Genomic DNA, 144,179 nt, shown 5'->3' on the forward strand with positions numbered 1-144,179 from the left:
TTGAGCAAACTCCAGGAGATAGTGTAGGATAGGGGAATCTGGCATGCTGCAGTCCATGGGGTTGCAAGGAGTCGGACACGACTCAGTGACTGAACAACAATGAACACCCAGATTGGCATAACATTATGCCTAAATGGTTGTCCCACTGAAATCCTGGTGTTTTGAAAGAGTGACGGAATACATCACCAAGTGAATGAACAGAAGTTGCTTTCACAAGGGGTGTTTCCGGTTAATGAGCAGGGTATTACCCTTGTGCCAGCAGAGATATACTATGTTCATCCCCAGGCATACTTATCAGCAAGTAAGTTTTGAAGCATGAGATGTAAAGGGATCTCAGAAATCAGAAATCATTCTGTCACTCACACACAATCCAGTTCAGATTTTAAAATACCTTGTTTATAGAAGCTCAACTCTGAGTTCACTTAACCTTGAATGAATACTTAAAACATTATTTTCTAGTGAAAGAAAAGTGATAAGCGTTAGTGACTCAGTCGTGTCTGACTCTTTGCAACCCCATGGACTGTAGTCCACCAGGCTCCTTTATCCATGGAATTCTCCAGGCAAGAATACTGGAGTGGGTAGTCATTCCCTCCTCCAGGGATCTTCCCAACCCAGGGATCGAACCCGGCTCTCCTGCATTGCAGGCAGATTCTAGAGTGCCTCAAGTCTCTTTTAAGTGGCATCAGAGGAATAACCTTCAATTAAACCTGAATGTGTAGAATGGAAATGCTTAAGATCAATGCCCACTCTTTTTTTTACTTTATAATTAACAGAGTGACTGCTCTCCTTGACAATTACAGCTTACTGTGGGAGGGGAAGCCCCTCCCCGAGGATGGGAGTGGAAGAAGCAGGTGAAATAGACTGCAATCCTTTAGAAAAAGTCTTTAAGCGTCTTCTCATTTTCCTGAGGCTTTGTTTGAAAGCTTCTGCTGCTGCTCCATTTCAGCTCATGTTGCATTTATGCATTATGAATTTGTTTTGCAATGAATTGAGAAGTGATCTGGGGCTTCCCTGGTGGCTCAGATGGTAAACAATCTGCTTGCAATGCAGGAGACCCAGGTTCAATTCCCTGAGCCTGGAAGATCTCCTGGAGAAGGGAATGGCAACCCACTCCAGTATTCTTGCCTGGAGAATTCCATGAACAGAGGAGCCTGGCAGGCTACAGTCCATGGAGTCACAAAGAGTCGGACAAGACTGAGAGACTAACACTAACTTTACCGCAGTTTTTAGAAATGTTTAAAGACGAAACCTCTTGGCTGCTGTCAGAGCACTGGAGGAAGCTGTGCTCTTTGGAGCTGCCCTGAGGAGTTGGCAGACAGAGGCCTGAGGGGAACAAAAGTCATAACCTGAAAGAGGAGAGGAGATGGAACATGAGATTTGGTGCCAGAGCATCAGAGGAACCTGAGCCCTGGTACCTGAGCCCTGGTCTGGAACATGGATATTCACAGCTGGTTTTGTCTACCCAGCAACTTGTATTTAGTTCCCTTCAAAGAGTCCCTTATCTCTCGTTCTCAGCTTGTGGATTTCCAGTGGGACTGATCACACCCATCCTGAGAATGACCATAAAATTTATCCTTCAAATAAATTTTGGGGACATTTTTTAAATTAATTAATTTTAATTGGAGGATAATTACAGTATTGTGATGGTCTTTGCCATACATCAGTATGAATAGGCCATAGGTGTACGTGTGTCCCCTACGTCCTGAACTTCCCTTCCACCTCCCTCCCCACCCTCTCCCTCCCGGCCGTCACAGAGCACCACTGTACATGCCCTGCATCATACATCAAACTCTCACTGCTTATCCGTTTTACATACGGTAATGGGCATGTTTAAATGCTCTTCTCTCAAATCATCCCACCCTCGCCTTCTCCCACTGAGTCCAAAAGTCTGATCTTTATATCTGTGTCTCCTTTGCTGCCCTGCATGTAGGACCGTCAGTACCATCTTTCTAGGTTCCATATATATGCATTAATATATGGTACTTTTTCTTTCTGACTTACTTCACTTAATATAATAGACTCTAGTTTCATCTATTTCATTAGAACTGACTCAAATGCATTCTTTTTTATAGCTGAGTAATATGCCTGGAGAGGGTGTGGAGAAAAGGGAACCCTCTTACACTGATACAATCACTATAGAGAACAGGATGCAGATTCCTTAAATAGCTAGGGATAAGACCACCACACAACCCAGCAATTCCACTGCTGAGCATGTACCCTGAGAAACCAGAATTGAAAAGGACTCACATACCCCAGTGTTCATTGCAGCACCGTTTGCTACAGCTAGGACGTGGAAGCAACCTAGATGTGAACGGAAAAGAGGGTTGTCAGGCATTTTTTTTAAGGTGACCTTAAAAAAAAGTAAGTAATTTTTAAGGTGACCTTATATAATTTTGAAATATTTATTTACTGACCAGCAAACTGGTTTTCTTCAATCAGTAGACCTATAAAATTGTTCTATTCAAAAAACTGTTTTCAAAAGTAAATATTCTCTTCGATAACTAATGAAAACCTACTGCATAGCACAGCAAACTCCATTTAGTGCTCTGTGGTGACCTAAACTGGAAGGAAACCCAAAAAAGAGGGGAGATACATATATGTACGTATGTTCAGCTGATCCACTTTGCTGTAGTGCAGAAACTAACACAACGCTTAAAGCAATTGTATTCCAGTGAAAATTAATTTTAAAAAGGACACTGCCAATAAAATATGACTAGACTTTTAAAAAGTAAATATTTCTACTTTGTGTAAAATATGATCTTTTACATTTCCATTGGAGTAACACTTACAACGCTGTGATAGCTTCAGGTACGCAGAAAAGTGAATCAGTTACACATACAAATATATCCACTCTTTTTAGATTCTTGTCCCATATAGATCAGCGTATTCCCTGAGCTATACAGTAGGTCCTTATTAGTTTTATATTTTATAATAGTGTGTGTATATGTCAGTCCCAATCTCCCAATTTATCCCTCTCCCTAGAATCACAGATGTATTTTTTCTATGTAATATTTTCTAAGTATGCAATATTTTCTAAAAAAATTGTGACAAGTAGAGTGAAATGGAAGAAACTTTCTTTACATTGATTTTCTGAGCATTCAAAATAACAGAATAATTATTCTTAACACACAGAGTACTTAATTTCTTAACCATATCTGTCTCTAGTAAAATGTCAGTTATTTTCTGAAGAATGGATGGTTTTATCAGTTTTAATGTTTTCACACAATTGCCTGTCCTGCTTTTCCAAATTGTATTACATATTTCATAAACTTTGAAACTGTTGAAAGCTTCGGTTGACACTTGTTTGTAGATTTAAACATTTCTAATATCTGCTTATTAGTGGGCACTAAGAAAAAAAAGGCATGTTCTGACATGCTGAGGGTTTTTTATATCTGACCCTAGTTTAATTACAATAAATTGTGTGGTTCAGTTACTCAAACTGCATGTACAAAAACAATGTTTAAAATTTGACAGGCAAAGCTCTATTTTCATTAGTAGAATATTATAGCTTATTTGGATGCAATTTTGAATTATGTGTATAATTCAACCAATCCCAAGTAAAAAATTGCAATATAGGCTTTATAATTCAGCCTTCATAATTAAAAAAATACTATTTTACTTTGACATTGTGTTGTACCAATAATTGCATTTGTTTTATTATGTTAGCCAAATAATTTTATTTTCAATGTTTACTTTTTGAATGTAATTTACAAGAGTCACCATAATGCCATATAATTCACCCTCAATAGAATGAATTTCTGAATTTATTTAGTTTCCAATAATTGGGTGAAAAATTTAAACCTTTATAAAATTTAGCTAATGTCATCAGTATTCCAGAAACAGTCTGCTCCAGTTCCTGGGTCCTGAAGCTAAGACGCAAAACAAACCTTTACAAGCCATACAGACAGTAGTGCCAGCAAGAAATAACGGGTCCTTGTGGCGTAAGCCCCTGGTGTTTTGTAGTCTTTTATTTTCAAGGCATAACTAGCCTGGTGGTTCTCAAAGTGTGGTCCTCAACTCCTGTGAGTGCCCAGACGCGAGTACCCAAGAAGTCAAAACTATTCCAATAACAATACGAAGACATCGTCCGCCTTTTCCACCACGTTGACATGTTAACGGTAGGAAAGCAACGGTGGGTAAAACTGCTGGTCCTCACCCCCAAAGCCGCGACACCACACTCTGCCGGTGTTCCCTGTATCTTGTACCCATGCAGCCAAGGTTTCTTTAAAAATGCAGATTTCACTTCATCACCTAACGAAACAGAAAAAAGGGCTAATTTTATAAGTCCCACTCGAGTACACATCTCAAAACTCTTTGTGACGAAATGGAAAGTGGGCAGAAAGCTGTTCGCTGCGCCGAGACGTGAGCAATGTCACTTGTGACTGAGTTGCAAGCTGAATTAGCCACTTTTTCATCCAAAAACCTGTTATATTTGAAAGGGTAACTGACAAACTGTGGTTACTCAGACTTGGTCAATTGTCAAAGACTTTCTTGCCAGTGCTAAACTTCAGTGACTATTAGAATTCAATTAATATTAGAATGTTAATGCTAGCATTAATATTAAAATGTTAATATTCAAGTGAATATTTTAATGTTTTTAAGCTTGTATCTGTCATTGTGATCTTGGCACTTTCTAATCAGGATTTTTTTCCCTGATGGGATCAGTGGTGATATTAATGAAGGTGGTTTTCTGATATTATGTAATGAAATATGTCACCATTCAGAAGATCTGTATAACTCAGTGAACCAGTATTTTCCAAATGACCAATTCTGAAATTGAAAAATTCATGGGTAAAAGACACTCAAAGTACAAGAGAGATCAATGAATTTTAATTTCAGATTCCACCTTGCAACTAACCTCTTGAAACCTATCACTGGTTGAATTTTTGTGTTACATCAGAGAATATTCACAAGTGTCTTAAATACTACCCACTTTCCAAACTATGTATCTTTGAGAAGCCAGTTTTTCTTCATAAATTTCAAACTAATATGTCACAATGGAGAAGATGCATGAAATGTTTACCAAAGACCTAGAAGAACTAAAAAGCAAACAAACAGAGATGAACAATACACTAGAAAGAATCAGTAGCAGAATAACTGAGGCAGAAGAGTGGATAAGCAACCTGGAGGACAGAATGGTGGAAATTACTCCCACAGAACAGAATATAGAAAAAAGAATGAAAAGACATGAAGACGGCTTAAGAGACCACGGGGACAACAGTAAGCACACGACATTCACATTATAGGGGTCCCAGAAGGAGAGGAGAGAAAAGACCCAAGGAAATATTCGAAGAGATAATAGCTGAAAACTCCCCTAACGTGAGAAAGAAAACAGTCAATCAAGTCCAAGAAGCACAGAGAGTCCCAGGCAGGATGAATTCAAGGAGGAACACATGGAGACACATAGTCATCAAACTGACAAAAATTAAAGACCAAGATAAACTATTAAAAGAAACAAGGGAGAAATGACAAATAACATGCCAGAGAACTCCCATAAGGTCATCAGCTAATTTTTCAACAGAAACTCAAGCCAGAAGGGAATGGCACAACATACTTGAAGCGATGAAAGGGGGGAAAGCTAAACAATTTTCGCGAGAGACTGCAGAAGAAGATATGAGAATCCCACTGTCTTCATTAAGTCAGACATGAAAGATATTTGCAGAAACGTAAATCCATACGACTCTTCTCATTAATACTTCTGGTTTTAAAAATGAGTATTTTTCAATATGATTTAACACATAATGGGTTTATCATTTTATAGGAACTAATACATGTGTTTAAATTTTGTTTCACTTTTATATGGAAATATCAAGAGATATAACATACTTGAACAAAAGCTCTTTGGAGTCCTCAATAATTCTAAGAGTATAGAAGGGGGTCCTGAAAACCAGTGTTTGAGAACTATGGCTGGACTGACACAGTCCCAGGAGGACCAGTGAGGAGACAGGAGCCCCATGGGAACTTGAACAGGGAAAGCTTAATATAAAGATTACTGACTCTGAAGAATTTCCCAACATCATAAAGGAGTAACTATAAACATGAACCTAGGACTCTAAATAACGCCCTATGGAGCTTCCCTGGCCATCCAGTGGTTGACGGACTGTCTTCCAGGGCAGGGGTGGGTGTGAGTTCCATCCCTCCTTGGAGAGTTAAGATCGCACATGCCCCATGGCCAAAAAAAAAAAAGAAAACCCAAAAGGCATAAAACAGAAGCAACATTGTAACAAATTCAATAAAGCCTTTTAAAAAATGGTCAACATTAAAAAAAAAAAAAATCTTTAAACAAATAATATCCTAGAGCTGTAGGAGGGAAACTAAGGAAGGACAAAACCTTGCAAGAGAGAGCCCCTCCCCCATGGCTGGGGTGCCAGAGGTGTGGCTGCAGCCCACTAGATGGGCCTGCAGGTGAGCTCCACAGGGCCCAGGTGAGCAGGAAACACACCTCCAGAGCACAGGAGGGCAGGCTGCAATGTTGTCCGGGCAGCACAAAGCCTGAGTGCCCGGTGTGTTCTTCAGCAGGACTGTGTGAGGAGGTCTCCAGGCTGCGTGGGGCTGTGAGCTTGCAGAGCAACCGCAAGCTCTGGACTTGCAATGGAGGAACAGAGCTGCTGGCAAGGGTGCATCTGAAGCAAGAAGAAAACAGCCACCTGGCACCAGGAAGAGCATCCTCTCCTTCCTGCGGTGTCTCTCCAGCGCCCTCTACTGACAAATCCTAATACTCTCTCTCTACAAAGAATTACTTAACGCTTCATCATGGAGCTGGTAATATTCAAGGTGCATTTGGAACGAAGAGGTGATAAATCGATAGTTGACACACTGACTTAAAACACTCAGTTCAGTTCAGTTCAGTCGCTCAGTGGTGCCCGACTCTTTATGACCCCATGGACTGCAGCACGCCAGGCTTCCCTGTCCTTCATCAACTCGCAGAGCCTACTCAAACTCATGTCCATCACATTGGTGATGCCATCCAGCCATCTCATCCTCTGTCGTCCCCTTCTCCTCCCGCCTTCAAACTTGCCCAGCATCAGGCTCTTTTCCAATGAGTCAGTCCTTCGAATCAGGTGGCCAAAGTCCTGGAGTTTCAGCTTCAGCATCAGTCGTTCCAATGAATATTCAGGACTGATTTCCTTTAAGATTGACTGCTTGGATTTCCTTGCAGTCCAAGGGACCCTACACACCACACAGACCTTTTTTTCCTTTTTTTACCTCTGTGAATCTTTCCAAAAAGAAATAATGCTCCGGGCACTACAGGTTAAGAAACACTGATCTTTGTATATCATAGATGTATTCTGAGGCTTCTGTCCTCCTTATACATATTCATTGTTGCTGAATTCCAAAATTTGCATGTCAACAATCACATCTGGAAAACACACACTGCTTAGGAAGACTGCCAGGCACCAGCAGCAGCTGGGTGTGTAGATATGCGGGTTAAATTTTATAGCAAGATTTTTTTTTTTTTTAGTGCAGGAAGGAAAAAAGAGTTGATGAATCATTAATAAGGGCAATTTAGCAAAATATATCAACAAGTTCTTGCATTCAGTGACAATGTTATGACTATGTTCCCATTAGCCAGAAATCTGGTTACATCGGCTTTAAAAAGGCCCAAATCACACATCTCCTGAACTCATGTTTCCGCAGCCTAGGAATAAAACTCCGAAAAGCTAGAGATACAGCACTGGCCAGTTTTCATTTCCCACAGAAAGCTGTCAAGGTCTTTCTCGTCCTTCAAACACTAGCTCAAACACAGTCTTCCCACCCTCCCTTTGCCCCCACACCAGTGGATCTCTCTCCTCTGGACCCGGGTTTTCGTGTTTATGCCTCCACTGAAGCACTTCCCCAGGCTAGCTTGTTTAGCAGCTAGTTTTGTCCGCATCTTTCTCTCCCACTGCACTGTGAGCTCCTCTGGGGGAAGGTCCAGGCCTCCCAGAGCCAGACCCATGACTTGATGCGGTAAGCCTGCCGCCCGTACGTCTTGAGCCAAATTTCTTCATTTCAAATGAACAGGAGCTTGAAGTCTCTGGATTGCCAAGGAGCCCAGCCACAGACAGGCACTCGGTTGCTTTCAGCTGTGACCAGTCTTCAAGGCATTTTGAAAACAGGGGTCTTCGGGGGGAGTCTTTGGAGCTGGGCAAAGAGTAAACAGAATTGATTGAGAATTCTGAAATGCAGAAAGTTTATAGACTAATTCAAAATCCAGAAAATACACTCAGGCACTACTGTATGCTATAATTCTCTTGCAGTTTGTCTTCATTCATTGCTTCCCTTCTTCTCACCTCCCACCTCAAACCTCGATCCCTCATAAGCTAAGAAAGGACTATTTGGCAGAATCTTAAGATATTTTGCTGGAAGCATGCAATGCTCCTCATGCCATTTGAAACTCTCCTAGAGTCTCTGCTGGTCAGGATCAACTAGATGATGAGGCAGTGACAAGTACGAATAAATTTCAGTGCTTTAATGCCTTAACAGTTTATTCTCACTTCTGTAAAGTCCACTGTGGGTCCTGGCAGCTCTCCAGGGCAGTTGTGTCTAAGGCATTAACTCAGTGGTGCAGGGGACTCACCTGGTTCCTCTGAGAGAAGGTGAAGAAGAGCATGGACATTTCATGTCTGCACATCCTTTGCTCTGACTCAGAAGTGCCACATGCTCTATCAGCCGCAGCCCCTCATCCAGAATGAGACTGGTAACCCCACTAACAGGCAAAGAGGCTAAGAAGTGCTGTTCTGTCTGTGGACAGGGAAGGCGAGGAAACCAGTGGTCGTGCACTCTGGTTCTATCTACTTCCAAGGCCTCATAAGGATTTTAGAAGTCAAGGCAGGAGGAAGGCAGGCTGGAAGGGGCAGCTTCTTCTCTCCCCACTTTGTCTTCTGTCCCAAGACACATCCAAGAAACCAAGAAAGGCGTCCTCAGCACTGGACGGCTCACCTGCTCAGAGCAGGCAGGAGGGCCTCCTCCTCCCATTCTCATCTACAATCTTATTTTCCTGGAGGCACAGGCTTCCCTGGTGGCTGAGATGGTAAAGAATCTGCCTGCAGTGCGGGAGAACCGGGCTCAGTCCCTGGGTTGGGAAGACCCTGCAGAGAAGGGAATGGCAACCCACTCCGGTATTCTCACCTGGATGGACAGAGGAGCCTGGCGGGCTACAGCCCATGGGGTCACAAAAAAGTCAGACACTACTGAGCTACTAAACACGAACGCACAGGTGTTTGGACGGGTCATTTATTTAGGAACAAAAAAATTAGGCAAAGAATTGGCCACTTCAGGCCATCTGTCCTTGAAGAGTTCCATGACCAGGAAAGGAAGAAAGAGTTAGGTCTGAACAGTTTCAGCCCTCTTTCCAACTTCAGTAATTTGATTTTCATGTTATACCCCATTTTGACTATTAATATCATGACATCTTCCACAAATAGTCATTAAATACTCACAATATACCTGACTGCAGAAAATGGGGACCCAGGTGTTTTTTGAACCACTGTGATGTTTGAAATTTCACACTATATGCTCTTTGCTGCTAAGTCACTTCAGTCGCATCCGACTCTGTGTGACCCCATAGATGGCAGCCCACCAGGCTCCCCCGTCCCTGGGATTCTCCAGGCAAGAACACTGGAGTGGGTTGCCATTTCCTTCTCCAATGCATGAAAGTGAAAAGTGAAAGTGAAATCGCTCAGTCGTGTCTGACTCTTAGCAACCCCATGGACTGCAGCCTACCAGGCTCCTCCGTCCATGGGATTTTCCAGGCAAGAGTACTGGAGTGGGGTGCCATTGCCTTCTCCATATGCTCTTTACGAATCATAAATTATTTTACTCTTTTCACAACCTTTGGGGGGACTGTCATGATTGCTCCCATTTTACAGCCAAGTAAACTGAGGTTCAGAGAATTAAATCATATGACCCAGGTCATGGCAGATAATAGCAGGGAAAGGAGATCTCAACCCACATCTGTCTGGCTCATAATAAGGGAATCCCACATACTCACTCCAAATTAATTAGAAGTTAGAGGTTTGGGGCTTACAGCTTGATTTTTTAGACTTTATATATTTGAGGAGTATAATCAAGAGATTATCCATTAACTGAAATAACTACAGTTCTATCTGAAATTTGAAAGAATGTTGATCATAGCTTTTGTGTACTATTCCTTATGTCACAATAATCTTTTAAACTGCATCAACTCCCCTTTCTCTCAAACAAGGCATTGAACATTATACCTTTCTGTTACATGGCCCAGAGACGGGAGCGAAACCCTACCCCAGGATTAAGTGAGATCGCGCTCACTTAACAAAGTGTCCATAACAAAGTTAGGCAGTCTATTTTAAAAAAACAACAACACAAGATCAACTGTTATGTTGTTTGGCAAATTTGTAGAAAGTTGGATCTTTATCTCCTAAAATGAATAAAAATCTGAAAAAAATAAAATGCTAATACTCTGGTAGATGTGTAAATGTTACAAGCTGAGATGGAGGTGGAAATCCTTGTATGTGCAGCAAAGCTGGAGCTTCCAGCACACACTTGTGAGCGTAACACAAGCAATGGCGGATTCAGGTATGGAAGCCACAAAACAAAAACCAATCTACAAACATCTTAAAACACTGGAAATTACTGGCAAAACTTGCAACCCAAAGACAAGGTGTAAGTTAAGATATTATCATATTTGGAGGCTTTTTGAGAACAAACCCTCCCTTATAAGAGATAAGCCTTCTCTTTAGGCCTTCCTACATTTGATTTTATACATATGTCCCTTAGCCATTACACACAAACTTAGGACCCCAGCATCTGAAGCAGTGCCTGGCACACAGGAGGCCCTCAGCAGACATTTGATGAATAAACAAACAACCAGATCAACAGAAAAGACTAGATGAGGCAGCGAGTGGAAATATTTCAAAAGCTGGAACAAAACTCTTCTTGGGGAGAGAAGTGCCTTTTCCTGGAAGATGCAGTGATGGGACCTTTTTATTCCAGTGGAATGCCATTTACTATTGTTCCGTGGACATCCACCAAATCTCTTCTTGGGGAGAGAAGTGCCTTTTCCTGGAAGATGCAGTGATGGGACCTTTTTATTCCAGTGGAATGCCATTTACTATTGTTCCGTGGACATCCACCAAATCTCTTCTTGGGAGAGAAGTGCCTTTTCCTGGAAGATGCAGTGATGGGACCTTTTTATTCCAGTGGAATGCCATTTACTATTGTTCCGTGGACATCCACCAAATCTCTTCTTGGGGAGAGAAGTGCCTTTTCCTGGAAGATGCAGTGATGGGACCTTTTTATTCCAGTGGAATGCCATTTACTATTGTTCCGTGGACATCCACCAAATCTCTTCTTGGGGAGAGAAGTGCCTTTTCCTGGAAGATGCAGTGATGGGACCTTTTTATTCCAGTGGAATGCCATTTACTATTGTTCCGTGGACATCCACCAAATCTCTTCTTGGGAGAGAAGTGCCTTTTCCTGGAAGATGCAGTGATGGGACCTTTTTATTCCAGTGGAATGCCATTTACTATTGTTCCGTGGACATCCACCAAATCTCTTCTTGGGGAGAGAAGTGCCTTTTCCTGGAAGATGCAGTGATGGGACCTTTTTATTCCAGTGGAATGCCATTTACTATTGTTCCGTGGACATCCACCAAATCTCTTCTTGGGGAGAGAAGTGCCTTTTCCTGGAAGATGCAGTGATGGGACCTTTTTATTCCAGTGGAATGCCATTTACTATTGTTCCGTGGACATCCACCAAATCTCTTCTTGGGGAGAGAAGTGCCTTTTCCTGGAAGATGCAGTGATGGGACCTTTTTATTCCAGTGGAATGCCATTTACTATTGTTCCGTGGACATCCACCAAATCTCTTCTTGGGGAGAGAAGTGCCTTTTCCTGGAAGATGCAGTGATGGGACCTTTTTATTCCAGTGGAATGCCATTTACTATTGTTCCCTGGACATCCACCAAATCTCTTCTTGGGGAGAGAAGTGCCTTTTCCTGGAAGACGCAGTGATGGGACCTTTTTATTCCAGTGGAATGCCATTTACTATTGTTCCGTGGACATCCACCAAATCTCTTCTTGGGGAGAGAAGTGCCTTTTCCTGGAAGACGCAGTGATGGGACCTTTTTATTCCAGTGGAATGCCATTTACTATTGTTCCTGGACATCCACCAAATCTCTTCTTGGGGAGAGAAGTGCCTTTTCCTGGAAGACGCAGTGATGGGACCTTTTTATTCCAGTGGAATGCCATTTACTATTGTGATGGGACCTTTTTATTCCAGCGGAATGCCATTTACTATTGTTCCCTGGACATCCACCAAAACTGTCGGTTTTGTACCTATGCTCAGACGGTAAAGAATCTGCCTGTGACGCGGGAGGCCCAGGTTCGATCCCTGGATCTGGAAGAATGATAACCCACTCCAGCATTCTTGTCTGGAGAATTCCGTGGACAGAGGAGCCTGGCGGGCTACAGCCCATGCAGTCACAAAGGGTCGAACACTGCTGAGTGCCTTTTGAATTTATTATTTATATTAATATTTTGGTTGAAGACATTTATTTATCTATGTTGGAGCATGATTGCTTTGCAATGTGGTGTTAGCTTCTGCTGTACAAGAACGTGAATCAGCTACATGTATGCGTATACACCCTCCCTCTTGAGCCTGCCTCCCACCCACTGCCATCCCAGCCCTCTCGGTCATCGCGGGGCTCCCAGCTGAGCTCCCTGTGTCACACGGCAGCTTCCCAGCAGCCACTTATTTTGTCTGTGGTAACGCACATGTCCGTGCTGCCCTCCCCATCCACCCGTCCCATCCCTTGCCCTGTGCCCCGTGTCTGCTCCCACATCAGCATCTCTTTTCCTGCCTGGAAATAGGTTCATCTGTACCATTTTTCTCGACCCCACATAAGGGCATTAATATACTATATTGTTCCTCTCCTCCTGACTTACTTCACCTGTATTTCTGGCAGGATGGCAGACCAGGTGCTTTGAATTACATTTCCAATGAAGAATCACTAAAATATGAAATGATATCTTTTTTAATAACATGATACCCATTTTCTTTCATTTATTGTTTGGGCCTCACCACACGGCTTGTGGGACCTTAGCTCTCTGACCTGGGATTGAGCCTGGCCCCTGGCAGTGGAAACTTAGATTCCTAACCACAGAATCACCAGGGAAGTCCCTGAAATGAAATATTTAAAAATCATCTTTTAAATGCATCACCAGGCAAACTGGGATAGAGGTAAGGTGTGTGGAGGGGCAAAAATAAACAAGACAAATGCAGGAGGTTATGGAGCTCTAAGACTCACTTTCACTGATGGTTTCTGCTACACCTACAGAGCTTGAACTTTCCTGGGCTGGGGGGCTGAAAAGTAGGAATGCGACAGAAAACATAGCCTGCTCAAGCTGGCCAGTTCTTGTTATTGTTACCCCTTTCTAAGGTTGACTTCCAATTCCTACATATAAAGCTGGTATTACAAAGGGCTAGAACTCACTTGTAAAGAAGAACTAGAAATTAATTTGCTGTTCAGAGGGGAGTATCTGAAACGGGGAGCAGGGGGGTGGAAGGTCTTACAGTGAGACCCAGCTCTGTGACCCGTTTTCCCGCTGGGTGATGAGGCCTACTTGCTTTCACATGTTCTGAGCTCATTCCCCAAAACGGAATGGGGTGTGCTTAAATGTTAGCTCCGCTGAGAAGAGACAGAAGTCCCTTGATCAAGCAGACTTCTCATTCTTTATCATTGACCAGGAAGGGTATGGCCTGTTTGTCTTGATGCACCCCTCTTCTTACGTGTCCAATCAAAGTCATTCTTTAACCTAAGAAGGGAGGCATTCAGAGCAAGGAAACTGGCATGTTCCTGAGGTCTGGCTATGTGTGTGCAGGAACTAATGACATACTTCAGCACTTCACCCTACAAAGGACCTTCGAGGTAGGCACCGTCGTGCTGTTCACTTGCTAAGTCATGTCCGGTTCTTTTCGACCAAGGTCCTTCACTATCCGTGGAGTTTGCTCAAACTCATGTCCATGGAGTTGGTGATACTATCTCATTCCTCTGCTGTCCTCTTCTCCTTTTGCCTTCAATCTTTCCCAGCTTCATGGTCTTTTCCAGTGAGTCAGTTCTTCACATAAGGGGGCCAAAGTACTGGAGTTGCAGCTTCAGCATCAGTCCTTCCAATGAATATTCAGGACTGATTTCTTTAGGATTGACTGGTTTGATCTCCTTGCAGTCCGAGGGACTCTCAAGAGTCTTCTCCAGCACCACAATTTGAAAGCATCGTTCTTTCACACTCAGCCTTCTTTATGGTCCAACTCTCACATCCGTACGTGACTACTGGAAAAACCATAGCTTTGACTATATGGACCTTTGTAAGCAAAATGATATCTCTGCTTTTTAATACACTGTCTAAGTTTGTCAAAGCTTTTCTTCCAAGGAGCAAGCATCTTTTAATTTCATGGCTGCAGTCACTGTCCACAGTGATTTTGAAGCCCAAGAAAATAAAATCTGTGACCGTTTCCACTTTTCCCCTTGGCAGGCATCAGTGCCCCAGTTTCACAGATGAGGAGCCTGGGAATCAAAGGCTGCAGTAACGAGTCCAAGTTCACATAGATAGAAGTGGGAAAACTTGGGAACTGGAGGCTGCCGTCCACTTCAGAGTCATGTTCCATCGTAGGTCTTCACCACTGCTCTGGAATCTAAGATGCTTGAAGGCAGGACCCATCTTTCATCACCAGGGCACCACGGAGCTCCAGGACAGGAGGCTGACCAGTAACCAGTAACCAGTAACAAATCTCTGATTCCCAGTGCTGCATCATGTCACCTCCCTGACAGCTCCGTAGACGTGCAGCTCTGCCTTGTATTCACTTCCCACCCCAAGACGCATCTTGCTGGGTTTGTTCCCTTGACAAGTACGTATTGTCTTAAAACTCAAAGTTCTCTTTCACATTTTATCCTTGTGTCCCTGGGGAAAGGTTTCTCATTTCCCTACTCAGGCAGCCAGTTTAGGGAAATCACACAGGAAGGAGACCTGCTTGTCCACAGAACTGCCAACCAGGAGCGTGAGCTACGTTTGGAATTCACAGCCCAGGAAACCATCCAACCTGCTTGCAAAGCATCACAGCGGCGGCTCAAAGAAAACCAGGTACAACATAATCCTCTTCTTGTACTCTCATTTACATCCTCACCATATTAATTTTCTTTGTTTCAACCTGAACCAAAGTCAAGGAAGGCTTCTTAGGCAGTGTTATTCACATGCATTAGCAACCCTAAAATGACAAAATGCTCTAATTCCATCCGCTGATAAAAGTAAATTTGACACCAACACTAAGCTGTTATTTTTCAAATAACAATGGTAACATTTAATTAGAATTTAACCTGGCTGCTTGCTTTCACTTAACAATGTACAGCAGAGTTCTCTGGCCAAAGGAAAGATTGACATCCAGCGTAAACACTGAATTTTAAAAAGAGCTGCTCACAAGTCTAATTATGCATGGTATCCTGCCATTAATTGCTAGCATTTCAAGTGGCTTGAAGGGTCAGCTGGTCTTTAGTCTTTCTTATTAAGATTGCAGGTTAGATTAAGTCTTTGTGGGGCTATTGCAGTTGCCTATCTGTAGAGTTAACGCTATGGTTTTTCCAGTAGTCACGTATGGATGTAACAGTTGGACCATAAAGAAGGCTGAGTGCTAAAGAATTGATGCTTTCCAATTGCAGTGCTGGAGAAGACTCTTGAAAAGTCTCTTGGACTGCAAGGAGATCAAACCAGTCAATCCTCAAGGAAATCAACCCTGAATATTCATTGGAAGGACTGATGCTAAAGATGAAGCTCCAATACTTTAGTCACCTGATGTGAAGAGCTGATTCATTGGAAAAGACCCTGATACTGGGCAAGATTCAGGGAAGGAGGAAAAGGGGGTGACAGAGGATGAGATGGTTGGATGGCATCACCGATTCAATGGACATGAATTTGAGCAAATTCCAGGAGCTGGTGATGGAGAGGGGAACCTGGCATGCTGCTGTCCATGGGGTGGCAAAGAGTCAGACACAACTGAGTGACTGAATGACAGGAACACACAGTTGCCTTGTAAAGATCACTTCTGTAGGGCTGCCCTGGTGGTCCTGTGGTTAAGAATCCACCTTGCAATGCAGGAGACACAGTTTCAACCCTGGTTTTCCCAATCCAGAGGTCAAACCCAGCTCTCCTATAGCTCCTGCATTGCCGGGTGGGTTCTTTACCATTAAGCCACCTGGGAAGCCTGGGGTCAAGACCATCCTACCTGTAAAATACAGTAACCAGGCATGTTTGTCCAGGACAACAAACTTTAGATCTGTCCTTCAGCCAACATAGACATGACTAAAATCCCAGCTGGTCCATTAAGTCCTCTGCATGACCTCTCTGGGTCTCAGACTGACCTCTCTGGGTCTCTGAGTGTCTGGTGGGGATTAACTGAGATGATATACAAGGAAGATGTACAAAAATTCCCCTGAGATATTTGCAAAGACTTTATTCTCTTGGGTCCCTCCAGCTGGACCGGCCTCTAACACTGTCCTAATACATATTCTGTTCACAATCTGTCCCCTTGAGACCTGGATGTAGAAATCACTCTTTCCCCTAATAGAGAGGAAGAGGGGCCAGAGATAAAATGTCAGCCAGTGTGAAAAAAGCAGAGACATTACTCTACCAGCAAAGGTCCATTTAGTCAAAGCTATGGTTTTTCCAGTAATCATGTGCAGATGTGAGAGCTAGACCCATAAAGAAGGCTGAGGGCAGAAGAATTGATGCTTTTGAACTGTGGTGTTGGAGAAGACTCTTGAGAGTCCCTTCAACAAGCAAGGAGATCCAACCAGTTAATCCTAAAGGAAATCAGTCCTGCATATTCATTGGAAGGACTGATGCTGAAGCTGAAACTCCAATAGTTTCTGTCTGATGTGAAAAACTGACTCATTGGGAAAGCCCCTGATGCTGGGAAAGATTGAAGGCAGGAGGAGAAGGGGAGGACGGAAGATGAGATGGTTGGATGGCATCACCGACTCAATGGATATGAGTTTGAGCAAACTCCAGAGATAGTGAAGGACAGAGAAGCCTGGTGTGCTGCAGTCCGTGGGTCACAAAGAGTTGGACACAACTTGGCGACTAAACAACAACAGCAAAACTGTCCCCTAGTGTGTAGAGGTGACGGGGCCTTCACAGAGATTTGTGATGTATCGATAGGGGACTTTTCGGTCTAAACAGTTGTTTTTCATGTATGTGCTGTCATCTGTCCGCAGGAGGATCCTGCTTTTAAAATGTTGCAGGCTCCGTCGTGTTTAGGAAGGATCTACAGGAAGTCCACTACATACGAACTTTCAAGTCACGAGCTTTCAAAGATATGGGCGTGCTTTCCATAATGACAGGCGTGAGTGAAATCACAGCTTGCCCTCCATCTCCTATTGCTGACGACCCTTCATCCCTACCATCTCCCACCTCCTCTCCCTCCTCCAGGCAGTAACCCTTCTTGCCTGGTCACTCGATGCCAGCCCCTGGGGACCAGCTGCTGTACTGCACTGCTGAACTTTTCAAGGTACTGTGCTATAAGATTAAACGTGTTTTCTTTATTTTTGTGTGTTTGTTCTTTATGTATCATTTGTATAAAAAGGGTTATAACCCCATTACAGTACAGTACTATAGAGCCGATTGTGGTAGTTGGGTTCCTAGGCTAACTCTGCTGGACTTTTATAAATGAGCTCTCAGAAGGAAGTCCAATCGTATGTGGGGCACTTACTGTGCTTGTTTTTTTAACCTGACTTTCCACTTCAGTGAAGAAAGTTCGCAAGAGGAATCCAGAGGAGGAAGGGGGAGAGGAGAGGAGGAAGAAAGGCAAGGAGGGAGAAAGGAGTTGGAATGAACAGCAGCGAGTCTCCAGTGCCCGAGGTTACGTATCGATCTTAGGCCTACTCAGAAAGCTGAGCAGAGGCCCCGCGAGAAAAAGAAAATCGAACCAGTTTCACGGGCTGGTTTTCCTACACCGGTCTTCTATTTGTTGCTGACGTCTGCCCCCCTGTGGACATTCTTCACATCGCTTGGATTTTCAGAAACGGAAGGGCTCACAGTGGAAAACAACGTTTTCAGAGCGTCCCCAGTGCCCCAAACAAAGAGCCTTGGGGATCCAGCCCCTGCCAAGACAGCCTCCTGTCCGTGTCCGCCCCCACCAGCCTTCATAGTTCCCCAATAACAGCCTTGATCAGAGACCAACCCTGGGATCAGACCTTTTCTCCTCAGCTGTGTGACTCTGGGCAGGTCACCTAACCTCTCTGAGCTTGTTCCTCATCTGTAAAACAGGCACAATAATAGCACCTACCTCCTGGAGCTGTTGTAGGGTTAAATGCCATAAAGCATGAAAACTGCCTTACAGGTTACACACCTCGATGGACTTCAGCTGCTCTGCGCTGTGTGCTTAGTCACTGCGTCGTGTCTGACTTTTTGGGACCCTGTGGACTGTAGCCCGCCAGGCTCCTCTGTCCTTGGAATTTCCCAGGTGAGAATACTGGAGTGGGTTGCCATGCCCTCCTCCAGGGGATCTTTCTGACCCAGGGATTAAACCCATGGCGCTTCCATCTCCTGCATTGGCAGGCAGCTTCCTTACCACTAGGGCCACCTGGGAAGCCCTCTCTGTAAATTCATTCTTTCTGCCTCTAAGATTAGTCACTAAGTTGTGGACAGAGGAGCCTGACAGGCTACAGTCCATGGGATTCTCCAGGCAACAATACTGGAGTGGGTTGCCATTTCCTTCTCCAGAAGATCTGCTTCTAAACCAATCATTTAATAAGAATTTTTTTATGAACTACATGGATGACAAATAAAGCAGCATTTAAAAGACCTATAGTCAAATGGAAGAGAAAGAAATACAAATAATCGTGATATTTTTTATTTTGGCAAAGGCAGTGGTAGAGTTCAGGGTAGATTTGTGTCCTTAGCTCAGTCATGTCCGACTCTTTGTGACCCCATGGACTGGAGCCCACCAGGCTCCTCTGTCCATGGGATTCTCCAGGCAAGAATACTGAGTGGGTTCCCATTCTCTTCTGCAGGGGATCTTCCCGACCCAGGGATAGAACCTGAGTCTCCTGTATTGCAGGCATGTTCTTTACCATCTGAGCCATGAGTGATTTTGAGTTCCTCCAAAAAAGCAAACCTAAGATAAAGAATTGTAGGCATTGATTCATCTGGGGAAGTGGTCCTAGAGAACAGAGCTGGGGGTTTGGGAGGAGTGAAGAGAAGCAAGGAAGAAAGCCCATAGAAGGCGCTTTATCGAGTGGGATCTTGTGGACAATTGAGGCTTGAGCCCATGGGGACTCTCTAAGGAGCCACAAAGAGTGTGACTCGTATTGACTGCCTAGAGGACTGAAAAAGGGGACATTTATCCAGCAGCTCTTATGTCTCAACCGTCAAGATTGTCCCTTAGAGTGTTGACTCCCTCACTCTCCCAGGCCTGTGCGCCTGCAAGAACCCAGCACATCTCTGCATGGATCCTGAGCCCCAAAGTCAGGCACGCCCAGAGGCAGAGAGCAAAATCAGCGGGACAACTGAGGCAGCGTGGGCAACTTGCACCTGCCCAGAGCTGGTGGCCCAGGAGTGGCTGGAATAAATGAGGGCAGGCAGGACTCAAAGAATTGATGCCTTAGAACTTGATGCCAGAGAAGACTCTTGAGAGTCCTTTGAACAATAAGGAGATCAAACCAGTCCATCCGAAAGGAACTCCACCCTGAATATTCATTGGAAGAACTGATACTGAACCTGAAGCCCCAATACTTTGGCCACCTGATGCGAACAGCTGACTCATCTGAAAAGACCTTCATGCTGGGAAAGAATGAAGGCAGAAGGAGAAGAGAGTGACAGAGGCATCACTGACGCAATGGACATGAATTTGGGCAAACCACAGGAGACGGTGAGGGACAGGGAAGCCTGGCATGCTGCAGACCGTGGAGTCGCAATGAGTCATACATGACTTGGCAACTGAACAACACCAGGATGCAAGGCTGGGCACGAGAGACGTCCGATGCTGGCCCAGGGAATCACAGGCGCGGAGGACCGGCCCTTAACACAGCTCAGCCTTCGGTCAAAGACCTGCGGTTTCATCACACAGAGTTTCCTGGAGTGAATGGCTACCCCAGGGCTAGAGCACATTGCCCTCATCTGGGGAGAGGGGGACAGACTGCTGAAGGACTGAGCTGGGGCAATGCCAGGGGGGCTGAGGGCAGAGGTGGAGGAAGGGGGCGGTCAAGGGGTCTCTGCAGGAGCTAAGGTGGGCAGGGTTTGGTGAGACAATAGTCACAGTGGTCGATGACTCTGGGTGACCCACGGTTCCAACCTGAATGCTACCATCCAAGGCAGAAAAGACTTGCCCCTCGTGGATTGCTATGGTTTCATTGATTGAGTACACATACCCTCCCCAACAAATTCCTATGCTGAAATCCTAACATCTGATAGGATAGAATTAGGAGGTGGGGCCTTTGGGAGGTGCTTAGATCATAAGAGTGGAGACTTCGCGAATGGGATAGTTGTCATTGTTCAGTTGCTCAGTCACGTCGACTCTTTGTGACCCCACAGACTGCAGCAGGCTCCCTTGTCCTCCACTAACCCCCTGAGTTATCTCAAACTCATGTCTGTTGAGTCGATGATACCATCCACCCATCTCAGCCTCTGTCGTCCACTTCTCCTTCTGCCTTCAATCTTTCCCAGGATCAGGGTGTTTTCCAATTAATTGGCTCTTCACATCAGGTGGCCCAAGTATCGAGCTTTAGCTTCAGCATCAGTCCTTCCAATGAATATTCAGGACTGATTTCCTTTAGGGTTGACTGGTTTGATCTCCTTGCTGTCCAAGGGACTCTCAAGAGTCTTCGCCAACACCACAGTTCAAAAGCCTCAGTTCTTTGGCACTCAGCCTTCTTTATGGTCCACCTCTCACACCTTTACATGACTATGGAAAAACCATAGCGTTGACCAGACAGACCTTTTTTGGCCAAGTGATGGCTCTGCTTTTTAATATGCTGTCTAGATTTGTTATGGATTTCCTTCCAAGGAGAAAGCTTATTTTAATTCCATGGCTGCACTCACCAGCCACAGTAATTTTGGAGCCCAAGAAAATGAAGTCTGTCACTGCTTCCATAAGGGTAGAGCCCTTGTGACAGGGATTAGTGCCGTTATACAAGGCCCCACAGAGCTCCCTAGCCCCTCCTGCCATGTGAGAACACATTGAGAAGTCTGGGACCCAGAAGAGGGCCCTCCTCAGTTCTGTTGGCACCCTGATCCAACTTTCTTCCAGTCTCAGGCTCTAGGAAATAAAGTTTTGTCATCTGTAAGCCCTCAGCAGGCTGGCATCTCAGCATCCAGAATGGACTAAGACAGGGATGGATGCTGAGCTCTGACATAACACGTCAAGTTCCCTCTGGACACCGCAGTGGAAAGGGTCAATAAGCAGATAGGAACCAGAGTATAGTAATTAGGGAAGCTTCAGCACTGGAATACGGAGAGACAGAACAGGAGGTTGAAAGGGACCTGGTGAGTCAGTTTTTCTATTGATGCCCACAAGTGAGAGCATGATAGCTACCTGGTACCTGTGTTGGTGTGGGGCCCCTCGAGAGCCTGGGAAGTCACTGCTAGAGTCCTTCACACCTACCTCCAGCTTGTGACAGAGCAGAGGATGGAGAAGGAGAGATGAGCTACTGAAGACTGAGTCTCGTCCCTTCCCTTCTGTGTTAGACAGAGGAACCAAGACTCAGACTCGTGGGGCAAGCCAGAGGTGGCCACGTGGGAAGAAGCCAACGTCGAGGCCTCTTGGGAAGGACACTGCCCAGGAGAAGTGGCCTGGCAGGACGAAGGAGCCCAACACAGAAAGGTACCATGGCATCAAAAGGTGAGAACTATGGCAGTTTCTTCCCAGGTGGCTCAGATCATAAAGAATCTGCCTGCAGTGCAGGAGACCCAGGTTTGATCCCTGCGTTGGGAAGATCCCCTGGAGGAGGGCATGGCAACCCACTCCAGTATTCTTGCCTGGAGAATCCCACTGACAGAGGAGCCTGGTGGGCTACAGTCCATGGGGTCACAAAGAGTCGGACACGACTGAGCGACTAACACTTTCACTTTTCTTTCACTTTCCTGGCAGCCTAGTGGCCAAGGGTTACTCCTGCTGGAGGAGAAAGCTATATTAAGGGTTGCTGGTTGTAGGCAGTGGCCAGAGGACTCCAGCTGAGATGTACTCGATGAAATAATTAGCCTGTAAAACTGCCATTCCCAGACAGCACCTGTGGCTGAATATACCTGCGTCAGCCCAGCACACCCTCCTGGTCCTGCATTCTTCCTGGAACCAACTTACCAGCACCCTCGGAGGTGGATACGCCAGCCCCAACCAAGCCTCCAGATGAGTGTAGCCCCAGACGACATCTGACAGCAACTTCAGGGAGACCCTGAGCCAGGATCCCCAAATTAGCCACCCCCAAAACAGAAACTGAGGAGGATAAGAAATAACGTTTTTTTAACCCACTGTTTGTTACGCAGCAGCAGACAACTAGTAAATGGCTCCACCCACAACTATGATTCAGAATGGAGGAGAGTTCCAGGAAAGCGTTTTTAACAAACTCGTTAGAAGATCCTTCTGATGACTCAAGTCAGAGGAAGAACGGGACCAGAGCAAGGTATCTGGGGTCTTGACACTTGGTGTCCCTATGTTCAGTGCCTCCATGGAGCTCACAGCGCGGGGTGCAACAGGCAATTTTGTTGGTCAGTCGCTAAGTCATGTCTGACGCTTTGCAGCACGCCAGGCTTTCCTGTCCATCACCATCTCCAGGAGTTTGCTCAGACTCATGTCTATTGAGTCGGTGATGCCATCCAACCACCTCATCCTCTGTCATCCCCTTCTCCTCCTGCCTTCAATCTTTCTCAACATCAGGGTCTTTTCTAATGAGTCAGCTCTTCACATCAGGTGGCCAAAGTATTGGAGTTTCAGCTTCAGCATCAGTCCTTCGAATGAATATTAAGGACTGATTTCCTTTAGGATGGACTGGTTGGATCTCCTTGCTGTCCAAAGGACTCTCAAGAGTCTTCTCCAGCACCTCAGTTCAAAAGCATCATTTCTCCAGTGCTCAGCCTTCTTTATGGTCCAACTCTCACATCTGTACATTACTACTGGAAAAACCATAGATTTGACTATAAGGACCTTCACTGGCAAAGTAATGTCTCTGCTTTTCAATATGCTATCTAGGTTTGCCATAGCTTTTCTTCCAAGGAGCAAGTTCTTTTAATTTTATGGCTGCAGTCACCATCTGCAGTGATTTTGGAGCCTTAGAAAATAAAGTCTGACACTGTTTCCATTGTTTCCCCATCTATTTGGCATGAAGTGATTACTGCAACAGGCAAACATCATTTTGGGGTCTTGGATTTTGTTTTTATTGAGATATAACTGACATGTAATATTGTGTCAGTTTACAGTGTGCGGCGTGGTGATTTGATACACTTAAATATAGCAACACAATGACCACCATAGCGTTCCATAAGGCTTCTATCACATCACGTAATTACCATCTCTGTGATGAGTACATTTAAGATCTGCTCTCTTACAACTCTGAAGTATAGAATACAGTATTGTTGACTATAATCCTTATCCTGTGCATTAAATCTCCAGAGCTTACTCATCTTCCCGTGGCAAGTTGTTTAGTTATGACTGTAGAATCTGTGTTTGAAGGAGCTAGGCAGTGTTCCGGGGCAGCGGTTTCTAAGAGTCGCTGAAACAGCTCCAGAGGAACTTGTAGATAAGCCAGTCGCACTCCCAGCTAAGCTCACAGCACCACCAAGTGGACATTTTAAAATATACACTGCGTTGTTAGTTTCCAAGTCTTGTCAGGCTCTTCGTGACCGCACGGACTGTAGCATGCCAGGCTTCCCTGTCCCTCACTATCCCCTGGAGTTTACTCAAACTCATGTCCCTTGAGTCAGTCATGCTACCTATCCATCTCAGTATGTATAAAACAGATAACGAATAAGAACCGACTGTATAGCGCAGGGAACTATATACACTGTGGTGGTCTGAATGGGAAGGAAACCCAAGGAAGAGAGGGTATATGGATGTACGTGGCTGATTCACTTTGCTGAACGGCAGAAACAAACGCAACATCGTAAAGCAACTACACTCCAATTAAAAAAAAAAAAAAAAACACCTCTCATATTCAGTTCAGTTCAGTTCAGTCGCTCAGTCGTGTCCCCCCATGAATCACATGCACGCCAGGCCTCCCTATCCATCACCAACTCCCGGAGTTCACTCAGAATCACGTCCATCGAGTCGGTGATGCCATCCAGCCATCTCATCCTCTGTCGTCCCCTTCTCCTTCTGCCCCCAATCCCTCCCAGCATCAGAGTCTTTTCCAATGAGTCAACTCTTCACATCAAGTGGCCAAAGTACTGGAGTTTCAGCTTTAGCATCATTCCTTCCAAAGAAATCCCAGGGCTGATCTCCTTTAGGATGGATGGGTTGGATCTTCTCGCAGTCCAAGGGACTCTCAAGAGTCTTCTCCAACACCACAGTTCAAAAGCATCAATTCTTCGGCACTCAGCTTTCTTCACAGTCCAACTCTCACATCCATACATGACCACAGGAAAAACCATAGCCTGACTAGATGGACTTTTGTCGTCAAAGTAATGTCTCTGCTTTTCAATATGTTATCTAGGCTGGTCATAACTTTTCTTCCAAGGAGTAAGAATCTTTTAATTTCATGGCTGCAATCACCATCTGTAGTGATTTTGGAGCCCCAAAAAACAAAGTCTGACACTGTTTCCACTGTTTCCCCATCTATTTCCCATGAAGTGATGGGACCACAGTGATTATTGAACAATATTTCACTGTTGGTCTTTTGAGTTGTTTCAAAGATCACAGAAATTAATAATTTGTTATAATTTCCTGTTCTTTTTTTGGCTGTGCTGGGTCTTAGTTGCTGCTCGGGCTTCTCTCTAGTTGCAGTGTGCGGGCTTCTCACTGCGGTGACTTCTTCTGTTGCAACTCCTGGGCTCAAGAGCACAGACTCAATAGTTGTGGCACAGAGGGTTAGTTGCTCTGTGGCATGTGGGATCTTCCAGTACCAGGGATCAAACCCATGTCTCCTGTATTGGCAGGTAGATTCTTTGCCACCGAGCCACGAGGGAAGCCCTCCTGTGCCTTTTTATCTTACTGAAGTATAGTTAATTTACAATGTTGTGTTAATTTCTGCTGTTACAGCAGAATGATTCAGTTATACACGTGTGTGTGTGTGTGTGTGTCTGTATGTCTGTGTGTATTCTTTTCCATTATGGTTTATCACAGGATATAGAATATAGTTCCCTGCACTAAACAGTAGGACCTTGTTGCTTATTCATTCTATCTTGTTTCTGATTATTTCACAGAATCTAAGATATAGGGCTACTAGATCAAATGCTGTAAAGTCTTAAGAGTATTGATAGAGATCCGATGACTCCTGAAAGCTTCGATGTGGCCCTCCGATCAGCAGGACTGGAAAACCCATGTCAGCACACGCATTGAAAATAGTTGCTGGTTTGTGTCAGGGAGGAAGAGAGTGTCCTCCACCCTTCTAGGTTCTTCTGGCTGGTCTAAGAATTAAATTGACATGAGACAGATTAATAGGGAAAAGCAAATAAAAGTTTATTGACATGTACATGGGAGAGTCCCAGGAAAATGGCCAAAATGGCCAAAGTCCTGACCTTAAATACCATCTTCAGCTAAAGACAAAAGAGGACCTTGTGGGTAGTGGTTTGGAATATGGAAGGGGAGAAAGACAATCCATGTGAAGATGGAAAATAAACAAATGTTTGCTGGACCCTGCAGAGTCGAGGGACACGGAGTGGACTCTGGTCTCCCCCCACCACACCCAGCCCATATTCTTCTCAGATCTCTCTGGAGGCAGCTCTGTTCTCGGAACAAGCTCTTTATCTAGATTCTTTAGGCACCTGATTCTTCTTGTTTTTCATCGCTAAGACATGTCTGATTGTTTGCAACATCATGGACTGCAGCACACTAGGCTTCCCTGTCCTCCACTATCCCCCAGAGTTTGCTCAGATTCATGTCCACAGGGTTGATGATGCTATCTGTCTTCTGTCATCCCCTTCTCCTCCTGCCTTCAATCTTTTCCAGCATCAGAGTCTTTTCCAATGAGTCGGTGCTTCGTATCAAGGTGGCCAAAGTATTAGAGTTTCAGCATCAGCATCAGTCCTTCCAATGGATATTTGGGACTGATTTCCTTTAGGATGGACTGGTTTGATCTCCTTAGGCTAAGGGAGAGGTCAAAAGAATGAAGTCCTAAATCTCGTTCTTCTAAATCAGCCTAGGAGTTCCCTGGTGGCCCAGGGCTTAAGGCTCTGAGCTTCTAATACAGAGGGAGAGAATTCAGTCCCTGGTCAGAGAACTGTGATCCTACTTACCGCCAAAAAATATAAAAACAAGAAAACAAAGTTCAAAAAAAAAAAAAATACAATCAGCCAAAAAAAACCCTCCTGCCAGAGAGATACGTGTTGAGGTGACAGATCTTGCCCCCTTATGCTAATGATCACTACTGCCATCTCGTTGATTCCGTTTGCATTTCTTCAATAATGAGTGAGGTGGGACATTTAATTTTCCTCTCAGTCAGATTTCTAGTTCAAACTACTTTATCCAGAGAGAACATAGTTTGCAAAACATTGTGGAAAGAAAATTCTCCCTGAAGATGGACCTCATATCCTGTGCTCTGTGACAACCTAGAGGGGCAGGAGGGGGTGGGAGGTGGGAAGGGGACCCAAGAGGGAGGGGACGTGCGCATACCTGTGGCTGATGCGTGTGGGTGTGTGGCAGAAACCAACACAGCATTGTAAAGCAATTATCCTCCAATTAAAAATAAACATATTTTAACTTAGAAATTCTCCCTGAAAATGGAGCAAATATATCTTTGGGACACTGAGGCAGAGGGCAGAAAGGGACTTAGGAGTATTCCCTAGGACACAGTCTCTCAGTGCTAAGAACATTCTAGAAACCCATCAGGTTTCTATCCATAATCCCCTGCACATAGTCTGGTCTGGACCCCCAGATGGCAGATGCCTCTGGCTGAGATGGGCTTCTCTTAGCCTCCATGATGCTCTGTCCTTCTTTCTTTCTCGCTAGAATGCCCCAAGTAGCACTTATTTTACCCATACTAAAAGTCACAGGCATCACTCTGCTGACAAGTTCCATCTAGTCAAAGCAGTGGTTTGTGCAGTAGTCACATAGGGATGTGAGAGTTGGACCATAAAGAAGGCTGAGCGCTGAAGAACCGATGTTTTCAAATTGTGGTGCTGGAGAAGACTCTTGACAGTCCCTTGGACTGCAAGGAGATAAAACTAATCAATCCTAAAGGAAATCAACTCTGAATATTCATTGGAAGGACTGATGCTGAAGCTGAAGTTCCAATACTCTGGCCACCCGATGCGAAGCGCCAACTCATTGGAAAAGACTCTGATGCTGGGAAAGGTGGAGGGCAAAAGGAGAAGGGAAGGACAGAGGACAAGATGGTTGGATGGTATCATTGACCGAGTGGACACGAATCTGAGCAAACTCCAGGAGACAGTGAAGGACAGGGAAGCCTGGTGTGCCGCAGTCCAGGGGGTCACAAAGAGTCAGACACGGCTGAGCGACTGAACAACAACGAAATGGCAGTGTCACGGTAGAATTGATCTGTGGGGACAACATGAGACTCAACCTTGATTATGTTCCACCAACGGAAACCCGGGATCAGAGCCTTCCTGTCCATTTTTCCAAGCCCCTGGATCAGCTCTCGACTCCACGGTCAATGAAGCACCAGCCTTCAGGGTTTCCTTAGACACGATGCTTTAGCCTTTCCGTTTTCTGGGGTTGTAAACAGCTGTGACTTGAACAAGCTTGGAGCAGCCGCTGGCTCTCCCAGACTCTCAGCTGAGCCACCTGCCACGGACCATGGTCACACTGGGAAGGCCTCGCTCCAGCCCCTGGTCACTCAGCTGCACTGATCCAGCCCCTCACGCATGTCTGGAAGCGTGAGTGATGACAATGTCGCCACCTCCCTACACTGAGACGTGGACACTGCGCACTTGAGCACCAGTGACTGTGGGGGCAAATTTAAACTGCAGACGTCAAAGCAGACTCTTCCCTGAAACAGGCCCACTGCTTCCCCCTGGATGTGGTGCTTGCGTGCTAAGTCGCTTCAGTCATGTCCAGCTCTTAGTGACCCCATGGACTGTAGCCCACCAGGCTCCTCTGTCCGTAGGATTGTCCAGCCAAGAATACTGGAGGGGGTTGCCATTCCCTTCTCCAGAACACTGAGGACGGGGAGAAACAAGATGGCAAACAATGCTTTCAGGGCTCAGGGGCATTGAACGTGCACTCTCCCCTCCTCTACCTTCTTAACCACCAGGGGCAGGCAGCAGGAGACAAAAAGGCCAGGGTGATGCAAGTCAGCTCCTTGAGGGCCAGGGAGGGAGACACATATTGCCCAAAAGCCACACGGGGCCTGGCCCCGGTCCACACGGTGGCTGCTCACTCTTCACGCCCAGCCTCTCCCGTCAGGTGAGTCCTTTGTCCTCCTCGTGCTGGGGTGAGGGCCTGAAGAGAGGGAAAAACTGGTTCCTGTGAAAACCGCCCCTGGGTGTGGACCCCCTAAAGGATATGTGAGGAAGAGCGGCCAGGATGCCCCAGGCTGACCTCTGAGCTGGTGAGAGCCCATCGGGGACAAAGCAGAAGGCTTCCTCTGGAGCATGGCCAGAAATGGGCACATGGGTCCAGGGACCCTCAGGTGCGCTCTGGTGAAGGCACTGGGAAAGGCTGCCCTCAAGAATGCTGCAAACCACACATCTCAGGTTAGCTCTCCAGAAAAGACTTCAGCCATAAAGTAAAGCTGACAGCAAAGCAGAGCCAAATGCCTGGTAGACTTTGCCAGATTCTGTTCAGGAAATAGAACTCCCATATAAGCCAGCAATCCCACTGCTGGGCATACACACGGAAGAAACCAGAATTGAAAGAGACACATGTACCCCAATGTTCATCGCAGCACTGTTTATAATAGCCAGGACATGGAAGCAACCTAGATGTCCATTGGCAGACGAGTGGATAAGAAAGCTGTGGTACATATACACAATGGAGTATTACTCAGCCATTAAAAAGAATACATTTGAATCAGTTCTGATGAGGTGGATGAAACTAGAGCCTATTATACAGAGCAAAGTAAGTCAGAAAGAAAAACACCAATACAGTAATTAACACATATATATGGAATTTAGAAAGATGGTAACAGTGACCCTATACGCGAGACAGCAAAAGAGACACAGATGTAAAGAACAGACTTTTGGACTCTGTGGGAGAAGGGGAGAGTGGGATGATTTGAGAGAATAGCATTGAAACATGTATATTATCATATGTGAAACAGATTGCCAGTCTGGGTTCGATGCATGAGACAGGGTACTCAGGGCTGGTGCACTGGGATGACCCTGAGGGATGGGATGGGGGGTGGGGAGGAGGGAGGGGGGTTCAGGATTGGGAACACATGTACACCCATGGCTGATTCATGTCAATGTATGGCAAAAACCACCACAATATTATAAAGTAATTAGCCTCCAATTAAAATAAATAAATTAATTTAAACAAAAAAAGAATAACATTTAGGAGACTCCAACAAAATACCTAAACTGAGTTAGGGACTTCCCTGGCAGTCCAGTGGTTAAAACCCCACCCGCCAATGCAGGGGACGTGGGTTCACTCCCCGGTCAGGGAACTAAGATCCCACAGGGCAGCTAAGCCCGGGCACCACACCTGCTGAGCCCGCGAGCACTAGAGTCTGTGTTCTGCAACGAGAGAGCCCCGTGCCACAGTGACAGATCCCGCAGGCGCAATGGACACCCGACGCGGCTAAACGTAAAACTAAACATTTAAAAAAGGAAACCGAGACAGAGGCGTCTACACACTCATCCCCTCTCTTCCCTGCTCTCTGATGTGGAAGTGTTAGTCACCCAGTCGTCTGATTCTCTGTGACCCAAAGGACTGTAGCCCTCCAGGCTCCTCTGTCCATGGGATTCTCCAGGCAAGAATCCTGGAGGGGGTTGCCATTCCCTTCTCCAGCAGATCTGCCCGACCCAGCGACTGAACCAAAGTCTCCTGCACTGCAGATTCTTTACTGTCTGAGCCACCAGGGAAGCCCTCTCTGAAGCTTGCTCGAATCTTTGACCCCCACCACTCCACTGAAAGTGCTTGCCAGCGTCATCCGTGATCTCCCTGCCGCTAAGTCCAATGGTCTGTTTCTAGCGGTCGCCTTCCTTAACTTCTCAGCAGCATCAGGCCTGTGCATTCTTTCCACCTCAATATGCTTTCTTCACTTTACTCCTAAGACAGCACATTCCGCCGATCGGTTGTTCCCTCCAGTGTCCTTTGCTGAGTTTCCCTCTTCTTCCCAATTTTAAGAGAGCTCAGTCCCTGGTCATCTTCTCTTGTCTGCACACATTTTATGTTTTCTAGTGTCTTAGTTCAGGCAGCTGTAACAAACTACCTTGGATGGGGTGGCTTATAAATGACAGAAATATATGCTCTGGAGGTTCTGGGAGCTGGAAGCCTGAGACCGGGTGGCCAGCATGTCTGGGTCCTGGTGTGGACCTGCTTCTCAGCTGCAATGGCCGGCTTCTCGTTGTGCCCACCCATGGTGGAGATCAGAGCAGAGGGAAGCGAGGTGTCCAGGACTCTCATAAGGACACTAATCCCGTTCATGAGGGCTTCACCCTATGACCTCATCTCATCCTAATTATGGGGCTTGTTGGTCTAAGGGTATGGTTCTTGCAAGAATTGGGCTCATAAAATCGTCTCCCAAGGATATGAACTTGACTGTGTGACTAAGCACACATGGTGGATGAACCCTGAAAACATGCTAAGTAAAATCCACGCGTGTGCGCAGTCATGTCTGACTATGATCCCATGGACTGTAGAGCCTGCCCGGCTCCTCTGCCCATGGGATTTCCCAGGCAAGAATACTGGAGTGGGTTGCCATTTTCTCCTCCAGGGGATCTTCCAACACAGGGATCCAACCCATGTCTCCCACGTTTCCTGCAGTGGCGGGCGGATTCTTCATCCACTGAGCCACCCGGGAAGTAGAAGTAGTCAGACAGAGAAGTCTACATCGTGCACGACTGCATTTACATTCTGAAACATTCGGAACAGGTAAATTCACGCAGACAGAGAGCAGACTGTTGGCTGCCAGGGGCTGGGGCGGGAGGAAGAGAATGACTGCTTGGCGGCTAAGGAGCTGGATTTGGGGATGATGAACACGTTTGGGAACCAGACAGAGGTGGTCACCAGACCACCGTGAACATAGTAAATGCCACCAAATTTTTCACTTTAAAATGGCCAATTTTATGTTATATGAATTTTATTTCAATGAAAAAAAAAGTCTTTAAAAGAATTAAGGAGAGGACAAACATGGTAAAGGCCTCTGTGAACTTCAACCATCTGGTGACTGGGGTTCGGGCTCACTCTGATACCTACTGACTGTGAGGATGACAAGGCACTGCTGTGGGCCTCAGTTTCGCCACCTGTCAAAGGGGTCGCACTGCACCACCAGTTCTCAGAGCAGCCTGTGTGAAGTCACAAGGAGCCCTGCTTCTAAACGCACGGGCCACCCTGCAGATTCCAGTACGCCTGTGAGGCAATCGTGCCTCTTGCCACTGTGCTGAAAACACTTATTTCAGGGTTTGAATCCAACCCCCTTTCTAGAACTAAAGAGCACTGGCAGAGCTAAAGAGCACTGGCAGCCCACGATTCTAGGGCAGTCACCCATGATCGTTCATAAGATGCGTTTCAATTAGAGAAGACAATACCATAAACGAAGTGCATTTATTAGGAGGGTAAACACCACACCATCACAAGTGGGCACTCGGCAACTTCACAGGAAAAAGACACCTTGACAGAGTCCACAGGATTTTGCTTATACCACAGAAGGAGCTTTAAGGCAGATGAATTCGAGGCTACGAAAACTACATCTGTGATACAGGCACAACATTCAGAAATAAGTCAGGCTCCAAATGTCCCCATTCCCAACAAATCTCTGAACGAGTCGGTCAACAGCCACGGTCAGGGACTCAGACGCAGAGTCTCAAAAGCAATTCAATACGACACCAACGCAGAGGGGGTCGTCCTGAGACCTCCCAAATCTCGTGGATAACACTGACCCACGCTGCTGTCTGTGAGCCTCACATGCTTTTATTTCACACAAACTTGGATACCATCCTAGGAGAACAAATGCACATTAGGCGAGAGGAAAACAGGACTTAGAATCACATCCCAGAAACAGGATTACAGAAAACAAGGGCCACACTCGGCTGTGCGGATGGACTGATGACTTTTCTGACAGACGGTGAAACGAAGCTTATAGAGATGCTGCGGTAAGCTCTGTCTTCCCCTCCGTGGTCACCACCTGGATTAGGCTTCCTGAGCTTGGTCGATTCTTCTCTGTGATCCAGTCATGGAAGGTTCTAGAACAAAAAGAAGAAAAGCTTTACGTTCTAAAAGCAAAAATCTGGACACAGGCTTATCTTCACATTAGGGCCAAGCAGCAGCTTTAAAAAAGCCTCCAAGGCCTCATGGACACACACCCACGTCCCCAGTGACTCTAGGACTTCACTGACTGCAGTTCCCGAGTGGTTAGGATTTGCCAAGGTTTTCACTTGGCTATTTTCCTGCGTTGTTGGAATACAGTGATTTTATGTGATTAAAGAAAGATTTTCATGAGTTCATCCTAAGAGACATGGGCACCAGTCTGGCATTCTGTGATGACCAGGAGGGATGGGAAAGGGGGAGGAGAGGGAGAGAGGGGATGATTCGCATTGTTGTTACGGCAGAAACCAACACAACATTGTAAAATTCTTTTTAATATATATTTAAATTAAAAAAACAGAATAAATGGAAAAAGAATTAGAAAAAAAGAGAGAGAGACATGGGGAGAATACTTTATACTTTGTTATATTACCTCCCAGAAAGTTAAAAAGAGAAAAAATTATTATTATTTTCTTAACAAACATTTATGGAGCATCCATGGCTGTGCCATGCAATGGAAAAAGATATTTAAAAAAACACAGTACTGCAATAAAACACATCCGGTGCCAGGATGGGGCATTTAATCACCAGCTCTGTGTGGGGAGGGGTGTGGGTTGCCTGGGGGAGTTGTGTTCGGTGTGTGTGTGTTTGTGTCAGTCACTCAGTCGTGTCCGACTCTTTGTGACCCCAATGGACGGCAGCCTGCCAGGCTCCTCTGTCCGTGGAATTCTCTAGGCAAGAATACTGGAGTGGGTTGCCATTCCCTTCAACAGAGGATCTTCCCGAGCCAGGGAGGGAACCCAGATCTCCCGCATTGCAGGCAGATTCTTTACTGTCTGAACCACCAGGGAAGCCCTTTCACAATGTATGTGAATATAAAAACTCAAACTCTATACCTTCAATCTATATCATTGTCAGTTATATCTCAATAAAATCTAGCAGTTGCCAAAAAAAAAAAAAACGAGGAAAGAAAAAGGGTACAAGGAATTATTAAGGTTTAATGATGCTGAAGCTGAAAGTCCAGTACTTTGGCCACCTCATGCGAAGAGTTGACTCATTGGAAAAGACTCGGATGCTGGGAGGGATTGGGGGCAGGAGGAGAAGGGGACAGCAGAGGATGAGATGGCTGGATGGCATCACTGACTCGATGGACATGAGTCTGAGTGAACTCCGGGAGTTGGTGATGGACAGGGAGGCCTGGCGTGCTGCGATTCACGGGATCACAAAGAGTAGGACACGACTGAGCTACTGAACTGAACTGAACTGAACAAGAGACTGATAATTTTTATTTTTTAATTTGGCCACACCATACCGCATGCGGGATCTTAGTACCCCTATCAGGAACTGAACCTGTGTCCCCTGCATTGGGAACACATAGTCTTAACCACTAGACTGCCAGGGAAGTCCCCTGGTCATTTTTAAAGCATTAACTCCTGCTGTTGAGAATATTGTCCGCTCTGACATCCCCCATCCACAGGTGGGACTGTGGCCCCTCCTTCACTAGAAAGTCCTCAGGAGCTCCTGAGGTCTTTAGTGCCTATGAGAAACCTGCTGGACCAGAGCTGACCTTCAGCCGTCCAGTCATTCGAGCTGCCACGGACCAGGGGCTGAGTAGGTACACGGAAGCTGTTGTTGCTGTTGCTCCGTCACTAAGTCGTGTCCGACTCTTTGTGACCCCACGGACTGTAGCCTGCTAGGCTCCTCTATCCATGGGGTTTTTCCAGGCAAGAATACTGGAATGGGTTGCTATGTCCTCCTCCAGAGGTTCTTCCTGACCCAGGGATTGAACTCCGATCTCCTGAGTCTCCTACATTGGCAGGCAGATTCTTTACCACCGAGCCACTTAAGAGGCCCCTGCTACAAGCATTTAATAAGACCAGGGTTATGAAGTCAAATGGCTTGGCACATAGGTGCTACGTAAGCGCTTGTTCCAAACATAAAAGTTGCAACTATCTCCCAATTCCATCTAAATAAAAGGCAACCTCAGACCAGAAGTACATCGCAAGCCTACAAACATCCCATATGAACACAGCCATCCAGGCAGCTCACCACTCACTCTGCTGGACAAGGTGGTCCCTGCTCCCTCATCATCGTCCCCAGGCGCAGCACAGCCCCCAGCCCCAGTGGGTGCTCAGCGAACATGTGCTCAACACCCCCTTAAATAGAGGGGTCTGGGGGAACTGAGATCCAGGTGAACACAAGCAAGCAGAAAGCGCATCCTCTCCTGACCTTCCAAAGCCACTCATATTCACAAAGGGCCTTGGGGGCCGAATATGATCTGGGGGACAAAGGACACTTTTCTGAGGTTTGGCACTAATTCAGACACGTGGGGCCAAAGGTCTCACCCAGGTCAGTGGCTCACTCCATGCAGCTGTGCTTGTTAACAGAGAGAGCCAGTGTTCCAGGCGATGGGCTCACACAGCATTTCTGTGGGTCAGACATGGGCTGGGAGCCTGTCCCACTCTACGACGGCTTACCCTCCCAAAGGTCATCACGGACCCCCATTGTACAGACTGAGAGGCTGAGGCCTAGAGGAATTGAACCACTCCTGGTGGAGGCGGAGGCACCATTAACCCCTCCAGCCTGCGAGGTTCACACAGAGTTGCGAGATGCCCTTGGAGGTCAGGACCTCATGGAGCAGCGAGTTGATTGATAAGCCAGGAGAACACGGGCCTGTCCTTTCACCCGCAAGAGGGAGGCACGAGGGCTGTGAGCTGCTGAGTCAGTGACGTGACTGCGATACTCACTCGACCAGGAACTCCAAGGGCGTCCAGGAGCTGAAGTCGGCTTCGGGCATTGACTTCCTGTTCACCGGGGTGTCCAGGGTGACCCTGCAGAGCAGAGACAAGCCTGTCACGTGTGTGTCCCCACTCCCAGGAGACGATGGCACCAAGGGTGACCACGCCGACGTGGACAGACCACTCGAAGCTCACCAGGGAGGCTGGGAAGCTGCCCCCGGTCAGAGACCACAGCCCAGCCCAGCCCTGAGCCAGCAAGGCACTTTGGGTAAGAGCCACGTTTTGCCTTTTTCTAAAACAGTCTTTACTGCAGTAAACTCTTTTTCTGCCTGTGTCTCCATTCCCTCCCTAAAATGCAGCAGACTCATTTCTCAGGATTTTTTTAAGTGTAATAATAATATTTCTTTAAATATGGGGGAAAGACAGCCTCATCCTTCATTGTGTACTGTTTTCCAGGGAATCTTATGACTTTCAATAACAGAATACAGAATTCTGAAATGAATGCCTTTCCCAGAACTTTCAGGCCTGGGAAATCACTCAGAATCATAGCCCTGGGACCAGGTCACAGAATCTCAGAATGAAAGGTGAGAGGACCGTCCAGCGCCCCAGCCCACCGACATCATCTTTCAGGACTAAAGCCAAGAGACAAGGTCTTTGGTCTGGAAATCCTTCCAGAAACATCTCCCAGAGTTCCCCAAATTCTCCCCAAATTCTCTTCCCACACCCACAGACCAAACAGGAGTCTTTCTTCCATGCTGACCTTAACATGACTTGAAAGACAGAGCTACAGATATTAAAATTAAATGTGTCCACTATTTCTTAATCAAGAGGGACAGAAGGACAGAAAATGAGGAAGACGCAGGCCAGGAAGACCCATCCCATCAGCTAAGCAACCATCCGGGAAAGCCCAGATAATCCAAAAGCCAAACAAGTGTCGTCAGGGCCTTTGACGACTCTCAGGGGCTGAGGTGACAGCACGCGCTCATCCCTGGTGTGGAGTGACTCCAGGACCCACGTTAACCCTGGGTGGGGGTCAGATGTGGAGGGACCCCCAGCCACTTACGGGAGCAGGGCGACGGCTGCAGCCCCGGGCGGCAGGCCACTGCTCTTCCCGGCCAGGCTCTGGCAGAGCTGGTGAACCGCGGCCTTGGCCATGCCGTAGCCGATCATCCCTGGGAAACGGGGAGAAAACATTTCAGGGACCACTGGCCACCACTGGCACATCCAAAGGGCAGCATGCCAGGGTCCCAAGGAGGCTGGGAAGAGAGAACTAGGGACATCTTTGGAAATTGGGAAGGACATAACCTACTATTCACCTGGCATTTAATGGTTATCAGAGAAGCCATGAGGCTAATCCTAGTTCTATTGCTAAGGAAACGGAGGCTTGGACAGGCCCAGGCTCACACATAGACTCGTACTGAGGCCAGCGGAGAGATGAAAAGCCAGGCAAGGGTTCTGAACCCTTGAATCCATAACAGCTTGTGAGCAGCCAGCATTCACCGCTGGGTGCCCTGTGGGTTGGCACAGCAGTTTGAAGTACAGGCTTCAGGGTCAGGCTGCGCAGGTCCAAAGCCCAGCCCTTCCCATTCACCACTGCAGAAATCCTGGGCAGCTTCTCAAGACCTTGCTAACGCTCAGTTTTCCCATCTGCAAAAATGGGGATAAAGTACTCAATTCTAGGCCAGGACAGGGAGTCCCATCTGCAAAAGTGGGGATAAAGTACTCAATTCTAGGCCCAGGACAGGGAGCGCCTCCATACGTGTTGCCCCTCATATTAACACGAGTGCTGTGCCCTGGGGTCCAGCTCCCATTATAGGACACCATTTGAATCACATGAGACTGCTTACACGTGGAATCTAAAACAGTACGGGGTTGGCCAAAAAGGGCCCTCGGGTTTTTCTGTAAAACGTTATGGAAAAACCCGAACGAACTCTTTGGCCAACCCAATACAAATAAACGTACTGACAACACAGAAATAGACACAGATGCAGAAAACAAACTTATGGTTCTCAAGGGCGGGAGGTGGGGTGGGGTACATTGGGAGACCGGGACTGACACGTACACGCCGCTCTATGTAAAACAGAAGGACAGAAGGAGCCGCTGTACAGCACAGAGCACCGGACTCATGACTGTAATGGCCTACATGGGGGCAGAATCGAAAAAGGAGTGGCTATGTGTGTATATGCGTGTGTGTGTGTGTATATATATATAACTGATTCACTGTGCTGCACAGCAGAAACTAACACATTGAAAATCAACTAGACTCCAAAAAAAGTAATTAAAAAATAAACCACACTATTTGAGCAATCGCAACATATCGTATACTTGCTTCCCATGGGCCTTCCTTTCCCCCACCAGTCAGTGAACGCTTGCTGATAGAAGCGAGGCATGTCTTTCTCTTTTTAACTGAAGTATAGTTGATCTATAATGTGTTAATTTCTGCTGTGTAGCAAAGTGATTCAGTTACACACACACACACAGACATATACATACACACACACACACACACACACACACACACACACACACACATACACACACAAACATACACACAAACATACACACACACACATACACACACATATACACACACACATACACACACATACATACACACACACACACACACATATACACACACACATACACACACACATATACACATACACACACATATACACACACACATACACACACACACACATATATATACACACACATACACACACACATATATATACACACATACACACACACACATATATATACACACACATACACACACACATATATACACACACACATACACACACATACATACACACACACACACACATATACACACACACATACACACACATACACACACACACACACATACATGGTGGTGGTTTACTCACTAAGTCACGGCCAACTCCAGTGACCCCATGGGCTGTAGGCCACCAGGCTCCTCTGTCCATGGGATTTCCCAGGCAAGAACAGTAGAGTGGGTTGCCATTCTCTTATCCATGGATCTTCCCAACCCAAGCCTTGTACCCATGGTGCCTGCATTGCAGGTAGATTCTTTACCAACTGAGCCACCAGGGAAGCCCCATATATATATATATATACACACACACACACATATGCATTCTTTTTTAATATCCTCTTCCACTAGGGTTTATTACAGGATATTGACTAGTTCCCTGTGTGATACAGAAGGATCCTGTTGCTTACTCAGTCTATACGTAACAGCTTATCAGGACAGGGCTCCATCTGTCCCACAGACACACGAGGTCTCTCTCGTCTCAGAAGCACCCCACAGCACCCAGCTGTAGATGCACTAAACGCAGCCATCACAGCAACAAAGAACATTGTTGGCTCATTGCTGCCAACATCCCTCCACCCTCAGAAAACCACTACTTCCAAAGGTCGGCCGCTCCCTAAAAACCCAGCAGGTCGGCTGTTTAAAGTACAACAGCTCAAGAGGCATCAGAGTCTGGTGGGAGGTGGGACTCACAGCCCAGAGGAGCAGCCAATCACTGAACCGCTTCCACAGTGACTCAAATTGCAAAAGAGGGTCAAGGTCTCAAAATTTTATTTAGAAGCACAAGAAGATTATTTCACCACGCCTGGTTTTCTTGGCTTAATTAGGGGCAGAAGGCCGACCATGGCATGAAGATCTAACAAACTCTGTAGCAATTAAAATAAACCAGTGCAAGGGTTGGGATGAGTTGGGAGGCTGGGACTGACACTGCATATACACCGCTGCTGCTGCTGCTGCCGCTGCTGCTGCTGAGTCGCTTCAGTCGTGTCCGACTCTGTGCGACCCCATAGACGGCAGCCCACCAGGCTCCGCCGTCCACGGGATTCTCCAGGCAAGAACACTGGAGTGTGTTGCCATTTCCTTCTCCAACGCATGAAAGTGAAAAGTGAAAGTGAAGTCCGTCAGTCGTGTCCGACTGTGTGACCCCATGGACTGCAGCCTGCCAGGCTTCTCCGCCCATGGGATTTTCCAGGCAAGAGTACTGGAGTGGGGTGCCATTGCCTTCTCTGTGTATACACTACTATGTATAAAATAGACAACTAATAGAGAACCCACCGTATAGCTCAGGGCTCCGTGGTGACCTAAATGGGAAGAAGATCCAAAAGAGGGGGATGTATGTGTACCTATAGCTGATCCACTTTGCTGTGCAGTGGAAACCAACACAACATTTTAAAGCAACTATACTCCAATAAAAACTATAACAAATAAATGAGTGAAAAATCACCATTCCAACAGCTTTAAACAAACTAGCGCATGAATTTCATCTGACTCTCTCTTCTCCCAGGACTCTCTCTTCATCCCATTCAAACAGCATGAAAGGAAGGAATCGGATGAGGGGGGAAACAAGCAAGGAGCAACGAGTAGCCCTAAAGGTTTAATTCCACAGAATTTTGTACAATGCTGGTGAGGATCATGTGCAAAATATGGGGAAAGAACGCACTTCATCAAGAAGATAAATAAGGATAAAGTGATCAGTGTAGTCCCTAAAGACTGGTTTCTAAACACAGCACAGATCCTTAAATGGTACAGGAGAGAGATCATCATCTCTTGGATACCGTTTATCCTCCAGTGGACTGTCCCCAAATAAACAACCTTGGAAAGAGGAGCTGGGGGCGGGGGGTGGTTCTCAGCGTGTTTCCACATGAAAACCTTTTCATTTTTGAATACCTCTTCTTGGGTTTTCAAGGACTATTAAGCCTGTTCATCGCCTGCTTTCATAGACTTCCCCAGATTTTTCTGGAGTCTGAATAGAAGTGAAAAGATTTCATGACTCAAATAAGTTTAACAACATCTAACTAAAGAGCTAAAAGAGGAACAAACTTATCAACATCTGAAGAAGTAACTGAGCAAAAAGAAAGCTGGAGTAAATAATAACAGTTCACATTTACCGCTGACTCTCTGCAATACCTGTCTTAAACCATTTACATCCATTAAGATGTGTGCAAGTCCCAACCACCATATAAAGGAGGTATTACTGTTTCTTCTCATTATACAAATGACAAAATTGAGGCTCAGAGAGGTTAAGTAATTAGCCAAATATCACACAGCGACCAAACGGCAAAACCACAATACGAAACCAACCTGTATAGTTCCAGATCCTATAGTCTTAACCAGTATCAGAAACTATAAGCAAAGAATGATACTAATAAACCAAAAGCAAGGCTAGAAAGCTGTTTCATCCTTCAGAAAAATTAGTGTTTCAGTCCTAGGGTTTTCTCTTTTCAATGTCAAGCTATTACTCATTTCTGTATTTACTCTCTCGAGTCTCTGATTTTAACAAAAATCAGATCTCAGCCAGACTACCAATGAACATTTACACAGTGTGAATTATTGCAAGAGCCATGGATTTATAAGATCACTTTCTCTGTGAAACCTAATAAAATGAGTGGCAAAAAAATGATTAATTTGTAAAAGCCTCACAGTTCAGTTCACTACACAAAAACTCAAAAAGATGCTCAAGGTTTCACCACTTACTAAAGAGGTCCAAAAACACTCCCCTCTTTTTTTATAAGAGTTTAATTTAGGTAGTGGAGACAGTTCCTGGCTCCCTGAACTATGTTCCCCACTCCCTGCTTAAACCCCTTTATCCCAATCCAAAGGGAGAGTAAACTGTCCCCAACCCCTCACTAAATTCAGATGGTGAAGTCTTAACCATCCCCTGCCCGCACTTCAGTACAAGTGTTAGTCACTCAGTATTCGGAGAAGGCGATGGCACCCACTCCAGTACTCCTGCCGGAGAAATCCCATGGACGGAGGAGCCTGGGGGCTGCAGTCCATGGGGTCGCTCAGAGTTGGACAGGACTGAGCGACTTCACTTTCACTTTTCACTTTCATGCATTGGAGAAGGAAATGGCAACCCACTCCATGTTCTTGCCTGGAGGATCCCAGGGACGGGGGAGCCTGGTGGGCTGCCATCTATGGGGTCACACAGAGTCGGACACGACTAAAGTGACTTCGCAACTCAGTATTATCTGAATTCTCCAGGCAAGAACTGGAGTGGGTTGCCGTTCCCTTCGCCAGGGAATCTTCCCGATCCAGAGACTGAACCTGGGTCTCCTGCATTGCAGGTGGATTCTTTACCATCTGAGCTACCAGGGAAAAGCCCATATTAATGAGGTGAGAGTCACTGCAACACCACCCATTCCCTGGGTGGGTCCCAGACATACACACACGAGACAAGCCGGTGCCAGAGGACAGTGGTCCTTGGCCAGCATGACCGTGAGGACAATGCCTGTGAAAAGATGAGGGGCGCTGCCCCTAAAAAAATGTGGGCCTAACAGGGAGCAAAAGCCACCCAACTGCAAACAGCCCTGGAGGGTAAAGGGCTCTAATACTCCCCCTCCCACAAGCGCTCAGCACCCCAGCGAGCGAGAAAGTATGAGCGTTCCCATTTCACAGACGGGGTAACGGAGGCTCACCGGGCGTCCCGTCCAGGGCGGCCCTGGCCCCTGCCAAGGTCAGGAGGCCTCCTTCCTTGAGGTGCTTGGTGGCCAGGTGGCTGGAGATGGTGGATGTCCACACGCTCTGCTTCCACATCAGGTCACAGTTTTTAAAGAGCGCTGAGCAAAGAGACACACGAGGTCAGCATTCACAAGGAAGAAACTGAAGGGTGAGCTTGACCCCCAGCACCCAACACTCCAGGAAACCCCCATGGCCACTCTGGGTCTGCAGGGAGATCTAACACACACACACACACACAGCCCAGGGCTTGTGCTCAGAGATGCAGGTTCAAATCCAGGCCACGTGATCACCCAAGCCTCAGCCTCCTCACCTGCAAACTGGTTAGTGTTAGTCACTCAGTCATGTCTGACTCTTTGGACCCCATGAACAGTAGCCCACCAGGCTCCTCTATCCATGGGATTCTCCAGGCAAGAATACTGGAGTGGGGTGCCATTTCCTTCTCCAGGGGATCTTCCCAACACAGGGATTGAACCCAGGTCTCCTGCGTTGCAGGCAGATTCTTTACCATCTGAGCCACCAGGGAAGCCAAACTGGTAAACATCAACCAATAAATGAGGACTGCTAACAGATAGGTGGGACTGGCTTTAATTCAAACACTGCCCTACTTTATAAATGGCATTAGGGGACTCCCCCGGTGGTCCAGTGGTTAGAACTCCATGCTCTCACGGCCAAGGGTCTGGGTTTGATCACTGGTCGGGGAACTAAGATCCCACAAGCCACGTGGTAAGGCCAAAAAAATAATTTTTAAAATTACAAAAATAAATAAAGGACATCAGATTTTTAAGTAGAACCTATATGTCTAAGTCAAGTTTTATCTGTGATAAAAAGATCTCAGGGACTATGACGACATAAAGAGGGCTTCCATGGAGTGACGGTGTTCTATGGTTGAAAGTTTAATGCCAACTTTGAAGACTCTTTAAAAGAAAGCTGAAATAACAACCATCTCGCATTTGTTTTAACCCTCTGGCCTCGCCAGAGACGTGAGGAGGAACAACTGGTAAGGGAGGTCACATTACCAGCTGAATGACCATCCCCTTCCCCCCTCACAGGATACACAGAACCCAGTGCACCCGTGACCCAGAGACAGAGCCCTCCTGATACAGAAGGAGGGTCTGCAGTGGGTGATGACCAAGGCACTGCATTTCTCCGTTAAGAAGAACTAGGGGAGAAAAGGGTGGACCCACAATTATAACTTCCTGTTCCCAAAATACGCAAAAGGCCAACAGGTGTTCTGCCAAGCCGATCACGGACAAACTGACAATTTCACATTTAGGTGTGGTTCGCAGGGAAGGAGAAGGAAATGGCAACCCACGCCAGTATTCTTGCCTGGAGAATCCCACGGACACAGGAGGCTGACGGGCTACAGTCCACGGGGTCGCCAAGAGTCGGACGTGACTGAGCACACACACGTGCATGCACACACAGAAAATCAATTCCTTTTTAAATCACTCCGGCTGATAAATGTAGAAGCAATGATAGAACTGGAAAACTCCCATTTTCCAAGCCCCAGTGGAGGGACTGATTATCAGTGGATGTTTACAGCCACTAGTTCTGGGGAATTTGGGTTTCTCAAGGTGTTTGGGAACAGGATACTCATACATGATGCCAAAGCACAATTGCAAATAGAAAAATGGACCTTATGATGGAGATCTATTGCCTTAAGCCTGACCCAGCATCAAAGTCGGCATCACTCTGGATGGACGGCGGAGCAGGCCGTGGGATACGGTGAGGACTCACAGGGGTGCAGAGTGAAGCCCACATCACTCAGGAAGCATCCTCACCTCCAGAGTATTTAACCTGAATCTGAGCAACTCTCCAGACCTACCTTCCAGCTCACAAGAAACACCAGGGACAGAGGAACAAGGTAAATGATACTGTAAAGAAACGGTCTGACACATTCAGGGTGGGGGCATTCTACATGGAAACTGCTTTGGACCTGCCAAGCCTATCATGGGAAAAAAAAAAATTCTAGATTGAGAGACACAAACAATAACACAATGCCGTACATAAACCCTGATTAGAATAAATCTAGGGGAAACAGCTATGGAATAGACTGAGGTAAGTGGAACATGAGCTGGTACTATTAATCTCACAGAATTACTGGTAACTGCCTTAGGTATGAGAATGGTATTACACTAACGTGAGAGAATGGCCTAATCCTTGGAGACACATACTGAAATACAGTCAAGTGTCAAAGCACTTTCAAATGATTAACGACAGCAGCAAAAATACACACACAGAGGACACGCGTGCGAGAAAGCACGAGAATGTGAGTATGGCAAACATTAACAAGGACTGAACCTCGACGGGGGCATAAAGGTGTGCACTGAACGGTTCTTTCATCTTTTCTGTATATTTGAAAATGTTCACGAGAAAAAAATAGCAAATAAACTCACAGCTTCAACAAAAGCTCAGTTGTGAACTTCTGAATGATCTCTCCATTCCATTCACTTTCCCAGATCCCAGTAACGAGCCCTGAAAGACTGCGGTGGGGACCATGCTGACTTCGTCCTGTCTCCTTTTTAATCTCAAGGCCCCTCTGCCCTAACTCCTCTGAGCGTCCTCGCGTGCTAAGTCACTTCAGTCGTGTCTGACTCCTTGCCCCCTGTGGACTGCACCCGCCAGGCTCCTCTGTCCATGGGATTCTCCAGGCAGGAGTACTGGAGTGGGTTGCCATTCCCTTCTCCAGGGGATCTTTGTGACCCAGGGATGGAACCCCAGCCTCCTGCAGCTCCTGCACTGCAGGTGGATTCTTTACTGCTGAGCCTCCAGGGAAGCCCCCTGACCCCTTTTATGGGAGGTTTTTTGCTTCCTCTGTAGAACGGGGTGTTGATCCCCACCTTACAGCAACTAGAAAGATTCTGGGCAGCAGACAGGAAAACGTCCGGCCTGGCACATAGGACAGGCCCGACCCGTGCACCTGGACAAAGAGCAGAGCAGGTGAAAGATTAACTCAGAAAAGGACTCACACTTGGACTTGGCATTGCCCCCGGCCCATCCTCCAGCCACACAAAGGATGGCGTCCACCTTCTCTGTGCCCAGGAGCTTCCCCACCTCAGCTGTCACCTGAAACAGAGGACCAGAGAAGACGCACAGGTGTTAGGTAAACCTCGACAGACTGACGCCTGCCGTTGCTATAGTCACCTCCACTGACCTTTCACTTCTTTGTAAGTCAGCTCACAGTACCTGGCAATTAACACTTTGAAAATCAGGTGCAGGACCAATTTACAATGAACATTTTGGACAGTAAAGCCTGCCTGCATTTCAGTGTGATTTTTATAAAGCAACCTAGAGTCTTCTGAATATTCTAAAGGGTGGAGACGTACACATTCCTGGGATAAAACAATAAATAAAGTAGGAAAAGTTTAAAAAAAAAATCACACACAAATTCATGAACCATTCCACATTTTTAAAAAAATCACCTAGGATTTCACTGCCTATAGCTAGATTTCTGGTATATTTCTTTCCAGAATTTCTTTGCCAATCACAGAATCATAATCTGAGATAATCAATTCTACTCTCCCTCCAATACAAACATCCCATTAACTGTAACTCCAAAAAAAAAAACCAAAGCCACAAAGAAATTTTTTCCTTTAAAAAAAAAAGCAATAAAAAATAATTCATGGCAAAATGTTGGTAAGCAATGAATACATGGGGGTTCATTTTAATTCTCTACTTCTGTTTGATTAAAATGTTTAAGGTGTTAAAAACAAACACATGTCTTTTGTTATAGTTTATTAAAACAAAACCCTGAGTAGACACACAACCCTGGCCATCATGCATGAATCTATTCCATATTTTCCTGGAATGGCTCAAAGGATCATAGCCTGTCAACAACTTTGTTAAGATCAAGCTTCTAAAGAAGCAGCTTAACACAGGACAGTGGAATTCTCGCAGCAGTAACATTTCAGTCTCTGACGGCTTTCCCTAACAATTTCTGAGCCTCAGATCACCCTTTCAGGGGAACTGCCTGGCGGTCCGATGGTTAGGACTCCACGCTTCCACTGCAGGGGCATGAGTTCCATCCCTGGTTTGCGAACTAGGATCCCGCAAGCCACGGGGCATGGCCAGAAATAAATTATTCTTTCATAGAGACCGATTTGGCAATGAAAACCAATCTTTCCTCTCCTCTACATTCTATACCAAAATCTTTCAATTTAAGTAGATTCCTGACCGTCCCTTGGCAAGTACCTGACATAACCTTGGTCCAGCTTTTGAGGTCTTCCTCCTGTTACCCCGGTTCCCTGGCTGCCTCCCCTTCATTTCTAAGCCACATCCCATTGCCAACAGCAAGATCTCATCTGCCAGCAGCTGCGTTATCTCCCCTGACCTCTGTACCCGCACACAATCTGTGCTCTACGTTTTAGGGAAGCACGGGACCCACAGCAACAATGCTCCTGCTTGATCTGTCTTTTTCTTTTCATTTACCACCTCTGTGTTCTATTTTTATAATAAAATTAAAATGAGGCATTTTAAAATTCCTCACCCTTAAATTCTTCCTTCTGCCTATCCAACAGTCTTCTATAGCTTTAGTTTTTTTCTCACTTCTTCATCTTCTGTCACTAGTGAATTTTCAGCCTAAGGGGGCCAATTTAAATATGCCTGCATGGGTGCTCATTCGTCGTGTCCAACTCATTGTGACCCCATGGACTATAGCCCGCCAGGCTCCTCTGTCCATGGGATTCTCTAGGCAAGAGCACTGGAGTGGGTTGCCATGCCCTCCTCCAGCGAATCTTCCCACCCAGGGACTGAAGCTGCACCTCAAGTCTCCCGCACCGGCAGATGGGTTCTTTCCCATTAGCGCCACCTGAGAAGCCCTAATTTGCACGTCCTAAGGTTGGACTTCCTCTTCTAGAGCTTTAGATTCAAAACCTGGATGTCATGCTGTTTGTCCAGAAATTCCTGATTGAGCAATTAGGGGATGAGAAGGCGCAGGAGGGGTTAAAGATGTTAAAAGCTAAGCTTTTCCCAATCTTCGTCCTAAAGATGCACCGTATAGTCAAGTCTCAGATGAGGACAATTTCACATCCGAAATGGGATGCAGACATCAGAGACCTGCAACTAGAGGAGCAAGACAGACACTGGCCGCAGAGGACCACGGCTGCAGGAGCCGCAGCTGTCCACGTCCAAGGGCTCCCTCGCGTCTGGTTTAAGTTTTCCTTGCTTTATTCACACGAAGCTATTCTGCTGAGAAGCAACTTTAACATGCAGTTAAGAGCACAGGCACCACCCCCTACCAGAGCCCAGGTTCAAATCCTGGCTCTGCTACCTACGACCTGTCTGAGCAAATACTTGGGGCTTCCGTACCCATTTCTAAAAGGGAGATACGATGAGACACTTGGTTTTGGGGTGTTAAAGAGATTAAGTGGCCTATTGCAAATAAGACACTTCTTACAATGTTTGACACACAACAAAGCCATACTGAGTTTTCCTGCTGCTGCTGCTAAGTCGCTTCAGTCGTGTCCGACTCTGTGCGACCCCATAGACAGCGGCCCACCAGGCTCCCCTGTCCCTGGGATTCTCCAGGCAAGAACACTGGAGTGGGTTGCCATTTCCTTCTCCAATGCGTGAAAGTGAAAATGAAAGTGAAGTAGCTCAGTCGTGTCCAACTCTTAGCAACCCCATGGACTGCAGCCTACCAGACTCCTCCATCCATGGGATTTTCCAGGCAAGAGTACTGGAGTGGGGTGCCATTGCCTTCTCCGAGTTTTCCTATTAAGTCCAATAAAACCAATAACATCATTAAGCACAGAAATCATTAGGAGGTTTCCTTTGACTGTGGGCTGCAGGGTTGGCATGAAGACCACAGATAGCACATCCTTCATGCAGCTGGTGGGAAGGGCTCTTCCAGAAATACAGATCTGCTTAACAGCATCTCAGATACTTATACCAAGACATCCAACGAACTGTCAACAGTTCCTCCTCGGGGACACAGTCACAGGGAGAAAGAGGGATATTTCACAATTTATCTATATAGCTGTAGAGTTTTGCCTGACTTCTTTACAATACGCCTGGTCGGGAAGATTCCCCCGGAGAAGGGAGTGGCTAGCCACTCCAGTACACTTGCCTGGAGAATCCCACGGACAGAAGAGCCTGGTGGGCTACAACAGTCTACGGGGTCGCAAAGAGTCAGACGTGACTCGGAGACTAACACTGTCACTTTCACTTTATAATTGGAAACGACCTAGTTTGTTAGTATTCTTGCTTTTAGGGGGAGCTCCGCTTTCTGGAACGTATCTTCAATAAATAAGAGAGGGAGATGAAGATGTTCACCACAGTATTCTTAACATTAGTAAGTAAAAGAAATTAGAGTAAAAAAAGAAAAATTGCAAAAAAAGTTTAAATGTACAAGCACAAACCAAAGAAACTGTGACCAATCCATACAAAGAAAAATTACAAGTTGACACAGAGGTGTTATTAAGTGATTTGAGAAAGAATTCAAGCTAAGTTAAATTGAAAAAAGAGAAGCTGACCATAGCTTATAAAATACGAATTTATCTCAACCTGTAAGACTTATAGTATGCAGAGGAAGCACAAGAAAATGGGCCAAAATGTGAACTAACTAGTGAGCTAACTAGACATGGATCATGGGCTACTTGTCTTTTTTTTTTTTTTTCCCACTTTTTCCAAATTTCCCTCCATGAGCACAATGGCTCTCATAATTAGAGAGACACCTGAAAGACAGAAGAACACACCGCCCTGGAGCCCTCTCCCCAGGGCTCCCCACCCCACATGCAGTCCTTCCCTGGAATCACCTGGTCGGCCTGCTCCGTGAACGAGTCCGTCATTTTAACCACGACGTTGGCACTGGCCTCTTCGTTCTCCTGCACGTCGATGCTGGCAACCCACTGGAGGAAGGAGAAAACAGGTTTGGTCAAGAGGCAGTCAGGCATGACAGATTCATGCTGGAGTTGGAGACAGGTTAGAGGCTTAAGGGAAAACCCACTAGAGAAAGGACCTAGCAATTGACCTCTAGCATCCCTTGCAAGGCTTTCCGGCTTTGGCCAGCATACCCCTTCCTGATCCCCAGGCCAGTACACTGTACCTCCAAACACCTCTTCCCCTTCCACTCTCACCTCTGAAAGCTAAACCCTGCTGGTGCAGAGCTGCCCGAGACCAGGGATTTGCAAACCTTTCCTTAAAGAGCCAGAGGCTAAGTCTTTCAGGCTGTGAAGGCCATACGGCCTCTGCTGCAACTACTCAACTCTGCTATCACAGCTAGAGAGCAGCCACAGAAAACAGCCCAGCAATCGATGAAAGAGCCTGGCTGTGTGCTGAGAAGACATCAGTCACTGAATTATGAATTCTATATAATGTTCACACGTGGCTACTCTTCTTTGGATTTCTTTTCACTAATTAAAAATGGGAAACTCTTTTTTAGCTCTTGGGCTCTGTGATAACAGGCGCCAGGCAAGATCCAGCCCGTGGAGAACTGGAATTTTCCAACCCCTGTCCCAGGGCACGAAAGGATGACTGTGGGCATGGATATCAGGTCAGAGTTTGAATCCTGGTTCTGCCATACAGCGACTCTCTCATCCACCCACTCGGCAGAGGTTCCTCCCATGCAAAATGTGGGCTGTCAGCAATCAACAGGGTTAGTGACAGAATTAAATGAAATGCAGGATGCTACGCTGGATGAGTGGCATCACAGACTCAATGGATAGGGTTTGAGCAAACTCTGGGAGATAGTGGAGGGCAGAGGGGCCTGGCATGCCGCAGTCCATGGGGTCCCAGAGTAGGACACGACCGAGCGACTGAACAACATCGGCTGCTGACGCTCGGTGCTGACTCAAGCTCCAGGGCCCTGCAGTCTGAAGGCCCCAGAGATAAACATCTCCCCTACAAGCTTTGAAGAACACAGCATCCATTCAAAACACTCACTGCTCTGTGTCACAGCGAGGAGGGTACTGAGACAAAGAAAGAGCTCCATCCCAGAGCCCCCAGAGCTCCCAGGAAGGAAGGGAGGGAAAGACAGAGCCACGGGTAGGTCAGCTCTCCAGATTGACCACGTGAAAGGACAGCCACCGTTCACCCCCCGCCCCCGCCCCGAGAGGAAGCACAGCCCCTGCACCTGTAACACACAGATACAGGAGCCCTGTATTTTTAATTGGAGGATAACTGCTTTACAATGTTGTGTTAGCTTCTGCTGCACAACAGCCTGAATCAGCTATTTGCTTTGTTTGTTCAGCTGCTCAGTTGTGTCCTACTCTTTGGAACCCCATGCACTGTGGCACCCCAGGCTTCCCTGTTCTTCACCAACTCTCGGAGCTTGCTCAAACTCGTGTCCACCTAGTCCTCTGTCGCCCCCTTCTCCTCCTGCCCTCAGTCTTTCCCAGCATCAGAGTCTTTTCTAATGAGTCAACTCTTCACATCAGGTGGCCACAGTATTGGAGCTTCAGCTTCAGCATCAGTCCTTCCAATGAATATTAGGATTGATTTCCTTTAGGATTAACTGGTTTGATCTCTAGGGATCTGTACCATTTTTCTAGATTCTCTATATACATGTTGTAACTCTGTATTAACGTTACTGGAAAGACTAAATGGAACTAAGACTATGGAGGGGCTCTGATGTGCAGGAGCTTAGTGCCTGGCCCTGGGCCGGCAGTCCTTAAATGTTCCATGGTCACCACCCACCCCTCCTGCAGACCTGGGAAGACATCTCAAGACAGGTAAATGGTGGGTATTCAGAACCCTTCGAAGCATATTCCTACACTAATACGAGATGAAAACCCTGGCTGCCTTTCTCCTTGGTCCCAGGCTGCTGCTGCTGCGGGCAAGTAAACCCCCAGGAAAGCTCCCGGAGCTACAGCGGGGGGTCTCTGAGCAAGAAGCCGCTGCAACTGAAGACACTGTGGGCGGAGTCTCCACCTGGAATTCGCGGGGCGGGCTAGGGGCAGAGGGCAGGGGGCAGGGTCCCTGGCTCGGTGACAAGCGCCCCTCCTACCCATGATGCCAAGTACTCCAAGTAGACTTTGCCAAACAAAAGGCATTTGCAAGCTTTCAAAATATCACATACAAGGGAAGCTAATGGAACAGGGATATATATCAATAGGGGGTTTCCCACGTGGCGCTAGTGATTTAAAAAAAAAAAAAAACATGCCAAAACAAGAGATGCGGGTTTGATCCCTGGGTCAGGAAGATCTCCTGGACAAGGAAATGACAACCCACTCCAGTATTCTTGCCTAGAGAAGAATTCCATGGACAGAAGAGCCTGGCGGGCTACAGTCCACTGGGTCGTAAAAAGTCGGACACGACTGAAGCAACTGAGCAGGTATATATCAATAACATATGTATATCAATAGTAGCTAACATTTAAATAGCTTTTACCAGCGTCAGGTAATTTACAACTTATGCGTAATGACACCGATTATTTAATCCTCATAACACCTCTAAGAAATAAATACAATTAGTACCCCCATTTTACAGATGGGGAAAGTGAGGCTCGCTAACATGAAGCGGTCAGTTCAGGGTCACAGAGCTAGTAACCCCAGTGGCCGTGAACAAGGCAGTGATTTCAGATCCTTCCCTCCTGTGACCTCTCCCTCCGGTTCTGGTCTGTCCTGAATCACGCCCGACACTCCGGACCGCGCAGAGGCCGGAGAGCAGAGCCCCCTGCGCCAGCCTCCCGGCAGAGCAAGGCCCTGCACCTCGGCCCGGGTGCGCACGCAGACGTGTCGACCTGTGCGAGCACCTGCGAGCACTCACGTCTCGGGGGGTTCAGCGGCCCCCAGCTCCCTTCCAGACCGCCCTGCATCGCGGCGCCCGAAGGCCCCTCCGCGCCAGCCCGCCGAATTACCCAGTTGCGGGCCCGGAAGGCCTGCACGCATCGCGAGCCCAGCGCGCCCCGGCCGCCGTACACCAGCACCCGGCGCGCCTCGCCCGCGGCCGCCGCCATCCCTCCGCCGCGTTCGGCTGCCGCTGCCGCCGCCGCCCGGATTGCGGACGCGGCGCCCCGCCCCGCCCCGCCCCGCCCCGGCCGCCCTCCGGGCCAAGAGGGACCCGCGCGGCGGCCGCGCCCCAGCCCAGCCCGCTGCTGCCGCCTAGCGCGCGCCACCCGCCGGAGCTCGGCCTGCCCCCGCCCCGAGCGCAGGAGGGCACTCTTTATTCAGTAACGCCCTGGCGTGACACCCACTGGGAAACGTGATCTCCAAGTGCTGTTTCATTTTCCTTTGCACAACAAGCCTGAGACAGGTTGTGTGTGTGTGCGTGAAGAGATCTCCAAGTGGTGTGTGTGTGTGTGTGTGTGTGTGTGTGTGTGTGTGAGAGAGAGAGAGACATGATCTCCAAGTGCTGTTTCATTTTACTTTGCACAACAAGCCCGTGACAGCTTGGGTGTGTGTGTGTTGTATGTGTGTTGCTCAGTCGTGTCCGACTGTTGGGATCCCATGGATTGTAGCCCACCAGGCTCCTCTGTCCATGAGATTATCCTGGCAAGAATAGTGGAGTGGGTTGCCTTTTCCTACTCTAGGGTAAGAGGAGAAGGGAGTGACGGAGAATGAGATGGTTGGATGACATCACCCACTCAATGGACACGAGTTTGAGCAAACTCAGGGAGATAGTTAAGGACAGGGAAGCCTGGTGTGCTGCAGTTCACGGGGTCACAAAGAATCGGACATGGCTTAGAGACTGAAAAAAGAACAACTCTAGGGGATCTTCCCCACCTGGGGATCAAACCTGTGTCTTGTCTGTCTCCTGCATTAGCAGGTGGATTCTTTACCACTAGCGCCACCTGGGAAGCCCTGTTATATGAATTGTCGACTAAAAAATATTTTCACAACCTGAAATTAGTTATTTTATTTGGTGGTCAAGTTTAGGACTCAGAACCTGGGAGACAGCATCTCAGTAGCTCTGAGAAAACTGCTCCCAGGAAGCAGGAGGGAAAGTCAGGCTACATATAAGTTTGCAACAAAGGGAGCAGGCAATCTGAACATCAAAGATCAGGTATCAAGTTAAGGAACTTGGCTTTCTATGTCTGGGAAGAAGCAAGCCTCTGTACTCACTGAATTCATTCCTTTCATATGCACCTCAGCTATCTGGGGCCAATCCTGTTTCCTTATTCACCTTGCTTCTTGCACTCTCCCAGCTCCTCAGCAGTTGGGGCTGGGGGAAGCCTGGGGAGGAGCCGCTACATCCACTGGATGACATGGGTCACAATTAGTTTTGGGAGCCCTCATTCACCTTTGGAGGCCAGCAATCACTGATGGCTGCTTCATTCCTTGTTTATTGATATGGCAGGACGTATTTTCATTTCACAGTATGTTGTTCATTACCAGAAAAAAAAAATTGCTATGTCAAGGTCATTGTGATGAAGAAGCATTTCAAAGACCTGATCTCCAGCCCCAACTCAGACCTTCAGTTTCCTCAGGAAAGAAGTGTCTGGAAAGGCCCGTCCCCTGCCCCCCACAATGGGTTGCAGCACCAGCAGGGGTGAGCCTGGTTCCCTGAACTCCTGTTGGTTAACAATGCAACCCCCAGGACCCCCTCCAGAGATCTGAGACCAAAGGAGGAATTTCACTGGGCCATGTCAACCCCACTCTGCCCCCAAACCTATCTGAGTGGCTGTTGCCAGCCTCACGTGACATGAAGTTGACATTCGGCAATTGTCTAAAAATTAAAACTTTAAATGCACCGTGTAAGATAGAAATTAGGGAATATTGCATTCCTTGTGCCTGTAAGTGAAAAGGAAGTGACATACCTTCACTACTCTGTGCTCAGTCTTTCAGTCTTTTCCCACTCCTTGCGACTCCAGGGACTGTAGCCGCCCAGGCTCCTCTGTCCAAGGGATGCTCCAGGGAAGAATACTGGAGTGGGTTGCCATTTCCTCCTCCAGGGGATCTTCACTATCAGAAGAGACAAAGACCCCAGCAGGGTGATGGGAGATTATTTGCTAAAACATTAGAAAAACACTTTCCCATTCAGATGACATGACCTGTGAAGGATAAAGGGGGTGTGTGTGTGTGTGTACTTAAGGGTTGGGTCCAGGCTGCCCCAGCCATCTCAAAGCTGCAATTTTACCCACAGTGGATCCACCCAGTGATAAATTCAAGAATCATAAAACCTTGCTTACGCATTTCAATTAAAAGGGTTGAGAACAGAGGTCATTTCATGGTGTTAATAACACTTCTAGGGGTTCTGACAGCAGTGACATTTCAGAGAAAGCAATGCCCAGGCACGCATCAAAGAGATCAACATCTGATACCACGCATTGCTGGCAACATTCAAAGGCTAGTCTTTCCATCTTTGTTTTCCTTCTACCGTTTGCATTTTGTGAGACTGCTTGTTGTCTCTTTAGACTCAGATCTACCTGATTTTGCCTGCTAATAGCTCCTTCGTCCTTAAGAGAGCCGCAGTAGGGTTATTCAAATACTCGAAATGAAGAACAGTTAAACTGTCTTCTGAAACCTTAGTCTAGTGGAAGATATAGGGTTACTTCCTGGGTAACACACTCCTCCACACTGCAGTCAGGTGAAGACGTCCCTGTAGACACTTCCCCTGTGGTTGTAGTAAACATGGGCTGTGGGGGCAGGTGCTGAGGGAGGACCAGGACACGCACCTGAACTCTTGAGCCGGCGTCTGGGAGAGCCAACCCTGAAGCAGTGGATCACCCAGTGTCTGGAAGATGCTGAGGACCCCCGGTGTTGCTGGGCCCCCTGGAGCATGACCTGCACTCAGCAGCATGCCTGGATGGTTCAAAAAGGCGTGGTACGGGCTGGCTTCTCTGCTCAGCTTCTCCTCCTTCATCCTGATCATCGCTGCCCTGGCACTGCCCCACTGGCTGAGTGGGAAAATCCTCTGTCAGACGGGAGTGGACCTCGTCAACGCCACGGATCCAGAGCTGGTCAAATTCATCGGAGACATTTACTACGGACTCTTCCGCGGTTGTAAGGTGCGGCAGTGCGGGCTGGGGGGCCGCCAGTCCCAGTTCACGAGTGAGTATACTGCGGCCGCAGAGCTGCTGTAGAACGCTTATTTGTAAATACTTGTATGGGGTGCGTGCACGCGCGCTCTGTCAGCCTGTCGAACTCTTTGCGACCCCATGGACTGTGGCCCACCCACCAGGTTCCTCTGCCCATGGGGTTTTCCAGGCAAGAATACTGGAGTAGGCTTGTGTCTAAATGCAGAATTGAAGAGCCGCTTCAGTCGAAGGCATGATGACAAAATCCACAGTAAGCCAAGGACTTACTCTTGTTCAGCATCAAGAAAAGATCTTTTTTTTTCTTTCTGCAGAGATTTGTAGATCTTTGTAGTTACCTCTATGAATAATCACTATTAATATATTGAGTGCTTACTTGTGTCAGACATTCTACAGAATGCTTTCCATGGCTTATCTCTCTTAAGCCTTGTAACAAATTTATAAAGAAGGCATTGTTAACATTTCCATTTTGCAGAGGGTTACACACGGACACTCGGAGATTTCATTACCTAACTTGCATGAGGTCAACCAGCCAGGAAACAGTGTCAGACTTCAGATGCAGGCCATGCAACTGGGGTGCACTCAGCCAGTCTAGCCTGCAAGTGTAGACCAGCTGCTGAAATGAGACTTACACTTCTGTTTATATTAATATAAAAGTTTCAGAGTCTAAGAAAAAGCCAAAGAGCTCTACATCCGAGCACTGGAATCAGACTACCTGGGTTCAAAGCCCGAACCCATTGTTTCCTGGCAGGGAGAGCTCGGGCACAGCTGCTGTCTGTGAACTTGAGCAGGTACCGACCTGGCCAGGCGGACATCCAGGTCACGTCAGAGCCTCTCTGCGTGTAAACAGAGCAGGAATCCAAGCCCAGCGTATGAAGGGTCCTCTGGGAAGGAAAAGCCAAGCCCCAAAAGGCCAATATTCTGCATGTCTTCAGAATAAAACAGATTACCAGTAAGAACAGTAGCCTACAAATACATAAGTAACCCACATAATGGAAAAACAAGGGAATAAGGAATTTTATTCATTATTTGATTTCTCTATGTCAGGATTTTAGTGGAGAAGGAATGGCACCCACTCCAGTACTCTTGCCTGGAAAATGCCATGGATGGAAGAGCCTGGTAGGCTACGGTCCATGGGGTCGCTGAGAGTCAGACACAAGTGAGCGACTTCACTTTCTCTCTTTAGCCAGAGTATCTTCTTAAACATATAAAGAGAGAAAACTGGAACCACTGACAAACAATACAAATTGGCTTCACTTATATACACGAAGGATATATATATACTAAAAATTGTTAGGTATAGCAATAAGAAAAATCTTGGGGAATATTTATATTTACCCAGAAATTAAACTGGACAAGGGATACTGAAAAAATAGCTAGGTCTTTTAAGAATATGAGGGGATAAAATATATCAGCAAATCTGATGGTGCTGTACAGTAGAAACTAACCACCACATTGTAAAGCAACTATACTCCCATAAAATGTAATAAAAAATTACATAGAAAGCTGAAAACACATTTAACATGAATAAATAAAAAAATATAACAAAGAAATAGGACAGGCTAAAAGGAAATGATGACAACTGTGTGCAGTACTCGGTTCTGAGCTGGGTCCATTTACTGTAAATGACGTCACTAGGATAATCGATGGAACTTGAACCGGGCATCAGGATTAAACACCAGTCATACGCCAGTGTTGACCTAATGATTTTCATAATTGTATCATGGTTGTCAAAGAGAATGCCCTTTTTGAGGAAACTGCCCCTGAAGTACTCAGGGTTGAAGGAGCAATGTACCCTCAAATGGTTCAGGGAAAAAAAATTATTGGTAGCATTAAGGTTATTTCAAACCACTTATACAAAAAAAAAAAAAAGTGGGAGATGCACAATTTTTTAAACAGTTGTAGATAATTTGCAAAGTTTTTATTCTGTATTGGATATTCTCATCAGAAGTGAGTCTTGCTACCTTTAGTAAAAGGTGAAAGATTTATATGATTTGAAGAGAAAGCAGAGTATATTTCTACCTTTAGATGTACAGCTCCTAGAGCCAACATCACCTACCTGTGTGAGGTACCTAGGGGGTGCATCAGAGCCCACCACCCCCAAGACAGAATCAGGATTTACCTACTACTATCCATAGAAATTTAAAAAAAATCCTGCTCCTAGGGCCTGTGTGCAGATCAGGAGAATTGGGGGGTGGGTGTGAAAGTGCTTTGTAAACTGGAGTAGGAGGGTTTGGTTAGGTCTTGTAAGACAAACAGCCTCCATTCCCACCTTCAGAGGGGTCTCCCCTAGAGTCACCCAGGAAGGTCAGTTTCCAAATCAACCAGGGAGAAAAGCAAAGAGCTATATATACAGGATGACTTCCCAGCTAGTTCAGCAGTAAAGAATCTGCCTGCCGATGCAGGAGACTCAAGAGACCTCAGGTTCAATCCCTAGGTAGGGAAAATCCCCTGGAGAAGGAAATGGCAACCCACTGTAGTATTCTTCCTTGGGAAATCCTGTGGACAGAGGAGCCTGGTGGGCTACAGGCCGTGAGGTTGCAAAGAGTTGGAACAACTGAGCGACTGAGCACATATATAAGCACTCACATATGCAGCACAATCATGATTAAGATCCTTGTTTATACCCAGACTTTCTGAAATAAAAGCAAAACAACCTAGCCATTTGAGTGGAAAGAAAGAGACAGATGCTTATTTAGCCACGTTCACACATTCACCCGTATTGTAGAGTATTTGTGGGCCTGATATTCGAGGAAAACAGGGATGAACTAAACAGAGGCATGTCTGCCATTAGAAGCTTTCCATCCGGGAAAGAGAAAGGCAGTAAGTGATCCCTGAGCAGTGACACATGAGTGTTACAAGCTTCCTTCTTTGTTCATTTCCTTCATCCATTTCTGCGCTGGAAAGGAGATCTTACTGATGCCCATCTAACTGATGAGGAAACTGAGGATCAGAGAAACCAATAAAGAAAATAATTTCTGTAAAAGCAGCTGATGTAATGCCTGAAAGGTAGTATGTGCTTGATCATTTTCAATTTGCTGGGGCCCTCGTCACCTCTCACCCCAAAACATTCCATCCACAGCCAGACCTGTAACTGACTTCAGCTCTCACACTTTTCTTATTACTGTCTATTTTAGATAACAGTCCTCTCTCAGATGTGTCTTTTGCAAATATTTTCTCCCATTCAGTGACCGTGTTGTTGTTTTTTTTGACACTGTCTTTCATAAGGCAGAATTTTTCCACTTTAATGAAATCTAATGTATCAATTTTTTTTAAATTATTTTTTGCCTTGCTGGGGTAAAAAGGACCTCTGGACTTCTCTAGGGTATTACAAATTATGTAATAATAACATAATTATCTAATTTGAGATGCTGATAGGTTGATTAATCACTTCTGGGATTCAAGCAAGGTAGCTTTTATATGTACACAATATGAATACTTATTCAAATTCAGGACTTGCCTGGTGGTTCAGGAGCTAAGACTCAACACTCCCAGTATAGGGAGCAAATAAAGATGGAAGCTCCCACGTGCTGAAATGAAGATCTGACGCAGCCAATAAATAATTTCTTTTTTAAAAAGGAAAATTCAAAGTAAAGCTTCTAGAATTTCAGCTCTGCAAGCACTAAATTTTTACATCTTTGCTTATCCAAGTTATCTGATTTTCCTGCTATGCTGTGTGTGTGTGCTAAATCCCTTCAGTCATGTCTGACTCTTTGTGACCCCATGGACTGCAGCCCACCAGGCTCGCCTGTCCATGAGATTCTCCAGGCAAGAATACTGGAGTGGGTCGCCATGCCCTCCTCCAGGGAATCTTCCCAACCCAGGGATCAAACCTGCATCTCTTACATCTCCTGCATTAGCAGGCAGGTTCTTTAGGACCAGTGCCACCTGGGAAGCCCCCATATCACTTCATATGCCCCAAAATGCCCTTGCCCATCATAGTAATGGTTATTTCTCGATTTTTTATTAGATCAAATCTGGAGATGATTTAATACCAGTACATGGATATGATTAATTCTTTTCAAAAGCTATATTGTGTGAACTGTGCTTTAATTAATTAAATCAGTCTCCTATTGATTCATGGGCTTCCCAGGTGGTTCAATGGTAAAGAATCTGCCTGCCAATGCGGCAGATGCAGGAGACATGGGTTCTATCCCTGTGTTGGAAAGATTCCCCTAGAGGAGGAAATGGCAACCCATTCCAGTATTCTTGCATGGGAAATTTCATGGACAGAGGAGCCTGGGGGGCTACAGTCCATGGGGTTGAAAAGAGTTGGACAGGAATCAGCACAGCACCAATTCATATTTTCGTTTCTCTCCAACCTTTTGCTACTTTAAGGAATATCTGATACACACACACACACACACACACACACACACACACATACAGCTTTGAGCACATGTGGGAGTGCTTTTCCTAGAAGTGGAATTTCAGTGAGACATGCTGCCAAATTCCTCGCAAAGAAAGTTGTATAAATTAATATCACTACCAGGTTTGACAGCATCTCCTTCCCTATACCTTCGTCAACACCGTGTATTAGCGAACCTTTGGTCTTTGCCAATCACATAGGTGATGATTTTCTATTTTAAGTGTTTGGTGAGGATTATTATGCTGGTCATATGTCCTAAGGATTGCATGAGCAAGTAAGGGGATAAGGAAACAATTAGGTAATCAGGCACAAGCTACCACGTTTGGAATGAAAAAAAAAATGCTGAGAGTCTGCAATAAAAAATAAAAATCTAAAGGACACTGAGATATAAGGAATGGAAATGAAAATGAGAAGTCCTACAGGGAAAAGTCCCATGGGAAGGAGTTCATTTTCCAGGGTAAAGTTTCTCAGGCCGAGGAGATAACCACATGAAGATAAATACACATGGAAATACGGAACTAAAAGGAAAATTCGATCAGAACTAAAGATGTAACTGTGCTGTGTCTGGAAACTTCTGAGTGGAAAGGACACTTTAAAGGGAACAAAATTCTTGTTCTCAGACTTGGCAGACACCAGCCTTCTCTGAATAAAAATGAGCAGGTGAGCCAGCAAAGGAGCTGGGGGACGGGGTCAGGCAGAGAGTGGAGCCAGGAAAGCTTTGAGTCCTGGTTCTCAGTTGGGGTGGGAGACGGGCTGGTCAGTTTGGTGCCAAGTAGTGAAGCAGGGATGCGGGAGTGCACAGGATGGACCCAGGTTAGACCAGGAAGTGTTCAGTAGAAACCTCAGAGTAGTTGCAGAGGAAGGGGCTTGCCCAGGTGTTTTTATTTATTTTTTTAGCTTTCATCGTTTTATTTCTTTAAGTCTTTATTGAATTTGTTACATCATTGCTTCTGTTTTATGCTTTGTTTTTCTGGCCATGAGGCATGTGGGATCTTAGCTCTCCCAGCCAGGCATTAAACCTGCACCCCCTGAACAGGAAGACCAAGTCTTAACCTACTGGACCACCAGGGAAGTCCCCGCTTTCATTGTTTTAAATCATTCATATATAATAACTGAAGCCAGTGACTCTCAACTCTATATACCATATGGTATATAGGACTATGGGGCTTCCCTGGTGCCTCAGACAGTAAAGAATCCATGTGTAATGAAGGAGACCTAAGTTCGATCCCTGGGTCAGGAAGATCCCCTGGAGAAGGAAATGGCTATCCACTCCAGTCTTCTTGCCTGGAGAATCCCATGCACGGAGGAGCCTGGTGGGCTACAGTTCATGGGGTTGCAAAAGATTTGGACAAACAACACTCTGACCCTGATGAAAGCTTTGTGATCAGCCTTCTTAGACTGCTTCTCGTGCCAGGCTCCTTTGCTAAAGAGACACCCCCTGGGGCTTGTGTGGATCAATTCAAACCAGATCCCAGAGCCGCAAGGCCAATGCAGCTTAAACACCCAGCTGGGGTATATTCTGATTTTGCATCCACCCTAAGGAAGCGAAGATTGTTGGGCAACTGATAAGGGGTAAATTTATCTGGGAAGTCTCTTGCTTTTTGGAAGCCCAGTGCTTGCTGCCTTGCCCTCACTCTGCTGTACTAACGCCTTCATGGTCAGCAGCCTGGGCCATGTACCCTTGAGCTGAGCTCTGAGGCTAATGTGTTGGCTGTGTCTTGTTTCTGCAGTCTTCCCACACCTGGTGAAGGAGCTCAACGCAGGCCTCCATGTCACACTTCTGCTGCTCCTCTTCTTGGCCTTGGCGCTGGCTCTGGTCAGCATGGGCTTTGCCATTCTCAACATGATCCAAGTTCCATACCGGGCAGTCAACGGCCCTGGGGGCATCTGTCTATGGAATGTTCTTGCAGGTAAGGGAGGCCCCATGGGGAGAGAGATTCCTGCCCACATCACCAGGAGGCTGAGTTCCAAGCAGGTGGGCAGGTGTGAAGGAGTGAAAATACCCCACCTCAAGCTTCACTTCCCTGGGTTTGTTACCTTCTTGATGGGCACCAATGTCCTTCTTACTAAAAGCTGAAGAATAGCTGTCATCATGAAGAATCAGGTCTTAGTGTGTATGAGTGGCTGAGGACTTGGAGAAGCAAAGAGGTTGGGATGAGAGACAAAGGAAGACAGAAAGATGGGGGTGGAGAGATGGGGACCCTGGGACCGGTGGTAGGGGAGCTGCTGCCATGAAGCTGGAGGAAACTCACAAAGAACAGAGGAGAAGGAACCTGGGGGGCTCACAGTCCTTATTTTCTGTAACCCTCACAACCTCCCTATGTTTGTTGTTGTTATTCAGTAGCTAAGTCGTGTCTGACTCTTTGGGACCCCATGGACTGCAGCCCACCAGGCTCGCCTGTCCTTTGCTATCTTCTGAAGTTTGCTCAAATTCATGCCCATTGAGTCCATAGTGCTATTTAACCATCTCATCCTCTGCCACTTCCTTCTCCTCCTGCCTTCAATCTTTCCCAGCATTAGGGTCTTTTCCAATGAGTCACCTCTGTGCATCAGGTGGATAAAGTATTGGAGCTTCAGCGTCACTCCTTCCAATGAATATTCAGGGCTGATATCCCTTAGAATTGACTAGTTTGATATCCTTGCAATCCAAGGGACTCTGCCATATTATTAGACCCATAGTTACAGATGAAGAACCTGAAGCTCAGAGATGTTAAAAGATGCACTGAAAGTCACATAGTCATGAGCAATAGAGGCAAGATTCCAACCCAGGTATAACTGAGTCTAAGCCTTTTGTTTTTTCATTAATCCATGGTGTCATCTATGACCACCATGACCTATTTTCCAAGAGAAAACCCAAGTCAAAAGATGTGCATAAGTGTGTGCAGGTGTGTTAATTTAGGAGAGTATATGGTATATAGAAATTAATTCACCTTTAGTTCAGCATTGAAAAAAAAAATCACCTGTAATGAAAGTAACAAAATCGTGAAAATGATTTCAGAAAATCCAGGTCAAATGGTGAAGGTGTCCTGATGTCAATAAACCCCACTACCTCACTACCTTATACAGGATGACCAGCAAGTATAAAAACAAGTGACGTTGATTTTAAAAAAAAAAAAAGAAGGCAAAAGGAGGAGACGACAGAGGACGAAATGTTTAGATAGCATCACTGACTCAATGGACCTGAATTTGAGCAAACTTCAGGAGACGGTGAAGGACAGAGGAGCCTAGTGTGCTGCCCTCCATGGGGTTGCAAAGAGCTGGACACGACTTAGGGACTGAACAATGACAACAATGTTACTTTATCATGCATTAGAACCTAATGTCAGTAAATCAGTTATTACATACTTGCCTATATTTGCAGACTGTGACCATCATGTAGAATTTCTTATAGACATGGCTCACTCCCATCTAGACTTGCATATCTCTGCCTGAATCCTCACAGTGACTGGCATGTAGAAAGTGTTCAATCTCACTCTTTAAATAAATGCTTATCTAGGTCAATTTCCTTCCTTCTTGAGGCAGTACTCTCAAGCTCATAGTATTTTTAAGAAGGCAATTTGACAAAACTTGACTCTTAAAAGGCATAAAAACATGAATAGCCTTTGATTAAACAACCCCAGACAGTAATTTATGCTAAGAAAATAACTGGAAAAGAGCACAAAAATATACATTAAAAGGTGTTTCCGGCAGCACTTTATAATATCAAAAATTGGAAGCAATCTAGAAATCCAGTAATGAAGTTACCCTTAATTAAACTTAATTAAGTGTGTCACTGGAATGAAGCATCATAGATCAATTTAAAGTGGTGCTGTAACAGAATATTTAGCAACATGGAAAAAAAATTTTCAAGTTAGAGAGAAAAAAATCAAGTGTAAAAGAATAGGAGTACCATAATACTAATTCTGTTAAAAAGAGAGAAATGTAAAGAAATATACTAAAATGTTCCAAGTGTTTTCATTTGACTTTTAGGGGGAAAAGCAAATTTGTCTTTTCATCTTTATGATTATCTTGGATGTCCAAGTTTTTTTCAAGGAAAGAATAATAATCTAAAGAAAGAGAATAATAAATGTGTTTTTAAAATATTAATTAAAATCAGGATAGGAGAAAAGTTGAGCAAAAGAGAGACATGGGGAGAGAAAAAGAACCAGAGAGAATCCGGAAGGTGCAAGTCCGAAGCAGCAGATAGGGAAAGACATGAAGTCTGCCCCTCTCTCCTCTCCTTTCCTGCTTCTCTTATCTTTTCTTATCGCTAAGCTTGGAAGGAGGATATTAAAGAGGAGAGAACTGTCTAGCCCTCTGTTGATCCTCCAGTCCACCCCATAAGATGCTCTTGCATCTTTCCTTATAGCCTCAGGGTCTGCATACACAGGCTGAATTAGTTAGAGATTGAGCTTATCCAACGTGGGTAAGTGCCCTGCACTGGGTAAAGAAAAAATTAGAGGGCTTGAGATTCAAAGTTGATCTGATAGGAAGCTGATTCCCACACCTCTTGCCCCTCACACAGTGAACTATCTGCCGCTTTTAAAAGCAAATCAAAATTTGTGTCACCCTCCGAATGTTTTAAGGGGCTTCCCTGGTGGCTCAGTGGTAAAGAACCCACCTGCCAATGCAGGAGACCTGGGTTAATCCCCAGATTGGGAAGATCTCCTGGAGGAAGAAATGGCAATCTGCTCCAGCATTCCTGCCTGGAAAAATCCCATGAACAGAGGAGCCAGGAAGGCTACAGTCCATGGGATCCATCGCAAAGAGTCGGACACAGCCAAGCAACTTAAACCTCAAAAGTTTGTTGCTTGTGCCCCAGAAAAGCCACCTCACCTCTAGGAGTTGAACTGCGGAAAAAAGGGCTCTGTACGAGGGTGTACTTTCTGGGTTTCAGGTGGAGTCGTGGCCTTGGCCATCGCCAGCTTCATGACCTCGGTAAAGTTTCACGACCTGACAGAACGAATCGCCAACTTCCGGGAGAAGCTGTTTCGCTTCGTGGTGGTGGAGGAGCAGTACGAGGAGTCCTTCTGGATCTGCGTGGCCAGCGCCTCAGCCCACGCCACTAACCTGGTTGTGGTGGCCATCAGTCAGATCCCCCTGCCGGAGGTCCAGGCCAAGATCGAAGAGGCCACGGTCACGGCCGAGGACATCTTGTATTAATAACCTGCACCTAAATCCAGGTTTTGGTGTGAATGGAAACCTCCCTTTTCTTTTTCCAGGGTTCGCAGTCCAGGATGTCTGTGTTACTGGCAGAAAGAATAAGGAAGTGGGAGGAGGGAGGGTGGTACGTGCACCAGAAAAGAAAACTTTCTGAATTTATAGCATCTCTGTGCTTCTTTCTCACTGATCTTGGAGTTAGAGACTGCCACTTGCCACCTGTCTGTGATGCTGGGCGATTCACTTAGTATCTATTAAATGGGAATATTAATGACCTTGCAATGTGGTAATGAGTTTTTTGTTGTTGTTCAGTCACTAAGTCATGTCTGACTGGCATGGACTTCAGCATGCCAGGCTTCCCTGTCCTTCACTGTCTCCTGGAGTTTGCTTAAACTCATGTCCATTGAGTGGGTGATGCATCTACCCATTTCATCCTCTGTTGCCCACTTCTCCTCCTGCCTTCAATCTTTCCCAGCATCAGCATCTTTTCCAATGAGCTGGCTCTTCACATCAGGTGGACAAAGTATTGGAAATTCAACTTCAGCATCAGTCCTTCCAATGAATATTCAGAGTTTATTTCCCTTAGGATTGACTGGTTTGATCTCCTTGTTGTTCAAGGGATTCTCAAGAGTCTTCAACACCACTGTTTGAAAGCGTGAATTCTTTGGTATTCAGCCTTCTTTATGATCCAACACATCTGTACACGACTACTGGAAAAACCTTACCTTTGACTATGTGGACCTTTGTCAACAATGTGATGTTACGTGGATGATAGTCTTGCCAGCCTTTGTATACTGGCTGGCACCCTGTACATATAAGACAGTATACATTCCAAGAAATGTCTAGAGACTCTTGGTATATTTCACTCAATACTAGGAAAGATGCTAAGAGGAAGATGGTAATATGCCTGACCTCCAGAGACACCTAGTCTTTTCATAGGACACAGGAATCAGAGAGCAACAATAACAGTAAGAATGAAAATAACCACCTTTCTTTGGGGGCTTCCCTGGTGACTCAGCTGATAAAGAAACCACCTGCAATGTGGGAGACCTGGTTTTGATCCCTGGGTTGGGAAGATCCCCTGGAGAAGGGTAAGTCTACCCACTCCAGTATTCTGGCCTGGAGAATTCCATGGACTGGCTACAAAGAGTCGGACACGATTGAGCGACTTTCGCTTTCACTTTTCACTCTTCTTTGGAGTGGCTACTGCCTGCAGTTCTAAAAGCTTTACATACTGTAAGTCATAGGTCCTCAGCACAAGTTTGTTGGTATAGTACTACTTAAGTCCCATTTCATAGATGGAGAAACTTAGGCATAAGGAGGTTGGATCACTTGCCAAGGTCAGGAATTAAATGGAGGGAAGTCTGAAGCTAAAGGGTACATGTTTAACCACTTGGCTAACCTGATGTTTGGTGTACAAACAATCGCAGAGCAATGAGATCAGTGTTCTAACAGCATATGGAGAAAGGACACAAGAAGGAGTTCATGCTTCGGGAGGGGATGCTGTGTGCGTCCCAGAGTTGACACTCGATCTAAACTCTGACAGAAGAGGAGACTTTTTCCAGTGGTAAAGGAAGCAAGGTTGGAGAAGGATTCCAGGTCAAGTCAGTAATGATAAGGAGGCACGGCATATGACATTACAAGTGTTAAGTGTGTTAGCCGCTCAGTCCTGTCTGACTCTGCAATTCCATGGACTGGATCCCCTCAGGCTCCTCTGTCCATGGGATTCTCCACACAAGAATACTGGAGTGAGTTGCCATACCCTTACAAAGGGGACTTGAAAGTATGTGAATGCCCAGCAGGGTTAGAATATTGCTCTAACACAGCTGTTGGACAAACCCAGATGCTTGTATTAGGTTTTCCTAAGTGGTGCTGTGACAATGGTTAATTTTGTGTCAACTTGGCTAGGACATGGTACAGAGATATTGGAGAAACACTACTCTAAATGTTGTTGTGAAGGTATTTGGGGGGGGGGGGGATGGGGGTTAAACAGTAGATTTTCAGGAAAGCAGATTGCCCTCCATAATATGGGATGGTCTCATCCAGTCAGTTGAAGGCCTTAAGAAAGAGACTGACTCCCCCAAGGGAGAGGGAATTCTGCCAGCAAACTTCCACTGGAGCCAAACTACAATTCTTCCCTTGGTCTTCAGACTGCCAGCTTACACTATAGATTCTGGATTTGCCAGCCTCCACAGTTATGTGAGCCAATTCCTTGTAATCTCTCTCTCTCTCTCTCACACACACAGACACACACAAACACATACAGACACACATACAAAGACACACACATCCTATTAGTTCTGTTACTTTGGCACATGACTCTAGTACACAACTATTTGTTGTTGTTCAGTCACTAAGTCATGCCTGACTCTTTGTGACCCCATGGACTGCAGCACACCAGTCTCCTCTGTCCTTCACCATCTCACGGAGTTTGCACAAACTCATGTCCATCAAGTCAGTGATGCCATCCAACCATCTCATCCTCTGCCACCCCCTTCTGTTGCCTTCAGTCTGTCCCATCATCAAGGTCTTTCCCGTGAGTCAGCTCTTCACATCCAGTGGCCAAAGTGTTGGAGCTTCAGCTACAGCAACAGTCCTTCCAAAGAGTATTCAGGGTTGATTTCCTTAAGGGTTGACTGGTTTGATATCCTTGCAGTGCAAGGGACTCTCAAGAGTCTTCTCCAGCACCACAATTCCCAAGCATCAGTTCTTTGGCACTCAGCCTTCTTTATGTTCCAACTCTCACATTGTACATGACTACTGGAAAAACACACTCTGTTAAGCCTATTAATTCATTTTCCCATTATGCCAGCTGGGGTGAATCCTTTCCCAGCCCTCCTGTCTTCATGCCAGGTAAAAGTTATTCCAACCCCACCCCCCACCCCCCCGCAGATTAGCTTCCACTAAAATGACACCTGATATGGACTCACCCTACTTCTCTTAACAATGAACCTCAGAAAGTTTCCATAGAATCTCTTCTAATTGCTTGTGATTCCCTCTGTGTCCTGCCCCTTTCAACCCTTTGTCCCCACCCCAGACACAGCTGCAGTCCTACTTAGCAGAGTGTTGTCGCTCATCAAATATGCAGAATGGCACACAATGGAAGGCAGGGAAAATGTGACAGGAGATGCAGCCAAAAGATAGAAGCAGGCTGCAGTGCTGTCTTGAAAACAAGTGGGAAGGTCAATGTTCTATCAAGTTTAACATGAAGTCCTGAGGACAGTTCTTTACAATCAATAACATAACAAAATTTGGGCAACAGTTTATATGATAAACATCTGAGGGTCATGGGACATGTATTCATTCATTCAACAAGTGCTGAAGTTTCTGCAAGTAGAACAATGAACAGACAAAACTTCCCGCCCCTGCAAGATCGGGTGGGTCTTGGTGGTTGGTGACTCATCTCTGACAGCTTGTGAGCTCCTAAAAAATGCCAGCCTAAGCCTTAGCTTTCACCCTGATCAGACTCCGTTCTGTGCAGACTCTCAGGTGGTAGAAGAGTGAATTTGGTTTTGCTTCTAATAGTAGAATGGCCTTATCAAGATGGCAACCTTGATGAAGATCCATCTGCTCCATGGTGTCAAAGGGCAGGCTTTTGTGTGAGTGTGTAGTTTTTCAGTGACAGGATCTACAGCTTTCCAAAAGGTTTCAGAAGTGTCTATAACACCCTAAAATGTTCAAACCCTGGTCCACCAGGCAGCAACCTTCATGCTTCTGGAGATAGTCGGGTTTGGTCTGAAAGGTGTCTGTCACGGATATCACAGGAGAGCTTCCTATATGGAATGTACTGAGTTTTGTTAGGAGTGAGGGGAGGGGAGAGGAGACAATACATGTCTGGGCCACAGTGCACTCACATGAGACTCAAAGGTACAGAGAAAGTATCGCTCCTTTATTCTGACCGTAGTTAATCTGGTCATTTTATGAGTCATGAAAAAATAATAAATGCCTAATTCAGTTTATTATTTTTCTTGAAGACTTGAATATTACATTTTATTTTATTTTTAAAATTAAATTTATTTATTTATTTTAACTGGAGGCTAATTACTTTACAATATTGTAGTGGTTTTGCCATACATTGACATGAATCAGCCATGGGTGTACATCTGCTCCCCATCCTGAACCCCCCTCCCCCCTCCCTCCCCATCCCATCCCTCAGGGTCATCCCAGTGCACCAGCCCTGAGCACCCTGTCTCATGCATCGAACCTGGACTGGTGATCTGTTTCACATATAATAATATACATGATTCAGTGCTATTCTCTCAAATCATCCCACCCTAGCCTTCTCCCACAGAGTCCAAAAGACTGTTCTTTACTGTATCTCTTTTGCTGTCTTGCATACAGGATCATCATTACTATCTTTCTAAAATCCACAGATATGCGTTAATATACTGTATTGCTGTTTTTCTTTCTGACTTACTTCACTCTGTTAATAAGCTCCAGTTTCATCCACCTCATTAGAACTGATTCAAATGCATTCTTTTTAATAGCTGAGTAATACCCCATTGTGTACATGTACCACAGCTTTCTTATCCACTCATCTGCTGATGGACATCTAGGTTGCTTCCATGTCCTGACTATTGTAAACACTGCTGTGATGAACATTGGGGTACACATGTCTCTTTCAATCCTGGTTTCCTTGGTGTGTATGCCCAGCAGTGGGATTGCTGGGTCATATGGCAGTTCTATTTCCAGTATTTTAAGGAATCTCCACACTGTTCTCCATAGTGGCTGTACTAGTTTGCATTCCCACCAACAGTATAAGAGGGTTGGTTCCCTTTCTCTGCACCATCTCCAGCATTTATTGTTTGTAGACTTTTTGATAGTAGCCATTATGACCAGCAGGAGATGGTACCTCATTGTGGTTTTCATTTGCATTTTCTTCTTTGGAGAAATGTCTGTTTAGTTCTTTGACCCATTTTTTGATTGGGTCATTTATTTTTCTGGAATTGAACTGCAGGAGCTGCTTGTATATTTTTGAGGTTAATTCTTCATCAGTTGCTTCATTTGCTACTATTTTCTCCCATTCTGAAGGCTGTCTTCACCTTGCTTATAGTTTCCTTCATTGTGCAAAAGCTTTTAAGTTTAATTAGGTCCCATTTGTTTATTTTTGCTTTTATTTCCATTACTCTGGGAGATGGATCACAGAGGATCCTGCTGTGATTTATGTCAGATAGTGTTTTGCCTATGTTTTCCTCTAGGAGTTTTTTAGTTTCTGGTCTTACATTTAGATCTTTAATCCATTTTTAGTTTATTTTTGTGTATGGTGTTAGAAAGTGTTATAGTTCCATTTCTTTACAAGTGGTTGACCAATTTTCCCAGCACCACTTGTTAAAGAGATTGTCTTTTCTCCATTGTATATTCTTGCCTCCCTTGTCAAGGATAAGGTGTCCATAGGTGCGGGGAGCCGGTGTGAGGACTTCCACCCGTGGCAAAGGTCATGAGGAAGGAGGCTCGATACATGCAAAGGCGGGATCCAGCCTCAGGAGTCCCCCTGGAAATTCTCGAGCATCTACCCCCATAACCAGAGCCTGCCTACTTTACTACTTTGTGCTCTCACCTACACCTCTGACTTTACGGGGGGCTGTCCCCCACCACCTCTTTCTGAGAAGGAGTTAACTTAGAGCTCCAGTTAATAAAAATTCCTGGGCACAACAGGGGTGTTTTAACCTACAAACTCCTCTGAAGGTTCTCTAGCCTGCCTGACAGGCTTGTCCGGCCACATGTGATTGCTCACAGCCTCCCAACCGTGAGAGGCACAAGATGCTTTAAACCTTCTAAAAACAGGTTCCTTAGAAAAGTTAGAAAACTATTAGTATAAGTATAGTGGGCTGATTAGAAATTGTATTGGTGAAGGGTTTTCATTTGTTGAGCCAATGTTTACTGCTAAGTCTCCACATCCCCTGCCCTTATACACATTAATGAATATGTAAAAGAAATAAGTATTAACCTTTGATATTAATCACGTTAGACCTTAGGCTAAGTAAATTCTTTCCTTAATTAAAACCCACTACACCCTCGCCCTATAGGAATGTAACTTTATCTGGTACCTTCGGAAGGTGGAGTCTTTTTTAAGAATAATCACCCCTGGAGAAATAAGTGACCTGGTTGACTGACCGCTGTCACAAGGAGAGGGTCATAAATTGTCAGCAGGCCTCCTGGCCAGAAGATGATGTAACACCCCTAAGACCTCTGTATACATTTGTATGAAGCACCTGACTTTGATAAAAGTCAGGACTGCTGACCCCGCGTGACTTTTGCATAACATCTCAGTGTATAAAAGTAGACCATGGAAAATAAAGAATTGGGATCAGTTTCTCAAAATACTGGTCTCCCCATGTCGCTCTCTCTCTCAAACTCTGGCTGAGTCTCCATCTGGAGCGGAACCCACCAAGCTTACTAATTATGCCTGGGCTTCTAAGATCCGACCGGGGAGGCCTCAGTGTCTCCTCTCCTTTGGGAGAATGGAAGGACGCCTGTGGCCTACGTAAGTGGTGCAAACTTCTTGTCTTGGAGTTTTATTGGTCTCCTGGTAAACCAAGCTACTCAGCCTCTTTTCTCCACTGAATTTTCCTACTGAGCTATCCTCATTCTATTACTCTTTATATCTCTAATTAATATCTAATTGAAGCTATTGTATCCTGATCCTCGCCGACGCCGTCCCTGTTTCAAACTCCCTGGATCAGCCGGGGCTGGACCTCGGCACATAGGTGCATGGATTTATCTCTAGGCTTTCTATTTTGTTCCATTGAGCTATATTTCTGTCTTTGTGCCAGTACCATACTGTCTTGATGACTATAGCTTTGTAGTATAGTCTGAAGTCAGGCAGGTTGATTCTTCCAGTTTCATTCTTCTTCCTCAAGATTGTTTTGGCTATTCGAGGTTTTTTGTATTTCCATACAAATTGTGATATTATTTGTTCTAGTTCTCTGAAAAATACTGTTGGTAGCTTGATAGGGATTGCATTGAATCTATAGATTGCTTTGAATAATATACTAATTTTCACTATATTGATTCTTCCTATATATGAACATGGTATATTTCTCCATCTATTTGTGTCATCTTTGATTTCCTTCATCAGTGTTTTATAGTTTTCTATATTTAGGTCTTGTGTTTCTTTAGATAGATATATTCCTAAGTATTTTATTCTTTTTGTTGCAATGGTGACTGGAATTGTTTCTTTAATTTCTCTTTCTGTTTTCTCATTGTTAGTGTATAAGAATGCAAGGGATTTCTGTGTGTTGATTTTATATCCTGCAACTTTACTATATTCATTGATTAGCTCTAGTAATTTTCTGGTGGAGTCTTTGGGGTTTTCTATGTAGAGGATCATGTCATCTGCAAAGAGTGGAAGTTTTACTTCTCTTTTTCCAATCTGGATTCCTTTTATTTCTTTGTCTGCTCTGATTGCTGTGGCAAAAACTTCCAAAACTATGTTGAACAGTAGTGGTGAGAGTGGGCACCCTTGTCTTATTCCTGACTTTATGGGAAATGCTTTCAATTTTTCACAATTGAGGATAATATTTGCTGTGGGATTATCATATATGGCTTTTATTATGTTGATGTATGTTCCTTCTATGCCTGATTTCTGGAGGGTTTTATCACAAATGGATGTTGAATTTTTTCAAACGCTTTCTCTACATCTATTGAGATAATCATATGGGTTTTATCTTTCAACTTATTAATGTGGTGTATCACAATTATTGATTTGTGAATATTGAAGAATCCTTGCATCCCTGGGATAAAGCCCACTTGGTCATGATGTATGATCTTTTTAATATGTTGTTGGATTCTGTTTGCTTGAATTTTGTTAAGGATTTGTGCATCTATGTTAATCAGTGATATTGGCCTGCAGTTTTCTTTTTTGTGTGGCATCTTTGTCTGGTTTTGGTATTAGGGTGATGGTGGCCTCATAAAATGAGTTTGGCAGTTTACCTTCCTCTGCAATTTTCTGGAAGAGTTTGAGTAGGATAGGTGTTAGCTCTTCTCTAAATTTTTGGTAGAATTCAGCTATGAAGCCGTCTGGTCCTGGGCTTTTGTTTGCTGGAAGATTTCTGATTACAGTTTCAATTTCCATGCTTGTGATGTGTCTGTCAAGATTTTCTCTTTCTTCCTGGTTCAGTTTTGGAAACTTGTACTTTTCTAAGAATTTGTCCATTTCTTACAAGTTGTACATTTTATTGGCATATGCTATGCTAAGTCCTTTCAGTCGTGTCCGACTCTGTGTGACCCCATAGACGGCAGCCTACCAGGGTCCCCTGTCCCTGGGATTCTCCAGGCAAGAACACTGGAGTGGGTTGCCATTTCCTTCTCCAATGCATGAAAGTGAAAAGTGAAAGTGAAGTCGCTCAGTCGTGTCCAACTCTTAGCGACCCCATGGACTGCAGCCTACCAGGCTCCTCCATCCATGGGATTTTCCAGGCAAGAGTACTGGAGTGGGGTGCCATTGCCTTCTCCATATTGGCATATAGTTGCTGATAATAGTCTCTTATGATCCTTTGTATTTCTGTGTTGTCTGTTGTGATCTCTCCATTTTCATTTCTAATTTTGTTGATTTGATTCTTCTCCATTTGTTTCTTAATGAGTCTGGCTAATGGTTTGTCAATTTTATTTATCTTCTCAAAGAACCACCTTTTAGTTTTGTTGATTTTTGCTATGGTATCTTTTCTTTTTCATTTATTTCTGCCCTAATTTTTAAGATTTCTTTCCTTCTACTAACCCTGGGGTTCTTCATTTCTTCCTTTTCTAGTTGCTTTAGGTATAGAGTTAGGTTTTTATTTGACTTTTTTCTTATTTCTTGAGGTATGCCTGTAGTGCTATGAACTTTCCCCTTAGCACTGGTTTTATGGTGTCCCATAGGTTTTGGGTGTTGTGTTTTCATTTTCATTCATTTCTATGCATATTTTGATTTCTTTTTTGATTTCTTCTGTGATTTGTTGGTTATTCAGCAGCGTTATTTAATAGCTTTTTTCCCCCCTGTAATTGACATCTAATTTTACTGCACTGTGATCAGAAAAGATGTTTGGAATGATCTCAGGTTTTTTTAATTTACCAAGACTAGATTTATGGTCCAGAATGTGATCTATCCTGGAGAAGGTTCCATGTACACTTGAGAAAAAGGTAAAATTCATTGTTTTGGGGTGAAATGTCCTATAAATATCAATTGGGTCTAACTCATCCATTGTATCATTTAGGGTTTGTGTTTCCTTGTTAATTGGCAGTTTTAAGTTCAGAGAAATAAGTGAATTGCTCAGGCCACATTATTCATCAGCCATGGAGAAAGGATTCAGTCACCACCTAGGCAATGTCAAGGTCACCATTTTCCCACAGCAGGATTGCACTTCTTGCGAGACTTCTTGGGCTCCTCCCCAAGACTGCTGCAGAAAGCTGTGCAGGTTGAACCTCACCCACAGGAGAACTGCTCACATCTATCCCCTCCCCAACTGATCTGTTGTGCCCTGATCCCTGCAGATGTTTCCACCAGAGAAGATGCTCTTTCTTCCTGTTCACCAAGGTGCCTGGCAGGCTCACAGCACCTCAACCCAGTCCATGCACAATCAAACTATTTCTCATAATATTACTTTATGACATTGGTTATCAGGGTTGCAGTCTGTGATCTACTTCCTGGTAGTCAGTAGTTTTTTTCTAGTGTTGGTGGTGTTGTTCAGTTGCTAAGTCATGTCTAACTCTTTGTGACCCTATCAACTGTAGTACCCCCAGGCTTCCCTGTCCTTCACCATCTCCCTGAGTTTGCTTAAACTCATGCCCATTGAGTTAGTGATGTCATCCGACCATCTCATCCTCTGTCACCCCCTTCTCCCTTTGCCCTCAATCTTTCCCTGCATCAGGGTCTTTATCAGTGAGTTAGCTCTTCGCATCAGGTAGCCAAAGTATTGGAGCTTCAGCTTCAGCATCAGTCCTTCCAATGGATATTCAAGATTGATTTCTTTTCGGATTGACTGATTTAATCTCCTTGCAGTCCAAGGGACTCTCAAGAGTCTTCTCCAACACTGCAGTTCAAAAGCATCAATTCTTCAGTGCTCAGCCTTCTTTATGTTCCAACTCCCACATCCATACATGACTACTGGAAAAACCATAGCTTTGACTAAACAATGAACATCATGAAATACCCTTCCTGCCCTTGTTGTCTGTGCTCCACAAAGGTGGGGATTTTGTGCTATTTCCAAGTTCTTGCACAAGCAGCTGCCTGATAAACACTAAATAAACTATGAAGTAAGTTATTGTACACCTCAGATTTGTCCCTGAATGTCTGTACTGTGATGGGTTAAATTGTGTCCTGTCCCAAATTCAGATATTAAAATTGCAACCCCCAGTGACCATGTTTGAAAATAAAGTCTTTGCAGATTTAATTCTTTAATCAAGGACTTGAGAGTGAGTCCCTAATCCAGTTTGACCGGTGTCCTCACAAGGAGTGGAAATTTGAACACAGGCCTTTGGAAGATGAAGGCACACAACAAGTGATGCTTCTACAACACAATGAAGGGCAAAGATGGCCCGTTCATCTCCAGAAGCTGGGACAGAGGTGTGGGACACAGTATCCCACACAGACTCAGAAGGCAGCTTCCCTACTGACCCTTTGATCTGGCCTTTTCTATGGCTTAACACACCCAGTTTGTGGCTCTCTGTTACTGTAACCACGGGAAACCATTATGTGAATATCTGTTGATGATTGATCACTTTCTAGGTCAGGTATAACTTGCACACAATTCCAAATATTGAATTGTTATCATATGTTTTATCATATTAAACATGTATTGTGTAGGAACCCTGGCAATAAAGAAAAGCCAGTGAAGCACTGATACAAAATTCCATATAGTGGCTACCTTACATGGTGGGGTGTGTGAGATCCTGATGCAGTGTGATGTGGCATCATAGAAGGCTTCTAATGTACTAGAAAATTTACCAATTCTGGACATTCTTCTAAACATGATTGCACAGAATGCATCTTTCATGTCTGCCTTTCTTCACTATGTACAATGTTGGGAGATTCTTTGTTCTTCTTAGGTGGTGTAACGTTATGACCAACCTAGATAGCATATTAAAAAGCAAAGACATTACTTTGCCAACAAAGGTCTGTCTAGTCAAAGCTTTGGTTTTTCCAGTAGTCATGTATGGATGTGAGAGTTGGACTATAAAGAAAGCTGAGTGCCAAAGAATTGATGCTTTTGAACTGTGGTGTTGGAGAAGACTCTTGAGAGTCCCTTGGACCGCAAGGAAATCCAATCAGTCCATCCTAAAGAAATCAGTCCTGAATATCCATTGGAAGGACTGATGCTGAAGCTGAAACTCCAATACTTTGGCCACCTGATGAAAGAACCTACTCATTTGAAAAGACCCTGATGCTGGAAAAGATTGAAGGCAGGAGGAGAAGGGAATGACAGAGGATGAAATAGTTGGATGGCATCACCGACTTGATGGACATGAGTTTATGTAAGCTCCGGGAGTTGGTGATGGACAGGGAAGCCTGGCGTGCTGCAGTCCATGGGTTTACAAAGAGTCAGACATGACTGAGTGACTGAACTGAACTGTGGTGTCTACCTACATATCCAGACTATGCTGTGTGCAGTAGATAAAGAAAAGATAAACAAGTCAGAGCCAATTGACAAGGAAGGAGGAGCAGAGGAGGCACCTGACCCAGCCATGAACCTGAGAGAGCCTGACTAGGAGCTGGTCCAGATGAAGATCAAAGGCAAACCAGGTGGAGGGGGGAGCACTGGTAAACGCTGGGAGGCAAGAAGTAGCCTGGGGTTCACAGGAGTAAATGGGTGTGCAGTGTAATGCACACCATGGAGGGTATCACAACCCCTCGGGGTACACATGCAAATCTTGGGTTCATCTAGACCTGGGTGACGTGTGTGGTCTTGAACACATATGTGCACAAACATTCACACAGCCATGCACACATAGGTGTGGAGGTGTGGAGCCCTGGCAGATGGAAACTGAACTGGAACTTAGAGTCTACAACCTTCTTTGGTTGATTCAGGAAGACTGAGACCCAGAGAAGGAGGATGGTCAGCTCCAGGTCACACAGGCCTTAGGGGCAGAGCTGGGGTCTGGCTGAGGGTTAGGATGGGGACCCAGAGCATGGTCAGGACCAGGGCGTCTGAACCTCTGTGGCCGTGAGGGTCCCGCGTGAGGAAGATACACAGGTCCAGCGGTGCATCTTCCTCACGTCTCAGGTCCCTGTGAGCGAGTGCTCCTCCACAGACACCACAGAGCCCAGTCCCCGCAGCACAGACTGCAGGACAGAGCACAGGGAGGGGTGAGCACCCGGACCGCAGATCTGAGCAGAGAACCCGACAGCAACACGGCAGCCGCACCAGGGCCCAGGGCCCAGCATCCCCCACATTCATTGTAGTGCAAGTCCCTGCGGGAGGCGGGGCAGTCCCATTTTACAGATGAGGAACTGAGGCTGGAAGGAGCTGCTCCCAAGTGCCGAGCTGGATCAGCACTCCCAGCAGGTTACAGGCACGTCGAGCCATTCCAACACTGAATGCCTGTCTCTCCGCAATGCTCTCTGGAGCCCTGCATGGTCCTGGGATGATGTCAGTTGTGTTCTGCATCCCCTTTTCCCGAATGAGCATTAAACCAGCCTCCATGCTGAGAGGGGAGGTGGGTGAACACTCCTCCTGGGAATGAAGGACAGGCAGCTGCCCTGAGGGCGGGGGTTGTCCTGCAGGAGCTTTCCTGAGTGGGGGGAGGGGAGGCAAGGAGGGCAGGCTCCCTGTGCTGCTACCATCTGCTCTCTGCCTTTACATCTGCTCCTGAGGGCCGTGCTTGCTTGAGAGGACAGAAATCGGGGTCTGGGACACTGACACCCATCAGGTGTGCCAGGTGCCAGGCACCTGTGTGCACACAGTCCCACCCCAGCCTCTCGGCATCCCTGTGGGCAAAGACTCTCTCCTCCCCATCTACAGGTGAGGAGACAGGCCCAGAGCTCAGGGGCCCATGAAGCCCAGAGGAGGCACCCAGACTCGCCCCTGGACTGTGTGACTCTGATCACCCTCTAGGGAATCTGTGCAAGAATCTGTTCACTTTCTTATTAAGCATGTAACTTCTGTGTTGTGTAAGAAGTACTACAAGAAAAAATGATAAACAAAATACATGTGTGCTACATGATGGTAAATTCAGAAGACCACCGTGAGGCAGGGTGAGGGACCCCCAGGTTCCTTTGTGAGACCACCCTGATGTGGTGTTTGCCAGGTGCCATCTGAGTCTGGGTAGTCACACCAGGGTTTGTCTCCTGAGGGTGCCTCCTCCTGGGGCCTGATTCAGTGTGTTGGAGCAGGACACGGGAGGGGCAGGTGACCTGCAGTTTCACCGTCACAGGCCGAGACAGCACGGGGTCCTGGTCCACCTCATACAGGTGCTGGAGCTGCAGCAGGATGCAGCGGAGGTCTGCCTTGGCCTCGTGCTTTTGGTCTTGGGGACAGAAGGAAGGTGGCATGAGGACAGTCTCGGCCTGGCACTTTACACTCTCACCTCCATTTCACATCTTCCCCCTCCCTTGCAGGCAGCTAACACAGCCCCACTTCACAGATGAGAAAAACAAGGCTCAGAGAGGGGTGGGCACTTGCCCAGACACACAGCTGAAGTGCATAAAGAAGAAGCAGGGAGGATTCCAATCCAAGCGCAACCAAAGTGGTCACCTCCCACCACCCACACTGAGGCTGGCGCTGAAGTCTGGAAAGTCTTCGTTCTTATTCACTGGTGAGGTCCTCATTGGGCCTGTCCCTCCAGCCTCCTGTTCTCTGGAAGATTCTCTCTGCTCCAGCCCCTGTGAAGGGGGGTGTGGCCTTGTAACCCTGAAGATGAGGCACCATCACAAATGTGACTGTACAGAGTACAGTAACTGTACAGTCACTGTGGTGTTATTTCTGCCACCGAGACATAGGAAACGTGTTATAATACAGCCTCCATCTGCTGGTCCTTTGAGACCAGATGAGAAGGGCCATCCTGCCGATCCCACAGAACACGGGGACAAAATTACCTGTGCTGTGGGAGGACAGTGATGCTGTGGGCTCCTTGTTACTGCAGCCTAAGAGGCCTGCAAATTCTCTTCTCTCCATTCGTAGAGCCGAGGTTAGGGACTGGAGCTCTAGAATCAGGGAAGGACTTCTCAGTGCAGAACATGAAGTTGATGAGGATAATGGTGATGAAGATGGTGGTGACGATAATGATGGCAATGATCATGCTGGTGGTGGTTCCTTGAGGTTTCAAGCAACAGGAGAGGCAGCAGGCCTCACGGCATCCCTTGTGTGGCTGTGGCTCCCCTGGTTCAGTCTATACCAATCTCTCTCTAACGGGATGGACTTGACCAGCCCAGCTACTTTCGTCTACAGAGTTGAGCCACACTCAGCATCATCCCTCTATCAGAGACAAAGATGACCTTTGGCCTCTGCCTCCTTTTCCTCCTCCTCATTCCACAGACACTTACACTGGAGGGTGACAGCCCTTGGTGGGTCTCTGAGAGCAGAAGGGTGGCTGAGGCAAAGTGAGCCATGCCATTGAGACACATGCAGTGTAACAGAGCAGGTACGGTGGAGCAAACGCCTTGGTGATATGAATAATGGATACCTGGCAGTTGTTTCCTCCTCCAGGAAGCCGTCCCTGATCACCTGCTAGGGGCTTCCCTCTGTACACAGTCACTGCATCTGATGTTATCCAGACCAACCTTGTTCCTGCTTGCTGAATGACCTGCCTCCCTGTGGGCCTCAGACCCCTCATTGGGCAGATAAGGAAACCGTGTGACCTCACAGAGCCTGGATGACTCTGAGGAGGGTCCTTTGTCTGGTGAAGGGTTGGGGGACCAGGGTTGACATGTGGAGGCAGGAGTGAGTCTGGACACCTGAACACCTGCAGCACCTTTCTGGAGAGTCCACAGGTGCTCTATGTGGCTTGAGCTGTACTTCCAGCCGGGATGCTGAGGATCTGCAGGTGGACGCTTGGGGGCAGCGTCACAGCCTCTTGCTTCCAGGGACCTGAGCCATGCTGGGCAGTCTCTGCAAAGCAGATGGACAACAAGGAGAGGCTTTGGGCCAAACTCTCCTCCTGATACTCACAGCTTGCCACACTAAGTCCCCCACTTCATCTGATCTCACTCGCTCCCACCTGTGGCCCACACAGCAGGCAGCCTGAAGCACCTGTTGGTGCAAAATCCCCAGCCTGCCTTGAATCGAACATCCTCATGTGTAGAATGAGGTTGGACCACTGCCTGACACTGTACTCAAAGAGTAACCCAAGTTAAGCAAAGACTTGATTGTAACTCCTGGAACTACAAGGGCTTCCCTGGTAGCTCAGCTGGTAAAGAATCCACTTGAAATGCAGGAGACTCCAGTTCAATTCCTGGGTTGGGAAGATCCACTGGAGAAGGAATAGGCTACCCACTCCACTATTCTTGGTCTTCCCTGGTGGTTCAGCTGGTAATCTGCCCGCAATGCAGAAGACCTGGGTTCAATCCCTGTGTTGGGAAGATCCCATGCAGAAGGGAACAGCTACCCACTCCAGTATTCTGGCCTGGAGAATTTCATGGACTGTATAGTCCAAGTGTTCACAAAGAGTAGGACATGTGAAACTATAAAACCTCCAGAAGAAAATGTGTGCAGTAAATTCTTCATCATTGGTATTGATGATGAGTTTTTGGATTGGCACCACGTGGAAAGGGATAAACAAGAACAATCAAGAAGCAGACTACATCAAACTAAAAGCTTCTGCACAGCAAAGAAATACCATAAATAAAGACAACCTATGAAAGGAGAGAAAATATTTGCAAGCCATAAATCTGAAAAGGGTTAATATCCAAAATATATAAAGAACACATACAAATCAGTAGTAATAATGCAAACAAGTCAGGTAAAAAATGGACAGAGGTCTTGAAAAGACATTTGTCCAAGGAAGACATGGAGATGCCAACAGACGGACAAAGATGCTGAACAAATCAAACCAGACAGAGGTACACCCTCACAACTATTAGAACAGCTATTGTTTATGAGAAAAAAACAACTAACATACATCAGGATAAGGAGAAAAGGAGACATTCATGCACTGTTGGCTTGAATGTAAATTGGCCCAGCCATGATGAAAACAGTATGGAGATTCCCCCCAAAATTAATAATAGAGCTGATTCAGCCATCCCCTCTCTTCATATTCAAAGGCAACAAAAATGCTATTTTGAAAAGACTTTTGTATCCTCATGTTCACTGCAGCATTATTTATAATAGTCAAGGTGTGGAATCAACCAATCATCAATGGATGATCAGATCAATAAAACATGGATACGTACACAGTGTTATTCACCATCCAAAGAGAAAATCCTGCCATTTGCAGCAACATGGGTGGAACTTGAGGGCATTATGCTCAGGGAAACAGTCAGACAGAGGAAGATGAAATACAGTATGGTGTCATGCGTACATGAATTAACAGAAAAGAGAAAATATGTGAAAAATGGGTTCATGTACAGAGAGAACAGATTGGTGGATGCCAAAAACAGGAGAGTAGGGTGGATGCATGATGGAGGCTGTAAGGTACAAATTGCCATCTACAAAGTTAGAAGGTTGTAAGGTTACAATGTACAGAATGGCAGCTGTTGTGAGCAATACTCTATTGTTGATTTGAAAGTTGTTAAAGGCTATGGTTTTTCCAGTGGTCATGTATGGATATGAGAGTTGGACTATAAAGAAAGCTGAGTGCCGAAAAATTGATGTGGCTTTTTTTTTATTTTAATTGGAGGCTAATTACTTTACAATATCTTATTGGTTTTGCCATACATCAACATGAATCTGCCACTGGTGTACACGTGTTCCCAATCCTGAACCCCACCTCCCAGTCCCCCCTCCCACCTCCCTCCCCATACCATCCCTCTGGGTCATACCAGTGTACCAGCCCCAAGCATCCTGTATACTGCATCGAACCTGGACTGGCAATTCGTTTCTTATATAATATTATACATGTTTCAATGCCATTCTCCCAAGTCATCCCCACCCCCTCCCACAGAGTCCAAAAGACTGTTCTATACATCTGTGTCTCTTTTGCTGTCTCACATACAGGGTTATCATTACCATCTTTCTAAATTCCATATATATGTGTTAGTATACTGTATTGGTGTTTTTCTTTCTGGCTTACTTCACTCCTTATAATTGGCTCCAGTTTCATCCACCTGATTAGAACTGATTCAAATGTACTCTTTTTAATGGCTGAGTAATACTCCATTGTGTATATGTACCACAGCTTTCTTATCCATTCATCTGCTGGTGGACATCTAGGTTGCTTCCATGTCCTGGCTATTATAAACAGTGCTGTGATGAACATTGGGGTACACGTGTCTCTTTCGATTCTGGTTTCCTCAGTGTGTATGCCCAGCGGTGGGATTGCTGGGTAGTATGGCAGTTCTATTTCCAGTTTTTTAAGGAATCTCCACACTGTTCTCCATAGTGGCTGTACTAGTTTGCATTCCCACCAACAGTGTAAGAGGGTTCCCTTTTCTCCACATCCTCTCCAGCATTTATTACTTGTAGACTTTTGGATTGCAGCCATTCTGACTAGTGTGAAATGGTACCTCATTGTGGTTTTGATTTGCATTTCTCTGATAATGAGTGATGTTGAGTATCTTTTCATGTGTTTGTTAGCCATCTGTATGTCTTCTTTGGAGAAATGTTTATTTAGTTCTTTGGTCCATTTTTTGATCGGGTCGTTTATTTTTCTGGAATTGAGCTGCAGGAGTTGCTTGTATATTTTTGAGATTAGTTGTTTGTCCGTTGCTTCATTTGCTATTATTTTCTCCCATTCTGAAGGCTGTCTTTTCACCTTGCTTATAGTTTTCCTTTGTTGTGCAGAAGCTTTTAATTTTAATTAGATCCCATTTGTTTATTTTTGCTTTTATTTCCAATATTCTGGGAGGTGGGTCCTAGAGGATCCTGCTGTGATTTATGTCGGAGAGTGTTTTGTCTATGTTCTCCTCTAAGAGTTTTATAGTTTCTGGTCTTACATTTAGATCTTTAATCCATTTTGAGTTTATTTCTGTGTATGGTGTTAGAAAGTGTTCTAGTTTCATTCTTTTACAAGTGGTTTACCAGTTTTCCCAGCACCCCTTGTTAAAGAGATTGTCTTTTCTCCATTGTATATTCTTGCCTCCTTTGTCAAAGATAAGGTGTCCATAGGTGTGTGGGTTTATCTCTGGGCTTTCTATTTTGTTCCATTTATCTATATTTCTGTCTTTGTGCCAGTACCATACTGTCTTGATGACTGTGGCTTTGTAGTAGAGCCTGAAGTCAGGCAGGTTGATTCTTCCAGTTTCACTCTTCTCTCTCAAGATTGCTTTGGCTATTTGAGGTTTTTTGTATTTCCATACAAATTGTGAAATTATTTGTTCTAGCTCTGTGAAAAATACCGTTGGTAGCTTGATAGGGATTGCATTGAATCTATAGATTGCTTTGGGTAGTATACTCATTTTCACTATATTGATTCTTCCAATCCATGAACATGGTATATTTCTCCATCTATTAGTGTCCTCTTTGATTTCTTTCACCAGTGTTTTATAGTTTTCTATATATAGATCTTTTGTTTCTTTAGGTAGATATATTCCTAAGTATTTTATGCTTTTCATTGCAATAGTGAATGGGATTGTTTCCTTAATTTCTCTTTCTATTTTCTCATTATTAGTGTATAGGAATGCAAGGGATTTCTGTGTGTTGATTTTATATCCTGCAACTTTACTATATTCATTGATTAGCTCTAGTAATTTTCTGGTGGAGTCTTTAGGGTTTTGTATGTAGAGGATCATGTCATCTGCAAACAGTGAGAGTTTTACTTCTTCTTTTCCAATTTGGATTCCTTTTATTATTAACATTTTTTTCTGCTCTGATTGCTGTGGCCAAAACTTCCAAAACTATGTTGAATAGTAGTGGTGAGAGTGGGCACCCTTGTCTTGTTCCTGACTTTAGGGGAAATGCTTTCAGTTTTTCACCATTGAGGATAATGTTTGCTGTGGGTTTGTCACATATAGCTTTTATTATGTTGAGGTATGTTCCTTCTATTCCTGCTTTCTGGAGAGTTTTTATCATAAGCCTTTGATAAAATCAATGTTTTTGAACTGTGGTGTTGGAGAAGACTCTTGAGAGTCCCTTGGACTGCAAGGAGATCCAACCGGTCCATTCTGAAGGAGATCAGCCCTGGGTGTTCTTTGGAAGGAATGATGCTAAAGATGAAACTCCAATACTTTGGCCACCTCATGTGAAGAGTTGACTCATTGGAAAAGACTCTGATGCTGGGAGGGATTGGGGGCAGGAGGAAAAGGGGACGACAGAGGATGAGATGGCTGGATGGTATCACCAACTCAATGGGCGTGAGTTTGAGTGGACTCCAGGAGATAGTGATGGACAGGGAGGCCTGGTGTGCTGCGATTCATGGGGTTGCAAAGAGTTGGACACGACTGAGTGACTGAATTGAACTGAAAGGGTAAATCTTAAAATTTGCATCACAGGAAAAAATTGTGTATTCGTGGTGACAAATATTAATGAGATTTTTGTAGTGATCATATTAAAATATATATATATATATATATACATACATGAAAGTGAAAGTGAAGTTGCTCAGTCGTGTCCGACTCTTTGCGATCCCATGGACTGTAGCCTACCAGGCTCCTCAGTCCATGTAGTTTTCCAGGCAAGAGTACTGGAGTGGGTTGCCATTGCCTTCTCCAGGGGATCTTCCCAACCCAGGGATTGAACCTGGGTCTCCCGCATTGCAGGCTGACGCTTTACCATCTGAGCCACGAGGGAAGCCTCATATGCATACATGAAAGTGAAAGTTAAGTCGCTCAGTCGTGTCCGACTCTTTGCGACCCCATGGACTGTAGCCTACCAGGCTCCTCAGTCCATGTAATTTTCCAGGCAAGAATACTGGAGTGGGCTGCCATTTCCTTCTCCAGGGGATCTTCCCAACCCAGGGATCGAACCCGAGTCTCCTGCATTGCAGACAGACGCTTTACTGTCTGAGCCACTAGGGAAGCCCAGATGCATACATACATAAATATAATTCTTGAGACAGTAAACATTTCATTGGTTTTTTTTTTTTACTACCTACATATATGCCTGTCAAGCTGCCATAAATTGGTATATTTTGATTTAACTTGTCATACCAGTTTGCCTGTTTACCTAATATATACAAATTTGGTTAAAATTTTATTAATATTTGCTCATATATACTGGAGTAGGAAATGGCAAACCACTACACTATTCTTGCCTACAGAATCCCATGGACAGAGGAGCTTAGAGGGTTACAGTACACAGGATCACAAAGAATTGGGCACGACTGAGTGACTAACACATACACACACACAAACTCATATATTAAAAATAATTTAACCCCCCCCCCACAAAGAGACAGTTGTATGCAAAGAAAGCAGGCTGTATAGCTTTTCTGAGAGCTCTGAGCACAAATTCCACTTTCCTAGCTGCCCTGCTAAGTACCTATGTGGTGTCAGGAAGATTCCCTAACCTCTCTGGCTCTCGGTTCCTTATGAGTAGACAGGACACCATAGGGCCTGCCCCTATGCCCAGTTGGGCAGAGAAAATGGGAGAGACACATGCATCCCATAGAAGAGTACCAGGCACACAGTGGGTGCTCCATACAGTTTAGCTGTGACCACAATGGTGACTGGGTGTTGGGCACTGTCCCCCTGGGGTGTCTTTCCCACTTGACCTCAGATCCAGCCCACGGAGCAGGTCCTGTCATCATCCCCATTTCACAGTTGACAAAAGTAAGGCCCAGAGGGTCCCAAGTCTCACAGCCCCTGAGTTGGGGGCCAGGATTCAGGCCCAGGCCTCTGCTCCCAGCATTGAGAAGGGAAAAGGAGGGGAGAGCTTGGGAGAGGCTGGAGCCTGCGTTGGGGAGGGGAGGCGTTGGAGGCGGAGGTGGTGGGGATGATCCAGGGTGGGAGGAGGAGCTGGTAGACTGGGTGAGGACTTGGGAAGGAGGATGAGCCGGGGATGGCATGGCCCACTGCCTGGATGGACACTGACCTGGCTAATGCTGAGCACCAGTCCTGGGTGGACCCAGGTGCTGAGGTCGGACCTATGACTGCACTCCCTGGGCAGAGTTGAGGAACCAGGGCCTGGTTGAGTCCCCAGCTTACCCAGGGCCAGAGAAGGTGTGGTGTCCAGAACCAGATGGCTCATTCCCCGACGCTGTACAACATGGCCTCAACAAAGAATTGGAGTGTTTTCTGAGTGACAGGTAATTGCATGTTGGGGTACCAGCCATCCACAGGTGGATCTGGGAAGATGGATTCACCATCCCAGTAAAATCCTTCACTGAGAGAGGGAGAGGAGTGTGAGGGGGCCCAGCCCTGAGAAGGGCAGCAGTCCGAGGTCTGGGAGGCAGGCAGAGCTCAGCAAGGTCAGAGCATCAAGGCTTCTGTTACAGACAGGGTGGTGGTGGGCAGATGAGAGCTATGTGGACAGAAGGTGTCACATTTCAGTCCTGCAGACCTTGACCATGTTATCCTGAAAGGCCCATAGTTTTTCAGCTGTTCTGTGGAGCACACACCCTCTGGGCCCCAGTTCCTCCACATGGATCAGGTGCGATTTATGTGATCATTCATTCTTTAGCTGACCTCTGGGCCCATCAAATCTTATTCCAAGGACCCAGAGCAGGGCTGGGACCTAAACAATGCAAGTGAGATACTCGCCTTTGCATAAAACTTCATGCTTGCAAAAATCTTAGTATCACCATGATGAGATTTTCACATTTTGAAATAAAATATAATGCAAAAAACATCATGATGAACAGAATCACTAAATTCTACACAAAGATAGAGCAGTAGCACAAAATCCTCAGACTCCAATACAGCTTGGGAGGCTCTGACCCCAGGAAGGAACCTCAGGGCTCTGGACAGCCCCTGGTGAGGGTCTCGCCATTCATGCTGGGCAGCAAGGAGTCACGTAGGAGGGCCCATGGACCAGCCCACAGGAATGACCACTTTGAAACACTGTGAACCTCAGTCTCCTGACCATAAAATGTACGAAGATCACTAAGAGGACTGAGCGAAAGTACTGGTGGAAAAGCCGAGAAGCAGTTCCAGGTGCAGAGTGGAGCCCAATGTCAGTAACGTGCTAGTGAGTCCCCCAGGCTCTTCTCCAAGCTGCCCCTTCATCCCACCTCCCCTGTTCATGAGGGCTCAGCCCCTGCCCGCAGCCTCGCAGGCACAGAGGGCAGAGGGGACTGGATGTAGAGCTGCCCACAAGACAGCCCATAACGGGGCTTAGGACACAGGGGCCTTGGTGATGCCTCCAGAGCCCAGTGCAGCTGCCCCATGGCTGCTACCGCAAGACCTTGGCTGGGTGTCCAGGCCTCAGTTGTTCTTTCTGTAAGATGGGTACTCAGTGTGTGTCCTCAGGGCTGACCATGAGGGCCATGCCTGAGGTGGTCCAGGGAGGGAGCTGGGACGGGGGCTGGCCCGAGGCAGGTGCTCACGAGCAGTAGCCAAACTGGTCCAGGACGTGTGTGAAGATTTCCTGCTGTGCTGACAGGGATCTGGACCCTCGCCACACGAACTGCAGCTGCTGCAAACCCGGAGGGAAGGGAGTGAGGGCACAGGGGCGACACGGCTGCCGGCTCCCCCAACCCACCCAGGCCCCGCCTGAGTCTCCTCGCCGCCCCCGCTGCTCTCAGGGGTTCAGGTCAAGATCCCCCTCTGCTGCCGCCTCCTCACGGTTCCCCCTGACCTCCCAAAGCCACAGGAGGCGGAGGAATCGGCCCTCCAGATGGTGCCTGTCTGCACCTTCATCTGACCCTCCTCAGGGCAGGACTGTCTGTCAGGACCTGCCAGCCAGGCTGTCTCTAACTCAGCTGGAATGGCCCCAGACACAGGGAGCTCATCACCATCACTAAAGGTACAGCAGTGTTTTTAGATCTGATGGTTAGAACATGGATGAGTAGATGCAGCTCACGACTCACCTGGTTATCTTGCATGGCCTCCTTCAGGTCATAGTCAATCCTGGAGATGACATGGGCATTGAAGCCCTCCAGGGCAAAGAGGATGGGGGTCGTGGCAGACGCACCACATGGATCCACCTGCCAGGAGAATTGTGGTCGAATCCCAAATGTTTCATAGAGAAAGCCGTGTCCTTCTGCAAAGCTCCTCAGTGACTGAATGGTGGCCCTTCACCCCCTCACTCTTTCAGGCCTCATGCCCTTCTCCAAGGCTCAAATTCTATTCCAGACCAAGCAGGGTCTTGCTGAAACAGATACGAAGTCAAATAGCCCATTCCAGAATTACCTAAATATTCATCTATTTATTCATGATTTTCATGCCATTCCTATGTGCAGAGATCAAGGTGACTGCAGAAGTCCCTAGATTTGAGAGCCATTGGTTAAACTTCCCAAAGATGCTCCTGAAATATAATATCGGAATACTCTGAGCTGAGGCTAAAGTCTGTGTTTTACAATGAGAAAACAAAGACTCAGAGAATTCAAGTGCCTGGTGTCAAGTCAAACTGCCCTTCACTGATGAGCTCACCAGTCTGGGACACTGGCTCTGGCCCAGAAGATTCCAGGGTTCTGGGGGCAGAAATGAGATCAGATCCATAAACAAGGCCCAACCAGGAGGTGGGTGACTGCTGGGAGGCTGGGGGGAGCCTGGAGTACATTTAGGGTCTGGTGCAGAGGAGGTGACGAAGTCCACCAGGTGGCTGGACTTGGGGTGGGCTCTGAGAACTCAGGGGCCAATGGGAGTGGCAGATGGAGTGTATGAAACAGAGACCAAGAAGGAGCAGCTGAGAGGAGGGGGAAGACCTGGGGATGGTGGGTCTGAGACGGGGGGTCAGTAAACTGCAGAGCTCACCCAGACCCCAGATGGTGTCTGAGGAGGGCAGGCCCAATGCGTGTTGAAATTGTGGCCCCTAATTCGGCATTCAGAGTCTTTACTTCATTCAGGGGATACAGACCCAGTCTAAAGGGATGACTTATCACTAGTCATATAGGTCATGCAAGATCATTCACATCTGCCAGACTTTAAACACAAAGAACAAATATTAAAAGCAGCAAGGGAAAAGCAACAAATAACACACAAGAGTGTTTCTCATAAGGCTAACTGCACAGCTTTCAACAGAAACTCTGCAGACCTGAAGGAAGTGGTGGGATAGACTTAAAGTGATTAAAGGAAAAAACCTGCAACCAAGATTACTCTACCCAGCAAGGACTGCATTCCGGAAAAATCAAAAGCTTTCCAAACAAGCAAAAGTTAACAGAATTCAGCAGCACCGAAGCAGCTTTACAACAAACATTAAATGAGCTTATCTAGAGAGAAAACACAAGAGAGAATAGACCTAAAAGAAACCCAAAACAAGAAAGTAAATGGTAATAGGATCACACATATCAATAATTACCTTAAATGTAAATGGACTAAATGTTCCAACAAAAAGACAGGGACTGGCTGAATTGATACAAAAACAAGACCCCTGAGCATGCTATCTACAAGAGACCCACCTCAGACCTAGGGACACACACAGACTGAAAGTGAGGAGCTGGAAAAAGATACTCCACGCAAATGGAAATCAAAAGAAAGTGAGAGTAGCAAAACTCATATACGATAAAATAGACTTTAAAATAAAGCACTTTACAAGAGACATTGAAAGATCCCACATAATGATCAAGGGACCAATCCAAGAAGAAGCTACAGCAATTATATGTATATATTCACCCAACAGAGGAGCACATCAATACATAAGGCAAATGCTAAAAACTGTTAAAGGGGAAATCAACAGTAACACAGGAACAGTGGGTGACTTTAATACACTACTCACATGATCATCCAGACAAAAAATTAACAAGGAAACAGAAGCTTTAAACGATACATTGGACCCGTTGGACCGTTTCATCCAAAAGCAGTAGATTTCACATTTTTCTCAAGTGCGCATGGAATATGCACAAGACAGACCATGTCCTAGGTAACGAATCAAACCATGGTAAAGTGTAAAAATTGAAATCATTTCAAGCATCTTTTCTGACCACGAGCTATAAGAGTAGATATCAACTACAGGAAAAAAAATCTATAAAAACACAAACACGTGGAGGCTAAACCATATGCTTCTGAATAACTAAGAGATCACTGAAGAAATCAGGGAAAAATAAAAAATACCTAGAAGCAAATGACAATGAAATCACAACTCGAAGCCTATGGGTTTCAGTAAATGCAGTGCTAAGAGGGGAGTTTACAGCAAAACAAGAAACAAGAGAAGAAAAAAACCAAGAAACAAGAGAACCATCAAATAAACAACCAAACCTGACATATAAAGCAAATAGAAAAAGAATAAAAAAAATACTCAAACTTAGTAGAAGGGAAGAAATCATAAATATCAAAGCAGAAACAAATTAAAAAAGAAATGAAGGTGATAATAAGAAAGATAAAAAAAAAAAAACTAAAAGCTGATTCTTTAAGAAGATAAACAAAACTGACCATCCATTAGAGAGACTCATCAGGGGAAAAAGTGAGAAATACCGAGACACATGTACCCCAGTTTTCACTGCAGCACTATTTACAATAAGTAGGACATGTAAGCAACCTAGATGTCTGTCAACAGATGAAAGGATAAAGAAGCTGTGGTACATATATACAATGGACTATTACTCAGTCATAAAAAGTGCACTCGAGTCAGTTCTGATGAGGTGGATGAACACAGAGCCTATTATTCAGAGTGAAGTGAGTCAGAAAGATAAAACCAAATATTGTATATTAACACACATATGTATGGCATCCGGGAGTTGGTGATGGACAGGGAGGCCTGGTGTGCTGCGATTCATGGGTCGCAAAGAGTCAGACACGACTGAGCGACTGAACTGAACTGATCCGATATGGCATCTAGAAAGATGGTACTGACGAGCCTGTTTCCAGAGCAGCAGCGGAGACGCAGACATAGAGAACATACCTGTGAACACAGCAGGGGAAGGAGAAGGGGGACGAATTGAGAGAACAGCACTGAAACATATACATCACCACATGTAAAATTAGATAGCCAGTGGGGCTTTGCTCTATGATGCAGGGAGCTCAAATTCAGTGTTCTGTGACAACCTAGAGGGGTGGGAGGGGGTGGCTGGGAGGGAGTTTCAAGAGGGGCCAGACATATGTATACTGATTAATGTTGACATAAGGCAGAAACCAACACAATATTATAAATCAATTAACCTCTAATTAAAATTAAATAAAAAATTTTAAAAAGACATGTCTGAGAAGCCGTGCTACAGCAGCAGAAGGTCAGAGGCCTGTCCTCTCCCAACAAGATCCTGCCCATTCTGACCCTTACCTGAGAAATCATCTTGACCTTAGACTGAGCCCATGGTGACCTCCTTGCTTCCTTCTTCCTGTCCAGGGCCTGGCACTCAGCAGGGGCTCAACAAAGGTGACGAGGAGGGAATGGATCCAGGACCAGTGAGGGGTGCTCCAGCATGACCCACCCAACACACCAGAGAAACACGGCACGCTGGATACAACCTCAAGTGCTGGTCCAGGAAACCAGGGATGATGGTGTGAAAGGGCCCACTGAAAGTAAGTTGTACACCCTGCCCCTACACACACACACACACACACACACACACACACACACACACACGCATGCGTGCACACACACACACGCACGTTACACACACGCCTGCAGCGCACACGCCGCAAGCACACACACGATGCACACACGCATGCGTGCACACACACACACGCACGCACACACACGCGCGCGCACACACACATGCCTGCACGCACACACAGGCACACACATACCTGGGGGCACAAGTTACAGACAGAGTAGGGCCAGATGGACCCGCTGGAGTCGTTTGACTGCTGGCTGCATGGACGTCCTTGCAGCTCTCTGTGCCTCAGTTTCCTCATCTTGAAAACGGGGCTTGAACAACACCACCTGCCACCAGGCTGTTCAGAGGCCCCCAGGAGAACACAGATGGCCAAGCACTTGCTTCATCCTCCTGGGAGAGGGGCTGAGCTCTCAAGCATCTTACTGACTGTGCCAGGCTTGGTCAGAATGAAACCCTCACCTGCTGGCTTCAGGACTCGGGTAAGACTCAGCAACTTTGAGCCTCAAATTCAACCTCAATGAGAGGGAGTTTGTAAGACTCTTCTTCTCTAGGACTGCCTCTTGGACTGAAGGACCGAAGGAATTTATTGAATGCCTTGTTCTTAGAAGAGGAGGTCATCATGAGATGAAGTCAGAGCCATCATCTAGGGTCCCAGCAGCCTGGCTGATGTTGGAAATGGAGCCCCAAAGAACCCCCTGGGGATGATCCAGGGGTCCACATCCCTTCCTGTCCCAGTCATGGGAACCTGACTTTGCCTGGATTCTGGCTGCTGTGGTTAGGCCAGCAGGGTCAGCTCTGGGATGTTCAAGACGGTGGGCATCGAAGGCTGAGACCAGAGGTGAGGGATGCCTCTGTGTGGGCACCTGAAGGAAGACGGGTCAGTGCTTACTCCCTCCCTCTTTGCCCACCATCCCTGGTCAGCCCTGGACTAAGTCCTAGGGACCCAGAGAAGAATCAGACACTGGTCACTGTGGAAACAACCTGTAGTTCATGGTGAAGACGGGAGGTGCTCGAGTATTATGGCCCCTAAGGGAGAGTGCCTGGACCATGAGACTCATCAGCTGAGCCTGAGTGGAAGCAACAGGAAATCTTGTTCTGAAAGCACAGGAGATTCTGTTATGGGAGTAGGTCGAGGGAAGCAGGAGGCAGAAGGAACAGGTGGTCAGAAAGTGAGGCCTGAGGCTACATTTTGCAGGCTGGAGGGTTTATATGATAAAACTTAAAGCTTCTATTGGAAGAAAAGCTATGGCAAACTTGGACATTGTATTAAAAAGCAGAAACATCACTTTGTCATCAATGTGCCACAGAGTCAAAGCTGTGGTTTTACCAGTAGTTATATACAGATGTGAGACTTGGAGCATAAAGAAGGCTGAGCATCAAAGAACTGATGCTTACAAATCGTGGTGCTGGAGAAGACTCTTGAAAATCTTGGAAAGCAAGATCAAATTAGTCAATCCTAAAGGAAATTAACCCCGAATGTGTGGATATGAGAGTTTGGGCCATAAAGAGGACTGAGCACTGAAGAATTGGTGCTTTTGAACTGTGGTGTTGGAGAAGACTCTGAGAGTCCCTTGGACTGCTAGGTGATCAAACTAGTCAATCCTAAAGGAAATCAGTCCTGTATATTCATTGGAAGGACTGATGCTGAAGCTGAAGCTCCAATACTTTGGTCACCTGATATAAAGAGCAGACTCATTGGAAAAGATCCTGATTCTGGGTAAGATTGAGGGCAGGAGGAGAAGGGGGAGACAGGATGAGATGGTTGGATGGCATCAATGACTCAATGGACTCAATGAGTTGAGGCAACTCCGGGAGATGGTCAAGGACAGGGAAACCTGGTATACTATGGTCCATGTGGTCACAGAGTCAGACATGACTGAGAGGCCGAACAGCAACATACAGACTCTACTCAGTATGCTCTGTTTGAATTATCCCAGTTTAATCTCATAACACCACTTTGAGGTAGACCTTCCATCACTACCAAGCACTCTCACAGAGGAGGGAACCGAGCCCTAATGAGGCTGCATCATGTGCCAGGGTCACAGGGTTGGGAGCCACACACTCATCCCCTGCACTCAGGCACATGAACACGGTGCAGCTGTCAGAGCGTTGACGGGTCACAGTCTCCTGCTGAGACAGGAAGATGCAGCCCAGGACCAGGGCTCAGACACCCAGTCCCAGCCCTACAGGAGGCCACAGGGATCCTGATCTGGGGAAGGGTAATCAAACCTGTGAGCTGGAGGATCTGGCCATCAATGCGGGTCACGGCCTCATCGTGCATGACCTGGCCTCTGAGGATAAACTCCAGGCACACTTCAGCTACGGGCTGGCAGACCTTGGCAGAAAAAAAAGGGCCAGGTTACACCTCCCAGGTTGAGCCAGTTGTATTTTCTGGGCACATGCCTATAGCATCTCATGGTCCTTCCTTCAAACTCCACAGCCTCATTTATTCTGCAAAAGCAGAACGCTGTCTATCCTGGTCATCACTGCTTCCAGCTCCGAGAACAGCACCTGTCCCTGGCTGTCGCTTCATTAGGCATATACACAGATACATATGTTCACAGCTTTTGCTTTTGAATGATGCCAAGATTATGGAAAACTTGCAGGAACTGTACCAAAAAACTCCCATAAATCCTTCTCCAGATTATCTCATTGCTAATATTTTTTACCTCTTTCTGTTAACACTCTCCCATGTCATTACACACAGTATGTTGTTTCTAAACCATTTGAAAGTACAAGTTATCAACTCTATGCCTTTATCTGAATAGTTTAGGTCAATTTTGAAAGAAAAAGATAATTACAACTGCTATATAATGATCAAAACTCAGGCTATTTCACATTAATAACGTGTGCATGCATTCATGTTTAGTTTCTCAGTAATGTCCAACTTTTGTGACTCTATGGGCTGTGCCCCACTGGGCTCCTCTGTCCATGGGATTCTCCAAGCAAGAATACTGGAGTTTATCCTCTAATTTCCAACACTTTCTGAGTATTTCTGTTTCATAATTTTTATGGTTTCAGGCTGGTACGTTTGTAGAATGCTCTTCCAATTGCATTTGTCACATGTCTGTCTAACAGATATTTTAGAACACAGGAATGAAGGAAATTTCCTGGGGCTTCAGTGTGTAGGATGCACTTTCAGTGCTGAGGATGTGACTCTGATCCCTTCTTGGGCTTCCCTGGTGTCTCAGATGGTGGGGAATCTGCCTACAGTGCAGGAGACTCAGGTTTGATCCCAGTGTTGGGAAGACCCCCTGGAGAAGTGAATGGCTATCCACTCCAATATTCATATTGATACATGGCAAAACCAATACAATATTGTAAAGTTAAAAAATAAAATTAAATAAAAAAAAGACTGTAGAGAGAAGACTGGCAGGGTGCAGTCCATGGGATTGGAAGCAGTTGGACACGACTGAGTTACTTTCCTTTTTACTTTAACTAGGGAGCTAACAACCCACAGACCTCATGGTGCAAACAATAAAGTATATCCATGAAAGAAGGGAAGAATGGGAGCATGAATACAGTCAGAGACCGTGCCACTGAGCTCTTGGTAGACTGTGGCTCTTGGTAGACATGCTCTTGGTAGACTGCGGCTTGGATCTGATCTGAAAGTACTGTCTTTGCAGATCGTTCATTGAGAAATGTGGAACGACACCTACTGTGTACTGTTTCAAATGCGCACCTGCTTCATGTTGGGCCCCATCCAGGAACTGGGATTCAGCCCAAACAAATCATGGAAAATTGCTAGTTTCCAGGGACATATTATTGAATTTCCTGTCTAGGTCTTAGCCAGAACACCTAACTGTGAGAGTAAGAGTAAGAGTAAGTGATTTGGGTCTGGGCGTGTCCGTGTAAAGAAGGAAAAACTGCCCAGTGGACACCAGAGAGCAAGGCTCTGATTCACAATACTGACCCAGAACCCATCTGTCAGGTATAAGCTGTGTGACCTTGAGCCAGATGCCTGCCCTCTCTGAACCTGGACCAGCTCTGTGCAGTAGGATAAGGGTCCTCACCGTGCAGGCTGTGGGGAGGAGTCAGTAGAGTAACCTGTACAAACCTGAGCCCAGCACCTGGCCCGCGGCAGAGCCCATCAGATGGGAGGCTCGTTCTCTCGGCTCCACAGGCTGCAGGGTCACATCCCCTCTGTGGATCTGGTGGACACCGGCTTCACCATCTGAGCTCTCTGCCTTGAGCAGGTGGCTGAGCCTCTGACTTCCACCGTCAGCGACTGCTCTGAGGGCAGGTGATGCCTGGAGGGGACCACACCCCAAGCACCCTAGGTGCTTACATCCTGGGCACATTCTGGGCACAGCCTCTCTGAAGAGGGAGGTCACTCCTGCTTCCAGATGTGGGACCTGCAGCTGCAGAGCCAGCCCCACCTGTGACCATATGGGGATCGGGGGAGGACCTGGCCCCAGGCTGCCCCTCCAAGGACCAGGGCCTCTGACCCCCTGTGACACGGAGTTAATCAGCCCTGGAGGCTAATCCACAGGGACTCCTGCACCCCTGGCTGGTCCTGGGCTCTGGTGCCCATGAGGGCCACACAGATCCACAAATGAAGTCAGAAGGTGTGCACACAGGTCACCCCAGAGTGCCCAGGGTCAGAGGTGACCCCATTCACACCAGCTGAGTGCCTGGCTGGGCTGCCAGAGCCGCAATTATTCAGGAGAAACCAGAAAGGCAGGATCAAACACAAACCTGTCCCCTGGGTGTGGGGCTGACCGCAAACCTGTACTAAATGGGCCCTGGGCACAGCCTCGCCGGGTTGTGGCCTCCTGGTTTATGCAGCCCTGTCCTGGCCTCATGGAGCGCAACCCAGGAGCTTCCTGAAGGGTCGTCCCTGGGACCCCAAGGGCATCTGTTCTCATCTGCCTGGTGAGGACTTCCTGAGGGCAGTGTTACCTGGCCTTTCTGTCTTGTCCGAGGAGACACCATCCCACCACAGCCGGAAATATTCCTGTTCCACAGCAATGAACCTGCGCTTCTTCTCAAGGGTCAGTTCCTCCACCACGGAGTTGTAGACATTGGTGACATAAGCCTGCATGTTCTCCTGGGGTGGGGAGGGGGAGAGACCATCACTCCAGACCCGTGGGGGAAACCAGAGGGCATGGACCAGGGACCAAGGAGGAACGTCCAGGGAGACACAGTGTCCAGGGGCACTCCCCACAAGCCTGTCCAGGCCCTGCAGTTGGCTCCCCCTCCTCCTCAAACAAGGGAGCCCAGTGTCCACTCTGTGATGGACACATGGTGAGCCCTGCACTGAGAGAAGGACCCAGGCAGACAACCTTTGATGGGAGCCTTCCCTGAGGAGAGTCATGAGGAGGCAGACACTCCACATGACAGAGGGTCATGCCAGTCCAGCCAAGTCCCCGGGCCAGCCCAGAGGGGCATGCTGACCACTCCTGCCTTGGAGGACAGACCAGTCGACAACAGGGCCCTGGGGTGAGGTCCAGGGACCCTGATGGGCCTTCCTGGGATGAAATGATGGGGAAGTGTGTGTCAAGAGCTGAGGCTGAGATGAGCTGACAGCTCGAACATCTCTCTGGATCTATCTCCCCATAACCTGAGGCTGGGAGTCCCCAGGATGGAGCTCTGTCTGCTCCCATCCAGGTCAGGCTGCTCACTGTGGTTCCCAGAGATGCTGATAAAGGAATGCAAGGAGCCTTGGGCAGGGGGTGAGCAGGCAAGGCAGCAATGTATGCTGACTTGGGCAGCACCACACCCTGGGCCTCAGTGTCCCTTCTCTAAACTGGGGTGACAAGCATGCTTCCCCACACATCAGCAGTTCCACATGCAGGTGGTGACCACCCACAGAGGCTGCCCAGTGACCTGGGACCAGACTCAACCCTCAGCCTCAGGGCCTCTTGCTGCCCAACTCCCTTTAAAATGAGTGACTCAGTTATTAACGTTTCATGGAAAGTATTGTATCCATGATCACAGAGTGGTCCTATTCATTTATTTCCTTCCTCCTTCCAGAAAAGAGCTTGTGCAGGCCTGGGTAATCATTTCAGTTACCTGCCCCAGAAACTTATGGAAATCAGTCCTGACCTCTTTTCCTCTGCCCTGGTTCATTCATTCACTCAAGGAATATTTGAGAACACCTTCCACCCATTGCAGCCGGGGACGCATTCTCACCCCTGCCCAGAGCAGCCCATGTTTTTTGCTCATCGTGTCCGACTCTTTGAGGCCCCATCGACTGTATCCCGCCAGGCTCCTCTGTCCATGGAATTCTCCAGGCAAGAATACTGGTGTGGGTTGCCATTGCATTCTCCAGGGGAACTTCCTGACCCAGGGATCAAAGCTGGGTCTCCGTCACTGTAGGCAGATTCTTTACCATCTGAGCCACCAGGAAAGCCCTCAGCCAGTCCATAGCTGAGTAGTGATGGAGTCCAGGCTGAGACTCCTGATGGCAGAGACCCAGGACACAAACCCACTCTGGAGTCCAGATGGAAAAAGGACCGCAGCTTCAAGAGGTGTGTGGGGTCACTCGGGCCACCTACCTGTATGGTGTGCAGCCAGCCCACATCCATGTGGCTGTGGGGAACCACGAAGACCCTCAGTTGGGGCTCAGGCTGAGCCCACGGGGGCCACATCAGGCCCAACTGCAGGAGCAGAGGCAGCCAGCCCTGCAGCTCCATCTCCTCGGCCAGCTCAGGGGCTGGAGGACGTCTGCCTGCCTGCAGGGCCCAGCCTCCTGCCAGCTGACTGGGCCACCACCCTTTGGTGGATGCAGTGGGAAGGAAACCAGAGTGACACCCACACAGATGCTGTCACCTGAGCAGTGCAGGCAGGTGGCACTCGCTCACTGCCCAGCAGCACTCTGCTCCCATCTGCGGTGTCCTGACCATCCACCTTTAGACAAACCCCAAATACTGCCTCCCCTGGGGGGACTGCCAGCTTCCCTCTGGCCAGGCCTGGCTCTCCTCACCCCAGTCCTCATGCCTTTCCCTTAGGCCTCTCCCAGTGGTATTTCCCACTGGGCATCTTACCCATCCCTGCCCCCAACCCACTGGTCTGGCTCCTTGACCTGCCCTGCAAAACATAACACTCAGTGTGGGGCCTGCCACCACCAGGAGGCCCCACTGTGATACACTCTCCTTCACATGAAACCCCAGACTGAGCCTTGCAATAGCAATTGTAATCTCTCTTTTAAGGAGAAAAATGGGCTCTCACAAATAGGACCTGACTACTTGAGGTTGTAATGCCAAAGAATATCAAACTACGGCACAATCGCACTCATCTCACACTCTAGTAAAGTAATGCTCAAAATTCTCCAAGCCAGGCTTCAGCAATACGTGAACCGTGAACTTCCAGATGTTCAAGCTGGTTTTAGAAAAGGCAGAGGAACAAGAGATCAAATTGCCAACATCCACTGGATCATGGAAAAAGCAAGAGAGTTCCAGAAAAATATCTATTTCTGCTTTATTGACTATGCCAAAGTCTTTGACTGTGTGGATCATAATAAACTATGGAAAATTCTGAAAGAGATGGGAATACCAGACCACCTGACCTGCCTCTTGAGAAACCTATATGCAGGTCAGGAAGCAACAGTTAGAACTGGACATGGAACAACAGACTGGTTCTAAATAGGAAAAGGAGTACATCAAGGCTGGATATTGTCACCCTGCTTATTTAACTTATATGCAGAGTACATCATGAGAAACGCTGGGCTGGAAGAAGCACAAGCTGGAATCAGGATTGCCAGGAGAAATATCAATAACCTCAGATATGCAGATGACACCACCCTTATGGCAGAAAGTGAAGAGGAACTCAAAAGCCTCTTGATGAAAGTGAAAGAGGAGAGTGAAAAAGTTGGCTTAAAGCTCAACATTCAGAAAACTAATATCATAGCATCTGATCCCATCACTTCATGGGAAATAGATGGGGAAACAGTGGAAACAGTGTCAGACTTTATTTTTCTGGGCTCTAAAATCACTGCAGATGGTGACTGCAGCCATGAAATTGAAAGACACTTACTCCTTGGAAGGAAAGTTATGACCAACCTAGATAGCATATTCAAAAGCAGAGACATTACTTTGCCAACAAAGGTCCGTCTAGTCAAGGCTATGGTTTTTCCAGTGGTCATGTGTGGATATGAGAGTTGGACTGAGAAGAACGCTGAGCCCCGAAGAATTGATGCTTTTGAACTGTGGTGTTGGAGAAGACTCTTGAGTGTCCCTTGGACTGCAAGGAGAGCCAACCAGTCCATTCTGAAGGAGATCAGTCCTGGGTGTTCTTTGGAAGGACTGATGCTAAATCTGAAACTTCAGTACTTTGGCCACCTCATGCAAAGAGTTGACTCACTGGAAAAAACTGTGATGCTGGGAGGGATTGGGGGCAGAAGGAGAAGGGGATGACAGAGGATCAGATGGCTGGATGGCATCACTGACTCAATGGACATGAGTTTGGGTGAACTCCGGGAGTTGGTGATGGATGGGGAGGCCTGGCGTGCTGCAATTCATGGGGTCGCAAAGAGTTGGACACGACTGAGCGACTGAACTGAACTGAACCCCAGGTTGCACAACTAGTGGAGGAGCAAGAAGGCCTGAAACTCAAAATTAAGTCTGGATCAGGGCTGGTGACCTTGGCAAGAAGACTAAGCTCTCTGGGTCTCGGCAGCCCACCTGTAAAATGGGACGCCCTTAGAGGAGCTGGGCCCTGAGGGAATGCACGCGAGATGACAACCACAGGGCCTCCTTCCTGGAGGACGGCGGGCGCAGTGATGCACCTGCAGGGCCAGAGTGTTGCCGGGGGGTCTCTGTACCCTCGCTCAGGAGCAAGGGAGTGGGCTCTTCTGTCTGATGCCCAAATGCCTGAGTGGCTCTTAATATCACTGCCAGACCTGAGACTCACTCTCCCTTCTGGCCATCTTTTCCTCTCCTCCAGCATACACATCTGGAGAACACGGTCTCCAAGCAGGTCTCCATCCTCTCTCTCCCATCCCCTCCCTGGTACCCACCTGACCTGACCTGACCTGACCTGCACCTTCCTCCCATTGAGGGTCTTAAACAGCAGACATGTATTATCTCACAGATCTGGAGACCAGAAGACTCCCAGAGAGTTAGGGCAGCTTCTGTAAGAGCCTCGAGGCTGGCTGTCCTTCACTGGTGGCTTACTAAACCGCTTTAGTCAAGTCCAATTCTTGGGGACCCTATAGACTCCAGTCCTCTGTCCATGGGACTCTCCAGGCAAGAATACTGGAGTGTGTTGCCACGCCCTCTTTAGGGTATCTATCCAACCCAGGGATCTAACTTAAATCGTTTATATCCCTGGCATTGGCAGGCAGGTTCTTAACCAGTAGGTGGCTCAGATGGTAAAGAATCCGCCTGCAAGCCAGGAGACCTGGGTTCAATCCCTGGATAGGGAAGATCCCCTCGAGAAGGGAATGGCTACTCACTCCAGTATTCTTGTCTTGAGAATTCCATGGACAGGGGAGCCTGGTGGGCTACCGTCCTGTGGATCACAAAGAGTCAGACATGACTGAGTGACTAACACACTTCAAGAGAAGGTAGCATTTCCTTGCAGGGACAGGCTACAGCACAGGAGCGGTTCTTTCTGGTCAGGCTCTGTCATGCCCAGTGGTCCAGAGGAAGAGGCTACTGAGGTTCTGGGACACGTGACCTTGGTTCCTGGCAGCAAAGTGTTGTCACGTAAAAGGGCCCACGCACATGTGTTCAGCGCCAACGAGATGCACCATGAACTGCACCATGAACGCTGAGCCCGGGCACCATGAGAACACATGGTCCTGGCAGGACCCCGCAGCAGTGCCAGCTTGTCCCCAGTGTCACACGTGGGCACGTGGCCTGTGACCTCTTCCTGATCTGGGCCATAGTGAATCGTGAGAGCGTGAAGCGTGACTTGTGCTGGGTGTTCCAGAGAAGGAACACCCAACCCTACTCTGTGCTGCGTGGGAGTCCGCACGATGGACCCACCAGCACCACTTCCGTGTGTTCCTGGGGACATGTTGCTGTCTGTCCTCTAGGGTGTGTGACCAGCCTGGGGCTCAGGATGCCCTCATGGGCAGACTGCCTGGGCTGCACCCAGTGCCAAGCGCTCCCCACAGCAGCAGGGCCTGGCATCCTCTAGCTCCAGCCTTCCATAGCTCCCGTGTCTGCCCTCTGGGAGCCTGACCCGAAGCCTGCACCTGGGCCCTCCAGCACATGTCCCCCCTGCCTTTCTGGCCTCACCTCCCACCCACTCTTCTGCTCAGTCCACCCTGAAGCTGCTGGAAGGCCCACTGCCCCCATCCTCACGACCCTTTTCCTCTGCTGAGTCCTGGCCTCTGCTCCTGGCCTGAAAGGAGCGCCGTCCACCCATCACCACAGCTGCAGGGTCAGGGCCTCCCTACAGGTCGAGCCCTTTCCCAGGTCAGGGCCTTTGAGGTGCTGCTCCCTCTGCTGGGAAGCATCTTCCCCCACTTCCTGTCTGGCAGGGTGCTATTCCTCCTTTATGTCTTTTCATCTGTGAGAGATTTTCTCTGGGCCTCCCATCCTGCCTCCATAGCATTTACTGATGAATATCTTTCTGTATTAACCTGTGTGTTTGGTCCACATGGGTCCATTATGTCCTTTGCTGGATCACCTCCAGGAACAAAGCAGGACCTCCTGATCTTTTGAGGGAAAGAACTCAGGGATGTAACTGTCATGGACATGGCTGTCCCCCTTCTACCATGGACGACATGGGTGATACCCACAGCACAGCATATAAAGCTCAGCTCAGCAGCTCCTCCCAACTCCACCTCCACCTACTGTGTGAGCGAGTCCCTCCCCCCTGGAGCAGGACCCTGCACACCTCCTGACAGCCTGACTCAGAGCCCCGGGCTCCTGACCTGGACAGTGGGCACTCGTAGGTCTGTCCATAGGGTGGTTTGGATACTAAGCTGTTGGAGATGTAAGTGCCCCCCCAGTGCCTGACCACAGAGATAACTCTCCTCATACACAGCAGGTCCACCCTACCCCAGGCTGCAAGGCTGCCCTGCACCCCATTCTCAAGTTTCCATCAGTTAACAGCCACTGAACCCTGACTCTGTGCCAGGCTCTGTGCTGGAGGTGAGGGGCAAGAGTTGTGCTGCCCCCAGGATGTCCTTGTGGGGAGACAGGACTTGGCCGTGGTGGCTCTGCCCACAGGAGAATCTGCTCTGGTGGTTTGGATGTGCTTGGAGGACCCTGGAGGGCTTCCTCCGGGAGGGGTGGAGGGCACAGGGTGCTGGGGAGATGGCTGGTCCTGGGCCATGGTGTGGGAGGAAAGCCAGGGCAAGGCTGGGTCTTGCAGGCTCTTTCTCTCTCTCTGCTCTGGCTTCCTCTCTTATAACTCCACCTGTTCCCTCTCCCTGGCCATCTCTCCTCTAATCTCGCTCTGGGGCTGGGAGATGGGTAGGCAGGGTATTCAAGTCCATCCACTCCTGCAGTTTAGGGTCTTTAGTGTCCAGAGGGCAGGTTATTTTTCCGCATTGGGTGAGGCAGCTGGAATCAGAAGGTCAGTCCTCCATTCATGTCAAGATCACACGGGAGCAGCTCTATTTTCCTCCTTGGAGCTGGCTTCCAGGGCTTTGTCCAGCTCTATAGGGCATCCCTGGGGAGCAGGGGAGTTCAGACAGCTCTGCCCCCAACAGAGGGCATTTGGGGGCTGGGGAGAAGGAAAAGTTTCTCAGGGCAGAGTCAAACATCCACAGTTTGAGAACCTTCCTCTCTACCCATTCCCGTTCAGCTTGTCTTGCATAAAATGGGCTTCATACCAAGGCAGGCAACCCCAGTGCAGAACCCGGGCACAGAGGACACAGCTGCACGGCATTGACACACTTTCATATGGTCATCTGCTCCTGCCATCTCTTCTTCTCCCCTTCCTGTGCCAACCCTTCTGAGGGTACCCACCAGCTCCAGACCCCCTCCGTGTCCTGCTCTGTCTCATAATGGTCACCAGAAGCACAGAGTCCTGAGGCGGCTGCTGTTCGTGGTCCTGAAATTATGACACCAGTGGGATCTTTAATATTAATAATCCTTACACTGGGTTTTCTGTGTTTCACTTGCTACATGATTTCCTTCCATCTTTCAGTGGCCTGAGCTGTAGGAACTTCCTGTAGGGCAGGTGCGCCCAGGGGCCAGGGCAAGAGTATGAGATTGGACACAGAGCTTGGCATCACACATCCGGGTCAGTAGGCCAGTGCTGTAGCTCCCTCCCGTATATCTTAGGCATATCCCTCCACAGTAGGGGCGTCTCCACCCTGCAATGAGCCCATGAAGGTGCCCAGGACACAGCAGGGCCAGTGTTAACACTGGGGGACTTGCTGAGATCTGGCAGGATGCAGGCAGATGCATCTTGGTATCCCTGTGGATTATTCCTTCTATCTTTGGGAGAACTTCGTGGCTTTGACTCTTGCAAGTGAAGCCTGAGTGTGAGCATGTGTGAAGCTACTGTCTGTGATAGGAGAGGAGAGAGAGGGCTGGCTCCAGTGGGCAGGGGAAGACACAGGTCCTTAATGCAGTTTTATTTAAGAAGTCAGAACACCCCCCATCCATCCATTTCCTGCCGTTAGCCCTCCAGATTGGCAGCTTTCCCCTCATCCCTGTAGGCTGCTTTCCTGTGTCTTGGGACCAAGAATCTGCCAAGGGCTCACTACTCTTGAAAGTGAATGAAGAACGTCCGGATCTCCTTCGGGTAGATGGTGACCTCAGGGCCTCCTGGCGGTGGCGAGGGCCGACTGGAGTTGCCTGGGAGCAGAGAGGGTCAGTCCAGCATGGCCTCTGGACCACCTGCTTCCCCAGGTCCCCTCCTCCCAGCATCCCCCTGGCAACACGGCTCCTGTTGCGTCTGTGGCTCCCACTGTGGATGCAGCCCTCAGCTGACCCCTCTTGACAGGACTGCACTGCCGGAGGGCCTCTCATTTCTGGCCTCCCCTGAGGACACAGCACATTCAAGGCATGTACTGGGGGCTCTGGGCCTGCTTGGTCTTGTTTCTCCATGGGTTGTGGCCCTGCATGTGTGCATAAGAGCCTTCTCACTGAGGCCATGAGGGGGCCCTGCCCTTGATCTCAATAGGCTGTCCTTAGACACACCCTGGGGTTTAGGCTTCCTCCTGGGATGAAACTTGCTCCTGCATCCCTCCCTCCATCCACCATCCACCACACACTCTTCCATCCTTTCATACGGCCTCCATCCTGCATCCTCCTATCCATCTGTTCAACCTCCATCTACACAACAGTCCATGTTCCATCCATTTTCCCTCCTTTCATTCATCCTTCACGCATTCTCTTTCCTTCCTTCCTTCCTTCCTCTTTCCATCCATCCATCACTCAACCATTGACCTGTCCATCATCCATCCACTTTTTTTCCTTCCTTCCATCTTTTTTTCTATCAAACCAGCCCTTTATCCATCTGTCTATCATACATTGACTAAGTGCCTACCTACGCAGCCAGACTATGCTGTGTACAGTAGACAAAAAAGGAGATAAATGGGACAGAGCAAAGTGAGGGAGAGGGGAGAGCAAGGGAGGCTCCTGACTCAGCCCTGGACCTGGGGCACGAGTCAGGGGAGGCCCAGATAAAGGGGCAATGGCTTTCCAGGCAGAAGGAACAGCAGAGGCAAACATTCCCAGGCAAGAAGCAGTCTGTGTGTGTGCACATAATGCACAGCAGGGCAACCGTCAGAACACCTGGGGGTGCACCTAAAGTTTGGGGCTCACTCAAGGCCGCAGAGGGTTGTGGTCTTGAACACACAAGTGCATGCACACACACACACACACAACCTGTCTGGAGCTCTGGCACGTGGAGACTGACCTGAAGCCTAGAGTATAACCTTCTGTGGCTGATTCAGGAAGACTGAGACCCAGAGAAGGACGGCCAGCTCCAGGTCACACAGGCCTTAGGGGAAGAGCTGGAGTCTGTCTGGGGGTCAGCCTGGTACCCGGGGTGGGGTCAGGACCAGGGTGCCCGAACCTCTGTGGCCGTGAGGGTCCTGCGTGCTCCAGGTCCAGCGGCGCATCTCGCTCACGTCCCAGGTCCCTGTGAGTGAGCGCTCCTCCACGGACACCACGGAGCCCAGTCCCCGCAGCACAGACTGCAGGACAGAGCACAGGAAGGGCTGAGCACCCGGAGTGCAGATCTGAGCAGAGAACCTGACGAAGAAGGGCGGCCACACCAGGGCCCAGGGACAGGATCCCCATTCATTGTAGCACAAGTCCCCATTGGAGGGCAGTCCCATTTTACAGATGAGGAACTGAGGCTGGGAGGAGCTGATCCCCCAGGGCTGGCTGGATCAGCACTCCCAGCAGGTGGCAGGCAGGTGGGGCCGCCCCAGCAAACACCCAGGCACCAGGGTTTGTCTCCTGAGGGTGCCTCCTCCTGGGGCCTGACTCAGTGATGTCGGAGCGGGACACGGGAGGGGCAGGTGACCTGCAGGTTCACCGTCACAGGCCGAGACAGCACGGGGTCCTGGTCCACCTCATACAGGTGCTGGAGCCACAGCAGGACACGGCGGAGGTCTGCCTTGGCCTCGTGCTCTCGGTCTTAGGGACAGAAGGAAGGTGGAATGAGGACACAGTCTCGGCCTGGCTCTTCACACTCTCACCTCCCTTTCACATCTTCACCGTCCCTCAGAGGCAGCTAACACAGCCCCACTTCGCAGATGAGCCAAACAAGGCTCAGAGAGGGGCAGGCACTTGCCCAGACACACAGCTGGTGTGCATAAAGAAGGAGGGGGAGGATCCACCCCAGGCGCAGCCAAAGCTACTGCCCCCCACCGCCCACACTGGGGCCGTTGCTGAAGTCTGGAAAGTCTTCCTTCTTATTCACTAGTGAGGTCCTCATTGGGCCTGTCCCTCCAGCCTCCTGTTCTCTGGAAGATTCTCCCTGCCCTTCCCCTGTGAAGGGGAGTGTGGCCTTGTAACCCTGAAGATGAGTCACCATTGCAAAGGTAATGTGTCAGGTCATGCCACCAGGACCTAGGAAACGTGTCATAATAGAGCCTCCATCTCTGGACGTTGGAGAACGAATGAGAAGGGCCACCCTGCTGATCCCACAGAGCAAGGGGTCGAAATGAACCGTGCTGTGTGAGGACAGAGAGCGTGTGGGCTCCTTGTTACTGCAGCATAAGAGGTCTTGCAAAGTCTCTTGTCTCCATTCAGGTGATGGGTTTAGGGACTGGAGCTCGAGAATCAGGGAAGGATTTCTGCCACTGGAAAATGATGCTGGAGATGATGGCAATGGTGATGCAGGTGATGATGATACGGGGGTTGTTTGTTCCTGGGGAGGCAGGCGGCCCTCCTGCCATCCCCAATGCTCCCCTCGCTCAGCTTCTTACTCACTCCCTGGGAAGAGGGTCTTGCTTGGCCCAGCCTGTGTCTCCTTTACATTCAGTACAAGCAGCCTCCAGGAAGTGCTTTCTCAGTGGCTTGGCCACACACACACACACACACACACACACACACACACGTTGGAGCCAAATGACTCTACTGCTGCTGGGAACCCCGTCCACCCCATCAGATGTGTCAGGTGGGCAGTGGTGCAGGGATGCTGGAGGTCAGGGTCAGGAAGCCACGTGGCTGCAGGCGTGAGCCATTCTTTCAAAGATCCAGTTTATCAGGCATAAAGATAACATCTGGCCTTGACCTCTTTCTGTTCTGGGCTGTCGGGCTGTCTGTCTGGGCTGACATTTATATGAGAACATCCGAAGCCCTGAGTGCGGCTTTGGGGACACAGCAGTGGCTGGGGCACAGAACTGCTCAGAGCCTAAAGGGGCAGGTAAGGGGTACAGCACCTATTCATTTCTAGAAGGTGTTGCCTCCACCAGGAAGCCCTCAGTGATGCCCAGCTGGGACCTTCCTCACATCACTGTCATTGCTCTCTGATGAACTGCCTGCTTCCCTCTGTAGACAGAGGCCCCCCAAGCCCAGGGATGTTTCCTGTGTCATCCATGGCTCTATCCACAGTGCCTGACATTAGAATCATTTTCAAGGTATGAACAGAACCTCATCAAAGTCATGCCTGAGCCCAAAATACAGGCAGGACAACGGTGTCTGAGGCTCCAGGAGAAGACCTTGGAAGAAGCAGGACCTCACAGAGCCTGGAGGACTCTGAGGAGAGCCCCTCTGTTCAGTGATGGGCTGGAGGACCGGGCTGACATGTGGAGGCAGGAGTGAGTCTGGACATCTGAACACCTGCCACCTTTCTGGAGAGTCTGCAGGTGCTCTGTGTGGTTTGAGCTGTACTTCCAGCCGGGGATGCTGAGGATCTGCAGGTGGACACTTGGTGGCAACGTCACAGCCTCTTGCTGCCTGGAGCCTGAGCCACGCAGGGCAATCTCTGAAAGGCAGATGGACAACAAGGAGAGGCTTTGGGCCAAACTCTCCTCCTGACACTCACAGCTGCCACACTAAGTCCCCCACTTCATCTGATCTCACTCCCTCCCACCTGTGGCCCACATGGCAGGCAGCCTGAAGGACTTGTTGGTGCAAAAGCCCCAGCCTGCCTTGAATCTCTGGTCCAACCAGTTCAAACTGCAGACTGGGAGATGGGCCAAGAGAGAAGACGCCATTTTTTCCAGAACTTGCAGGGAGTTCACACAGAGACCTGCTCTGTGAACAAGGTCTCAGACGCCAGCTCCCGTGCTGTCATCTATTGCTGCCTCTGCCCAGAGGGACTCAGCCCTTCTCTCCCAGGAGATGCTTTGTTCAACTCTGGGCTCCAGCTGGAGCCGCCATCTCTTTACAGTTCCCAGGCCTCAGTGATTGGTCAGGCTTGGGTCACGTGATTCGATCAGGGCCAATCAGAGCCCTTCCTGGGATTTTGGCCCTTGACACAGGCGTCTCAGTTCCTTTGGTCCCAGAGCTGTTCACAGTCACCTCCCAGACAAGAGGACAAACAAGGTCTGCAGACAGTGACGCTCAGGTAACGGAAAGAGAGGGTGGACAGCGCATGAAGGGCCCAGCACCCGAGGAAGCAATACACGCTACCCTTCCCTCAGGTGCGTCTGCCCCAGAATAAAGGCTCCTCTGGCTCCGTCTCACACCTTTGGTTTCTGTCTGTACAGGTGGAAGAGCCCAGGGCTGAGCCTGGGATGGAGCTGACCACAGCCATGGACGGGACCGTGGATGGAGCTGGCCACAGCCATGGACGGGACCGTGGATGGAGCTGGCCACAGCCATGGACGGGACCGTGGATGGAGCTGGCCACAGCCATGGACGGGACCGTGGATGGAGCTGGCCACAGCCATGGACGGGACCGTGGATGGAGCTGGCCACAGCCATGGACGGGACCGTGGATGGAGCTGGCCACAGCCATGGACGGGACCGTGGATGGAGCTGGCCACAGCCATGGACGGGACCGTGGATGGAGCTGGCCACAGCCATGGACGGGACCGTGGATGGAGCTGGCCACAGCCATGGACGGGACCGTGGATGGAGCCACAGCCATGGGACGGGACCGTGGATGGAGCTGGCCACAGCCATGGACGGGACCGTGGATGGAGCTGGCCACAGCCATGGACGGGGCACAGCCACAGCCATGGCCACAGCGGGACCGTGGATGGAGCTGGCCACAGCCATGGACGGGACCGTGGATGGATGGACGGGCCGTGGATGGAGCTGGCCACAGCCATGGGACGGGACCGTGGATGGAGACAGTGGACGGACCGTGGATGGAGCTGGCCAGCAGCCGGGGGACGGGACCGTGCTGGCCACAGATGGACGGGCGTGGATGGAGCTGGCCACAGCCATGGACGGGACCGTGGATGGAGCTGGCCACAGCCATGGACGGGACCGTGGATGGAGCTGGCCACAGCCATGGACGGGACCGTGGATGGAGCTGGCACAGCCATGGACGGGACCGTGGATGGAGCCATGGCCATGGACGGGACCGTGGATGGAGCTGGCCACAGCCATGGGACGGGACCGTGGATGGAGCTGGCCACAGCCATGGACGGGACCGTGGATGGATGGAGCTGGACGGGACCGTGGATGGAGCTGGCCACAGCCATGGACGGGACCGTGGATGGAGCTGGCCACAGCCATGGACGGGACCGTGGATGGAGCTGGCCACAGCCATGGGCCGGGACCGTGGATGGAGCTGGCCACAGCCATGGACGGGACCGTGGAGCCAGCCATGGACGGGACCGTGGATGGAGCTGGCCACAGCCATGGGACGGGACCGTGGATGGAGCTGGCCACAGCCATGGACGGGACCGTGGATGGAGCTGGCCACAGCCATGGACGGGACCGTGGATGGAGCTGGCCACAGCCATGGACGGGACCGTGGATGGAGCTGGCCACAGCCATGGACGGGACCGTGGATGGAGCTGGCCACAGCCATGGACGGGACCGTGGATGGAGCTGGCCACAGCCATGGACGGGACGCCACAGCCATGACGGGACCGTGGGATGGAGCTGCTGGCCACAGCCATGGACGGGACTGTGGATGGAGCTGACCACAGCCATGGACGGGACCGTGGATGGAGCTGACCACAGCCATGCTGGCCCCAGCCATGGACGGGACCGTGGATGGAGCTGACCACAGCCATGGAGCGTGGATGGAGCTGGCCACAGCCTCACGGGACCGTGGACGGCAGCAGCCATGGAGCTTTTGCATGCTCAGGAAGGAACCACTGACTGCCACAGGAGCAATCCCAGCCCAGCTGGCCAAACCCGTCTCTCTCCTCGGAATCTGCCCCTGGACACAGGCATGGCTGGGCCGGCAGCTCCTGACAGTCCCAAAAGAGATGGACATGACCACCTGCTCCCAAGAGGCCCAGAGCTACCCTGTCTCCCTCCTGCCCCAGCCTCTTGTCCAGCTCATCCTTCCATTCCACTTGCTTCCCCACGTGCGGCTCAAGTACCTGCCACTTCAGTCTCTTTACTTCCAAACAAGAGAACATCAACTGTTATCTCTTAAAGTTGATCACTGTACACCACCCGGTCTGGGGTTGCAAACTCCACCAAACGTACAGACATCAGGTCTCTCGTGGCCTCTAATTCCCCTTCACCCTGAAGTTGGATCCCGTGACTTGTTCCCCAGCAGAGCCCCTGAGAAGTCCTTCAGGACGAGAGCTGGGTCAAGCGCAGGAGCAGTCTGCAGCGTGTCAGGCACTCAGCAAATGCTCAGTGAGCACCTCAGCTACCACCCGCCTTCTTCTAATGCCTTTTGGAAGTCTAGCCTAAATCTCAAACAGGGAAAACCTAAAATCACGCCCTCATCAGAAGTTCTGCAAGTGATGAGAAATAGGAAACAGGTTAAGGATTACAGGCAACATTTGGAATCAATGTGGGTTTGACTCCATCCACTGAAATAAGTCAAATATTGTAATAAAGCCAGACAGGAGTATCTTGGTTTCATAGTGCATATAAAATTTATGTTTACACTTTACTATAATCTATTGTGTGCAGTAGCATTATGTCTAAGAGAAACAGTTTATATATACATTAGATTTTAAAAGCTTTCTTGTTAAAAAAAAAAAGTTACCTCAGGTGAGACTTCAGTGATTAGCAATCTTTCTGCAAGAACAATGACAAAGATCACTAATCCTGTGGCAATTATAGTAATAATGAAAAATATTTGAATACTGTGGGAAATAGCAAAATGTGATACATTGGTGTGAACTGAGCAAATGCTGTTGAATGAGCAGTGCAGATGAACGTGCTGCATGCAAGATGCAGCAAACCTTCAATTTGTAAACAATGCAGTATCTTCAGTGCTCAAAAAAAAAAAAAAAAAAAAAAAAAAAAAAAAGCAATGCATATATGTTGAGGTATGCCTGTAGAGAGAATGACAAATACACACTTTGTGTTTATGTCTCTAAAATTTGAAAGATTCTCTAACTGTAGCATCTTCAAATACTTTCAAATGCACTCATTGTTTAAACTATTTCATGTTCAACTATTTAGCTATGCTACCCAACTGTAGTGAAGGAAATTTATAGAAGCTTCAGGAGAGGCAACTCATAAAACTTACAGATCAGGACATAGAATAGAATCACCCTCACCTGGTGACAATGCACTTAATTCAGATAAAGCCGGTCTCTTAAATGCTGAGCAACCAGACCTGAATGGTGACATATATCATAGGAAGAAGTAGAAAGTGTCCTCAGAGAAGGAAATAGAGGAGATTGAGGGAACAGAGGTAAGGAGGGCATTGCAGTAAGTCCCAGCTGTGAACCTACTAGCTGTATGACCTTGAATGAGTCACTGAACCTCTGTGCACCTCAGGTTGCCCACATTTAAAGTGAGGGGCCTGGATGTGAGGACTCTGGTCCCTTCCTACCCCGAAGTAGCCCAGATCCTAGCAGGTACTGAGAGATAAGCGGTCCAGGGTCCTGGAGGAGAAGAATGGACAAACTTTTTTTTTTCTACATTTCTTTGTCTTAGACCCAAAAGATGTTTTTACTTAAACTGTGAGGTGTTATGACAGCAATCTTTAAGACTAACTTTCTTTAAGCCCAGAGCTAATGATTACACAACAAAACAACTCATCTTGCTCAAGAGTATGTTTTTCTTTAAACTCTATACTCATGATTATACAATAAAAAAGTATCATGCTCCAGGACATGTTTCTCCTTCTTAAGAAGTACCTTCTGACTAATCTTATCTTAAGACTTACTTGTGGCAGTCAGTCTGGTAAGACCTCTCTCTTGTTGGTTCTTGTTATTTAAGATGTCACTTGTGGGAGTGGGTCTGGTAAAAATGTATAAAGGCTTGATATGACTACCAGGTGGGGTTCTCCCCCTCCGCCTTCTGACGTCTACCTCAGAGGCTTTCTCTGTCATTTTTCAGTGTGATGAAGCTTCAGCTACACAAAAGGTCTGAGTGATCAAGCCTGGGCCCTGATTCCCAAAGCTAAATCTTCTTCTTCAAGATCACAAATCAACATCATTCACCATTGGCTACCAATATGAGCTCAGCCCCATCCCTGGGAAGGTGGGCTCCCCTGGGGGCAGTGATGGTGGGTGAAGTGAAAGGACCCCCACCTCACCGTTCATCTTTCTGAGCATCACGATGGGCCGGTGCTGCAGCGCCAGCCCGCTCCTCTGGCGCAGGCCACTGATGAGGGCCCTGGAGCCCAGCAGGAGCCAGAACACTGGGTGGGCGACCGAGGTGTCATTCAGTGTGAGGTCAACAGCGATGTTTCCCGGATTGTTGTTCACCAGCCGGCGGTGGAGCATGACCTGCAGGGGACAACTGTCTGACCGGGCCTGCCTGGGCCCTGGGGTCCCCAAGAGTGACCAGCGGGGCCTCCTCCTACCTCCACCTGCCCGTTCCTTTGGCTGGAGACACCGTGCGCCTGATCGGACAGCAGCACCAGCCTGCTTCGTCTGTCCTGGATGAAGGCTGATTGCACCATGGGGTAGTAATTCTGCAGACAGAAACATTGGCAGGCTGGTGGTGGGGGCAGTGGGCCAGGTCAGCCAGCAGGTCGGGGGTCTCCCTCTGGCCCTAGGCAGCCTCCTGCATGGGCACAGCAGCAGCCCAGGGTGGCACAGTACTGATGGGAGGGGCTCTGACTTGTGAGATGAACACACTGGGATTCAATCCAGCTCCACTGCTTCCTGACCTTATGCCCTGGGGGCCCAGCCTGCCCAAGCCTCAGTTTCCCCATATGTGAAATGTGCCCAAAAGGTCCCCCTGGTGCAGGGAGACAATGAGGCATTTGTGCCAGTCCAGCCTGAGATGGCCCCCAGCCAGGGGTTCCCAAATAGAGAGAGGTTGGTGTCTGGGTTGGAAAACACTCGCACAGCCCTGCCCTTTCCTGTTTTGGAGGAAGATGTCCGGGGCTGGTAGCCCCGGACCCTCTGGAGCCCAGGGCACAGTGTGTGAAGACCAGCTGTAGAGATGAACTGACAAGCTCAAGGAAGACAGAGCAGGGAGGAGCCACACCCCCTTCTCCGGGTCCCTCTGGAAGAAGAGACAACTGACTAGAGGAAGGCTCAGGAGGCACCCAGCGCTGTGCTGCCCCTGATCATCCCAGGCCTCAGCACAGCTCAGGGGGAGGTCGCTCTCTTCCCAGGAGAGCACTGAGGCCCAGGGACACCCAGGGACTCGCCCAAGGTCATGCCTCCGGAGGGTGAGACCCTGGGAGCTGATTGATTTTGGAGTTCAGCCCCTAATCCGCTCTCCCTGGAAGACAGGCTGAGGCACTGCTCTGAGCAGCCAAGGAGGGTCACACCCCGTTCAGGCCTAGACAGGCACCACGTGCTTAATCCTCAAGCAACCTCCAGTCGGTCATCCATCTGACCGAGCAGGACCTGTGGTGCACATAAGGGACCTCAGGGACACAGCTCATCCACGGTGGCCCCAGAGCTCTGACACCTGGTTTGAACAAGCCTGGCCACAGGCCCTAGGGGCAGACTCAGGGCAGCGGGGCTCTGGAGACGCTCTGGACCTAAGGGAACTCTCCTGCTTTCTGGAAAATGGCCATCAAGATTGGGTCTACAGCAGCCACACTCCAGGACAGCTCAGGGCATACCCGAGCGATGGTGTTGTTCTTGTAGTTCCTGTACGGCCTGCGCTGCATCTGGTAGCTGTTGTTGTCCGAGTAGAGGACCCGCCCTGTGTTCAGCTTGGTGCTTGTCCTCAGGATGGCCTCGCGGTTCAGCTCCAAGGGGCCCACCCGGTACTCCTGCTCTATGTGATGGCAGAGCAGCTCCCCGTCAGAGCCCTGGGATCCACGGGCCAGCCGGGAGTAGATGGTGAACGTGGGCTCACTGTCGTTCACCTCCCTGGAGGAGAAGCAGGAGAGGTAGGGCAAGCCTGGGGAGCCTTCTGGATGCCCCGCCCTTCTCGTTTCTTCCTTCCTCTCCTTCTGTTTCCCTCCCTCCATCCTTCCTGCAGCCAGCGGGGTGGGGAGACTGCTTGGGCAATAGAACAGGAGGGACCCGGTTCCCTGAAGGTTCTGGGCACCCAGCGATGCCTGGGGGCTCTGTCTGTCCTGCTAATGAAAACACAAGAACTGCTCTCCTGCGTTTTCACTGTCACCATGGGCTCCTGTCCCGCCTCTAGACTTAGGTACCACCAAGGTGACACAGCGCAGGCAAGCAGAGCAGGACTGCAGAGACTGGACTGCAGAGTGGACCAGCTCATGACTTCATCGAACTTCCATGGAGGAAGGACTGTGTGCCAAGCCCAGGTCCAGGAGCTGGGTGTCTGAAGCATGACAGGCCCTCATTTCCCCATTCATCTGCCTGTGAGCACCTCCATGTGCTGAGCACAACCAGGGGGCCGCCCTCACCTGTAGAAGTACTGCCGGATCTCAGTCACCAGCGGCCCCTCCACGATCTCCATCATCACAGCTTCCCACGCTGGCTCTGCTGTACCACTGGGTGTGAACACATAATTGTCTGAAACGGGGCCTTGCCAGACATCACTGTTTGCGTGATACTCCATGAACTGCTGGGTCACATATACCTTTCGGTTACTCTGCCTGCAAACAGAGGAAAGAGAAAGCCGTGTCATCATGACAGAAAACATGTCATCCTCATGCTGGAACCAGGCTCACAGAGGCTCCATGGAGATGCCAGCCAGGAGCCAGGGATGAACAGAGACCCTTCAACAGGACGAAAGTGGTCTATCTGTACAACAGAATGTTATTGTGTCTGCAAGAAGAATGAGGGGTCTCATTGACCCTTCAACATGCCTGAAAGTTGGAAACATGACAAGAATTGAAAGAAGGGAGCCTGCCAAGGACCCCATATGGTATAATCTCATTGCATGATACGTCAGTGTAGGCCAGTCCCAAGAGACAGAAAGGAGGTTCGAGTCACCAGGGCTTGATCAAGGTGAAAGATGTGTGGGTCCTGAGCCATGATGGAGCCTAAGTCCACAGTGCTGACTGCACCTTTCCCAGCCTGACCAGGGAGACTCAGAACGTTCTGGGGCTGCACCCCATTTCTGCTGCTCCCCACACTCTCCCCCTGACCACCTCTGCTGGATCCTGTAGGTCCTGGCTGCTTCTGTGTCCTGGCCTAGACTCACACACTTAGGAATAGAGCTCGATGCACTACAGGGAGCTTCACCATCACACCCTTGCCCTTGGCTGAGGAAATGGAGATCCAAGTAGGGCATTACATGCCCAGGTCCCAGGGTCCTCCTGGCCTCAGAGGCAGCAATGACTGCACCTCACCTCTCCCAGACACTGTGCATCAGGTTGGTGTCCAGGTCCAGGAAGACGATGTAGCAGTCATTTTCCACAGGCACCAGGCTCCCGCCCACCTGCCCACCGTATCTCCTGAGTCGGCCTCCAAACTGCGTGGTTTTGGCCACAAAGGGCTCAGGCTCCCCGTTTCCTCCTGGGAACTCCTGCTGGGCTGGATGCTGTAGTGCCGGTAACTGAGTCCCGGGATCGTGGTCAGCACGTGCAGGTCATAGGCAGAGGGCATCTCCTTCGAGCGCTGGACCTGCAAGACCCGAAGGGCGGGATGAATGATGGATGTCAGGGATGGAAGGTGCCTCAGTCTCCTCGGAAATCCTGGGCTTACACACCTGGTGGATGGAGTGCTTGCTTGACACAGAGACAGCTGGTCATCCAACACTGGGCTGAGCTGGGCTCCCCTCCTGCACCCTCCCTGCTCAACTGGGTCCAATCTCCTCTCCCTTCTTCCTCCTTCTCTACTGGGGCTGCAAACCACCTGCCCTCCTCCCACACTCCCTCCTGTTCCTGCCTCTGAGACTGCTCACAGTGTTCCACCTCTTTAGAGGGGGCCCCTTGTCTCTTAATCCTCTGATTTTTCCAAGGAGGGAGGTTTCCAGGTCACCCTGCAAGCCTTTCTCTAGCTCCACGTCATCTGATTCAGGGAAGGGAATTGGATGAGGACACTGGGTCCATGCAGGAGGTTCTTCAGTCTCTAGGGAGCAAGTGTCATTTCTGGGTCTTGTGGGAGGGTTTGGGGGGCTATGAGCAAGCCCATGTGGCTCCTTGCAGGCTCCAGCCTGGCCTTTCTCTGAACTAAAAGAGATACCCATCCGCACCCCACACCCCTAACCTGTCCTGATCTTTTCCTCCAGCACAATTGTCATCTGTCACTCCTATACTTTCTGATTTTCTTCTTGCCTGGATCCCCCACTGGAATAGGAGCCCCCCGAGTGCAGGAACTTTTGTCTACTTGGTTATTAAAGTTCCTCCAGTGCCTAGAGTAACGCCTGACACATACTAGGTGTTCAGTAGTATTTAAGAAAGAGCATTTCGGCTTGGTGGGTGGTGCCTTTGGGTGGGGAAGGGAGATGTTCCATGTTGGGTCTACTCCACCCAACACCCTTCCCTCCCCTGACCCTGATACAGAGGAATCTTCCTCATCTGTTTCAGCTAAGGATCACTGCCCTGGCTGCCTGGTCATTACCCCAGGCCTTAACTGTCCATTTCTGTATCTGCTCCTTGAATCCCAGGATGGCTCCCAAGTCCAGGGATGAACACTCATCTGGGACCAAGCCCAGCACAGGCTTTCAGGAGTGTTTGCTGAATGGCTGACTAATGGCATTACTCGATCCAGCTCCCCAAGGAAGGGCTGGCTTGGTAACAGGAGGGTCACCTCTATAATCAAGTCTAGCTCCAGGTCTGGGAAGGAGATGAGCAGGGACCACACAGGATGTGGGTGTCATAGCTGGGGCCTGCCCCTACGACAGCACCTCCATAAAGATGAACAGTGAAGACTATTGCTGGCTTCCGCATGGGAAGTAGAAATTTATACAGGGTCATATATACTTATACACCAAGTCACCTCAGTGTTGTCTGACTCTTGGTGACCCCATGGACTGTAGCCCACCAGGCTCTCTGCCCATGGGATTCTCCAGTCAAGAGTACTGGAGTGGGTTACCATGCGCTCATGCAGTGGATATTCCCAACCAGGTATCGAACCCGTGTTTCTTGTGGCTCTGCATTACAGGCGGATTCTGGTCAACTCAGATACGCAAAGGGAAGGGTCAGTCCACTGGGTGGATCCACTGACCCTGATGGTGACTCACCCTTAGGACACTCCTCACAGTCAGGGCAGCGTGTCACATCTTCCCCTTAGATGCCCACTTCTGGGGGCCCCATGCAGAGCAAGGGCAGCAACAGGGCATGCACCACAGATGGGATGTGCCCCTTACCTGTGCAGGCACAGGGAGGCCTGACTCGTCTGTGATGCTGACTTTGGGGAAGTCCACAGTCAGGGTGATGATGGTGGTGACCGTCCAAGCCAGTGGGTTGTAGACCACTGCAAAGTGTCCCCCAGGCTCTGGGCCTGCATACAGAGAACAGGATCTACTGCTGTACCTGACCCAACCTTCACCCCTGGTGCCCCTCGGAACAAGAGAATCTGAGGCAGGTGAGACGAGCTCTGCAGAGGCCCAGGGGAAGGACAGACAGACACATGGGCTCTGATGTCCAACCCCTCCTCATCTGTTCAAGCTGGGTCCTGATTCCCAGGCGGGATGGGGGAGCATGCCCTAGAGATGAGGGTCCTTGAGCTCCTCACTCATCTCTACTGTTCAGCAGCGTTACTGGTGAGAAGACTGAGGCCTAGAGCCAAGGCTTAGGTGTCCAAGGTGACCCACGCCCTACGGCCTGGTGCCAAAGCTGGAGAGCTGGCAATGTACAGACAATTCTCTGGAGCTTGGAGGGTCAAGGTCAGTCACCAAGGTCAGCAGTGGAGCCCTTTTTGGTATGAACCTGGACTCTCTTTCTGCTCTACCCCCAACCCCAGGTGACCATCTATGACCACGTCCAATGACTCCCAGATCCGTGAACACTGCACACACTGTCCAGTCCCAGGCCTCTGCCCAGGCAGTTCCCATGGCTGGATGTCTTTCTGGGGTCTCCACCTGCCCCTTCCTTGGGGAGCTGCCCCTGTGAGCTCATGGGAATGGCTGAACTCACCAGACACTGGAAGGACCCCGTTCTACTTCCCTTTCTATGTCCGTCATCCCCTCCCGACCCCAGTCCCTGTGGACAGGATTCCAGTCTGCTGCACTCCTGACCCCGGCCCCTTCCAGTGTCTGAAGGTAAGATGGGACTGTACACAGAGAAGAGGGCAGAGCTGGGCAGGTGAGGGGTGAGGCAGAGTGGGGAGAGCACAGTAAGAGAGAGCAGGGTGAGTGTGGATCCTGGGAGGGTGGGCGGGCCACATGCTCCTGCAGGGAAGACACCTATCTCTGATTGCCCAGGATTTGCAGGGGTGAATCCCCTCAGCTCCAGGCAAACGGGTGACCACTCATCCTCTACCTGTGAAGCCCGCAATGTCAAAAGAACGCATACATCCTGTCTGCAGAGGTGGGCAGCACAGGGTTATGGGGACCATTCCTGCCTGTGTGACCCTGGGCAGCTCAGGGGTATGGGGACCATTCCTCCCTGTGTGACCCTGGGCAGCTCAGGGGTGTGGGGACCATTCCTCCCTGTGTGACCCTGGGCAGCTCCATGATCTGGGGTTCCATGTGTGACCCTCAGCTCAGGGGATGGGGGGAGGACAGGGTAACATTCCTCCCAGACCCTGGGCTGCTCAGGATGTGGGACCGTCCTTTTGACCCTAGGCAGCTCCACGATCTCTGTTCCATGTGTGCCCTCAGCTTGTGCAAGCAGTGTGCTTGGCAACATCCACACTGCATTACCATTTTTTCCTGCCTCTAGTTGGAGGCAAGAATTAGGCCTTCCTCAGTCACAGAGAGGAAACGGCTCAGTGAAGTGAAGTCACCTGCCCAAATCAGATGAGATCAGATCAGTCGCTCAGTCGTGTCCGACTCTTTGCGGCCCCATGAATCGCAGTGCGCCAGGCCTCCCTGTCCATCAGTATCTCCCAGAGTCCACTCAAACTCACGTCCATCGAGTCAGTGATACCATCCAGCCATCTCATCCTCTGTCGTCCCCTTCTCCTCCTGCCCCCAATCCCTCCCAGCATCAGAGTCTCTTCCAATGAGTCAACTCTTTGCATGACATGGCCAAAGTACTGGAGTTTCAGCTTTAACATCATTCCTTCCAAAGAAATCCCAGGGCTGATCTCCTTCAGAATGGACTGGTTGGATCTCCTTGCAGTCCAAGGGACTCTCAAGAGTCTTCTCCAACACCACAGTTCAAAAGCATTAATTGTTCGGCGCTCAGCCTTCTTCACAGTCCAACTCTCACAGCAATACATGACCACAGGAAAAATCATAGCCTTGACTAGACGAACCTTTGTTGGCAAAATAATGTCTCTGCTTTTGAATATGCTATCTAGATTGGTCATAACTTTCCTTCCAAGGAGTAAGCATCTTTTAATTTCATGGCTGCAGTCACCATCTGCCATGATTTGGAGCCCAGAAAAATAAAGTCTGATACTGTTTCCACTGTTTCCCCATCTATTTCCCATAAAAGATGGGACCGGATGCCATGATCTTTGTTTTCTGAATGTTGAGCTTTAAGCCAACTGCCCAGCTTATGCCAAAATGAGAGCCTCCCCTGGACGGGACTCGAGTCTGAAGCTCAGGTGTCCTAGCCCGTCCCCTGACCCTCAGGCTCTCTTCCCAGACTGGGGCGGACACCTGCCATGGCCCACTGTGCCCCCAGGGGCCTCGCTTACCTGAGTGCGCTGGAGACCTGTCCTGGATGATGGAGGCCATCAGCTTGTGCACCCCTTGCATCCCGGTGCTCAGATGCTCCACAAACATGTCACCCACATTTGGGACATGAGTTCCGGTGATGGCATCATGGTGCTGGACCTGGATCCCCACAGGAGCAGGACAAGAGTGGGGTCAGGCCAGCCTCTGCTCAGCACCTGCTGTCCTGATGCCCACAGGGGCCTGACTCCGCTTCCCTCTCAGTAGGTGCTGCTGGAGAATTGGGGATTCCTCCCTCTTTGCTGCTGCTGTGTCTCTTTAGTCGTGTCTGACTCTGTGGGACCCCATAAACGGCAGCCCACCAGGCTCCCCCGTCCCTGGGATTCTCCAGGCAAGGACACTGGAGTGGGTTGCCATTTCCTTCTCCAGTGCATGAAAGTGAAAAGTGAAAGTGAAGTCACTCAGTCGTGTCCGACTCTAGCGACCCCATGGGCTGCAGCCTACCAGGCTCCTCCATCCATGGGATTTTCTAGGCAAAAGTACTGGAGTGGGGTGCCATTGCCTTCTCCATCCTCCCACTTTACAGAAGAGGAATCTGAGGCTAGAGCGGCTGATGATCTTGTCCAAGTGTTGTTGACCTTGGGAAAACACATAGCTGTGTCCCTGATGCTGGACAGAAACAGACTTCTGGAAAGGACCCTGCCCAGCTACCCTCTGTGACCCTGTCATCCCATAAGTGCTGATAACCTGCTCCAGACAAGCCCCACACATGGCCTGGTACTCATCTGCACCATGTAGGATGGATGGTCTCCTCTTCCCAGAAGGGAAACTTGAGTCCCCATGAGGTGAATCCACGTGTCTGCCCACCCTGATGGATGCTAAAATCAATCCCATCACACCCTGCACAATGACTGGTCCTGCCAGCAATTCCCTTTAGTGAGTATGAATCTCATGGGCCGTGTGGCCCATTTCTGACTGGAGAGGAGACAAGTTTTAGGAGATCTTGGGTCTCAGTTTCCCTCCTGCACAGTGGGGAAAAAGAAAGATGGAGATTCATGATCAACTTCCTTTGTGTCGGCCACAGAGCCCACCAGCATACGTGTATTATCACATTCAACTGTCCCATTAGTGTCCTGAGTGAGCATGTAGTTCTCATTTTTCAAGGAGGAAATTAGAGCTCAGAGAGGGAAATCCTGAGCTCATAGAGCTGAGCTGAGATTTGAATCCAGCCAGGATTGTTGGACACCAAGTGCTGCTCCACTTTGCCCTTCCTGCTCTGGGACAGTCTGGCTTTAAATCTTACTGAACCACAGCTGGACCCTGGCAGGCCATGGTCCTCGCCTTGGGGCAGCTTCATCATGCATGGTCTTGTGACCAAAGGCGACCTCAGTGTTCTCATCTGTAAAAGAGTCCTGTAGTGACGAGGGACAGGGAAGTGTGCTGACCTAGGGAGGGAGAAGCACACAGCCCCGGAATAGCCAATCCTGTCCTGTCTCTGGGAGGCATTGTGTTACCTCGGAGACTGCCCAGCGGAGCTGCTGGAGCTGCTGCAGGCCCCAGGCCGGGTCCAGGTATGGGTGGGGAGCCAACAGCACGTAGCGCGTGAACATGGACTCCCCAGCGTACAGCAGACTGCTGGCTCGCCTCGCCAGTGCCTTGAGCCCACTTCGGGAGGCATAGAATCCAGTCCAGGCATGATGCATGTCTAGGAGGGAAAGGCCAGGAGTCGGTGGGAGGGCCTGCCCTTAGAGGCCCCTGAACCCCACTTGGGAAATGCTGAGGAAGAATAGATCAGCATGGATCTGCCTGGGTCCCCAGGGACACAGCCTAGGCCAGCAGGTGATCTCAGGGTTCCTGGTCCAGCCAGATCAGCAATGGTATGAGATCCCTGGAAGGCCTGGGCAGCTGGCAGGGTCAGGCTGGGCTGGGGCAGGACTGGAGAGGCCCAAGTGCTGAAGGACTGTGACGAGGAAAGAATCCCAGTGAGCACCTGGGCCCCTGGGATGGCCTGTGGGAGGGGCCCTGGAGGACTTCAGAGGAGGATGTAGAGGGATGAGGGCCCAGAAGTCAGGACACAGAATGGAAGGGCTGGAGTGCTGGCTGCCCCGTGTGCCTCTGAGGAAAATCAGGGTCTGGAGAGGCATGCCTTCCACCAGGTCCCTCTGGTTGTCCATGGGGGCAGACTGGCAGGGCCGTTGGGAGCTGAGATCCCTGAAACCACTCTCCTCACCCTGGACACCAAGGTGATGGCGTGACGAAGTCCCCAAGGGGCATGACCAACCCCCGCCAGTGCCCCGCTGGGAACCATGGCTGCCTCTGGACATCACTCAAGCCTCTCTTGTGAAAGAAAGGAACCGGCAAAGGAACAGTGGACAGCACTGAGCTCGCCTGTATCTGTCCACACACTAGGCAATCCACGTTAGGCAGGTGGGTGAGGTAGGGCTGTCTGTGCACCAGTGGCCCTGTGGGCTCCACTGGCAGAGCTGAGGAGACTGGGAAACCACATGTCACTGCTTTGGTGACATCTCCCTTGCACCGAATCCCCCTCTACCCCCAGAGGCTCCTACCCGATGAATAGGGCAGAAAGTCGCGGTGGTCTCGGACCTGCCAGGCGACTTGGTCAGAGTGCACAGCCCAGAAGTAGTCGCCGAGCGTGGCATACTCCACTGAGAAATTGAACTCCAATGTGTGACTATTGATGTAATCCATTAAAATGTCCATGTTGGCGAATTGCAGTGAGGCGTTGAAGAACTGCCTGTCACATCCCTGCAGCCAGGGGACAGAAGCAATGCCCAGCCCTTCTGGGTGCAGAGCCCAGCCTGCACAGGGATAGCATCTCTTCATCTGCACGACCGCCCCTCTCCCCATGGTGGACTGAAGCCTCCACAGGGCTCACTAGCTCTCTCCTCTGGGAGCACAGCAGGTGCTCCGCCCAGTTTAGCTGTGACAACTATGTTGACTGGTGTCCCAGCACTGTCCCGTGAGGGTGCCTTTCATGATAAGACAAATTCAGCCAATGCAGCAGGTCCTGTCATCACGCCCATTTCACAATTCAGGAAAGTGAGGCTCAGAGGGTCCCAAGTCTCACAGCCCCTGAGTAGGGAGCCAGGATTCAGGCCGAGGCCTCTGCTCCCAGCATTGAGAAGGGGAAAGGAGGGGAGAGCTGGGGAGGAGCTGGAGCCTGTGTAAAGGAGGGGCTGCCTTGGAGGCGGAGACTGTGGGGATGATCCAGGGAGGGGGGAGAAGCTGGTAGACTGGGTGAGGACTCAGGGGTGCAGGGAAGGAGGACTGAGCCAGGGCTGGGTGACCCATTGCCTGGATGGACACTGGAATGGTTAGAGGTGGACACACAATCCTGGCTGGAGCCAAGTGCTGGGGTCAGATCGAAGAGAGCAGTACCTGCACAGAGTTGAGGAACCAGGGCCAGGGACCCTAACTTACCCAGGGCCAGAGGACGTGTGGTGTCCGGAACCAGGTGGCTCGAGTAAACACATTATTCACCAGGAGAATGGTAAAGTTTGTGATGCTGTCCTCCGTGACAGGGGTTTGCATTTGGAGGTACATGTCTTCCAGGGATGTACCTGGGAAGATGGCTTCGCCATCCCAGTTAAATCCCTCACTAAGAGAGAGAGGAGCATTAGGGGGTCCTGCCCTGAACATGGCAGCAGCACCAGGTCGGGGAGGCGGGCAGGGCTCAGGCAGGCCAGAGCATCGAGGCCGCTGTCTCCCGTCAGGGGGTGGACAGTGCGGTGGTGGGTAGATGAGAGCTTTGTGGACAGAAGATGCCCCGTATGAGCCCTGTGGGCACTTGGGCACCTCACCCTGATCCTACAGAGCACCCAGAACTTGCTAGTGAGTCCCCCTTCCTTCATCTCTCAGCTGCTACTTCATCCCACCTCCCCTACTCATGGGGGCTCAGCCCCCACCCATGGCCTCCCAGGAACAGAGGGCAGAGGGGACTGGACCCACGGCCTCCCTCCAGACAACCCACAGGAGGGCTGGTGCCAGAATTTGGAAGTCTTGACTCAATCGCCTGAGCCACTCCAGCTGCCCTACAGCTGCTACCGCGGGACCTTGGCTGGAGGTCCAGGCCTCAGTTATTCTTTCTGTAAGATGGGTGCTCAGTGCGTGTCCTCAGGGCCGGCCATGAGGGGCGTGGCTGAGGTGGTCCAGGGAGGGAGCTGGGACAGGGACTGGCCCGAGGCAGGTGCTCACGAGCAGTAGCCGAACTGATCTAGGACGTGTGTGAAGATTTCCCGCTGTGCCGACAGGGATCTGGACCCTCGCCACACGAACTGCAGCTGCTGCAATCCCGGAGGGAAGGGAGTGAGGGCCCAGGGGCGACACGGCTGCCGGCTCCCCCCCAGGCCCCGCCTGAGTCTCCTCGCCGCCCCCGCTGCTCTCAGGGGTTCAGGTCAAGATCCCCCTCTGCTGCCCCCTCCTCACGGTTCCCCCTGACCTCCCAAAGCCACAAGAGGTGGAGGAATCAGCCCTCCAGACGCCGCCTGTCTGCACCTTCATCTGACCCTCCTTAGGGCAGGACTCTTTGCCAGGACCTGCCAGCCAGGCTGTCTGTAACTCGGCTTGAATGTCCCCAGACACGGGGAGCTCATCACCATCCCTAAAGGCACAGCAGCTTTTTTCAGTTCTGATGGTGAGCAAGTGGATGAGTAGACGCGGCTCACCACTCACCCGGTTATCCTGCATGGCCTCCTTCAGGTTGTAGTCGATCCTGGAGGTGACGTGGGCATTGAAGCCCGCCAGGGCAAAGAGGGTGGGGGTCGTGGAGGATGCACCAAACGGGTCCACCTGCCAGGAGATCTGCGGCCGGACCCCAAATATTTCATAGAGAAACCCATGTCCTTCTGCAAAGAGATAAGTTTCCTCACTCCCTCAGGGCCCCGTGCCCTTCTCCAGGGCTGGGATGCCACCTAATAGGCAAGGAGGGGTTGTGAAATAGATGCTAATATTAGGACTTCTTCCCAGAATCATTGGTCTAGTCACATCTTAATGCATGATTTAAAAGCCACCCCATAGGAGCAGAAATCAGGGTGACTGCAGAAAGTCCCATATTTGATATGCCATTGATTCCATTCCCCAAGGGTTTTCCCCCAATATAATCTAATCTCTGGCCAACCCCCCACCACCTCCTGGGTATGCATATACTGGCCTGGTTACACTCAGATGGGATATCTTGGCTGATGTTCGCCCTTTATGACTCACTGCTTCTACTGCAGACAGGGCTGTGCTCTGGAATGCACACAGGCATGTGAATGATGGATGCTCCCCTGGAGCCCTGGCTTGGGGAACATTCTGGGAAACTCCTCTGCTCCACCCCGGGTGGCATCAGAGAAGAGGGCCCATAAACACAGGCTTTGGTGGTGTGGGACCACAGCAGCCTGGGATCCTATCAGGTCTGCCCCTTCTGCGTCTCCACCCCGCCTCAGTGGTAGAACCGAGAGGGACGAGGGAGATGCCTGCGTCGGTGAGGGACTGACAAAGTCTGACCAGGGAAGGAACGCTTTGGTGGAGAGTCTGTGTACAGCCCCATCTAGAGCAGGGAAGGATGCATCTGATGGAAAAACCATGGTTGTGGTTGTCGCTTTTTCTCTCTTAACAGATGGGAGCCAGCAGTTCCAGAACGACTCCTTTAAAATGTTTTTTGTTTTTTGTTTTTTGATGCTGGGAGAAGTTTGATCCTCAGAGGTTAGGAAGACATGCCTGATCTTCTTCTGGGATACTGAATGGTCATGGTATCCTGTGAAAGATAGGGAATCCTGGCCATTTGAAGTGTCTCTTAACTACAAGACTGTTTTACAAGTAGACCGGTTCTGAAGAAAACAAGAGAAACGGGTACAAGTGCCATCTGTCTTGCTCTTAATCTGTCTGTGAGACATTCCAGACTTGTGTCCTAAGGATACAGATTTGGGTGTGAAACCTACAGCTCCCTCCTGTTCTCTTACTTTGCCTCTGTATCTGAGGCTCCCAAATGAACAGGCTGAGAATCAGGGCAGGGTTCTAGGAGGGGTTGCCTCAGTCTCAGTAGACTATTTAGAGGATCCAAAAGGTATGTGGAAGGCTTTATGGGACTAACTTTACCTTATGACCTTATTTGGAGAGATGTAGCACATGTTTTGGGACAGACACTGACTCCTGACTCAAGAGCTTGAGTTTTGGGGGAAGCTACTACTTTTGGCAAAGAATGGCTTAAGTAAGGAGAAAGTGGGAACACGAAATAGCCCTCCTCCCTACTTGGAGCCAAGCAGTTCCCATAACAGACTCCCTCTGCTGATGTATTCTTGCAGGACTCAAGCGAGTGCTCACTGACTTTTAAATATGGTAAGTTGGCTGAGATAGAACAGGGAGAGAAGGAAACTCCTGGTAAAATCCTAGATAATTATGGGAGGCTTTCTACACATTTATTGATGTTGACCCTGAAAGTTCAGATGGAGAAATTATCTAAAAAATAGATTCCTCACTCAATCAGCTCCAGATATCTGCCATAAGTTACTAAAACAGGTGTTTGGACAAAATCAGTCTTTAGAAAAACTGTTGCAGCTGGCTCAGACAGTATGTTATGGCAGAGAAGATGAGGAGGAAAATAGGAAAAAATAGCCAGTCAGAAGACTGATGCCCCAACAATGGCTGTTAGACCTGCTCTGAAACAGCCTGAGCAAAATGCCCAGAGGGACCCAGGTAAAAAGGGATGGGCTTGCTATTACTGTGGAAAGGAGAGGCATCTCAAGCGGGATTGTCCTCAGGCATCTAAGCTGCCTTTGGCTCCATGTCTGGTCTGCAAAAGACCATACTGGAGAAGAGACTGCCCTCTGAGGTGTAGCCCCAGGGCTGGACTCTCAAGATAATTGTCACTGAAGGTGCTTTGGGTCCCTGCACAAGCTCCCCTCCTAATTACACCTGAGGAACTCCAGGTATTAATAACTGTGAAGGGCCAATCCTGTCCATTTCTTTTGGAAACTGAGGAAAATTTCTCTGTGGTCACTGAAGACCTTGGTCCGCTTTCCTCCCAGTCCACTTCTGTAATGGGACTGTCAGGACGAGACATATGCTATAATTTCAGTCATCCTTTAAGCTGTGACTGGGACTCTGTGCTGTTTTCTCACAAGTTTCTGATGGTGCTGAAGTCTCCCTCACCTCTTCTGGGGAGGGAAATACTGAACAATGTCCAGGCTTCTGTTTTCATGCATATGGAGCTTTCTGTTTCTTTCCCATTGGTTGAACAAAATGTAAATCTCAAAGTGTGGGCTGATGCAAAAACTGTGTGTTGAGCATGAAATGCTATTCCTGTCTTTATCAAGCTCAAAGACCCTCACCACCCATTTCCACATCAAAAACAGTGCCCATCAAAGCCCAAATTTAAGGAAGGTTAAAGCCAATCATTAAAAATGTAAAGGAATAAGGACTGTTAATTCTCTATAACAGTCCATACAACACTCCTATTTTAGGAGTAAAAAACTCAAATGATAAATGAAGACTTGTTTTAGTTCAAATAATTAGTGCCTAAGTCATGTCCTTTGTTTTGTGACCATGAACTACAGCACGCTTAGGCCTCCCTGTCCAGGATGTCTGGCTCTAGGTGAGTCCACACAAACCCATGATTATCGAGTCGTGAAGATCTATCCAACCATCTCATCCTCTGTTGACCACTTCTCCTAACATCTCAATCTTTCCCAGCATCAGGGTCATTTCAAATGAGTCAGCTCTTCACATCAGGCCACCAAAATTGTTTCCTTTGGCATCTTCCAGTGAACACCCAGGACTGATCTCCTTTAGGATGGACTGTTGGCTCTCCTTTGCAGTCCAAGGGACATTCAAGAGTCTTCTCCAACACCACAGTTCAAAAGCATCCATTCTTCCATGCTCAGCTTTCTTTATAGTCCAACTCATTCACATCTATACATGACTACTGGAAAACCATAGCCTTGACTAGATGGACCTTTGTTTGTAAAGTAATGTTCTGCTTTTTTGAATTTTTGCTATCTAGGTTGGTCCTAACTCTCCTTCCAATGAGTAAGCATTTTTAATTTCATCTGCAATCACCATCTGCATCCATTTTGAGTCCCCAAACATGAAGTCTGAGTTCCACTGTTTAATCTATTTAATGATTTGATGGGACCGGATGCCATGATCTTCGTTTTCTTAATGCTGAGCTTTAAGCCAACTTTTTCACTCTCCTTTTTCACTTTAATCAAGAGACTCTTTAGTTCTTCTTCAGTTTCTGCCATAAAGGTGGTGTCATCTGCACATCTGAGGTTATTGATATTTCTCCCGGCAATCTTGATTCCAGCTTGTGCTTTTTCCAGCCCAGCATTTCTCCTGATGTACTCTGCGTAGAAGTTAAATAAGCAGGATGACAATATACAGCCTTGATGTACTCCTTTTCCTATTTGACTTCTTCAAGATATACAAATAATAAGTGCCTAATCCTTATACTTTATTGTCTAAAACTGCTGAAAGAGAAAATATTTTTCAGTCACTGATTTGAATGATACTTTCTAGAGTTAAACCTATATTAATCATCCCCTACCTATGACTTTAAGACAAGAGAGGGTTTTAGGAATCACAGGTTACTACCCCATTTGGATTCTGGGTTATGCAGAACTTGACTGGCCTTTATATTAACTTATAACTGAGACTCAGCAGGTCCAAACTGACAAGCTGGTTTGGTCCCCAGAAACTCAAAAGGCTTTTAAGACTCTAAACTGCTCTCTGGCAGGCTCCCGCTTTGAGCTTACCCACAGGATCAGAGTTTAGTTTGTTTGTTACTGAAAAAAAGGCTACGGCTACATTGCTTAAAGGATAATTGACGCTATTGTTTTGCTAATGCCTAAAGCTCCTAAGCTTATTAGTAGACAAAATCTTATTGTACTGATTTCTCATGATGTAAGTGAGATCTTAAACTCTCAAACTCAGAGTGACAATGGCTCCATCTTTAAAACTGCTGTAACTCAAAGTGTGTCAAAAGCTCTAGGAATAGAATATCACTTACACTGTTCCTGGAGACCCCAATCTTCAGAAAAAGTTGGAAAGGCTAATGACATTATTAAGAGGCATCTGTGTAGGAAACTCAGGAAACATGAGACAGTTGGTTTAATGTTCTCCCTGTAGCTTTAACGATGGCTTGAACTCCCCTTAAGAAGAAGGACCTGTCTCTATGACAGACCGTTTTTGTGCACAGATATTGTCATAGATCCTGAAGCCTTAAAATTAACTATGTGACTCAGCTTTCAACTTTTCAACCTCCTCATTAATTGAGGGCTTCCCATGGTGGGTTTCTCTGCTTCAAGGAAAAGACTTTCTTCAACTCTTCTTCATCTGATGACATCAAAAAATTCTAAGAAGGACTGATATAACATATTGTACCTTAACTGTGGACATAATGTAACTTTTCATTTTGATTATGTTTTAACTTGGTTTAACGCCTATTTTGCCTTATTTCTGTAACTGTCAAACGGGGGTTGTTTCTAAGTGTCTGAAAGCTGAGGGGGGTCCAACTTTTTGCATTCCCTTGGACTGCTCATATCAGGCTTCTCTGTCTCTCACTGTCTCCCAGAGTTTGCTCAAACTCATGTCCATTGAGCTGGTGGTGCTGTCCAATATCACATCCTCTGTTGCCCTCTTCTCCTCCTGCCCTCAATCTTTCCCAGTACCAGGGTCTTTTCCAATGAGTTGGCTCTTCGCATCAGGTGGCCAAAGCACTGGAGTTTCAGCTTCAGCATCAGTCCTCCCAAAGAACATTCAGGGTTGATTTCCTTTAGGCTTGACTGGTTTCATCTTGCTGTCCAAGGGACTCGCAAGAGTCTTCTCCAAAGCCACAGTTCGAAAGCACAAATTCTTCAGCCTTCAGCCCTTTTTAATTCCCTCAGCCATACATGACTACTGGAAAACCATAGCTTTGGCTATATGGACTTTTGTCGGCAATGTGATGTCTCTGATTCTTAATATTCTGTCTACTTGTCATAGCTTTTATTCCAAGAAGCAAGTGTCTTTTAATTTCATGGTTGCAGTCACCTTCAGCAGTGATTTTGGAGCCGAAGAAAATAATCTGTCACTCTTTTCCATTGTTTCCCCATCTATTTGCCATGAAGTGTTGGGACTAAATGCCATGATCTTAATTTTTGGTATGTTGAGTTTTAGGCCAGCTTTTTCACTCTCCTCTTTCATTTTCATCAAGAGGCTCTTTAGTTCCTCTTCACTTTCTGCCCTAAGGGTGGTGTCATCTGTATATCAAGGTTACTGATATTTCTCCCTGCAATCTTGATTCCAGCCTGTGCTTCTCCAGTCTGGTATTTTTCATGATGCATTCTGCATATGAATTAAATAAGCAGGGTGTCAATATACAGCCTTGGTGTAATCCTTTGTCAGTTTGAAACCAGTTTGTTGTTCCATGTCTGGTTCTAACGGTTGCTTCTTGACCTACGTAGAGGTTTCTCAGGAGGCAGGTAAGGTGATCTGGTATTCCCATCTCTTGAAGAGTTTTCTATTTCCTATGATCCATACAGTCAAAAGACTTAGCATAATCCGTGAGGCAGATGTAGGTGTTTTTCTGGAATTCTCTTGCTGTTTGTATGATCCAATGGATGTTGGCAATTTGATCTCCAGTTCCTCTGCCTTTTCTAAATCCAGGTTGAATACCTGGAAGTTATCGGTTCATGTACTATTGAAGTCTAGCTTGAAGGATATTGAACGTTATATTGCTAGCATGTGGAATTAGAGCAACTGATGGTAGTTTCAACTTTCTTTGGCATTACCCCTATTTGGGATTGGAATAAAAGCTGACCCTTTCCAGTCTTGTGGCCATTGCTGTATTTTCCAAATGTGCTGGTCTATTGAGTCAGCACTTTAACAGCATCATCTTCTAGGATTTTAAATAGATCAGCCAGAATTCCACCACCTCTACTAGCTTTGTTTATACTATGTTTCCTAAGGCCCATTTGACTTCACAATGCAGGCTGTCTGGCTCTAGGTGAGTGACCACACCATCGTGATTATCCAGGCCATCAAGACTTTATTTCTCCAGTTCCTTTGTGTATTCTTGCCACATCTTCTTTAATCTCCTCTATACCCCTGTTAGTTCCTTATCATTTCTTTCCTTTATGTGCCCATCTTTTTGCATGAAATGTTCCCTTGGTATCTCCAATTTTCTTGAAGAGACCTCTAGTCTTTTCGATTCTGCGGTTTTCCTCTATTTCTTTGCTTAAGAAACCTTTCTTGTATCTCTCCTTGCTATACTTTGGAACTCTGCATTCAGAAGGACATATCTTTCCATGACCTCTGCATTCAGATGGGCATATTTTTCCATTTCTCTTTTGCCTTTCACTTCTCTTCTTTCCTAATCTATTTGTAAGACCTCCTCAGGCAACCATTTTCTGTGGTGCATCTCTTTTTCTTGAGGATGGTTTTTGTAACTACCACCTGTACAATGCTATATATTGAGCCTGAAGGATGGGTACAATCACAATATAATGAAATGCCATCCCTGTGGGGTAAGATTCTCCACAAACTGGGGAACAGTAATACCAAAGAAGTCCTCCCACTTCTGTGAAGGTTCTCAAACACATGTCATGCTTCTCAGCCTGGGGAACCAACAAAGGGCCTGGGAATCCCCAGGAAATCTGACCTTGAAGGCCAGCGGCATCTGATTATCAGACTTCCACAGAAATAGGGGGAACAGATACTCCAGTCTTGGAGGACAGAAACAAAATCTTGCACACACCAAGACCTCCAAGAAAGGAGCAGTAACCCTCCAGGATGCTGAACCAAACTACCTTCTAATGTTGGAGGGTCTGCTGAGGAGGCCTGGGTCAGCCAGGGTTCACCTTGGAGACAGAAGCAGTGAGAGCCACAGTCCTGGAAGGTCCCCCTTGCTGTAAATGCTCTTGGAGGTTGCCATTAACCCTACCATAGACCCTGTAGACCGCAGTGCTTGTTCACCTCAGGCCAAACAACTATCAGGAAGGGAGTGCAACCCCACTCATCAGCAAATAATTGGATTAAAGCTTTACTGAGCAATGATCTGCCCCCCGGAGCAAGATCCAGTTTTCCCCACTGTCAGTCCCTGCCATCGGGCACCTTACCCAAGCCTCTTGGCCTCTTTAATCAGAGGACAGACAGAAAAAGCAAAAAGAGCCACAGTTCCACAGTGGCTAGAACAAAAACCACATTACAGAAAGTTAATTAGGATGAAAAGTCAGAAAGATATGTCCCAGAATAAGGGACAAGATAAAACCCCAGAAAGACAACTAAATGAAGTGGAGATAGGCATCCTTCCAGAAAAAGAATTCAGAATAATGATAGTGAAGATGATGCAGGATCTTGGGGAATAATGGAGAAGAGGCAAGAAATGTTTTCCAAAGACCTGGAAGAACTAAAGAACAAACAGCAATGAATAATACACTAGAAAGAAATAATAGCAGAATAACTGAGGCAAAAGAATGGAAAAATGACCTGGAGGATGGGATGGTGGAAATAACTGCCACAGAACAGAATATAGAAAAATGAATGAAAAGAAATGAAGGCAAACTAAGACACCTCTGGGACATCATTAAATGCACCAAAATTTGCATTATAGGGGTCCCAGAAAGAGATAAGAGAGAGTCCCAGGAAGGATAAACCAAAGAGGAGAGCACCAAGATACACAGTAATCAAACTGACAAAAATTAAAGACAAATATAAAATATTAAAAGCAACAAGGGAAAAACGACAAACAACATGCCAGGGAACTCCCATCAGGCTATCTGCTGATTTCTCAACAGAAACTCTGCAAGCCAGAAGGGAATGGAATGATACATTTAAAGTGGTGAACGGGAAGAAACTACAACCAAGACTACTCTACCAGCAAGACTCTCCTTCAGATTTGATGGAGAAATTGAAAGCTTTCCAGACAAGCAAAAGTGAAGAGAATTCAGCACCATCAAACCAGCTGTTTTTTGTGTGTGTGTGTGTGTTTGTTTTTATTGGAGGCTAATTACTTTACAATATTGCAGTGGTTTTGCCATACATTCATATGAATCAGCCATGGGTGTACATGTGTTCCCCATCCTGAGCCCCCCCACACCTCCCTCCCTATCCCATTCCTCTGGGTCATCCCGGTGCACCAGCCCTGAGCACCCTGTCTCATGCATCAAACCTGGACTGGTGATCTGTTTCACACATGATAATATACATGTTTCAGTGCTATTCTCTCAAATCATCCCAGCCTTGCCTTCTCGTACAGAGTCCAAAAGAGTGTTCTATACACCTGCATTTCTTTTGTTGTCTCGCATATAGGGTTGTCGTTACCATCTTTCTAAATTCCATATATAAGTGTTAGTATATGATATTATTGTTTTTCTTTCTGACTAACTTCACTCTGTATAATAGGCTCGTTTCATCCACCTCATTAGAACTAATTCAAATGTATTCTTTATAATGGCTGAGTACTACTCCGTTGTGTATATGTACCACAGCTTTCTTATCCATTTGTCTGCTGATGGACATCTAGGTTGCTTCCATGTTCTGGCTATTATAAACAGTGCTGCGATGAACATTGGGGTACACATGTCTCTTTCAATTCTGGTTTTCTCGGTGTGTAAGAATGGAAAAAATGCCCAGCAGTAGGATTGCTGGGTCGTATGGCAGTTCTATTTCCAGTTTTTTTCTTGTACAAGTGGTTGACCAGTTTTCCTAGCACCACTTGTTAAAGAGATTGTCTTTTCTCCATTGTATATTTTTGCTTCCTTTGTCGAAGATAAGGTGTCCATAGGTGCATGGATTTATCTCTGGGCTTTCTATTTTGTTCCATTGATCTATGTTTCTGTCTTTGTGCCAGTACCATACTGTCTTGGTGACTGTAGCTTTGTAGTTTAGCCTGAAGTTAGGCAGGTTGTTTCCTCCAGTTCTATTCTTCTTTCTCAAGATTGCTTTGGCTATTCGAGCTTTTTTGTATTTCCATACATATTGTGAAATTTATTGTTCTAGTTCTCTGAGAAATACTGTTGGTAGCTTGATAGAGATTGCATTTAATCTATAGATTGCTTTGGGTAGTATACTCATTTTCACTATATTGATTCTTCCAATCCATGAACATGGTATATTTCATCATCTATTTGTGCCATCTTTGATTTCTTTCACCAGTGTTTTATAGTTTTCTATATATAGATCTTTTGTTTGTTTAGGTAGATATATTCCTAAGTATTTTATTCTTTTCACTGCAATGGTGAATGGAGTACTTTCCTTAATTTCTCTTTCTGTTTTCTCATTGTTAGTGAATAGGAATGCAAGGGATTTCTGTGTGTTGATTTTATATCCTGCAACTTTACAATATTCATTGATTAACTCTAGTAGTTTTCTGGTGGAGTCTTTGGGTTTTCTATGTAGAGGATCATGTCATCTGTAAACAGTGAGAGGTTTACTTCTTCTTTTCCAATTTGGATTCTTTTTATTTCTTTGTCTGCTCTGATTGCTGTGGCCAAAACTTCCAAAACTATGTTGAATAGTAGTGGTGAGAGTGGGCACCCTTGTCTTGTTCCTGATTTTAAGGGAAATGCTTTCAATTTTTCACCATTGAGGATAATGTTTGCTGTGGGTTTGTCATATATAGCTCTTATTATGTTGAGGTATGTTCCTTCTATTCCTGCTTTCTGGAGGGTTTTTAAGCATAAGTGGATGTTGAATTTTGTCAAAGGCTTTCTCTGCATCTATTGAGATAATCATATGGGTTTTATCTTTCAATTTGTTAATGTGGTGTATTACGTTGATTTATTTGTGGATATTGAGGAATCCTTGCATCCCTGGGATAAAGCTCACTTGGTCATGATGTATGATCTTTTTAATGTGTTGTTGGATTCTGTTTGCTAGAATTTTGTTAAGGATTTTTGCATCTATGTTCATCAGTGATATTGGCCTGTAGTTTTCTTTTTTTGTGGCATCGTTGTCTGGTTTTGGTATTAGGGTGATGGTGGCCTCAAAGAATGAGTTTGGAAGTTTACCTTCCTCTGCAATTTTCTGGAAGAGTTTCAGTGGGATAGGTGTTAGCTCTTCTCTAAATGTTTGATAGAATTCAGCTGTGAAGCCGTCTGGTCCTGGGCTTTGGTTTGCTGGACGATTTCTGATTACAGTTTCGATTTCTATGCTTTGTGACGGGTCTGTTAAGATTTTCTCTTTCTTCCTGGTTCAGTTTTGGAAAGTTGTACTTTTCTAAGAATTTGTCCATTTCTTCGAAGTTGTCCATTTTATTGTCATATAGTTGCTGATAGTAGTCTCTTAGGATCCTTTGTATTTCTGTGTTGTCTGTTGTGATCTCTCCATTTTCATTTCTAATTTTGTTGATTTGATTCTTCTCCTTTTGTTTTGTGATGAGTCTGGCTAATGGTTTGTCAATTTTATTTATCCTCTCAAAAGCCAGCTTTTGGCTTTGTTGATTTTTGCTATGGTCTCTTTTGTTTCTTTTGCATTTATTTCTGCCCTAATTTTTAAGATTTCTTTGCCTCTACTAACCCTGGGGTTTTTCATTTCTTCCTTTTCTAGTTGCTTTAGGCATAGAGTTATTTACACCTAAAGCAACTTTTGCTTAGGTTATTTATTTGATTTTTTTCTTGTTTCTTGAGGTAAGCCTGTATTGCTTTGAACCTTCCCCATAGCACTGCTTTTACAGTGTCCCATAGGTTTCGGGTTGTTGTGTTTTCATTTTCCTTCGTTTCTATGCATATTTTGATTTCTTTTTTATTTCTTCTGTGATTTGTTGGTTATTCAGCAGTGTGTTGTTCAGCCTCCATATGTTGTAATTTTAATAGTTTTTCTCCTGTAATTGACATCTAATCTTACTGCATTGTGGTCAGAAAAGATGCTTGGAATGATTTCAATTTTTTTTTAAATTTACCAAGACTAGATTTATGGCCCAGGATGTGATCTATCCTGCAGAAGGTTCCATGTGCACTTGAGAAAAAGGTAAAATTTGTTGTTTTGGGGTGAAATGTCCTATAGATATCAATTAAGTCTAACTGATCCATTGTATCATTTAAAGTTTTTGTTTCCTTGTTAATTTTCTGTTTAGTTGATCTATGCATAGGCATTAGTGAGGTCTTAAAGTCTCCCACTCCTGTTGTGTTATTGTTAATTTCCCCCTTCATACTTGTTAGCATTTGCCTTACATATTGCAGTGCTCCTATGTTGGGTGCATATATATTTATAATTGTTATAAATTCTTCTTGGATTAATCCTTTGATCATTATGTAGTGTCCTTTGTCTCTTTTCACAGCCTTTATTTTAAAGTCTATTTTATCTGATATGAGTATTGCTACTTCTCCTTTCTTTTAGTCTCTGTTTGCATGGAATATCTTTTTCCAGCCCTTCACTTTCCATCTGTATGTGTCCTTTGTTTTGAGGTGGGTCTCTTCTGGACAACATATATAGGGGTCTTCTTTTTGTATCCATTCAGCCAGTCTTTGTCTTTTGGTTGGGTCATTCAACCCATTTACATTTAAGGTAATTATTGATAAGTATGATCCCATTGCCATTTACTTTGTTGTTTTGGGTTCGAATTAAACACCCTTTCTGTGTTTCCTGTCTAGAGAAGATCCTTTAGCATTTGTTGGAGAGCTCAACAAAACCAGCTTTACAGCAAATGCCAAAGGAACTTCTCTAGCCAGGAAACACAAGAGAAGAAAAAGATCTACAGAAAATAATCCCAAAACAATTAAGAAAATGGTAATTGGATCAAACATATTGATAATCACCTCAAATGTAAATGCATGAAAACCTCCATTTACAAGGTCAGTCTGCTTAACCCAAGCAAATAATTTGTTCCTATTTTATATTGTTAGGTTAAACATGTTCCCATAATCGTTTGTAATTGTAATTATCTTTTATTTTTTCTCTGGCTATTGATTGTGAAAACTGATAAGATCTTTTACCTTTGTGATTATGTAACTATTACTCAATACCATTGTGTCATGATTACTCAACAGAAAAATTATAGAACTCTATATCACCAAAACTACCATTTAATAGAAAAACCTGTAATCACTTTTTAAACTGCAGATATGTATCAGAATTTTCCTGGAATCTCTTTTTTAAATACAAACGACCAGGTATTGCTTTTTTCCTCCAGAGCTCCAGATACGTTTCTAATGAACCACAATAGTTAAAAAACAACTAGACTATATGATGATCTTTTAGTTTTTTGTGTGGTTTTTTTCCAGAATCTTTTTATTTTTTTTTTTTTTTTTAAATTTAAATTTATTTATTTTAATTGGAGGCTAACCTTTACAATATTGTATTGGTTTTCCCAACATCAACATGAATCCACCATGGGTCACACGTTCCCCATCCTGAACCCCCCTCCCACCTCCTTCCCTGTACCATCCCTCTGGGTCATCCCAGTGCACCAGCCCCAAGCATCCTGTATCCTGCATCGAACCTGGACTGGTGATCTTTTAGTTTTATCTAGTTTGTTTCACTTTTGCTATTTAATATTCAGTGCTTCTCACTTCATTTAGTTTTTGTTTTCCAATTTCTGCATCTCTTTTTTTGTTCTTTTTCACCCCTTCTTCAATTGTAGTAGCAATGCTTTTGTGTGTGTGTGTATATATATATAATATGCATAACATATACTTATATATCTTAGAATATTTATGAATTTCTGCCTAAATAAAAAATGCATGACATTTTGATTTCAGTTGTTTGACTAAGGATGAATAGAATGCTAGATTTTTAATTAAAAAACAGGTATGCAACAAACAAGAAAGGTGTACTGTACAGCACAGGGAAGTTTATTTAATGCCTCATAATAACCTATAATAGAAAACATTTCAAAAATAATATGTGTGTATGTACACCTGCATCAATTGCTCTGCACCTAAAACCCTATAAGTCACCCGCACCTCAATAATATACATAATAAGAAACAGTAAGGAACTTTTTAAAAAGAATGCGACCATCACCTACTGGCAGCGTGATTCATATAAGTTTCAGCAGCATTTCTGCCTCATATTCAACTTCCAAGAATGGGTTTTGTAAGTCTCCCCATCTCCAGGACTGCGACCAGGACTGAAGGAAGGAAGTGTATGCCTTGTTTTTAGAACAGGAGGTCATCATGAGATGAAGTCAGGGCCCATCCTCTGAGGGTCCCAGGAGCCTGATGGTGTTGGAAATGGAGCCTCAGAGAATATCCTGGGGAGGATCAAGAGGTCCACAGCCCTTCCTGCCCCAGTGACGGGAACCTATCTTAGCTTAGATTCTGGCTCCTCTGGTCTGCCTTTCAGGGTCAGCTGTGCGGTGTTTAAGAAGGTGAGCATGGTGGTCTGAGACCAGAGATGAGGAATGATGATTCTGTAGGTACCCGGAGGAAGACAGCTCAGTGCCCTTTCCCTCCCTCTATGCCCACCAGCCCTGGCTGGTCAAATCCTGGACTGAGCCCTGGGGACCCAGATAAGAATCAGACACCGGTCACTGCCAGAAGCAAACTGTAGGTCACAGTGAAGAGGGGAGGTACTTGAGCACTGTGGCCCCAGTGGAAGGTTCCTGGACATGAGACTCCCTAGGTGAGTCTGACTGGAAACAACAGGAAACTTTGTTCTGAACCACAGGAGGCCTTGTCTTAGGGGCAGATCTGGGAAGCAGGAAGCAGAAGGAACAGGAGGAAAGCAGGAGGTGAGGCCTGAGGCTGCATTTTGCAGACAGGGGAGTTTCTATGGTAAAACATAAAGATTCCCATGAGCTTATCACTTCCATCTAGAAATAAGGCAGTAGAAACTCAGAAGGAAGGAAGCACCGATTAAAGAGTTGAGAGGAGAGACGAGGTAAGAAAATCCAAAGAGAGAGCCCAGTGCCATCGTGATGTCCTGCACAGGGTCCGACTTCAGTGGAGTGACAGTGGGCTAGCGCCCAGCCCACATTGCAGTCAACCGGGCTCTCCCACTGACACTCTGCCCTCCTGTAGCTTCAGTCTTAGTGTCTCTTCTGCGAAAGAGACTGCGAGCCTGATGCCCTCTGGACACCCTGCCTTCCGGGGTGAGTGAAGTGATGCCTGTGAAAAACACCTGTTAAGCAGAGGAGAACGTGCCCTTCGTGGCAGTATGTGTGGTGATGGAGGTTGTGAAGGTGATGGTGGTGCGACCGTGGTGGTGTTAGTAATGCATATGGAAGAGGCGATGGTGGTGATATGGTGGTATTGATGAGAGCTATGTTGGTGTGATGGCTGTGATGCCCGTGGTTGTGGTGTTGACAGGGATAATGATGATGCAAATGGAGTTGGTGGTGATGATGGTGGTAGTGAGGATGGTAGAGGTGGTGGTAACGTTTGTCAGTTTTCTGTTAGGCTGTTGGCATGGATGATGGCGGTTGTGCAGTAGGTGGTAGAGTTAGCCCTGGAGGTTTTGGTGGTGGTGCTGGAAGTGGTGGTGCGGGAAGCGGTTGGGGTGTTAGAGGTCACCATGAAGGTGATAGTGCTAAAATAGAAATCATTCCAAGCATCTTTTCTGACCACAATGCAGTAAGATTAGATCTCAATTACAGGAGAAAAACTATTAAAAATTCCAACATATGGAGGCTGAACAACACGCTGCTGAATAACCAACAAATCACAGAAGAAATAAAAAAAGAAATCAAAATTTGCATAGAAACGAATGAAAATGAGAACACAACAACCCAAAACCTGTGGGACACTGTAAAAGCAGTCCTAGGGGAAAGTTCATAGCAACACAGGCACACCTCAAGAAACAAGAAAAAGTCATGATAACTCAACACCTAAAAACTAGAAAATGAAGAAATGAAGAACCCCAGGTTAGTAGAAGGAAAGAAATCTTAAAAAATTAGAGCAGAAATAAATGCAAAAGAAACAAAAGAGAGATAGCAAAAATCAACAAAGCCAAAAGCTGGTTTTTGAAAGGATAAATAAAATTGACAAACCATTAGCCAGACTCATCAAGAAACAAAGGAGAAAAATCAAATCAATAAAATTAGAAATGAAAATGGAGAGATCACAACAGATTTTTACAGAAATACAAAGGATTAAGAGACTACTATCAACAATTATATGCCAATAAAATGGACAACGTGGAAGAAATGGACAAATTTTAGAAAAGTACAACTTTCCAAAACTGGACCAGGAAGAAATTCTAACAGACCCATTTGTTCTTTTTGAAACTGTAATCAAAAATCTTCCAGCAAACAAAAGCCCAGGTCCAGATTTCACAGCTGAATTCTATAAAAATTTAGAGAAGAGCTAACACCTATCCTGCTCAAACTCTTCCAGAAAATTGCAGAGGAAGGTAAACTTCCAAACTCATTCTATGAGGCCACCATCACCCTAATACCAAAACCTGACAAAGATCCCACAAAAAAGAAAACTACAGGCCAATATCACTGATGAACATAGATGCAAAAATCCTTAACAAAAAATTCTAGCAATCAGAATCCAACAACACATTAAAAAGATCATACACCATGACCAAGTGGGCTTTATCCCAGGGATGCAAGGATTCTTCAATATCTGTAAATCAATCAATGTAATACACCACATTAACAAATTGAAAGATAAAAACCATATGATTATCTCAATAGATGCAGAGAAAGCCTTTGACAAAATTCAACATCCATTTATGATAAAAAACTCTCCAGAAAGCAGGAATAGAAGGAACATACCTCAACATAATAAAAGCTATATATGACACCCACAGCAAACATTATCCTCAGTGGTGAAAAATTGAAAGCATTTCCTCTAAAGTCAGGAACAAGACAAGGAACTTTCACCATTACTATTCAACATAGTTTTGGAAGTTTTGGCCACAGCAATCAGAGCAGAAAAAGAAATAAAAGGAATCCGAATTGGAAAAGAAGAAGTAAACCTCTCACTGTTTACAGATGACATGATCCTCTACATAGAAAACCCTAAAGACTCCACCAGAAAACTACTAGAACTAATCAATGACTATAGTAAAGTTGCAGGATATAAAATCAACACACAGAAATCCCTTGCATTCCTACACACTAATAATGAGAAAACAGAAAGAGAAATTAAGGAAACAATTCCATTCATGATTGCAATGGAAAGAATAAAACACTTAGGAATATATCTACCTAAAGAAACTAAAGATCTATATATAGAAAACTATAAAACACTGGTGAAAGAAATCAAAGAGGACACTAATAGATGGAGAAATATACCATGTTCATGGATTGGAAGAATCAATATAGTGAAAATGAGGATACTACCCAAAGCAATTTATAGATTCAATGCAATCCCTATCAAGCTACCAACGGTATTCTTTACAGAGCTAGAACAAATAATTTCACAATTTGTATGGAAAACAAAAACCTCAAATAGCCAGGATCTTGAGAAAGAAGAATGGAACTGGAGGAATCAACCTACCTGACTTCAGGCTCTAGTACAAAGCCACAGTTATCAAGACAGTATGGTACTGGCACAAAGACAGAAATATAGATCAATGGAACAAAATAGAAACCCAGAGATAAAGAACATATGGACACCTTATCTTTGACAAAGGAGGCAAGAAACGATGGATTAAAGACAATCTCTTTAACAAGTGGTGCTGGGAAATCTGGTCAACCACTTGTAAAAAGAATGAAACTAGAACACTTGCTAACACCATACACAAAAATAAACTCAAAATGGATTAAAGATCTAAACATAAGACCAGAAACTATAAAACTCCTAGAGGAGAACATAGGCAAAACACTCTCTGACATACATCACAGCAGGATCCTCTAGGGGCCCACCTCCCAGAATATTGGAAATAAAAAAAAAATAAACAAATGGGACCTAATTAACCTTAAAAGAGGCACATCAAAGGAAACTATTGCAAGGTGAAAAGACAGCCTTCAGAATGGGAGAAAATAATAGCAAATGAAGCAACTGACAAACAACTAATCTCAAAAATATATAAGCAACTCCTACAGCTCAACTCCAGAAAAATAAAGAACCCAATCAAAAAATGGGCCAAAGAACTAAATAGACATTTCTCCAAAGAAGACATACAGATGGCTAACAAACACATGAAAAGATGCTCAACATCACTCATTATCAGAGAAATGCAAATCAAAACCACTATGAGGTACCATTTCACACCAGTCAGAATGGACGATCCAAAAGTCTACAAGTAATAAATGCTGGAGAGGGTGTCAAAAGGGAACCCTCTCCCACTGTTGGTGGGAATGCAAACTAGTACAGCCACTATGGAGAACAGTGTGGAGATTCTTAAAAAACTGGAAATAGAACTGCCTTATGATCCAGCAATCCCCTGCTCTGCACACACACTGAGGAAACCAGAAGGGAAAGAGACACATGCCAATGTTCAAAAGCACTGTTTATAATAGCCAGGACATGGAAGCAACCTAGATGTCCATCAGCAGATGAATGGATAAGAAAGCTGTGGTACATATACACAATGGAGTATTACTCAGCCATTAAAAAGAATACATTTGAATCAGTTCTAATGAGGTGGATGAAACTGGAGCCTATTATACAGAGTGAAGTAAGCCAGAAGGCAATACAGTATACTGCATATATATGGAATTTAGAAAGATGGCCAGTAACCCTGTGGTGAGACAGCAAAAGAGACACTGATGATGCAGAACAGTCTTATGGACTCTGTGGGAGAGGGAGATGGTGGGAAGATTTGGGAGAATGGCATTGAAACATGTAAAATATCATGTATGTCAGTTGACAGTCCAGGTTCAATGCATGATACTGGATGATGGGGCTAGTGCGGGACGACACCCAGAGGATGGTATGGGGAGGAGGAGGAGGAGGGTTCAGGATGGGGAACACATGTATACCTGTGGCGAATTCATTTTGATATTTGGCAAAACTAATACAATTTTGTAAAGTTTAAAAATTAAAAAAAAAAAATGAAGGTGACAGTGCTGGTGATCCAGGTGCTGCTTGTGGTGGTGGAGACGGTGCTGCTGGTGGCAGGGGGCTAAGGTTAGCGGTAGACGAGCGGCTGTTGGTTTTTGGGGTGGTGAAGGTGATGAGATCTGGATGGTAGTAGAGGTGTTGGTGTTGTGATGGTGTGGATGTAACAGTTGAGAGAGTGGTTGTATGCACTGGTGTTAGAAGGGGTATTGAATTGGAGGTGAAATGAGAAATGGGGAAATGGGAAATGAATACATTTTCAATAGATTTCCCATATTTTTCTACATTTGCTTCCTTTTGTCCCCTTCTCTACAAGAATGGTGTTTAAAATAATTAACACACTTTTAATTTTGATGGTGGTCGGAATGCGAATAGTGGTGGGGAATGTGGTGGTTTTGGAAGAGGTGCAGGATGGGTAGGTTGTGGTAATGGTGGTAATTTTGGTGTTGGTTGGGGGTGTTGGTGTTAGAAGCGATGCAGTGATGGGCTGAGGTGTTAGTGGTGATGGTGGTGGTGCTGGAGGATTCACTACGACTTGGAGGCGGTAGTACTGAAGGTGGTACAGGCGCAGATACAGGTGACATTGGTGATGGTGGTGATGGTGATGGCGCTCATGTTGGAGGTGCTGGTGCTATAAATTACACAATGATGTGCCAAGATGTTAGTGGTGGTGATGGTGGTGTTGGGCATTCATGACAGACTTGGAAGTGGTGTTGTTGGAGGTGGTACAGGTGCGGGTGTGGATGGTGGCAGTTGTAATGGTGGTGATGGTGGTGGTGCTGGAGGTGTTGGTATGGTTGAACAGTTGGTGGGTGAGGTGATGGCAGAGATGGCATCTGACCCTTATTGATCATTGACTAGAGACCCACATGCTGTACTCAATGTGATCTATTTGAATTATTTCTATTTAAACTTTATAACACCCCTTTGAGATAGATCATACATCATTATCAAATATTTTTATACAGGAGGCAACTGAGGCTTATTGAGGCTGCATCCTTGCCCAGGGTCACAGGGTTGGGAGTTAGCAGAGTCAGGAACCAGCCAGGCTGGCTCGTCTAGAATCCACACCCTTATCCTCTGTACTTGGGCACACATGGACATGGCGCCAGTAATCAGTGTTGACTGGGCACAGTCTCCTGCTGAAAGGGGAAGACAGAGCTCAGGACCAGGGCTCAGACACCCAGTCCCAGACTCGCAGGAGGCCACAGGGACTCTGGTCTGGAGAAGAATAATCAAACCTGTGAGCTGGAGGATCTGGTCATCAATGTGGGTCACGGCCTCGTCGTGCATGACCTGGCCTCCGAGGACAAACTCCAGGCGACCTTTAGCCACAAGCTGGTGGACCTTGGCGTGATGGGCAGAGAGAAATGCCATGTTACACCTCCCAGGCTGAACCATTTTTGTTTGCTAGTCTCATGCCTACTGCATCTCCAGGTCCTTCCTTCAGACTCCTCAGCCTCATTTCTTCTGCAAATATCAGGACACTGTCTGTCCTGGTCAGCACTGTGTCTAGCTCTGAGAACGGCACCTGGCCGTGGCTGATGCTTCATCAGGCATACATACAGGTACACAACTTTTGTTTTGAAATAATTTCAAAGTTATGAAAGTGTTGCAAGGGTTGTAAAAAACGCTCCCCTCCCATAAATCTTTCCACTGATTGTTGTTTTTCAGTTGATCAGCCATCTCTGACCCTTTGTAACCCCATGGACTGAAGCATTCCAGGCTTCCCTGTCATTCACTATCTCCCAGAGTTGGCTCAATCGGATGTCCACTGAGTTGGTGATGCCATCTAAGCTCCTTATCCTCTGTCATCCCCTTCTCCTCCTGCCTTCAATCTTATCCCGCATGAAGGTTTTTCCAATGAGTTGGCTCTTCTCATCAGGTAGCCAAAGAACTAGAGTTTCAGCTTCCCCCAGTTATCTCTCTGTTAATATTGTTTACCCATTTCCTTAACACTATTTATTTATTTTAATCCAAGATATGGTTTACTTAAACCAATTGAAAATAAACGTTAGAAGCTTCATGTATTTTTTTTTTTACTTTGTCTTTAATTCCGTGTTCCCAATC

At 47.2% G+C, this 144,179-nt stretch overlaps 3 protein-coding genes across 3 annotated transcripts in view; 1 reads left to right on the forward strand and 2 right to left on the reverse strand.

The window, feature by feature from the left end:
* Positions 1–31,802: 31,802 nt before the first annotated feature.
* Positions 31,803–51,701, reverse strand: QDPR (quinoid dihydropteridine reductase). Its single transcript, XM_070372738.1, has 7 exons — positions 51,542–51,701; positions 48,501–48,593; positions 44,715–44,811; positions 41,703–41,843; positions 36,322–36,430; positions 35,268–35,351; positions 31,803–32,459 (listed from the first exon to the last, which is right to left on the reverse strand). The coding sequence occupies exons 1-7, from the start codon at positions 51,638–51,640 to the stop codon at positions 32,354–32,356; spliced, it is 729 nt and encodes a 242-aa protein (XP_070228839.1). The 5' UTR covers positions 51,641–51,701; the 3' UTR covers positions 31,803–32,353.
* A 2,720-nt stretch (positions 51,702–54,421) lies between these two features.
* CLRN2 (clarin 2) lies at positions 54,422–64,169 on the forward strand. Its single transcript, XM_005902821.2, has 3 exons — positions 54,422–54,674; positions 60,758–60,937; positions 63,904–64,169. The coding sequence occupies exons 1-3, from the start codon at positions 54,422–54,424 to the stop codon at positions 64,167–64,169; spliced, it is 699 nt and encodes a 232-aa protein (XP_005902883.1).
* A 39,204-nt stretch (positions 64,170–103,373) lies between these two features.
* Positions 103,374–144,179, reverse strand: part of LOC102271787 (epididymis-specific alpha-mannosidase-like) — a gene marked incomplete at its 5' end in the record, with an annotated part of 41,498 nt that continues 692 nt past the window's right edge. The window contains 18 exon segments of the mRNA XM_070371880.1: positions 103,374–103,468; positions 104,694–104,814; positions 105,150–105,262; positions 106,920–107,057; positions 111,714–111,906; positions 111,984–112,094; positions 113,205–113,457; positions 113,967–114,158; positions 114,858–115,014; positions 115,017–115,131; positions 116,819–116,952; positions 119,260–119,398; positions 120,751–120,941; positions 121,804–122,002; positions 122,678–122,888; positions 123,452–123,540; positions 123,929–124,101; positions 143,351–143,456. Of these exon segments, the coding sequence (XP_070227981.1) occupies positions 103,374–103,468; positions 104,694–104,814; positions 105,150–105,262; positions 106,920–107,057; positions 111,714–111,906; positions 111,984–112,094; positions 113,205–113,457; positions 113,967–114,158; positions 114,858–115,014; positions 115,017–115,131; positions 116,819–116,952; positions 119,260–119,398; positions 120,751–120,941; positions 121,804–122,002; positions 122,678–122,888; positions 123,452–123,540; positions 123,929–124,101; positions 143,351–143,456 (2,730 nt within the window).

Source organism: Bos mutus, chromosome 6 (genome assembly GCF_027580195.1).
Source record: "Bos mutus isolate GX-2022 chromosome 6, NWIPB_WYAK_1.1, whole genome shotgun sequence".
In the NCBI taxonomy this organism is placed as follows: Eukaryota; Metazoa; Chordata; class Mammalia; order Artiodactyla; family Bovidae; genus Bos; species Bos mutus.

What these genes read in the sequence shown, in the direction of transcription:
- QDPR (XM_070372738.1), bottom strand. Translation starts at nt 51,640, where the DNA reads ATGGCGGCGGCCGCGGGCGAGGCGCGCCGGGTGCTGGTGTACGGCGGC. An exon ending in GGGCAATGCCAAGTCCAAGT is followed by an intron (nt 41,844 to 44,714) that starts GTGAGTCCTTTT and finishes CTCTTTGCTCAG; the next exon opens with CGCTCTTTAAAAACTGTGAC. An exon ending in CCCTTGGAGTTCCTGGTCGA is followed by an intron (nt 32,460 to 35,267) that starts GTGAGTATCGCA and finishes TTTTTGTTCTAG; the next exon opens with AACCTTCCATGACTGGATCA.
- CLRN2 (XM_005902821.2), top strand. Translation starts at nt 54,422, where the DNA reads ATGCCTGGATGGTTCAAAAAGGCGTGGTACGGGCTGGCTTCTCTGCTC. An exon ending in CCGCCAGTCCCAGTTCACGA is followed by an intron (nt 54,675 to 60,757) that starts GTGAGTATACTG and finishes TTGTTTCTGCAG; the next exon opens with TCTTCCCACACCTGGTGAAG. An exon ending in TCTATGGAATGTTCTTGCAG is followed by an intron (nt 60,938 to 63,903) that starts GTAAGGGAGGCC and finishes TCTGGGTTTCAG; the next exon opens with GTGGAGTCGTGGCCTTGGCC.